Source organism: Poromitra crassiceps (genome assembly GCF_964638095.1).
Source record: "Poromitra crassiceps genome assembly, chromosome: 6".
NCBI classification, from domain to species: domain Eukaryota; kingdom Metazoa; phylum Chordata; class Actinopteri; order Beryciformes; family Melamphaidae; genus Poromitra; species Poromitra crassiceps.
Window position 1 is genome coordinate 48,300,669 of NC_139627.1, and position 105,000 is coordinate 48,405,668.

At 44.6% G+C, this 105,000-nt stretch overlaps 1 protein-coding gene across 1 annotated transcript; it reads right to left on the minus strand.

Moving 5' to 3' along the window:
- Window positions 1-14,177: 14,177 nt before the first annotated feature.
- LOC310777952 (ubiquitin-conjugating enzyme E2 Z-like) lies at window positions 14,178-76,376 on the minus strand (the record flags this gene model as incomplete). The annotated part of the gene is made up of 4 exons (XM_083638286.1): window positions 14,178-14,402; window positions 16,488-16,557; window positions 27,021-27,297; window positions 75,572-76,376. The coding sequence occupies 4 exons, from the start codon at window positions 76,374-76,376 to the stop codon at window positions 14,178-14,180; spliced, it is 1,377 nt and encodes a 458-aa protein (XP_083494412.1).
- Window positions 76,377-105,000: the final 28,624 nt, after the last annotated feature.

Genomic DNA, 105,000 nt, shown 5'->3' on the forward strand with positions numbered 1-105,000 from the left:
ATTCATTTTCTCCATAGACATTAAAAAAAAAACTTCTATAACGAGTTTTATAATGAAAGTTCATCCTTTAACCACATTCAAATCCCACCTCAAAACCCCCTTGTTCAAACTGGTCTCCTCACTTTATCCCCATCAGTTTTGGGGGTAACTCATTACAAAAGTTACATGTAATATATTACTTTTAGCAGTAACTCAGTAATATAACTTATTACTTATAGGATTTCAGTAATATTATACCAGTTACTTTGTCAAGTAACTCAAGTTACAAATTGAGTTAAAATATTTTTTAATCAAAGCACATATTTAAAAAAGATACAATCATTTCCTAATAAACTGTCTGTTTTTATGCAAATAACCACTATAGATGACAATAACAAAGGAAAATAATAACATATAGAATTTTGGATTGTTTACACTGACTTCAAGGGGGTTGAAATTATTTTTCGGGATGGTTCCGGGGCAGCGATGTCATTCTGCTGCTGCTTTTGTTTTGGTAAAAGTAATGCAAAAGTAGTGTAATAAGTAACGAGTTACTCTACACAGACAGTAATATTGTAAAGTAACTTATTGCTTTCAAATGAAAGTAACTAGTAATATGTAGTCTATTACATTTTGAAAGTAACTTGCCCAACACTGATCCCCATACAGCACTGCGTGTTCTGAGCCCATCCCCTATGTGTCTGCCCGTCTAGTATCTCCTGTCTTCTTTTGATCGATGCTTGTCTTGTTTTATCTGCTGTTTGCCTGCTTCTTGTTTTTATTCGACTACCATCTTTTAGTATTTTATGTTCTTTTATGCACTGTACGGGGACCTTAGGTATTCTGAAAGGCGCATCCAAATAATATTTATTATCATTATTATTATTATTATTATTATGCTTGATGTGAACACACCCGAACATCTATGAGACAGGTAGCAAGGGACTATCAAATCATGAAGTTCTCAGGAATACTATAGTATTCAAGATTGCACAGCCATCTTGGCTAACAGGGCCCAAAAAAGGAAATAAATGAATTAATGCACGCTGACTTGAAGCTGACCCCACTACAAGCTAACACAGCCAAGAAACATGCTGTATGCGTGACGGGGCTGCAGCTCGGCCGACAGGCGGACATCAGCGAGACATGTCCAGCTCTCCGTTCTGCGTTGTCATTGGCTGGGAGCGTCTCACACGTCCCACTCACGCTCTGATCCACTGAGTGGTCTCCTGAATGCCCCCCCCCCCCCCCCCCCCCCATGCAAATGTACGCTGGCCCTTCCTCCTCTTCCTCTCCCTCCCCCTGGCCCTTCCTCCTCTTCCTCTCCCTCCCCCTCTTTTCTTCCCTCAAATGAGGCGCACTTCTCTCGCACACGCTCAGACGCACTCTGTCTCTCGGTCTCGCTGTTCACGCTGACGCGAGGTCAGTTGACCCCCTGCCACCAGCTCCCACCCGTGATAATGAGCCCTTTCTTATTGTCCGTGAGTCATGCACAGACTGCAGGTCCAGAATGGCAATAATCCACTCTCATAAAAATAATAAATATTATTTCAATAATAAAACTCATAAATGTCTTTTCTATGCCCTTCACAGAGCACAAGTACAGCGAGTGAACTACTCGGTGTGTGTGATGTATTTCGAAAAGTTTTTTTTTTAATAGACCTGAGATTCAGCTAGCATCGACAAAAATGGTGAGTAGCCTACATTTTCAAAGGAGACCCAACTGCATGCATTGGCACCTTTCATGCATCTGATATTTCATATTTCTCTGCTATGTATGCTTCCACAACCATATTGCAAAAGGGATCTCCTCCTTGCTAAAGACCTGTTGTATTTTGAACACCCCAAGTTGTGCTTTTGATACGCGTCTTCCTACTTGTGCCACTGTCACTCCCGTTGGAGTGATTGTATAATTCTGTCGGCGCCTGATACCATACACCCCCCCCCCCCCCCCCCCCCCATCACTTACCCAGAAGCCTTGAGGGCTTTTGCGAAGGATACCTTTAACTTTATCAGCGCAGCGGTTCGGTGTCAGAATGTGTCTGCTTCCTCGAGCTCTATCTGTGAGATTCAGACAAGTCTGAAGAAGCTGTCTCGGGACACACGCAGCCCTTTCGCGCTGCGGTTGAAATGAGGTTTCTGAAGCGCACTTCTGTGACACTCTTTGACAGACCATGATAAATATAAACACCAACTTTCCCTGTGTAATCTCTCTCTCTCTCTCTCTCTCTCTCTCTCTCTCTCTTTCTCTCTCTCTCTCTCGATGCCTCTGGCGTGCCTGAGTTCTAGTTTTGTGCGGAATGAAGGAGGGGGAGGGAGCATGACAGAAATACAGTCAAAGCAGATGGCTTTATGTCTCAATCCTTTATATCCTTCCAATATTGTGTCCCAGCAGTGGTTTTCTAAGGCGCTGAGAAGGCTGAGAAGATAGAAATGTCATTTATTCCCAACTGCTTCTGCGTTCCATCAATGCTACCTGCATCACCTCGCTAGACAGACAGCGCCAAATACATATTTATAACCCAGCAAATCACGCAATAATTTATACTACTACTACTACTACTACTATAGGGTTGTGCAATAAAATCGATACGGCAATATATCGCAATACTTTTTTCCGCAATACTGTATCGATATTTCAGAAAATTATCGTGATATATCGCCATATCGATTTTTTTGCACATCCGTGTGTTCAGTGACACAATAAGAATACTTTTTTATTTCAGTGCGTTCAGTAACACACTCAACACTCAGTAGTTTTGACTACATTTGTCATCAATATAAAGTGATGTACACATTATTACACTACCTGGGTGGTGCACAGAATGTTGTATTTTAGCTCTATTTTACAATTTTCAGTAAATGATGTACAGTATTGCAATATATCGCAATATGTATTGTATCGCAATGTATCGAGATACAATCGTATCGTGACCCATGTATCGTGATACGTATGGTATCGTGAGGTCCTTGCCAATACTATACTACTACTACTCGGGTTAATGCAATTAAGCAACGCTACAGTAAATCTGTCACCATTCTCAATATTAACACAATTTACCGCATAATCCACACATTATTATTTTGCCATTTGAATCAGGTCAAATGAGATTTGTGGCTGCTGGAGATATTTCATCATCTGGTGCAGGGATATAAATACCCAGGCTATAAATACCCAGGATATAAATACCCAGGCTAGAGCTGTGGCCAATCGATCGGCAAAAAACATGGGTGAATTTTGAAGCCAATAAGGAAGTGGCAGCAGGTGGCAGTTAATACGTTATAGGAGCCGCTATAGAGGCCGCCTCCAAAAAGACCCCAAACCTGGTCCGACTCCATGCAAGTCACTCAAAATAGAAAGTAAAAAAAAAAAAAAAGACAAGACAAGAGGTTTAGGTCTCAGTAGCTAATTTCACTGTGTGTCCTTATAGCAAGTTTAAAAAATAATTGTGTCATTAATGAGATAGAACAGATATCAAATGGGATTGTTTTGCTGGTGATTGGCAGGTCGCCTGTCCAATGATTGACAGGTCTCCGATTATACGGGCCAATAGCAAGCGCTGCTGTGGTGCTGCCTGTGTGTCGACTCTCAGCTTCGCTTTGGCTTCTCCGGCTCCAAAAACAACTGAACATGGCAGCTATCATAAACCTTCAGGCTTCAAATAGACCCTTCAGAAACCTAGGGGTGACATCACACACTACAGCCCCCCCCCCCCCCCCCCCCCCCCCCCACACACACACCAAATGCCAATGCTGATCAGGAGCTCCGTGACAGAAGGCCCGTGCTATGAAAGCACCGCGGTCATAAATATAAATGAGCACATTAATAAATGATGACCTCTCATTCAAATCCCTCATTATGCATGCAAATAGGTTTAAAGGCGGAACATGGGCAAAGTGCGGTCTAATGTGCAAAGTGTAATTGTTACAAGGGTGCTGACCTGCGCTCATTAATATGAATTCACTACATTGTTTCAGTCCGCTCCCCGTGCGGACGATGACCTCAGATATGAACCGGCTTGATTTGGCTTTTTCATTCATGTGCAAAGTCTATAGAGCAGATGATTGTGTGCTGGTGAAAGGACATTGGCTATTATAGGCCGCTATTCAATGAATTAGATTATAGCTCCTTTATTCCCATTATGTAAAACCATATTTATTGTTTTTTTTATTCATTAGTATTCATTATTATTATTAGTAGTAGTAGTAGTAATATTAATGGATGTTGGATTCAAAATGGCATAATTGCGTCATGCTCCTATTGACATTTAAAAATAAACAGCACGCGCACTGTTTAGTTGTGTTTCTTACTCTTCTAGCGGTAATTGTCACCGGCAATATGGAAAAGTAATATTAGAGCAATAATGATCATGAGGAAAGAAAGCACATAAATTAGTTGCAGTTGGTATTCCACTTGAATTTATTATAATAATAGAACAATAATAATAATAACAATAATGAAAAAGGTGTCCTTGACTGTAATTATGGGTTGGATGGTATGCAACTAGGCATTCATGTTAGCAGAATAATTAAAGCATTTCCATTTATATTGAAGGCATTTAGTGGCTGCTGTGCTGTTTTCCAGAGTGACCAACCAATGTCTGTAATCGTAGCATAAGCCACAGTTTCTACAGGAAGTGCCGGTAATAGGACAGAAGTCAAGGGTCAGAGCCTGTTATATGACCCAAGAATAATCATGTAAAAGAGATGTCCTGGGGGAGGCAGAAAAGGGATATGTAAAGAAAGAGTTCGTTATTTTTGAACTTTTCTCCTCTTTACTTTTGACAGAGAACAAGTACAGTGTGGAGACATGGCAGGCCAGACACGAGCCAGTGGGGAGAGGGTAAAAACTGCACAAAGTTACCCCGAGGAAGCTGATACGAAGCCTGAGCTACTATAAATAAGGTAGCCTGCAGTCAAATCTGCAGCTCTGATGGTGAAAGTATCATTGGAGGCGACGGGTTCGATGTGATAATTCTGACAGTTAACACGTTTTAAATATAACACCAATTACATTCCATCAACGCCGGTGCGAGCGATTGCAACACAGCGTCTTCTCCGCCGCAGATTGACTCAACTTTCACTTTTTTTCATTAGTACTGCATGCTGGGAAGTGATAATGAGCAAATGCTGTAATGCCACCAATTAACTGAGAGCCACACCTCCCCCCCACTTTTCCCACCAATTAACTGACAGCCACCCCCCCCCCCCACACACACACACACACACTTTTCCTGGGCTTCTGTGAGAGTTTGATAATTGGGAGTCTGATGGCCTCCAACACCCCATTTGCAGACTGCTTGAAATAAAATGTCAGATATTTCACTGAGCCGTTCTCACACAGCATCTGGATCATTCACCGTGACGTGAGAGACAAAAAGGTGGCTGACACTGTCGACTCCTCTCTCTCTCTCTCTCTCTCTCTCTCTCTCTCTCTCTCTCTCTCTCTCTCTCTCTCTCTGCTGTCACTGTTTTACATAGGAGTGGATGTTAGACATGCTGTCTGTGCTCTGTGGCTTCTTAGACCATCACAGTCTTTTTTGCTACCTTTCTTTGTAACGTTGCCAATTTTCGGAATAGAGCCTTTGCAGTTGGGTCACAAATGGTCTGGCACCATGCTGGAGGTCCAGTGGAGAATTGGCTGTGCAGAAATCATGTCTAAATTCTGTCTCTTTCTGACTCCCTGAAAAAGAGAGATGCCTGAAATAAATTGCTATGGCAGTCTGTGGTTCTCAAACTTGTTCTGTCATGGCTCGCGTTGGAGGTTGGAAAATGCAACCCGTTCTCACTCTGAGCGCGTCGCATATTGACGCTTTGTCCTGTCCCTTGTGCGTCGCTTGTTACTAACATGGTACCCTTGAGCGACACATGAAACGACTTGGGCTTTCCGACTAAAGTCAATGCAAACCCATGGAAGTCATCTTTGACGCTTATGGCAACTGCTCCCCTATTAGCCTAACTGCTCCACCATTAGTCAACTGCTCGCCCATTAGGGTCTGGAGGAGCTAACCTCTCCCAGACCCTAACCCTAAACCTAACCTCTCCCACCCCATGCCTAAACCTAACCTCTCCCAGACCCTAACCCTAACCCTAACCTCTCCCACCCCATGCCTAAACCTAACCTCCCCCAGACCCTAAACCTAACCTCTCCCACCTCCCACGCCTAAACCTAACCTCCCCCCAGACGCTAATGGGGAGCAGTTGACTAATGGGCGAGCAGTTAGGCTGATGGGGGAGCAGTTGCCATAAGCGTCAAAGTTGACTTCTATGGGTTTGCATTGAGTTTAGTCGGAAAGCCCAAGTCGTTTCATGGGTCGCTCAAGGGTACCATGTTAGTAACAAGTGGCGCATAAGGGAGGGACAAAGCGTCAATATGCTACGTGGTCGGAGTGAGAACGTGTTGGAAAATGTCACCGGGTGATAAAATGGGCCAAGTTTAACATGAGTGAAATAACATCAGGACCATGAAACAACTTCCACTTCTTCAACTTTATCAAACTTTTCGTTAAAGCAGCTACGAGCAACTTTTTCGATTGTTATTAAACAGTATAATTACAATATTGATGCATCACATCTTACCTATAATAGTAGCTGAGACCAAAGCCGTGTGAATCGGAGATTGCTCCCTTAGATGATTATTAAGTCTGTGTCTGTCTAAACTCACGTCAACAGGGGGCTCTCTCTCTCTCTCTCCTTACTGCCGGACCGGCTAAACCCGGAAGTGAAACGCGGAAGTGAAACCCGAAAGTGAAACGCAGCTGCCTGCCTACCCCGTACGCGCTGCCTAGCAACATAGCATAAACAATGTGAACGCCACGCATACTCTCGCGAACATCTCTCGTTATATTCTAACAGGTTTTTTGGAAGTTATTTTGTGGTTATGGCCGAAGTGGCTGCTGCAAACCGTTTCATTTCACTTCCTGATCTTCCCTGGCCACAGACAGACTACACTGGCCGATTCACTCGGGGTTCAAGCGAGACTACTCTGCGTTGGTCTCGTCTACTATTAGAGGTAAGATGTGATGCATTGATATTAAATTTATACTGTTTAATAACAATCGAAAAAGTTGCTCGTAGCTGCTTTAATGTAAAAGGCAAATAATCTTGGCACTTGACATTTCTCACTCGATTAGTTAACCTGAACAAACAGCTGTTTTTGTAGCATGGTCTGCTAGCTAACTAGCCAGCAATACTCTCTGCCCTTCCGATCAAATAAAACTGCCTTTCTTTCCTAGAACACTAACGTGATTTAAAGTCACACCATCACTAAAGTCGGGTGTATTTCACCCGATGCAATATACCCCATAAAACATATTTCTCATCAAAATATCTTAAAGTACAACAATACATGGCAAATTGAGGTACTCTTCTTTTGTTTTTAAATGTGAAATATCACAAAAAACACAAAAAAGTTTATTATGGGGGACACTATAAAAAATATGTCAAATTCGGGAGAAATGAGGTAATCGTTATAAAAAAATCCCCCCCCCCCCCCCCCCAAAAAAAAAAGGAGCTCCCAACTTCTCCTTCGGTCCACCCATTCATGGGACTTGTGTGGTGAAAATCACCACACAAGTCACCACAATACCATTAACCCTAACCCGAAGATATTTTACCCTCTATCACTAACGTCGGGTGAAAATCACCCGAACACGTAGCCGGTAGAAAAAACCATGAATGGGAGCAGGGAAACAAACATTCAATGACGTCAGTGAGCATCCTGAAGGTACCTAAGGACCCGTCCACCTCAGACAGCAGCAAGACAATGAAAATCACGTGAATTCAATTGTCCGGGTGAAAATCACCCGACGTTAGTGTTCTAGGGTTAACTGATATAGGTACCATTGGTTTACATTGGCATGCTTCCTCTCCATGTTATGCCCCGCCCCCATATCCCGTTTCAACAGAACACATCAGGGAAGCAAGAGGTTCTACATTTTAAAATGTGCTTTGATCTGGACTTTAGCATGCTTAGCCACTATTATAGCCTCTATTAGATATATGTTAGCTAGTGTGAAAACCACGGGCTACTGACTGCCTTTCCGAAGCCCTGCCACTCCGAACGTTAACTTCCATTATTCGGACTGGCAGTCGTTCACCTTAGAAGCCGCAATGCCGACCTTAGGTTTAGGCGTGGGGGTGGGAGAGGTTAGGTTTTGGGTTAGGGTCTGGGGGAGGTTAGGTTTAGGCATGGGGGGAGGTTAGGTTTGGCGTGAAAAACGGGGAATATAGAACCCGGGGAACATAGACATGATCCCTTTCTGAGTGCCGATATTTCGGAGTGGCAGAACGTCGGAGTGGCAGCACGTCGGAGTGGCAGCATGTAACCAAAACCACGTGTTTACAACAGTGATAACCAGATAGCCTTCTCCTGTGTGTGGTTAGCTAACAAGCTGGCATCAAAAACACAACATCGATCTGATGTATGAGTGGGGAAAGTATCAATTCTCAGTCAAACAACCCGAAACCATAACGCTTAGTTCACACAGAGAACCTACGCCTTGCCTTGCCTCAACCCATGCCTACGCCTGCAGACCTTGAGCTGGGCGTGAACCTACTACACGCTTTTGCGATCACACCGCACGCCTATTCCACGCTGAACCTCAGCCGAGTCACAAGCGCCTCTCCTCTCTCCCGACTGTATTTGTTCATGTGTGGTCCCGAATTATCATAGGTAAAATAAATCTGATATATTTAATGTTCTATTGATGCTGGATATGTATAACCAGGTCTGACTATAGTCGGACATTTTAGAGAGGTGATCTTGCAAGAATATGTGCTGGCACAACAACATTGTCCATCTTGCTTCTTCGGTCGCTATTCTCTCTCATGAAGATTTGTTTGCAGACAGGGAGAAAGCCCCACGTGATAGCCACCCGTCAATCTCTCTCTCTCTCTCTCTCTCTGCTCAACACTGTTGTAGTAACTCCATTTTATTTTGAAATTCAGTTGACTTTCCCATTTCCCACGGATATTGTCGCGTTTTTCTTTCATGGCTTGACAGAAGAAGCCTGCCTGCACGCGCCTTGTCGGCTTGAAAATAGAACTCACGCCTAAACGATAAAATCGGCAAGGCACAGGCAAGGCGTGGGTACACGCAGGGTTCACGCTCAGGCGGCCGGTGTACACAGCCTCGTTGACTAAAACGGACGCCTATTTAAAAGCGTGGGTAAAGGCAAGGCATAGGCAAGGCTTGGGTCGCCGGTGTGAACCCAGCCTAATGCCTCCGGCCTGGCTATCGCCGGCGGAGGCATAAAAAAGGCACTGAAATGAAGCGTGTCTAATCAATTCAGTCAGGACCACTTTAGTGGAAAATACAGGACCACTTTAGTGAAAAATACAGGACCACTTTAGTGAAAAATACAGGACCACTAATAGGGAAAATTCAAGCTTTTATTTGGCGGTATTGTATAGAGCAGCAGCAGCAGATTGTGTGAACTCCTTGCCCCTCCATGAGCACCATGGAATAGCCTTAAGGCAAGGAGAGCAACAAAAGACCCCCAGGTCCAGAACAGAGCAAGCTACGTTATGGGTGTAACAGTTGAGAGGCTACAGAGTGACTTACGACTGTAACAGTTGCGAGGCTTGAGACTTACACTTGTATAAGTCACTCTGTAGCCTCTCAACTGTTACACTCGTAAGTCACTCTGTAGCCTCTCAACTATTACACTCGTAAGTCACTCTGTAGCCTCTCAACTGTTACACTCGTAAGTCACTCTGTAGCCTCTCAACTGTTACACCCGTGAGTCACTCTGTAGCCTCTCAACTGTTACACTTGTAAGTCACTCTGTAGCCTCTCAACTGTTACACTCGTAAGTCACTCTGTAGCCTCTCAACTGTTACACGCGTAAGTCACTCTGTAGCCTCTCAACTGTTACACTCGTAAGTCACTCTGTAGCCTCTCAACTGTTACACCCGTAAGTCACTCTGTAGCCTCTCAACTGTTACACCCGTAAGTCACTCTGTAGCCTCTCAACTGTTACACCCGTAAGTCACTCTGTAGCCTCTCAACTGTTACACTCGTAAGTCACTCTGTAGCCTCTCAACTGTTACACCCGTAAGTCACTCTGTAGCCTCTCAACTGTTACACTCGTAAGTCACTCTGTAGCCTCTCAACTGTTACACTCGTAAGTCACTCTGTAGCCTCTCAACTGTTACACCCGTAAGTCACTCTGTAGCCTCTCAACTGTTACACCCGTAAGTCACTCTGTAGCCTCTCAACTGTTACACCCGTAAGTCACTCTGTAGCCTCTCAACTGTTACACTCGTAAGTCACTCTGTAGCCTCTCAACTGTTACACCCGTAAGTCACTCTGTAGCCTCTCAACTGTTACACCCGTAAGTCACTCTGTAGCCTCTCAACTGTTACACTCGTAAGTCACTCTGTAGCCTCTCAACTGTTACACTCGTAAGTCACTCTGTAGCCTCTCAACTGTTACACCTGTAAGTCACTCTGTAGCCTCTCAACTGTTACACCCGTAAGTCACTCTGTAGCCTCTCAACTGTTACACTCGTAAGGAACTCTGTAGCCTTACATTTAATGAAGTGATCCTGGCATTCTCTATGAAGCTAATGAATCATGTTCCACACTGATCTCCATCACTGGGTTTTCTAGCAGCTTTCTGGAATTAAACCTGCTTGTGGCCATGCCTGAAACACCATCAAAGCCCACTGTCGGGTGAAAACCTTGTAGGCTAATTCAAATAGTTTTTTTTTTAGTTGGATTGAAGAATGATGTCCCTCCACAGGCTGAGGGACATTTATGATCCTTGGGCTTATAGAACCCTTTCAACATCCAGTGTATAATTTACAAGGATTGGTTGTCATCCATCTAAAAACAAGAGCGTTTTTCCTTCCTGTCACCTTTCTTTTTGGAATATTGCAGGGTTTTCCCTCAACAGCAGCGATAGCTTATCCTGTCCGCTCATTATTGATTTGGTCTCTTATTTCATTTGTCCTCTCCTAAGCCATTATTACTTTTACGGCCGTCTTTACGAGCCTCCAGCGGCTGCCCACCAATTATGCTTTGTAGCCCATTAAAAGTTCTCCCAGGCTGACATAAGTGCTGTGCTGCACACCATTCTGCACTGTAGCGTCCATTGTGTCCATGCGCTGCCTGCCTATAACGCCCCCAAACCCCCCCCCCCCCCCCCCCCCCCCCCCCCCACCATAAAATATTAACACCTGCTATCGCTCCTGCGGCACTCGAAATCCTGTGAGGTCCACTTAAAAATCCTCCTTGTAGCTTCCCGTCCACAAACAGACCCAACCAGAACGTTCTGACCCGGCGACCTGAGGCTCCCTGGTCTCTGTCTCTGTCGCCGGCATCCAGCTGCTTGCATCTCTTAACCCTATAGGCTGAATTATGCACGGCCTGAAGGAGCGGCTGTTTTCTGTGCCACGCCTATGTTGGGTGAGGGCCAGAGACGAGGTGAGGGGCTTGCTCTTTATTCTTCTGACCACAGCCAGCCACCGTACTCTGCCCCATGAAGTATTTATAAAGGCATGCTTTGGCCTTTGGCGTAATGGAGGTGTGGCACTTGGAAGCGTTACTTTTTCAACAATACGGGAAATGGAGCGACTAAAGTGTGGGACAGTTGCTATCTACTCTGCTGTGTTAATAGCAACACAGACAAGATCCAGTGCATGCAAAAAAAAAGGGGTGCGGGGGCAGGCCCGTAGCCAGGCTTTTGGAGATACCGAGGTCATTTTAGCGCGGCGTGGGTGGCCCAGGGGGGGCTGTGCCCCCCCGGATAAAAAAATGTGTCCATTTTAAAGTAAAATGCTTCAATCTGGTGCACTTGGAGAGCAAAATGAAGAGGCTAGATCTATAAAAAACTACAGACATCATGTTAGATTAATATCCTCTTTACTGTGCTGTTGCTTTAAAATGATACAAAAAATAAATGTCTCCCCATATAATATAATTTATATTCTGCATACAGGTCACATGGCAGAATACTGCTCAATTAAATACAATGGCCCATCTACACAAACATCACTTACAGGGGATATCAATACAAAAGGAGTCTCTTGCGCGTCAGCCCCTCCACAAAAGGAGGTCGTGCTCTCAGGACAGGACAGTATCACGACAAAAGTTCAATGGACAAACTAAAGAGCATCCTGGAGCACACGATTCACTGGAAAATTGCTTTATTCAAGGTGCAGTGACTAACTTCACTAACTATCACTTACAGGGGAGTTACTTACCCATTCACTTCAATAGAACTGTCCCCAAAGTCTAGCCCCAATCTAGCCTCAAAATCTGAATGTTGTGAGTTATCTCTCTTCCTTCTATAGCACACAGAGAGGAAGCAAATTGTTGCATTTCCGATCAGCCGCATTAAAACATCAATGACAGATGAATAGATCTGGGGACAAGGGCTATTAAAAAAAAAAAAAAAAAGAATTTAGTGTGGAAAATACCGAGGTCATGACCTCGGTGTCCTCAATGGTAGCTATGGGCCTGGGCGGGGGCTGTGTAGAAACACATATGCCATAGAGTGTATAAATATATGGACGTATAGCGACCGTGACGTCAACCATTGGTTTTTGGACTCCCATTTTGAAGCCTCCAGGTTGGCATTTTCACCGTCGCAGTCTTGGTTACTTGGAGCCATGAAGTTGGCGTGAATTTGGACGAGAAGAGCCGCAGCACGGTCTGCTATTGGTCCGTGATCGGCGAGCTGCGCGATCACTGGACAGGCGACCTGTCAATCACGCCCCAAAACATAGTCTTTTTTTCCCCACGATTGAGGCCATAAACTCATTAGGAAAGTGTTTACTGAGGCCATAAATCAAGTGAGAAGTACGGTCATTTTCCCACTCACTTCCATGTCATCTGACTTCTTCTTGCAGCCAGTGGACTCGCCCAGTGCAGTTTAATTTACTTCCGCATCACAAACGGAGCTACGAGCTAACGGAGCTACGAGCTAGCCCCTTGTCCATAACATGTTATGACCCACAGAGCTACGAGCTCGCCCCTTGCACATAACATGGTATGACCCACAGAGCTACGAGCTAGTCCCTTGCCCATAACATGTTATGACCCACAGAGCTACGAGCTAGCCCCTTGCACATAACATGGTATGTCCCAAATTACTTTTCATCTCAATATGCTGGGTCGTTTTCAGCATGTGAATTTACAGAAAAACAACGAAGAAAAAAACATTAAATGATGCCGAAAACCTCTAGGGTCAATTCTTTATTTGACTGAAATATGCATGTCATGTTTTTGAGGACTCAATTCTGTCTAATTTGCCTCTAAAATGTCATTTCAGAGATGAAAGGAAAGGATTTCCACACAAACGTGTTAATAGATATGTGATAGAATAGATGTGGTGGATAAATGAACCCTGTTGTTTCTATATGAGCACAGAGAATTCAATCAACTATGAAGCTTGTATTTCTTTTATTTCCCACCTCTCTCTGTTTATTTCCCCTCCCTTGTCATAATCAGTATGATGCCCAGTGTGCATTGTGATTGTTCATTAAATGCGCCCCTCATGGCTGGTGTGGGGTGTAACTACACTGGTTCAATGTCTCTTAGAAATGATGGCCACGCGGCGCCTTCCTACTGATGTCTTTTGAAGGTTTTATTTCTCTCTCTCTCTCTTTGTCAGCAGACACCGTGAAAACGTGTGCGCCTTTTCAACCACGTGCAGAATGCTTTAGATTGGGCCTGTACGTCTTTCCTCTGCAACAGCCATATTCGTTCGGACCCAAAACGCCACGGTCACGCCCTTAACTAAACTCTGGTCATGTGACTCATTACACTCATTACACATTCAACCTTAAATGAAGTGCACTTAGTTTTTACCCAACATTAGGCTATTTTAAAGTGGTATATTTTTTAGACAACTTTGCTCAACTTTTTAATACACTTTTTAATGTTATTTATAACATCGACGTATTTATTGCGTTTTTAATCATTTTAATGACCATATGAACTCAAATCACTATGATTATTTTGACAGAAGAATGAAATAAGGAAATATGAATCATGCATCAACGTCTCAATGAAACATGTCTCTGGGACAGTTACACGGGGCGCTGACTGCATCTTAATTGATTGTGGGAATAGTCGTTTGGCACAATAACGAGAGTGGACACTTTGAGGCAGATGAACCTCCGACTCTGTAGCATACCTTATGGGGGCGTCTGTTGCGTCGCGTCTCCCGTTGAGTAAGAACGCGTGTTTCAAGTGATGATAACAAACGCCGTCTCCCGGGACCATCGATCAAGGCCCGGGGAGGACAGGCTCACAAATGTCTTCACAGCATGCGATCTGGACGAAAAAGGAAACACTCCGTGAGTGATCGCATCCCCCGCTTTCAGAGCTGGCGCGTCTCTCACGTGATGGACGTAAATAAAGGGAGATATGTAGATGATCTGGACCACCGACGTGTTGCTTGTCGTTTTGATCTACAATCAAACGCAACAAGCGCAGAAAGACGCGGTGAGGAGGACTGTTGTTGTTGTTGTTAGTGTCATCTTCCTCCCCGACTGACAACATGTCTGTGCTTAACTTACTTCATCAAAACATTCTCAGAAGAAGACGGATCAGCGTTGCATCTGTGGGGCTGGTGAATGCATAATTCGGCCAATTGCTGATGAAGAGAATTATCGCACAATTGAGTTGACTTCCGTTCCTGACACCTTTGTTTCCGAGACAATGCACGTCTAATATTCCCCAAATATTGCTCCCTGCCAAATCATTTGGAGACACAAGTATAATCCTCCTCATACCTCTGCAACGGGACAAAAGGAAAAAGAAAGAAATGGTATCCATTATATGTCTATGGGAGGCAGCATTGGCTGTGCAAATCCCTTCTGTTGTCTGCTCTGTGTACATCACAGCTCAATGGTCTCACTCTGGACCGGAGCCCAGGAAGTCAGTGGCTCGTCTCCATCCTCCTCGCAGACTCTCCCTCTCTCTCTCTCTCTCTCTCTCTCCCTCTGTCTCTCTCTCTCTGTCTCTCTCTCTCTCTGTCTCTGTCTCTGTCTCTCTCTCCCTCTCTCTCTGTCTCTCTCTCTGTCTCTCTCTCTGTCTCTGTCTCTCTCTCCCTCTCTCTCTGTCTCTCTCTCTCTGTCTCTCTCTCTCTCTCTGTCTCTCTCTCTGTCTCTCTCTCTCTGTCTCTGTCTCTCTCTCTCTCTCTCCCTCTCTGTCTCTGTCTCTCTCTCTCTCTCCCTCTCTCTCTCCCTCTCTCTCTCTCTCTGTCTCTGTCTCTCTCTCTCTCCCTCTCTCTCTATCTGTCTCTCTCTCCCTCCCTCTCTCTCTCTCTCTCTCTGTCTCTCTCTCTCTGTCTCTGTCTCTGTCTCTCTCTCACCCTCTCTCTCTCTCTCTCTCTCTCTCTCTCTCTCTCCATCTCTCTCTGTCTCTCAATTCAATTCAATTCAATTGGCTTTATTGGCATAACAACATTGTACATATTGCCAAAGCAAGCGTTTAGACATGAAGAGCTAAACATTAATTTGTAAACTTACTATATCAAACATACTACAAGACAAATGAATGATCTGTTGTCAGACATAGCAACAACAAATAACAAACTTTGAATAGCAAAGAAACTACAAGACAAAATGATCTGTTGTCATATAGGCTATAGCAGCAATACAAGAGAAAGGATTGCAAGAAACAAACTACAAGACAAACAAATGATCTGTTGTCGGCAATCAAAAGAACAAAGAACATTAAAGATGGTCTGTTGTCAGATATGACACGTGTGTCAGGTGACTGTCACTCACTGTCCCTCAGTCTATGGCAGGCAGCAGCATATACTGCTGCTAACGCACAGCTCTTTGAGTCCTCCCCTAGTAGGACTGGTAGTTTTTCTGTGTCTAATAGGTTAAGGAAACCTTTTGTTATTAATTCAAATCTTTTAAAATGTGCTTCTCTAACGTCTCTCTCTCTCTGTCTCTCTCTCTCTCTCTCTCTCTCTCTGTGTGTGTGTGTCTCTCTCTCTCTCTCTGTCTCTCTCTCTGTGTCTCTCTCTCTCTCTCTGTCTCTCTCTCTCCCTCCCTCTCTCTCCCCTCCTCATGCACTCGAGCACTCTCTAAACTCATGCTCTCTGTGCCCCCTCTCTCCATCTCTTCTTCTGTATGATGCACACATGCACTCAGTCACTCATTCGTTCAAACACACACACACACACACACACACACACACATGCGCGCGCACACACGCACACGCGCACGCACACACCTCAGCACCCACCCACCCCCCTCCCCTCCCTGGTGCACCTCCTACAGGGCCCTTGTGAGTGAGACCCGGGTGTATTGTCAGTCACTATACTGCTGGCACAGCCTGGCACCTCTTCTGTCCCTGCTGTCACTGAGGCTGATGTCTTGGGCCGGTGCCACCCTAAACCAGCCCGTCCCTCAGCAACCACCCCACCACCCCAGTCAGAGAAAGTAGGGGGGGAGGGGGCAAACAGAGAGAGAGAGGGGGGGGGTCAGAGAGTAGATATCTCCTCGGGAGGGGGGGGGGGGGGGGGGGCAAACAGGTACACTGTACACTGCACAGCACAGCAGGCCCATGGCACACTCCACTGCACACTGCTGCTCAGTGCTCAGGACACTACACAGGGCATTCAAAACACAACACACAGCCCAGAGCAGAGCCTGGATATAGTGCATCTAAAGGAAGAATTCACAACTTTTTCAAATAAACAAAAATCAGTTTTGCTATGTTACTCAGACTGAAAACAATTAGTGATTAATCATGTATCCTATATCTAAACACCGGGTGTCTGGTATCTAGCGCTTTCCTGCAAACATCCTCTGCCACACACAAAGTGATGCGTTTTATGTTTCCGGCAGCAGCAATATACTGGTTTGTTTATTATAAATAAAATAAATGGCTAGTTAGCATGAGCAGCGGTAGCCACCATGGCTGAACAACAAAGAAAACTACAGAAACTCAAACTGCACCTAAGCTCCGCCCACACTGTTTGATTGACAGGTGAGCTCTGGGAAGTATAGTGGGGAAACACCACAGGAATGAGCACTGAGCACAACAAATGTCAACACAGTCAAAGAAGAAAATAAAAGGTCTCACTGATCACCACTTTAAAATAAAAGGTGTCACTGATCACCACTTTAAAATAAAAGGTGTCACTGATCACCACTTTAAAATAAAAGGTGTCATTGATCACCACTTTAAAATAAAAGGTCTCACTGATCACCACTTTAAAATAAAAGGTCTCACTGATCACCACTTTAAAATAAAAGCTCTCACTGATCACCACTTTAAAATAAAATGTCTCGCTGATCACCACTTTAAAATAAAAGGTGTCACTGATCAGCACTTTAAAATAAAAGCTCTCACTGATCACCACTTTAAAATAAAAGGTCTCACTGATCACTACTTTAAAATAAAAGGTCTCACTGATCACCACTTTAAAATAAAAGCTCTCACTGATCACCACTTTAAAATAAAAGGTCTCACTGATCACTACTTTAAAATAAAAGGTCTCACTGATCACTACTTTAAAATAAAAGGTCTCACTGATCACCACTTTAAAATAAAAGGTCTCACTGATCACCACTTTAAAATAAAAGGTCTCACTGATCACCACTTTAAAATAAAATGTCTCACTGATCACCACTTTAAAATAAAAGGTGTCACTGATCAGCACTTTAAAATAAAAGCTCTCACTGATCACCACTTTAAAATAAAAGGTCTCACTGATCACTACTTTAAAATAAAAGGTCTCACTGATCACCACTTTAAAATAAAAGCTCTCACTGATCACCACTTTAAAATAAAAGGTCTCACTGATCACTACTTTAAAATAAAAGGTCTCACTGATCACTACTTTAAAATAAAAGGTGTCACTGATCACCACTTTAAAATAAAATGTCTCACTGATCACCACTTTAAAATAAAAGGTCTCACTGATCACCACTTTAAAATACAAGCTCTCACTGATCACCACTTTAAAATAAAAGGTCTCACTGATCACCACTTTAAAATACAAGGTGTCACTGATCACCACTTCAAAATAAAAGGTGTCACTGATCACCACTTTAAAATAAAAGGTGTCACTGATCACCACTTTAAAATAAAAGGTGTCACTGATCACCACTTTAAAATAAAAGGTCTCACTGATCACCACTTTAAAATAAAAGGTCTCACTGATCACCACTTTAAAATAAAAGGTCTCACTGATCACCACTTTAAAATAAAAGGTGTCACTGATCAGCACTTTAAAATAAAAGGTGTCACTGAATGCAGACCCAAGCTGAGTCGCCTGCCTCGACCCAAAGCAAGCAGCAAAAGCTTTCTTTTCACCAGGTAACATCAAAATCAGAGATGGACAGGCTTGTTGCCTCCTTGTACATGGTAGAGGAAATGTTGCCAGTTTCAACAGTAGAATGAAATCGCCATTTTTCAGAAACATATTGAGCAAAATACAGATGGCAGGAAACGTACAGCCACCATCAGACAGGAAAAGTTTTGCAACCTACCTTATTACGATAGAGATTTGTGCTAATATATGGGCATATATGTAAGGATTAATGTTGTATTGTTAACTGGCAAATTACGTGACAATGCATCTCAGGCGATGTTACGGAGTAACGCAAAAGTAATGTAACGAGTAGTGTAACAAATTACTTTCTCCAGGGAGTAATCAAGTAAAGTAAGGCATTACTTTTTTTGAAAGTAATGTGTAATGTGTAATATATTACTTTTTTGAGTAACGGACCCCAACTCTGCTGATCACCACTTTAAAATAAAAGGTCTCACTGATCACCACTTTAAAATAAAAGGTCTCACTGATCACCACTTTAAAATAAAAGGTCTCACTGATCACCACTTTAAAATAAAAGGTCTCACTGATCACCACTTTAAAATAAAAGCTCTCACTGATCACCACTTTAAAATAAAAGGTCTCACTGATCACCACTTTAAAATAAAAGCTCTCACTGATCACCACCTTAAAATAAAAGCTCTCACTGATCACCACCTTAAAATAAAAGCTCTCACTGATCACCACTTTAAAATAAAAGGTGTCACTGATCACCACCTTAAAATAAAAGCTCTCACTGATCACCACCTTAAAATAAAAGCTCTCACTGATCACCACTTTAAAATAAAAGGTCTCACTGATCACCACTTTAAAATAAAAGGTCTCACTGATCACCACTTTAAAATAAAAGCTCTCACTGATCACCACCTTAAAATAAAAGGTCTCACTGATCACCACTTTAAAATAAAAGGTCTCACTGATCACCACTTTAAAATAAAAGCTCTCACTGAACACCACTTTAAAATAAAAGGTGTCACTGATCACCACTTTAAAATAAAAGCTCTCACTGATCACCACCTTAAAATAAAAGCTCTCACTGATCACCACTTTAAAATAAAAGGTCTCACTGATCACCACTTTAAAATAAAAGCTCTCACTGATCACCACCTTAAAATAAAAGCTCTCACTGATCACCACTTTAAAATAAAAGGTCTCACTGATCACCACTTTAAAATAAAAGCTCTCACTGATCACCACCTTAAAATAAAAGCTCTCACTGATCACCACTTTAAAATAAAAGGTCTCACTGATCACCACTTTAAAATAAAAGGTCTCACTGATCACCACCTTAAAATAAAAGCTCTCACTGATCACCACTTTAAAATAAAAGGTGTCACTGATCACCACCTTAAAATAAAAGCTCTCACTCATCACCACTTTAAAATAAAAGGTGTCACTGATCACCACTTTAAAATAAAAGGTCTCACTGATCACCACTTTAAAATAAAATGTCTCGCTGATCACCACTTTAAAATAAAAGCTCTCACTGATCACCACTTTAAAATACAAGCTCTCACTGATCACCACTTTAAAATAAAAGGTCTCACTGATCACCACTTTAAAATAAAAGCTCTCACTGATCACCACCTTAAAATAAAAGCTCTCACTGATCACCACTTTAAAATAAAAGGTGTCACTGATCACCACTTTAAAATAAAAGCTCTCACTGATCACCACTTTCAAATAAAAGCTCTCACTGAACACCACTTTAAAATAAAAGGTGTCACTGATCACCACTTTAAAATAAAAGCTCTCACTGATCACCACCTTAAAATAAAAGCTCTCACTGATCACCACTTTAAAATAAAAGGTCTCACTGATCACCACTTTAAAATAAAAGCTCTCACTGATCACCACCTTAAAATAAAAGCTCTCACTGATCACCACTTTAAAATAAAAGGTCTCACTGATCACCACTTTAAAATAAAAGCTCTCACTGATCACCACCTTAAAATAAAAGCTCTCACTGATCACCACTTTAAAATAAAAGGTCTCACTGATCACCACTTTAAAATAAAAGGTCTCACTGATCACCACCTTAAAATAAAAGCTCTCACTGATCACCACTTTAAAATAAAAGGTGTCACTGATCACCACCTTAAAATAAAAGCTCTCACTCATCACCACTTTAAAATAAAAGGTGTCACTGATCACCACTTTAAAATAAAAGGTCTCACTGATCACCACTTTAAAATAAAATGTCTCGCTGATCACCACTTTAAAATAAAAGCTCTCACTGATCACCACTTTAAAATACAAGCTCTCACTGATCACCACTTTAAAATAAAAGGTCTCACTGATCACCACTTTAAAATAAAAGCTCTCACTGATCACCACCTTAAAATAAAAGCTCTCACTGATCAACACTTTAAAATAAAAGGTGTCACTGATCACCACTTTAAAATGAAAAGGTCTCACTGATCACCACTTTAAAATCATGTATCCAGAACAGTCATACAAAACAAAGCAGAGCTTGACTTTTTCCCCCTGCACTTTACATGTCCTGCAGAATAAAGATATGTTATGTGAAATACATGCCTACTTTATATGCAGGCACACGTATAAGGCAGTGTTGTAATCTTGTATAAGTGTTTTGGTGTAAGCACAGTCCAGGGAAGCCATTGGATAATCCTGCTAAGTTATGTGTTTCAGATCTCTTTTTCAGGGCCAGCCAGTTATCCAGCCGTTTGGCCAGCAGCCAGCCAGCCAGCCAACCAGTCACCCAGCAGCTAGCCTCTCCCCAGACTTGAATATTATGTTGAATCGCTGCGCTCCGCATATACAGTATGCTGCATAGTGAGTCTGTGCCACTTCACAGCCACTGCTGAGGTTTCAGGGCGTGTCTAGGGGGGGGGGGGGATTGAATGAGTGAGGAGGTTCGAAAAATGGGCTGCGCCTCCCATGCCCTCACTGATTGTGAAGTCGTTACTGATTGGTGAAGACTGAATCCACCACTGGCCAATTACTGGCCAAGTGAACGGTTCACTTCCGACCCCAGCTGGCTGAGGGGAAGGCTTAGCGTCCCAGACCCAGAGAGAGAGATTTGCAGCATGCAGTAACGTAGCGTATCAGTGTAAGAACTCATGGGTCTGGTGTTGAGACTAGCCAGCCAGCCAGCCAGCCAGTCACCCAGCAGCCATCCAGCCAGTCACCCAGCAGCCAGCCAGCCACCCAGCCAGCCAGCACAGAGTGCCCCTGGTGCCACTTAAGAATCATGGGAAAAGAATGTTCTCAGCTCTTTTCTCTCCTGATCATATCAGATGTGGAGGAAATGGAGGGACCCTGGGTGGATGCCAGCCCCGCCGAGCCCTGGGGAGAGGGGACATGGAGGGTGAGGGCGAGCAGAGCAAGGGGAAAGGTGGGGGTAGGTGAGAGGGAGAGGGGGGGGGAGGGGACAGTGTGTGTGTGTGTGTGTGTGTGTGTGTGGGGGGGGGGGGGTGAGCATGGGAATGAGGCGACAGGGGTGTTGAGGACCTCCAGGGACGAGAAGGTTGGAAGGGGGAGCGATGTGATTCATCATGCCCAGTCAGAGGCCTGATCCCTGGGAGAAGATGGGTGCGCAGGAGGGGGCGAGGTGATGGTGGCCCAGAGAGGGACAGATGGTAAATGACGTGACAGGACTTTTTTTGGTGGGGGTGCTTGGGGACACATTGCCCTTATCAGGTCAGCCTTGCCCATAACATCCTGCCTGGAGAGAGAGAGAGAGAGAGAGGGAGAGAGAGAGAGGGAGAGAGAGAGAGAGAGAGAGAGAGAGAGAGAGAGAGAGGAGAGAGAGAGAGAGGCTGTGCAGAAAGCTAATGGCCGACATGACTAATCATAAGATCTATGATAAGAATAGTCAGCAGTAACCATGCCAACAACCTTGGGTCTGTTTTTTATAATGATACTGTCTCTGCAGCACAAAGGCTCCGGGCCAAAACCGCTTGAAAGCACACAGCCGCACAACTTTGATATCGTACAACATTTTGGTACAGGGGTAATTACATCAGATATGGTGTATTGGTAAAGATTAGCAATATCATTATGGAAAACATTGCAATGATTCATATCTACTGTCTTCATACTTTCAGATATGCAATGTACTGTACACATATTGATTGGACGATAACGTATCGTGCTTATATCCTGTCTTACAGTAGCCTATATATCGTATACAATAAAGATTTAAAAGCTTGTTCAACAGGCCCTTTTCATGGGGGCCATTTTGTGTGGAAAAAAGGCAATGGAAACACAGGTGCAAACAAAACACTAATGAGGGTTTCCAACTTCTATATGATTGGAAGTTGGAAACCCTCATTACTCTTTTGCTCGCACGTGTGTTTACCCTGCAATCGCTGTGTGACTCTCTGGGTCTCTCCATCCTCCTGCAGGGCATGGGCGTAACGTTCAGACGCGCTGCCTGAGACTGAGACGGGGACATTCTTGACAAAACACGAATTAGGGTTTCCAACTTCCAGTCCATTCAGGTGTTCCAGTGCTGGGGCCCTAATTAGTGAGTTGGTTGCACCTGTGTTTACCCTGCCTTTTAGACACAAAATGGCGGCTGTGAAAAAGGCCCATTGTTCCAACTCCCCTTTCCCTATGATTTCAGCATTGTAAATGTATGACTGATGTTGCTCAAAGGGTGCTCTGGTAAACGGTTAGTTTAGAGTTGTAAATTAGTTTTGGGGTATAGGGGTCAGATATGGGGTGACTCTCTTGTGTGTTGATTGCTATTTTGTAAACTGTTTACCGTTTAGTGAATTGACATGTATTGCTGTCTGTGCTTTGTGAATTAATGTTTTATTATGTTTGTATTTGGTAATTTAATAAAAAAAAACAGAAAAAAAACATTGTACATTTTATAGAAAATAAAGTATATATTGATAATTGCAAGAACCAGGTCCGAGTCCTATATTCACACCACACCTGTATACATTCCTGCAAATTGCATGTTGGGTGGCAGTAGCTTAAAGGTTAGAGAAAGGGACCTGTGCCTAGAAGGTTGCTGGTTTGAGTCCCCAGACCAGAGCTGGTAAAATCTCGACAGGTAAAGTGAAGGAGAAACCCTCTCCCATCCGTCACTATAGAGTATAGCAGTCTGACTGAACTCTGTCTGTCTCCTGAACTATGTGATTTGTTAGACAGCCAGACAGCACATTTTGAATTGCTGGGGTAAAAAATAAATCATATTTCTGAATGGTATTTCTTGTTTATGAATGCATTCCACTCCGTCCCATTAGAAAATAAGTTGTTTGACTTTTCAATTTGCAATTCAAGCTATTGCTCAAACACAAGATTGCCAGTGAGGTCAACTATTACTGAGAAGGTAACCTGGCTGCCTTAAAATACGACTTCAACTAGGAACAACTTATGACAAGATAGACAACAACGAAAGACAATTCAAGGTTTGTTGGTTTGACTCGTAATGTCAGCTCAATAGGCATTCAGCATTTTCCTTGTGTGTGGTAGTAAAATCTGTCCTGGATTGGATCAGCTTCAGAATATGAATTTATGGAAGCGTAAAAAAAAACATACATCCTTACAAAATCCAAACAAAAAGTGTAGGTAGTAGAATCAGATCTGAAACTATGAACTTTTTACTAGTATCATGAAAAAGCTCTCAGTTTATTACTTTTTTTATTCTCATCTTTTATTTGTCTTTTCATTCACATCCTTTTGCAGGCTCGATACAAACGTCCACTCTTCTGCTGCACTGACCCCATTTCCTCTCATAGATCAATAAAGTTCATTTGACATTTATTCTAATCCATTTCCTGGGCAAAAAGAGTCATTGGGTTAGGTAAGCAAAGAAGGCTATGAAAACTCAAGCCCACGCAAAACCCATCAGGATATATCTGTCAAGTTGCCACCATGAGTATGAGCCACAAAAAGACCAATCAGTGGTCTTTTTGTCATCTTTTCTACCTCAATTAATCATTGTTTCTACCTCAATGAGTTTGTTCTGTGTGGTTTCTCTCGTTCTCCTCTGAACTAAAGCTGTACTTGTGGTCTCTGGCTGTTAGAAATGGCACTGTATAGGACAAATAGAGCCGACTTTATGACGGACTACAAGCCCGATGGTGGTTTTGGGGATACCTACCACTTTGGAACTCACTAACATGAAAACAGAAAGAGCATGCTGATGATGATGATGATGATGATGATGAGAAAAAACTGCATTCAATGAAGAGTGTCATCAGTCAGTCAGACAGCACATTAGTCTGACTGGCTTGAAGCAGCTTTGGTGGATATAATAATCTATAAATTTGGCAATGTGGTGTTGTGCTCGTTATTTGGATTAAATTAAGCTGGGAAAAATAAAATTATAATCAGAAAATTATTAATATTTTATAAGATTATTAATTATCAAATATTTAATTCTTAAAAAGGATTAACCTAGGGGCACCACCTGTTCATTTACAGGCCAACTTAATCAATTGCAGGTACCGGTAGTCTCTTTCTGAAGTAGTGCAGTCTTTTAAATCCTTAAACAGTGATTTACCACAAGTATACCAAAATCACACTGAAACAGTTGAATTCAATTAAAAGTTGAGACTATTTATTAGTAAAATAAAAGATATTGACATTACAATCAACAAGTTTCTTCTATAACTAAGTTACATTCTGTAACTCCCTCCTCTCATCTCTCTCTCCTCCCTCCTCACTAACTCCCTCCTCTCATCTCTAACACCTCCCTCTCCACTAACTCCCTCCTCTCATTTCTCTCTCCTCCATCTTCACTAACTCCCTCCTCTCATCTCTCTCTCTTCCCTCTCCACTAACTCCCTCCTCTCATCTCTCTCTCCTCCCTCTTCACTAACTCCTCCTCCTCCTCTCATCTCTCACCTCCTCCCTCTTCACTAAGTCCCTCCTCTCATCTCTCCCTCCCTGCTTTTACAGCCTTGCTTTCTGCATCTGTTATCCTTATGAGAATCTGCTTAAATCTTCTTCTTCTCCCTCTCTTTTATTCCCTCTATCAGCAAAATCTTGCCTTCTCTTTACATCTAATGTCACCGGGGGGGGGAGATAAGAGAGAAGTTGAGATGATTTATGTCTGTTACAGCCTCTCCACTGAGCCCCATTGATTTTGGGCTCAGTGAAATGTCATAGATGTGTGATAGTAATCAAATCATACATCACAGGGAGGCGAAATGTCGCTTTGGGGAAGATGAGCCATCTATTCAGCGCCACACCGCCATCTTTCTTTTTTTCTTTCTTGCCCAGATTTGGACGGGAGATGTAAGACATTTGCAGCGTAACCTTTCCTCTCGTAACTCTCCTCAGACGGGAGAGTTTGTTGGTCAGGTACACTCCGATGTTTGACTATAAACTCCGCGTGTGATGAGGGAAGAGCACACACCACAAGAGGGAAGAGCTGAGTTTTCTTTTTGCAAGGGTGACTATGACCTGTGAGAAATAAAACGTCTTGTGTGAGTAGTTGGGTTTTCATCCAAAGGCATCGCAAATTTTTGCCGAATTTTCAGAAAGTCAATACAAAACAAATGCTGTTTTTGGAAATTGTTATTATAATAACTAGAAAACAACATGGAAGATAATGCTTCTCTTGCAATAGAATGTGTCACACTGTCACAAACTAAATTTTTGTTGCATGGTGAAAGAAAAATAAAGTATACAATCTATTTCTTAAATAAGTCATGCTCAATGGTCCCTAAACTTATGTAATCTTATGTACCCCTTGAGCTGTTTTGCCATGCCAGTAGTAGTCTACCCCCTCACTCATGCGTGTTGATTCTGCTAAATTTGTTATTATTCGGGAGCATTTTTTTTTTTTTTACGATATCATTTTTTTCTGACGATACGCATATCGTGGCATTTCGATATCGCGATATATCGTGCAACAAAATATTGTGACACCCTAGTTGCTATTATGCGAATTATAGAGGTCTGCCTCTGCTGCTAGACCCGATACATGCGCAGGCAGGCAGCGACCAAGCTCTATTAAACACATATACGTTCTTCATTTAAAGTTTCTTGATGATCTACAAAGGTACATAGACCATAAGGAGGAGCTGGAGGGGTGGGGTCAGCTGCGATGCGGCGCGATGAATGTCTGGTGTGTGCATAGATCGTTCATTACTGTCTAGATGATTCACCTCAGGCTCGGCCAATTCTAACAAATGGTAGCAGCAACGCTCCCAAATGGTCACGTGGTCACCTGACCTCTCCCCTGAAGTGTTGTGAGAGGACTGTGCCTGGTGACGCGGGGTTAATGCTGACCTAGCAAGCTAACTTGAAATAGAGATTGTGAGTTCCTAAACTCCACACAAACCACACATAATAAACATAAAGCTGCCCAATGTTAGCTCAATATAGTTGAAACTAAGATATTCCATGAAAAAAAAAATTCTCTAGCCACAGATTTAGCTACTACATCAACGAAAGTCAGCTTTAGCTTTAGCTAATCGCTCCCTGCTAACATGAGTTCCTGTTGCCAAATCTCGTGAGAGTGTTGCTGAGACAGAGACAGGTCTTGAACAAGTTTATTTTTCTCCTGATCTGTCTGTCTGCAAAATGCCATTTTAGTGTCAGAATATTCTGAAGATATGTGGTTTCGGAGAATGGCCCGAATATTTACTTTAACGAATATGGGGAGCAAAAGAATCTGTCATAATCTGAGATCACGTTGACTTTTCCCATTGCCCAAAGTGGGCGTGTCTGTGGAAAACCATGGGCAAATCGCGCGTGCCAAAATGACAGGAAGTGAATTGAAGTTGAACCGTCTTGCTTGAAAGCCCATCGTCTTTGGTGTGAGTGAGTGATCGGAGCTGGAGGGGTGGGGTCAGGAGCTGGAGGGGTGGGGTCAGGAGCTGGAGGGGTGGGGTCAGGAGCTGGAGGGGTGGGGTCAGGAGCTGGAGGGGTGGGGTCAGGAGCTGGAGGGGTGGGGTCAGGAGCTGGAGGGGTGGGGTCAGGAGCTGGAGGGGTGGGGTCAGGAGCTGGAGGGGTGGGGTCAGGAGCTGGAGGGGTGGGGTCAGCTGCGGTGTGGCAGGTGGGGGCTGCCCTCCCTGCAATCAGCTGAGACAAAGACTATATGCTGTCACGCACAAGAAGAAATGGCAGAAGAATGGAGACTATGCGAATGTTGAAATGATTTAATGAGGTTTTTTCCCTCTGTCTCTTCCTATCTCTCTCTCTCTCACACACACACACACACGCACGCACACACACACATTCAAACGCACGCATAGAGATGCACACGCGCGCACGCACACACACACACACACACACACACACACACACACACACACACACACACACCACACATGCACACCACAGTCCTTGTGGAGATGAGCTAAGCCTTGCACCCTCATTTAGAGGCAGAGACAAGGTGATAATTAAAGTCACAGCCTTGGCTCTGCTTGCATCTGTGGTGTGTGTGTGTGTGTGTGTGTGTGTGTGTGTGTGTGTGTGTGTGTGTGCAGTCGTGTGTGTGCAGTTGTGTGTGTGTGTGTGTGTGTGTGTGTGTGTGTGTGTGTGTGCAGTCGTGTGTGTGTGTGTGTGTGTGTGTGTGTGTGCGTGTGTGTGTGTGTGTGTGTGTGTGTGTGCATGCGTGCAGTCGTGTGTGTGCGTGTGTGTGCATGTGTGCAGTCGTGTGTGTGTGTGTGTGTGTGTGTGTGTGTGTGTGCAGTTGTGTGTGTGTATGTGTGTGTGTGTGTGTGTGTGTGTGTGTGTGTGTGTGTGTGGGGTGGTGGTTTGACCGTGACTGTGAGACGATATGTGATACATCTGTTCTGTGTGGATTGCAGGCAGCGTCAAGGCACACAAAATGGCATCTTATCAAGTTATTTGATCTTGAATTGTCAACTAAAAAAGTCCAGTCTTTTAAAGGCCTACTTTACCGCTGTGAATATGATGATGTATTCAAACTCACCTACTCTATGTAGTAGAAATGTGCTTTTTAGAGCCCTATGACCAGGGCAAACTGAGAAAATGGCTACAACAATCAGAATTGCATTGCGTGCGTCACTGCCTCGACTGATACGTTCAGGGCCCAAAGGCAAAATTAGCAAAGTCAAAGCATCATTACAGTATATCTCTTTCTTTACTGACGCTTATTTTAATTTACAGAACATTTTCCTCGTCAAGTCTGGATAAATCGCACCCGTTTTCAAATGATCATAAAATAAACTAGTGGAGCCAGTTACGTTATCCAGACCCAAATGACACAGGTGGAATTCCAAGGGTGGAAGGGTGGAACCTTTTTTCCAGTATTTTATTTTTCAATTTTTCAGAGCATAGGAACAATAACTGAGAGCATGTCCATCAGCCAGAGCTGAAAGGAAGGTGGAGAGGGGAATATGTATCTCATTTTAAATGACTAGCTCACTCACTAGCATTGCAGGCACATGCAAATAGCACAAACAACACAACAGCAAGAGCATGATTACAGCATTGCAAAAGGCACACACCACGCGCATAAATCAACACTGATCAACAGCATTGCTGCGTAAAAGCCACAGCTGCAGACCTGCGCAAATATGCCCAAATCGACAACACACATGCAGCATGATCAACAGTATTGCGTAAAAGCGCACAGCGCAGCCACACACGTGCGCAAATATGCCCAAATCAACAACACACCGCATGATCAACAGGATTACATAAAAGGCACACACAGTGACAGCGCACAAACAATCAACAGCACTGCATTTTGCGCAAGGCCTATAAACAAGAGAACAACAGCTGCTTTATAGGCCTGATGCTTGTCCAACAACACTGACTGAATGGCACAACGAAATCAATACAGTAACATGAAAATAGTGTACTCACCCAGACACCGCCGCTCCTCTAAAAAAGTTGGAGACGCCGTTTTTCTGTGTGGAATCTCCTCAGTAAACGGTCATTCCACTCCAAAATCATCCGGGACTAATGGTCTCGGGCGGGCTACTGGCCCAAGGCTGATTAGCAGCAGCAGTACCGCGGGTTGCCGCGGCTGATGTGCTCGGCTGTGACGGAGAGGGGAGGAGGGCTCGGAGAAGGGTCGTGGACTTGGTGGCTCATTGATCAGGCTGCCCTATGATCAAGGACCTCACGCCTCCGCAACTGACAGGAAGTCACGTGACCTCCGCAGCGGAAGTTCTTCTTATTCGTGTTGATAGCATTAATGTCTCTTTTTTTTTTACCTCCAATGCTCCACTGCCAACCGCCGAAACTCCAGTAGGTGGCGGTAATGCACATACATATGTTTGCCAACCGCCATAAAACTCAAAAAAGAAGAAGAAGAAGCCAACCACCGTAAAACAGAAGAAGAAGAAGATTTTGATGGTCACTGACTGTCGGAAGAAGAGGACTTTGGTTTAGTTTGTTGGCTGCCTGAATAAATAAGTCAAGTTTTATTGATTTGTGTGTGGTGGTGGTGGTGTTTCTTTTAACCCCCCCCCCATTGACCAACCAAATATCTGGGCCACTTCATCACTGACCATATGGGTGATGATGATATGTATAGACAGCGACATGTGTTATACATTCAGGCTAACATGTTGGTTAGGAAATTCCACTCCTGTTCTGATGATTTTAAGATCACACTCTTTAGGGCTTACTGTACCCCTATCTATACTGCCCCCTTGTGGGTAAAGTTTGAGAAGGCGAGCGTCCATAAACTTCAGGTTGCCTATAATGACTGCATGCGCATCTTGCTGAAAAAGCCCAGGTGGAGCAGTGCTAGTGACCTGTTCTGTAAAGCGGGGGTGGCCACTTTCCAGGCGCTGCTGAGAACTCTGAGGTACAGGTTCATCTGTAGATTGAACGTGTCTCAGAATGCCATTATTAAGTTGCTCACTGACCCTGGGCTAAGCACTGTGAGGTACCAGTCACATATGTGGAAATTCTGGTATGATTCTCTTTTATAATGTTTTTTTGTTCTTTTATTGTGCTCTTATGTGCTTTTTGTCCTTTGTAATTGTGTATGTGACATCTATGTACCAAGTGTCTGTCAATAAAGGTTTGATTGATTGATTGATTGATTGATTGATTGATTGATTGACTAACTGCCATGTATTCTTTATTGATGTTCTGAAAATAATATAGACTGTAGGCTACAGTATAGATGGTGCCACAGTAGGCTATATAAATATAGACTATGCTACAGTAGATCAATATAGACTGTAGGCTACAGTATATAAATATAGACTGCAGGCTACAGTATAGACCAGGGGTGGGCAATTCTTTTTCATGGGGGGCACATGAGAAACCCAGATTGTTGCCGAGGGCCGAACAAATATTGTCATGACGTAACCCAGGGATGGGCAACTTTGATGATAGAGAGGGCCACAAAAAAAAATCCTCGCTCCCAGAGGGCCAGATTTTGCTGAGGGCCGAACGGCGCCAGCGCAAAAAATTTGGGCCATTTGAAGGCAGGTATAGAGGAATAACTAATTTTAAATTAACAGTTGTGATGTCATTATTCAGTCTTAACCACCAATATATGATCCTTTTCTCACTCACTCCTATGTCACCTGCTCTCCCTGCAGGGCTTGAATTTAACTTTTTCGACCACCTGCCAATATGGCTGCTAGATTTGAAAATGACCAGCCAATTAAAATTTCCACTAGCCAAAATGTTTTTCTTGAAATAAACCAGAATGGTTGTGAGTGGTTATGAGTGGGTTAATTTAAGCATACAGTAAGTATCAGTACTGTAAGTGGCCCGGGATTCTCAAAGCCTGTGTTGAGGGTCACACAAACAAAAGTGCACTCTTGAACCTAAATAAATCCAAAACCAATGAGTTAGCCTAATTATTTTAGTTTTTACTTAAATGTGGAACAGTCATTTCTTACACATGAGATTACTTTTAGCCTTGTTGGCTAGCTGCTACAGCATCGTCTGTAGGTTGACGACAAGGCGGCGGCTGGCCTGGCCCTTGCTGGTGTAACCCAGCTCAGGAAATGGGTTAATAATTAGAAATAGGTTAATAATTAGAAATGATAAATAAATAACTGAACTACTAACTTAATCTTTGGGTTAGCGCTTTAATTCTGTTATTATTAGAATTTATTTTCTATCTTTTGTTCCCCCTTTTTCCCTTTATTGAATTCCAACCGGAAGTTTTGCAGTGTAGTTCCAACCCGGAGGTTTTTGCAGTGCACAATCCGGCAAACCCATGCGTGTTGACTTCATTGCAAAGAGAGAGAAGACAGCCGAAAATAAAAGTGAATTGCTCCGTGAAACAGTCTTGCGTTTATCAAGCAGTCAGAACCGTGTGGAAATCCCAAGCCAGACGGGTTTTCATTTATTTGAGACAAACAAGTTATGACAGACTTCTCATCAGAGACATGACAGACTTCTCATCAGAGACTTCACCTGCGACAGGACCTCTTGGCGCAGGTTAGCTGTGCAATTAGCAGCACTACACTGCCATGGTAAGCTACCACAAGCTAACGTGAGCATTCGCTCCTCAGTCAAATCCTGCTTGGGTTGTTGAGGTTTACTTTCTGTTACAGCCAGAGTTGAGTTGACGTTGAACATATCAGACGGTTTCCCAGCCGAAACTACGGGACCGCACGGGGTGCGGGTTATCGGTATGTTAGCAGCACTCCAATGACTTGGTAAGCAACACAGGCTATCAATAAGCAACGCAGGCTATAATCAGCATTAGCTCCTCGATTAGAATTTGGTCTTTTGTTGAGGTTTTATTTTGTACAAACGTAGCTATTCTCATGCATCCAACATTTCAACATCTTTCCATGGTTTGTGAATTTATAAGTTTAAAGGGAAAAGTGATAAAAGAAATGTTATTATTTTATTAGACTGAATTATTGTTTTCCAATTGGTGAAAGTGTTTTTCTGCACAGGGAAAATATATTTTTGTTTCATTAAAAGGGGAATAATCTTTGTATTGTATCAATGTTAAATGTATTGTATGTTTATTGATTAATCACATATGGCTAAACTGAAACAGTTTATTGCAATTTTAATTTGATATTTGTATTATCATATGATATTTGATTAGAATAACTCTATTCAATTGAGAAATTGGAATCTGAACCACTAGAGAATACATTTCAATATGTAAAGTTTTTATTTTGCATTCAGTTATGATTTGGTGGTATGTTGTACAACAGTAGAGATAAATGAGATAAGAGAACTGAAGCATGAGCCTGTTTCAATGCAGGTCAGGTCTTTTTGTGACAGACGAGAAGCAGCGCAGAAGACTCCTGTGATCCTGGCCTTCTACCAGGAGAGGAGGTCCAGTAGGGAGAGATCCAGTGATTCCATCAGTGATCCAGTAGATGGCGGGCCACCCAACGATACCAGGATTCTGGATCTACCGTAAGAGTTTGAGTTTGAGTTTGAGTTTAATCATTCTGACTTGCAATACATGATTGAATTATGCAGAATGTACACTCGAAAAAACAACAAAAAAATACACATACATTATGCATTATTAAAACAGACCCCAACATCAAAAATACAATCAACGCTACAGCCCATTAAAAAGCCTGACGCCACAGGAGATGGTGGAGTTTCTCAGTCTATTTGTTGTGGTTTTTGGCAAAGACAACTGATTGCCTCTGCGCAGAACACGGCCAGTCGTTTCTTTCTTACTAGGAGGGAGGATGTGGTGGAGTGGGTGGTTAGGCTGGTGCATGTCCTGAATCAGCTTCACAGTGGCCTGTTCTCTTCCTGTCTGCAGATCAGGTAGATGCAAAGAGATGTCCTTGAACCTCATCATTATTTTGACAGCCCTTTTCTGAACCCTGTCCATGGTGGCTCGTTGTTTAGCCGTACAGCCCACAAGCAGTACACTCCCATATTCTAGACATGGTCTGATCAGTGTGTTATAGATATCAACCAGGTCTTCTACAGGGAGCCCATTTCTTGACATCACAGTGAGAAAATGCAGACGCTTGGAGGCTTTTTTCACAGCCTCCTCAACGTGAACATCTCCACTGAGCTGATTGTCCAGATGGAAACCCAGGTATTTTGTGCTTGTGACAACAGGGACAACCTGGCCGTTGAGGATTAGAGGGGCTGGCTGGGGAGGGTCCTTGGCGAAGCATACTCTCAGTATGCTTCAAGTTCCACAGAACGGAGCTATTTGTGGTAGGTAGTGCCGGTCGCCCGGACTGGTAGTGTTGCTCGAACTAGGAACTCGAACGCGATCGAACTCTGACAGATAAATGTTTATTATTGTTCATATTCAATGCAACTAAAGATTGCAGTTAATTGATTACACTTGTGTGGTTATTGCACTAAGAATATCCTAGCTCTTCAGAACCTAGAGCGACGTGTATATCCAGGAGTGGGTTACACTGGCTGATTTTTGTGATAGGTATAAATGTATGTCAATCATAAAATAGCCTATATGACATGTATTTGATTCAGTTTCAGTATATTTATTTTTTGGTTTTGACGTTGCATGCAATCTCTCTAAAGATTTCTGCGCAAGAGCCTTTTTTTCTTTTTTTACACACACTATATCTGGCCGGGCAAAAACGGGAAATGGGCCGGGCCTGTACGTTATGTGGATCAAATTACTGAACGGTGTTGCTCGATAGCCATAACTTACAGGTAAAGTTAACACAGTCTCTGTTCGCTGTTGTTCTGTATTCAGAGTTGGCAAAGTCCGATATAATGTTCTGTCCTAAAACAGTCAGGTTCACCACAGCACCGTGACGTTTGTTTTCTGTCTGTCCCCCTGATGATCACTGGACATCGTTGTGGTCATGCTTCAACAGCTGGCTAGCTGAAGACGCGTCTCTCTCATCTTACACTGCAGCTCCCGAGCGGCCGTGCGCACGCCGAAATTTGTAACTACGCGGACGCGGACGGGCGGACAAAGTGGAGTTTTCAAGACTCGCGCTCAATTCCGCCTGCAGAAACCCACACAGAGTATACAAGCTCCACACGTTTCCTCGTCGGATTCCGTGTCTCTCATTTCCGTGCGGCCGGCCAAAGCGTCAAGCATAATCCAGGCTTTACACCGTGCACAGACCGGACGCGGTATGCGCCCGCATGCGCAGCGGAGCGCACTTCCACCACGCTTGGCTGTCCACACAAGGAGCGCATTTCTCCGCGCGGCTCAAAGCGACTCTGCTCGTCATTAAACGGTGGAAATTTGTGATGACTGATGATTATTTAACTGAATCTATACTTGTATATAGTCCATTGATCAGGAGACCTATGTACACAGTGGTTACACATGGCATACTTTACCTGTTGTGCTTCTACTGCCCTGGCAACATCCTCCCAAATTTGAGAAGTTCTCTTGTTGTCTTTGTAGAATTAAATCCGGGCGTCCTACAACTCCTTGTGCTTCTCCACTTCATAGACCAATTTTTCATCGTCCATCTCAATTTCACCACTGGTTTTCTGATTTTAAATTGACTGGTTTGTCTCTGTCTCTATCTCTCCTCTCTCTCTGTGTGTGGCCCTCGATGTGATGTGCCCGATGACCAGCTGATCACAACGTCACTCCCACCACTCCCTCTTCCCCCTCCTTCTCTCTCTTAATACAGAACAAACAACGTAAATAATCATGTCTTACTACTTATTACTTTGAAATGTGTTTTATTTGACAAATGGCCGGAGACTTCCTTCCTGTCTGGTATGATCTGGTCTGTTCAGCTTGACAGAGTCGCTCACTGCGCGCAGAAAAAATAGAGCAATCGCCGAACCTCCGCGCAACAGAGCGAAAGCGCACAGCGCCACGGAGCGGGCGGTGTGTGCAATGTCAGACCAGTTAAAATGGGCGCCGAATGAAAACTGGCTGCGCTCAACGGTGCTGCGTGAACGCTCCGCGAACGCGTCCAGTCTGTTTTGGCCGTTAGTTTAGTTTAGCTTAGCTGCGTGTGAAACGTCGCTCCGGTCAGGTGGTCACTTCCTCTTCCAGACTCTGTTGTGACTCATTCAACAGCGCGATATTCGGCCTCGTATCGTGAAACTTTTTCTTCAAATATGCTGATAATTTAAAGTATAGATATTTTACTGTCTGCTTTTCTATTGCTAACATAGCATAGGAGTGTTTTGTTTTTCTATTGCTAACATAGCATAGGAGTGTTTTGTTTTTTGACCCAGATTTTACTGTCCTGGAAGGCACCACTATAGAAAATGTAGAAACAGTTTGTAGTCTCATGCCCAATATTTAGCAGCAGGGGGCCACCACTGCTAAATGTATATAGAGGATAGTAACTTTACTTACTTAGCATCCCGGGTTTCTACTATGTCACCTGACCATGTTAACCTTCTTAAAGGTGCAAGGCTTGATAGAGCTATTCAAGTCATTTGGTGAAGACTCTTTTGTTTTTTGCACTTTTCTATTGTTTGCGTTTTGTATTGTTTGTCGATGCAATTTTGGAACTGGCTTTCTACTCTTGACCGTTTTATTTTGTTTTAAGTGCCCTGAACTGATGTGCCTACATTACTTTTGTAGCAGTAAGATTAATTCTAGGGTGAGTTTCCCCCTATATTCTCATGCTAAAATTGACTGTAAATCCCCCCGGACATCCCTAAAGGCTGGGTTCACACCGGCGACCCAAGCCTGGCCTTTACCCACGCTTTTAAATAGGCGTCCGTTTTAGTCAACGAGGCTGTGTACACAGGGCGCCTCAGCGTGAACCCTGCGTGTACCCACGCCTTGCCTGTGCCTTGCCGATTTTATCGTTTAGGCGTGAGTTCTATTTTCACGCGTGCAGGCAGGCTTCTTCTGTCAAGCCATGAAAGAAAAACACGACAATATCCGTGGGAAATGGCAAAGTCAACTGAATTTCAAAATAAAATAGATTTACTACAACCGTGTTGAGCAGAGAGAGAGAGAGAGAGAGAGATTGACGGGTGGCTATCACGTGGGGCTTTCTCACTGTCTGCAAACAAATCTTCATGAGAGAGAATAGCGACCGAAGAAGCAAGATGGACAATGTTGTTGTGCCAGCACATATTCTTGCAAGATCACCTCTCTAAAATGTCCGACTATAGTCAGACCTGGTTATACATATCCAGCATCAATAGAACATTAAATATATCAGATTTATTTTACCTAGGCTACCCATGACAATTCTGGACCACACGTGAAAAAATACAGTCGGGAGAGAGGAGAGGCGCTTGTGACTCGGCTCCAGGTTCGGCGTGCAAAAGGCGTGCGGTGTGATCGCAAAAGCGTGTAACAGGTTCACGCCCAGCTCGGCGTAGGTGTGGGTTGAGGCAAGGCAAGGTGTAGGTTGTCTGTGTGAACTAAGCGTAAGGGGTCTGAGGTCCCTCTCACCTGGGCCCCACCCACATTTTTGATCACCAGCCGCCACTGAATTATGGTCTCAGTCCGCCACTGGCTGCATTTATACCTGTATCATTTTGTCAAATCTGGACCCTGAATATTCAAAGCAGTTTCCCATTTGCTGTTTCAATGTGATTTTCAACTCAGAATTGTGTACTTGTTTAGGTTGCCGTTGAACCTCCTTCTTAATGGTGTCTGTCAGATGCTTGCTGGGAATTCTTGAAGCAATTTGATTTGCATTGAAAACAAGTGATCCTACCCCACTAGTGTGAGTTTTTCACTTTCTTAAGAAAAACAGGATTTTAGGACTCCGTAAAAAATGTAATCCCTTTGTTAAGATTGTATATATATATTAGGGCTGCACAAGTAATCGTATTTTCATTGTCATTGCAATATGAACATGCACAATAAACACATCGCAAAGACTGCCTGAAACGCAATGAATAACAAAAGTGGTTTTATTTACATGCATCATGCATTCCCACTCAGCATCTGATCATTTTGTCTTGTGTTGTAAATCCAGCGTACACCTTTCCCTTGCAACAGTGCGCTCTGCCCCTCTGCCAAAGCCCAAACACGCTGTGTGTAGTTTCAGCTAGAGTCAGTGTGTATTTCCTTTCTTTATTCAGTGGGCATAGGCTATGTTTTGGGGTCTATGTTAGCATTATTAAAGCAGAAAAACATAGGAACTGTATAGCCAATATGCACACTTTCATATTTGTTTATTTATCGCAAGTCGTATCGTCATCGTTATATTGAACAATGTTCAAGTTCAAGTTCAAGTTCAAGTAGTTTATTAATGTCCCAAAGGGCAAATTGGATTACAGCAAGGCGTAGAGGCTTGAAACGTAAAAACATAAAGTGCAAACCATACATACGATGTCATAAATAATCGGGATGTAACAACATTTAGACATACGATGAGCCAATATAAAAGAGCATACGTCTGGTGCGGCTGATAAATAAAATAACACAACACTAATAACTTAAGAAGGGGATGAGCCAGCGGCTGATACGGCCGATAAGACAGTATAAAAACAAATTAAAAAACAAGTTAAAAACAAATTAAAAAACAAATTAAAAAACATAAGAAGAGCTAAGAACATAAAAGAGCCGACTGCTGGTATAGCAGATTGATGAAACGTTAATTCCTGAGTCAATGTTATCGCACATCGCAGATTTTCCTCATATCGTGCAGGCCCAATATATATATATATTTTTTTTTTGCAGTGGTTTACTTCGACTTGTAATGCCAATCTGTTTATCGTCTCCTTACAACCAAGAGTGAGCAAAGATGCATGCACGCCATGGGCAAGGTGCGTCTACAGATAGCACACAAACATGTTTGAGACTAAACGTGTTTCTGGACTAAAACATAATCATCCATTATGCTAACATGCACATTACATCTGGAGATGAATAAACATCGACGCCCACACATGAGATGCCGCCGCGTCGGGGACACATATACAACTCCTGAGAGACACGTGAAACACAAACACACACGGGCCAGAGTGGAAATAAAAGCAGGGAGACAGAGACGGGCAGACTCCGCCCCTTTCACCAAAGAAAAATATATGGATCCGACCGCAAGTGTGGGGCCCCTCACTGCACTCTGTATATTATTGCCGTCCATTAAAACAATCATGTCGGCAGAAGAATGCGCCCAGCGATTTAGGGCGATCCACTGGATGGGTAATAATGACCCATATGTCCGACACATGGGACACCACACTAACCGCTTCATGGGCCGAGACAGAACGTACGTGTGTGTGTGTGTGTGTGTGTGTGTGTGTGTGTGTGTGTGTGTGTGTGTGTGTGTGTGTGTGAGACAGAGCGAGTGTCAGCGACTGTGTGTATCCGTTTGTACATCTATCCGTGCATGTGTGTGTGCTCGTGCGCATGCATTAAAATGTCTGCGTAAGCAAAAAAGTAGGAAAGAAGAAAGATAAGCAAGCGAGGCAGATAATTGACCCTAAATACAAGCTTCCAGCTGGGACGGGGGAGGGGGGGGGGGTCACTCACATAGCCTGCTGGGGGGAGGGGGGACTCGCATAGCCTGCTAGCGGTGATTAACGGCTCCAATATCGCCAACGTAGTCTCATGAAAATGTGTAATGAACATGAACTCTGAAACACACGTTTGTTTTGTGGGAAGAAATGAGGTGAAGATTACGCTCCTCCAGCACCATGGATTATGTGACAATCACGCAAATTTAAGTTCAAGTTCAAGTTTATTTGCCATTTGCATTCAAAGTTGGCATTAAAATGCATTGGAATTCTTGTACACAACCCAGCACTCTGAAGCAGCAGCCTCCAGACCTCTGTCTCTCTAGTACATGGGGCCAAGAACTAAAATGTAATTTAATCAATATCAGTGTACATGCACGCTCTATTTTGACAATTTTCAGCACTTTACTTTACCGTCAAACAGCCCTCTCATTCGGCACTATTTCCTCCCAACCGTAGAACTATCGTATTCCTCCGCTAAACGCCAGCACAGAGCACAGAGCCGCGGTTTACAAAACAGGAAGGCTTAGAAGAGAGACAAAACACTGACTTACTTTAGAGACAACAAGTCACCTGGCCTCTCTGGTCTGGGACGTTTTCCCCAATTTATACTGGGAATGGTGAAAAAGGTCTGCACGACACCCCGGCATTTAGGCAGCATATTATGGCAGTTCCTCATATCTCTCTTTCTGCCTGTTAACTCTGCAAAAGTTCCTCTTCTGTATATTACTCTCCAGGGGCGTCATGCAAGCCAACAATCTGAGGGGGCGAACTCTGGCCTTTTCTTTGGCGGCGCACGACCTGCGGCGGCAAACATTTTTTGGGGGGTTGGAAGCCAGATTTAGAGGAATATCTATGAACAGACTGAGCAGGTGTAACCATAAGGCTGTTTTCCAAGCTGCTCAGACTCCTGGAAAGATCCATAATCACCAGACTAAGTACATTGCCACTGCCCAGGCTCAATGGACTTGACAAAAAAGGGAGACCACACGTTTCAAAGTATTGCCTTTTCAGAAGGTAGACATCTTTTCTCTTTTTCTCTTCCATTAGTCTCATCTCTAGTGTCCTCTAGAGCAGGGGTTCCCAACCTTTTTTGTGCCAAGGACCGGTAGATACATGGAAAAAAAAGCCACGGACCGGTTGCCAATTTTAATGGTTTTAGTTGCATATATTTACTCACCAGGTGGCGACAAAGGGTAAATAACAGCCTTTTGTGTTGTACTGTATGTAGCCTATACAGTATTTATGTTTTTTTTTAACTACAAACGTAAATAAACGTCAACTTGAAACTATGTTTCAACTACCATACACAGCCTATAATATTATAGCCTATGTTTATTTTATTTTTAAATCCAAAATCCTCTCAAAAATCTGAATGGGCATGACGCTTCTGTACTCTCTGGTTCATAATTGTATCCTCTTGTCACCAAGGTGAATGGCATATCGTATTTGTTGTCTTCACTAACAAGCCGGGATAAATAACCCAAAAGCTGATCTGCGGAGTAATCCAGCGCCGCGGCTCTGTGCAAGCATTTAGCGGAGGAATACGGTAGTTGTACGGTTGGGAGAAAAAGTAAAAAAGTAGTGCCGAATGCGAGGGCTGTTTGGCGGAAAAGTAAAGCGCTGAAAATTGTCAAAATAGAGCGTGCATGTACACTGATATTGATTTGTTTAGGTGGCCATTGTTTTAGGTGGCTAAATTACATTTTAGTTCTTGGCCCCATGTACTAGAGAGACAGGTCTGGAGGCTGTTGCTTCAGAGTGCTGGGTCTCGATAAACGGTGCGCTCGGCGTCTAGAACACTGTACCTATTTCAGTTAGTGTATGCAACTAGCTGATAGGACCCCACTTCAAACAAACCGAACTATCCCTTTAAGGCAGTATTGTCATTTCATGGAATTTTGGGAGCCCAGCTTGATATCTCCTAGTTGGCATACCAAATTGTGGAAGTATGTCAAAACATGCACCAATGTCAGCAGGTAATACATTTTTTTTTCAATTTTTTTTTATTACTTAAATAAAAGGTAATATACCTCTAAAACACACACACACACACACATATACAAGGCAATATATACAGTATGTGTATGTGTGTATGTATATATATATATATATATATATAAATATATATATATATATATACATATATATAACTTATAGTCACACTAATGCAATCAATACTTTCAGAATAGAAAGCAACATTCATCGCTGTCCAATGAAAACCATTATCTCCAAAATGTCCACTTTTCAGGAACCAAGAAAAACAGCCTTGTTTTGAGCTTGATCTCAATGCATCTTTGACTTTATGCTGTGGATCCGTCCATTCTCTGAGGAACATCTATAGGCCTAATCCTTCAAATAAAGTGAAAACATGAAACTCGCTGTTGTAGAATGGAATAACTAATACCAATAAAATATTTAACCTACTTTAAAATGTGACAGGAAAGTATCTCAGATGCAATTTGTGCATAACAATAAATAAACAAACAATTGACCCGACGATCGCCATCTTTGATGTGGCTGTTGGAATGTGGCCAACACTTGAACACTAACGAGATGCCGTGCCATGCTTCCACATGCTCTGAGGTGTGAACGTAAAGGAGGACTGTCTATGAACTGAGGGGGAGGGGGGGGAGGGAGGGGAGGGGCAGGGAGAAATGAGTAATGTCTCCCATACCGTAAACTCTGCACCATAACTTCCAAGCCACCATTTTACTGCCCCTCATGCTGCCCTATAAGAGCTTGGCACAGTCACACAGTGTTAGCATCTCACACGCCATTTATAACTCCCTGCGCTGTACATATTACCACTGCGCACACACACACACACACACACACACACACACACACACACACACACACACACACACACACACACACACACACACACACACGCACGCGCGCGGCCACATCCCCTGGGGGAAGCAAATACTTTGAGCCGTTTAGGTCATTTTTTGGTTGGGTGGGCACAGTCCAGCTCTGGGTGCAATATTGTGAGGAATGAGTGTGCGTTAGGAAATATGTTCCGCCGGTGGGTGAGGGCGCTTAAATGTTGATCATATCAAAATCAAATCTCGCAGACCTCATTCCAATAAGCCCTGCATGCAGGCCCTAATGGATTAGAGTGATTGGGGGCCCGCCATTAACCGCCGCCCGGGCTTTTCCTTTACGGCCTCCTTAAAACACAGCGCCTCGTTTCCAGAACCAGAACCGCCAAGGTTGTCCACCTTTTAACAATAACAGGGCCAGGAAGGAGCAGTGTTGGACCGTAACAGTAAACCAGACAAAGTAACTGTATTCTGTTTTTTAACATCATATTCTGTAACCACAATCCGCAGAGCTGCAGTATCGATTTTTGACATTTTTGGTTTGTAAAACGGAAGAGAGTAGGCGGGAGAAATGCGTTTTTCTTGCATAATTCTTCCTAAATTGATCATATTTTCTTTTTCTTCCCTCATCCTTGGAATGTGAATGTAGATGTCTCCTGCATGTGAATCTTGGAGACCGGGTCCAAAGGAAGAGTTACTGTTCCCTTGAAAAAACAGTCGGAAAATCCCTTCCTTTCGCCAAAGCAGATATTTAGACATCCAGGGCTTCAGGCAAGGCTAACTCTGCTCCAGAGATAAGCTGCATTTTGCCTGGAGGGCTATCTGAGAGCTCTGGTATTCCCGTCCTGCCTGTCCCTTCCGACAGGTGGTGGGAGAACTGAATGACATGTGCCACTAGTCCCCCTTCTATCTGTGGTCCAGGCTGTCTCACAGCTCATGCAGCTTTTAACAAGACGCTGCCATCATGAGCCGTCACGATGTGATCAGAGGCACTCTGGTCCTGCTTCCTCTCTGCCTGTTTGCACAGTGTCTGTGTTTGTACCATGCTCTCTAAGTCTCTTGTCTGTTCTGTAGTCTTTTTTTGATAAAGCTGCTTCGGACTATTTTGAAAGAATGGTTAATACCTTCTGTCTAAATAATCATTTTGTTACATACAGATGATCCAGTGAAGAGTAGCTTAAACGGGGAGCCAAATCAATCAATCCAAATCAAACCAGTGTGTGGTAGTTTTAATATTTGTCGGTCTTGAAATAACTTCAATGTTGACTCAAAAATGACTTTTACTTCAAGGTCGGCAAACATTTTATACGGCTAGGTAGCTATAACTTTTTATAACCCTGTTAGCGGACAGAATCCTCACACAGTACTGTAAAAAAAAAAAAAAAAAATTGGCTTTGGAATTAAGCTTCTTATTTTTGAATTGATACACAGCCAAGCTTTTTAGTGCGCTTGATTTGATGTGTTTTTGAATGGATTTCTTTGTTCGACTGATCATGAAACTTAACTCAAAACACAGAAGACCATGAAAACGAAAACCAAGAAACTGAACATACAACGTCCAAACTGGATAGTCTAACAACACAATAGCACCGAATCGAACAAAATCCTTCAGGATGTTGATCCAGCGTCACTGACCAAGCATTTTTGACCCCGTCATTCAATAGGATCTAGTAAAAAAAGAAAGAATATAATGTCGATGATCATCCACAGCTTAGGGTAAGAGTTACCACTGGCAGACAAGGCAGTCTCAGCTAGTCCACATGTCAAGTGCATGCACTAACAGACCATTCCAATTCAAACAGCATTGCCATTACGACAAGTACATTTCAAAAACACTCTACGTCCATTTTGGGGGAAGGGAAACATCTTAAGTTGATGTTTTGATCATGTAACTATCTACTGTGTGGTTGAATCCTGTGCGTTCCACAGAGCTTGCTTGTTCTTCTGACCCAAGGAAAGCATGGGTCCAGCTAATGGAATAATGGGTGTTTTTGGCATGCACTGAAACCACTAATGTGTTCCTATGCGTATTTCCTCCCCAGAAATGTGCTCTCTTATACTTATTACAAAAATATAAAATTGATGTGGTGCTGTGCTTTCCAGGACTGGAGCACCCTGTACCCCTGTACCTGAAGTGGTGCTTTGCTTCTGATCCCTCTAGTGCTGTAATCCGCTTTAGCAAACATCTATCTGTTCCCTTTCCGTAACAAACAACATCTCACTGTTCCCTTTCTGTAACAAACAACATCTCTCTTTTCCCTTTTCGTAAGCTGTTTTCCTCTGATGGGTTGATAACGGCTGTAAATTGGAAACTAATCCTAAAAGGTTTAAATTTTTCTGCTACATCCTCTTTTTGCGCTCTCCCCCGCCCCCCCCCCCCCTTCTCTATCACTCTCTCCATTTCTCCCCCCCCCCCCCTCTCTCTCTCTCTCTCTATCACTCTCTCCATTTCTCAACTCTTCTCTCCAGGGTAGGGAGGCATCTCAGGTGGCCTTGACTTGACTTTAGATATACAGTATATACATTTATTTTGCCTTATGTGCTGTGGTTTGACCCTTGCAACTTGGTTGCTTGTAATTCTGGTGATATAGGAGTTTAACACTTTCAGTGCCACGGCCCTTGGGCAAAAGGTTGCTTGCTGTGCCACATAGGCCGCAATGCATTTTAAAACAGTCATATAATTTTTTTAATAATTACTATGTAAACACTAAACACGCACAAATAACGATGAGACTCTCTTCTATCACCTGCAAAAAAAAGTTTATTGATCCCATTTTCCGTTCTTTAGTTATGAGCCGGAGAAGATAGCTTGATTGAACGAAAAACATACCTTTTTTTCTACGAGCTGAGATAATGAGCCTTTTGTGAAATTAAACATTTCAAGCACATCTCTGACTCTGAAGCTAATTTTCTGATGTCTGGGTCTGTCTGGGTGAAGTGTATGCTGCTCTGCTGCTCTCCGTGCTCCCCCCCCCCCCCCTCAACTGCACACGCCTCCTGGGTGTGTCTTATGTGTCTGGTGGCTCTCAGTCTCTGCTGAGTTTGCTGCGCACACACAGTGAATGGTGCGCGACATTCAGCTTTTTGGTTCCGCGTGTGTTTGTCACGGGCTGGCATGCTTCCAGTTCGGAATAATAATGCTGATTATGTGAATGTGCTGTTGCAGCGTACATGGAAGTGCTCAGTTGTGACAGCGGATGCTGCTGCTGGGGGCACAGCTGGCGTTGTGCTCGTTTATGGAGGCACGTCGATGCATACGGACGGATGCAATGCGATTTCCTCATTTTCACCAGTGACTATTTCTGTGTGTTTGGCTCCTTTTTCTCTGATCAGGAGAGTGCTGTCGCCACCTAATGGGTTTGTAAAATAGGTTATCGACCTCCAATAGCTACAATATTGTTAGAGGCGACGTAAGAAGCTTAGATCGACACCCCCCCGTCAAAAAAACAATTTGGAGTTATGACGCCATTTGGCGTCGCTGGCACTGTACGGTAAATTTCTAATGACGCCATATGGCGTCGCTGGCACTGAACGTGTTAACGTCAATCTTTTTTGCGTGTTTTGTTCATCATTTATTTTGTCTGCTTAATTGGCGCCATTAAGTGCTTATCGCCGTGCCCCGCCCCCCAACCCCCCCGCCCCCCATCCAAGACCAAGAAATGTAAACGCTTTCATACTGTTGGTAGTATTCCCATGATATCACATGCCCACCAACATACACAGCTCTTTGCCTGTGGCTGTCATTTGATTATATTGCCTTGGAATTGGTGACAATCACCTGTTATTATATTACTAAAATGGCCCTGTGTGGAACAATACTATCAATAGGTTGAATCACTATTGTATTATATCAGTCAACATAAGACACAGAGAGAGTAGCACTACAGCTTCAGATGCAGATTTCTATATGAAAATGTCACCGATTATTACTTTTTTCTCCTGCTACATACAGTGTGATTCACTCTGCACAAGCATATCGGCTTTTTAGTCCTATTTTTTTTTTTTAAATAAGAACTTCACTCTCTGCTTTTAATAACATCTCTTTCATAGATGATCTTCCGATGACGGCTCGCAGCCCCGGAGGCTGACTTCCTCCTTTGTATCGATGTGGATTGGAGAGTCAGTGCTATAGTCGTAAAAAGGCTTGGCGTGCGCCACCAGATACTTCAATTACAAGAGAGATTCATGACAGCCCTGGAGAAATAGACAGGGAGGGTGCATTATATTCCTCTCTGCTTGTCATGGAATGGAGTTGTGAGATTGTCTCGCGTGTGTGTGACAAATCGTGCGTGTGCGCCGATGTCGTGTGTAGGCGTGTACGTGACTAGCCGGCAAACACGTTGAACAGACATCGAATAGATAATCGAGATGCTGATACATGCATAGGAAAACCAGCATAAATATAGGCCCACAATGAAAGTTGGTAGCCGGCCTTAGTTGTTATCTGCGTCATCTTGTGAAATTGCCACCTGTAAATCTTTCTGATATCAGTTGAAAACAGTTTCTGCCACTGTATAATGTGATCATTTGACCATTCACATCTGCAGCTCTGTCAATCAGCTCACAAAAGTCATTTAGATATTGAGTATCTGTTCCCGGGGGCCCATAGCAGCAACCTATCAAGATTGGCTTTAGGTGAGGTAGGTGAACTCTAACCCAGAATGATTCCAAGTTACTTAACATGAACTCCTCACACAGTGTTACTGGAAAATTATTTTTGATAAATATTGCTGCACCACCCCCATGTATACAGTATTTCTGTCTTTCCTAAAAATGGCATAGGCCTCAATGGAAACCTCTACATCCTGGATAGTAGCATCCAAGTGTCTCTCTGATATGGCCAAGATATGGATGGTGTTATGTTGAGTAAAACAGTTCAGTTCATGTACTTTGTTTCTAATACTACAAATGTTCAGATGAGCCATCACTAGTCCCTTAGTTGTAGAGGATAACATGTTGTATTATAAAGTTTTTAGGAAGGATGGTGCTATTCAGCAGCTCATAGTTATCCTGTACGTTGGCATGCAACGTACATACACTCGCACATACACGAATACATACACATACACACATACACATACACGCATACACAACACTACAAAAAATAAATAATCCATGTTTATCCAAAAAGAATGTGGAAAAAATCACTATCATCAGACTCCAAACAGAATAGTCCATGCAAATAAGGGGGTAAAAATCATCATAGTAGAGAGAAGCGTTTCTGATGAAGGTTGTTGAACCGAAACGTTATCAATAAAACTCCTCTAAGTCTTAAGTATGCTCCAGAGTGCAGACTTTTTTCCTTTTCAAGGTAAAAATCATCATGCCATAGATTACCACGCCGAGAACAGACTGCATTGAGCAAGGCAGTCGGCTAGCTGGTGAGACACGGTGGGAATGGTGGACTCAAATGGAGCTGCTGTTCGCTGAGGGCAGCTGGGATTGTGTGTGTGGACATTGACGACGACACAACCTGTAAAGGAGTGGACGCTAACATTATTTGGAGCTACTGGTATGGCTACTGTAACACTAGCTGGGCGCGATGCTAGCTAATGGGACACCAACCCACACGTGACTCTACTGATGTTTGACGGATATTCTCATAGACACTGACGACTCTGGATTTCCATAACAAGATGGCGGATCTACACGCAACACAACGCCACGTTGGCGGAATGGGATTCTCAAACACCTTCTGAACGATAAGGCCAACACATCGAAGTCGGGACTGCATGGCCAAGCCTGGAGACGAACGCAGAGGGTTACGTCCCCACGTCCTGTGCCAGAGCTTGGGTTCCTCCAGGGCAGACAGCGAGAAGTCCTTGAAGAACTGTGAGTTACATTTTTACCCCTAATGTGTGTGTATATTAGGGCTGTCAATCTCCCTCTATAATCAAATTCGAATTTCAGTGCTTTATACATTTTAATATTCGAATTATATTCGAATATTTTAATTAATTTTTAATTGAATTTAAAAAAAAAAAAAAAAAATTTTTTTTTTTTGGTCTGAGTGAATTGTTGTCTTCTCTTATGTTATGTTCTGATTCTAAATATAGCTGAATCTTTGGGTTTGACCAAGTAAAACTTTTTCTAAGCATTTTACCAAATGTAGATGGAAAAGTGAATGGTGGATGAATATTCAAAATAATATTAGGCTTATCACAAATAGTCCAGCAATGATGTTTATTTAAGAAAACATGTTCATTGTACAATGTACATACATTCATTGCATTAGAAAATAGGTCAGATAACCAGAGCTTAGTTAATATTCATCAGTGATGTATTGGTGCTGTCTGAAATGCTAAAATAAAATAATTGATAATAAAAAAAGACACAGCCTTTGTTTGAGCTCCTTATCAATAAACAAATAAGTAAACTTTGCCAAAACAACAATGAGCCATGAACAAAACAAAATCAGTCACGTATTGCACTTAAGAGCTACAGGTTTACATTCAGTATAGCAGCTTCAACAGTCAACTTCAGTTAACAATGAATGAACATACATTTTAAGAGCTACAGGTAGGTTTACATCAGTATAGCAGCTTCAACAGTCAACTTCAGTTAACACTCTTTTCTTCAAGTATGTTGTCAGAACTTGTCACTGTTCTAGTGTTCTAAAAAAAAAAAAAATAAAATAAAAAAAAAAAAATATTTGTTTAAAAAAAATAATAATAATCGAATCTCGTTCATAATTATTAAATTCGAATAATATTCGAATATCAAAATTCGTTTCAACAGCCCTAGTGTATATATATATACAGTATATATATGTGTATGTGTAAGGGATAATGTATATTGAGGCGGTGATTACGGGGGAAATAATGACCGACAGGTGAATGATTGAGCCCGACGCGCAGCGGAGGGCTCAATCATTCACCTGAAGGTCATTATTTCTATTATTATGTTTAAGCTATATTATTATTATATTATTATATTATTATTAAGCGGGATATTATGTTATCCCGCTTAGAACACGGCCTACAACTAAATCATTCAATAATCTGACAAAAATAATTATTCAAATAGATTTTCTAATAGCGTTTTCAACGACAAAGCGGTTTAATTCCTAATTGGCACACAAGACACCACAGCTGCAACTGGTTGGCCTAATTAGTAGTGTCTGCTGACAAAAAGCTCTTATCAACTGATTAATCCAGGTGTGGCAGAGCAGCGGTCGGTTGTCGAGAAATAATGACCGGTGAATCTTGTTGATTGACCAATCAGAATCGAGTATTCAAGAGAGCCGTGTTCTAAATATATATATATACACGACACGTTAAATTAATCACTTGAGGGACAGATTGTAATGTGACATAGGGTGCTGACGGTGGAAGCTGACTGATTAGGTCTAGGAATTAGGTGTAACTTAATAAATAATTATTATAATAATGAACGGTTCTCTCCTTTTTGTAACGGTATGGCTGTGTGTGTGTGTGTGTGTGTGTGTGTGTGTGCGTGTGCGTGCATGAGCTAGTGAGACGGCATGGTGGGCGGGAAAAGGCCAGGTAAATTTGCCCTGTCTGGGTGTGTGTTTGCGGTGTGTGAGGGGACCGGCGTGCGGGCCGGTGTCAGCTCAGTGTCAGCTGCCTGTGGGAGGCTGAGGAAAGGTTAGACGTGCCGGGAGCCCCACTGCTTCTGGCTGGCTGACCTATACACCCGACCTGGCTACTATCCTTATGAGTAATCAGTGTATCTGTTTATAGTTGTACCTGCTGTTTGTTTTCTAAGTGTATTATCATTTATTTATTTATTTACTTACTTTTTATTTCTTTATTTATTCATTTATTCATTCATTTATTTTTTTGTCAAATCAATCTGTCAAAATGTTCCCACTCACCCTCTCTGCAGCTGACTAATCATTTAAACAGATGTGCATGCAATCGATACAAAACCATAACTATCCTCACAGAGAGGATGGAAACAGAGGATGCGGCCACAATGTAACCATCATGTAGCAGTCTCAGCTGACTTTCAGCCATAAGCAGCAGCTTACTATACAGTAAGTCACTCTGTTCGGTCGAGAAAAAACCCCAACAACAGACGAGACAAAAAACAGTGCTGACAGAGCCATGATTAGTAATGGATCTAATCAAATCCTATGAGATGTCAGAAATCACGCTGAAATGATAAGTGCCACTGTAGCCGATGTGTGTTTAGCAGAGGATAAGGGCTAATGTACACCGCCTCCGGAACAGATGTGGTACGGCTCCGGTGCGGCTGCGAACAGACCCACACTCATGTAATCCGTCAGACAGGTGCGGGATCCGACAAAAATAGAACGGGTGCGTAATTTTTCCGTACCGCATCTATCGCCCATCAATTAACATGGGCGAGAGTTGATCCGCAACGCAGCCGTAACGCATCTGGTGTACATTGCCTGCAAGAGCTTCAGATCTCAAAAGCACCATTATGCAAAAATAGTGAACACAGAGGTTAAAATGCTGTCACTCGTATAGTCGCTCAGTGGTAGGTCCATCAAAAGTTCTTTGCCTAAAAGTCAGTGCTGGAGTCCTTTAAGCCTTAAAGGAACACGTCAACATTTTGGGGCACTTGCCTCATTGCCATATTCCCGATAGATGAGAAGATAGATGCTCTTCTCTTTCCTGTGCGTGCATTAGAAAGTAATGCCCCTCCTGCTAGTTAGCTTAGCACAAATGACTGGTTCTCTGCGGAACGAGCTAGCCTATATCCCCATTAAAGCCCCCCCCCCCTTCCCCCCCAACTAGGGTTGTTAAAAGTATCAATAGCATCGATAAAAGTTAATACTAAACATTTGAAATTAATCCAATACTCATTTGCAACAGGTATCGATAAGTATCAATACTAAGAATTTGAAACGGATACAATACTCATTTGCAACTGTATCAAACATACCACTGACTTCTCCCTCCCTGTCATTGGTGGGTATCTTTTGCTTCAACAAGTTCAAAGTATTCTGATAGGCTGATGACTAGAGCAGGTGTAATCTGCTGTGTTATGATAGGCTGATGACTAGAACAGGTGTAATCTGCTGTGTTATGATAGGCTGATGACTAGAGCAGGTGTAATCTGCTGTGTTGTGATAGGCTGATGACTAGAGCAGGGGTAATCTGCTCTGTTATGATAGGCTGATGACTAGAGCAGGGGTAATCTGCTCTGTTATGATAGGCTGATGACTAGAGCAGGTGTAATCTGCTGTGTTATGATAGGCTGATGACTAGAACAGGTGTAATCTGCTGTGTTATGATAGGCTGATGACTAGAGCAGGTGTAATCTGCTGTGTTGTGATAGGCTGATGACTAGAGCAGGGGTAATCTGCTCTGTTATGATAGGCTGATGACTAGAGCAGGGGTAATCTGCTCTGTTATGATAGGCTGATGACTAGAGCAGGTGTAATCTGCTGTGTAAAGTCAACGTTTTTATCGGGTCTAGATTATGGAGAAGCGTGCATCTGTCCGTCCATCTGTCTTTGTTGATTTCTTATGCCTCTTGATGTGTTGTTGTCATCCCGCCACGTGGTATCGAAAATGGTATCGAGTAACGCTATTTTCCTGGGTAGCGCTATCAAAAAGTAGAAATTCTAGTATCGTGACATCCCGACTCCCAACTATGGCAAATGGGGCGAATATCCCGAAATGTCGGCGTGTTCCTTTAAACAGACCCTTTGTCCTCTGCAATGTGGAATAATTGGCTAACTGCGAGCACATAGCAGCATCTCCCCTGTACCCCCCTAATGCAACATATAGTCATTCCCCACTTCTCTTTCTAACTTTCCCCAATGCAATTACAGAGCAACACCAGATCAATCCAGCTGGAGAATGGAGTTTATGTTTCTTCCAGTGTTGCAGGCCCTTCAGTATCTGAGGAGACATGTTCCAATATGCTCCTTTCTGCCTGGAGATAATTCAATCATGCTCACTCCCAGTCACTCTCGGGGGCAAAGGAGCGGATGCCGCCAGGTCCCCTCTGACTCCAGTAACTCAATAGAATTGTGATTGTGTTTTGCCGTGGTACAGGAACCACGAGAACACACACACACACACAAACACGGGCCCGCACCGCACACAAAGAGATGATCAAAGTTGGATGTTTTTTCTGTGTGTGTGTGTGTGTGTATGTGTGTGTGTCCTTTGTCCCCTGGGGTGGGTTGGCCGGTCGTATCTGAATCGCCACGGTCCTGCGCCCATTGTTGCAGCGTTGGCCGCCGGCGTTCTCTGAGGAATAGCGGATGAGTTATGACCCCGTCCGCCCACTGTCCGCTTCGCGTCTCCCAGAATCCTTCACTTCATTGTGCTTCTTTCTTTGTTCATCCCAGCCCACCATGGCCCTGTACTGTAGGTGCGAGTCGACTCTCATCTCTCCGACGACGACCCCAAACACACAAGCGCAAAAGCCAGCGACTGCTCTAACATGGCTGCCACTGAATGGGGAGGGCGGACGCAAGCTGGAAGAAGAAAGGCTACGGAAATTATATACATTTATAGACAGAAGTCTGGCGTACGCTTTCAGCAGCTGGTGTGTGTGTGTGTGTCTGTGTGTGTGTGTGTGTGTGTGTGTGTGCGTGTGAGAGAGACAGGCTGTGTTTTGGGCCTCAATGTCTCGCCAGACAACTGGAAAAAAAAGATGTCCTCACGTTCCCTGTGAAGCAGGATCGGTGGTCAGGCAGGCGGAGGGAGAGCGCCGCACCGCAGAAGCCGATGTGGTGGATTCCTTTCCTCTCTGCGAGGAAACCGGGGGCCCATTGTCCAACTCTGAGATGTGCTTTGACAGCTTTTGGTCTTGGAAACCAACCAAAGGTCTCCCTCGTCAAGCCCGTGTGTGTGTGTGTGTGTGTGTGTGTGTGTGTGTGTGTGTGTGTGTGTGTGTGTGTGTGTGTGTGTGTGTGTGTGTGTGTGTTTGCTAAGGGGTCAATTTCAGAGCTGCAGACTTGCAGTGTCAAAAGGGAAAGCTAAACGGGGGCGTTTTTCAGCAAAACGTGTTTTTCCAGCGAGCCCTCCAGGCCATTGTTCAAACTGTCAAAAAGTTGACGCTCTGATCCACATTTATCCTCCTACTCGTCCCTGCCTTCCCTCTCCCTCGGCCCAGCCATCTTTCCCTACACTTGTTTGTGAGCAGGCCATGCAGGCGTAGTTGTTTATCAGACAGTGACAGAGGGTAGGTGGTAGGATGTGTTTGTTAGCAGGCCATGCAGACGTAGTTGTTTATCAGACAGTGTTTTGACAGAGGGTAGGTGGTAGGATGTGTTTGTGAGCAGGCCATGCAGGCGTAGTTGTTTATCAGACAGTGTTTTGACAGAGGGTAGGTGGTAGGATGTGTTTGTTAGCAGGCCATGCAGACGTAGTTGTTTATCAGACAGTGTTTTGACAGAGGGTAGGTGGTAGGATGTGTTTGTGAGCAGGCCATGCAGGCGTAGTTGTTTATCAGACAGTGTTTTGACAGAGGGTAGGTGGTAGGATGTGTTTGTGAGCAGGCCATGCAGGCGTAGTTGTTTATCAGACAGTGTTTTGACAGAGGGTAGGTGGTAGGATGTGTTTGTGAGCGGGCCATGCAGGCGTAGTTGTTTATCAGACAGTGTTTTGACAGAGGGTAGGTGGTAGGATGTGTTTGTGAGCAGGCCATGCAGGCGTAGTTGTTTATCAGACAGTGTTTTGACAGAGGGTAGGTGGTAGGATGTGTTTGTTAGCAGGCCATGCAGGCGTAGTTGTTTATCAGACAGTGTTTTGACAGAGGGTAGGTGGTAGGATGTGTTTGTGAGCGGGCCATGCAGACGTAGTAGTTTATCACACAGTGTTTTGACAGAGGGTAGGTGGTAGGATGTGTTTGTGAGCAGGCCATGCAGACGTAGTTGTTTATCAGACAGTGTTTTGACAGAGGGTAGGTGGTAGGATGTGTTTGTTAGCAGGCCATGCAGGCGTAGTTGTTTATCAGACAGTGTTTTGACAGAGGGTAGGTGGTAGGATGTGTTTGTTAGCGGGCCATGCAGACGTAGTTGTTTATCAGACAGTGTTTTGACAGAGGGTAGGTGGTAGGATGTGTTTGTGAGCGGGCCATGCAGACGTAGTAGTTTATCACACAGTGTTTTGACAGAGGGTAGGTGGTAGGATGTGTTTGTGAGCGGGCCATGCAGACGTAGTAGTTTATCACACAGTGTTTTGACAGAGGGTAGGTGGTAGGATGTGTTTGTGAGCGGGCCATGCAGACGTAGTAGTTTATCACACAGTGTTTTGACAGAGGGTAGGTGGTAGGTTGTGTTTGTGAGCAGGCCATGCAGGCGTAGTTGTTTATCAGATAGTGTTTTGACAGAGGGTAGGTGGTAGGATGTGTTTGTGAGCGGGCCATGCAGACGTAGTTGTTTATCAGACAGTGTTTTGACAGAGGGTAGGTGGTAGGATGTGTTTGTGAGCGGGCCATGCAGGCGTAGTTGTTTATCAGACAGTGTTTTGACAGAGGGTAGGTGGTAGGATGTGTTTGTGAGCAGGCCATGCAGACGTAGTTGTTTATCAGACAGTGTTTTGACAGAGGGTAGGTGGTAGGATGTGTTTGTGAGCGGGCCATGCAGACGTAGTTGTTTATCAGACAGTGTTTTGACAGAGGGTAGGTGGTAGGATGTGTTTGTGAGCAGGCCATGCAGACGTAGTTGTTTATCAGACAGTGTTTTGACAGAGGGTAGGTGGTAGGATGTGTTTGTGAGCGGGCCATGCAGGCGTAGTTGTTTATCAGACAGTGTTTTGACAGAGGGTAGGTGGTAGGATGTGTTTGTGAGCAGGCCATGCAGACGTAGTTGTTTATCAGACAGTGTTTTGACAGAGGGTAGGTGGTAGGATGTGTTTGTGAGCGGGCCATGCAGGCGTAGTTGTTTATCAGACAGTGTTTTGACAGAGGGTAGGTGGTAGGATGTGTTTGTTAGCAGGCCATGCAGACGTAGTTGTTTATCAGACAGTGTTTTGACAGAGGGTAGGTGGTAGGATGTGTTTGTGAGCGGGCCATGCAGACGTAGTTGTTTATCAGACAGTGTTTTGACAGAGGGTAGGTGGTAGGATGTGTTTGTGAGCAGGCCATGCAGACGTAGTTGTTTATCAGACAGTGTTTTGACAGAGGGTAGGTGGTAGGATGTGTTTGTGAGCAGGCCATGCAGGCGTAGTTGTTTATCAGACAGTGTTTTGACAGAGGGTAGGTGGTAGGATGTGTTTGTGAGCGGGCCATGCAGGCGTAGTTGTTTATCAGACAGTGTTTTGACAGAGGGTAGGTGGTAGGATGTGTTTGTGAGCGGGCCATGCAGACGTAGTTGTTTATCAGACAGTGTTTTGACAGAGGGTAGGTGGTAGGATGTGTTTGTGAGCAGGCCATGCAGACGTAGTTGTTTATCAGACAGTGTTTTGACAGAGGGTAGGTGGTAGGATGTGTTTGTGAGCAGGCCATGCAGACGTAGTTGTTTATCAGACAGTGTTTTGACAGAGGGTAGGTGGTAGGTTGTGTTTGTGAGCGGGCCATGCAGGCGTAGTTGTTTATCAGACAGTGTTTTGACAGAGGGTAGGTGGTAGGATGTGTTTGTGAGCGGGCCATGCAGACGTAGTTGTTTATCAGACAGTGTTTTGACAGAGGGTAGGTGGTAGGATGTGTTTGTGAGCAGGCCATGCAGACGTAGTTGTTTATCAGACAGTGTTTTGACAGAGGGTAGGTGGTAGGTTGTGTTTGTGAGCAGGCCATGCAGGCGTAGTTGTTTATCAGACAGTGTTTTGACAGAGGGTAGGTGGTAGGATGTGTTTGTGAGCAGGCCATGCAGGCGTAGTTGTTTATCAGACAGTGTTTTGACAGAGGGTAGGTGGTAGGATGTGTTTGTGAGCAGGCCATGCAGACGTAGTTGTTTATCAGACAGTGTTTTGACAGAGGGTAGGTGGTAGGATGTGTTTGTGAGCGGGCCATGCAGACGTAGTTGTTTATCAGACAGTGTTTTGACAGAGGGTAGGTGGTAGGATGTGTTTGTGAGCAGGCCATGCAGGCGTAGTTGTTTATCAGACAGTGTTTTGACAGAGGGTAGGTGGTAGGATGTGTTTGTGAGCAGGCCATGCAGGCGTAGTTGTTTATCAGACAGTGTTTTGACAGAGGGTAGGTGGTAGGATGTGTTTGTGAGCGGGCCATGCAGGCGTAGTTGTTTATCAGACAGTGTTTTGACAGAGGGTAGGTGGTAGGATGTGTTTGTGAGCAGGCCATGCAGGCGTAGTTGTTTATCAGACAGTGTTTTGACAGAGGGTAGGTGGTAGGATGTGTTTGTGAGCAGGCCATGCAGGCGTAGTTGTTTATCAGACAGTGTTTTGACAGAGGGTAGGTGGTAGGATGTGTTTGTGAGCGGGCCATGCAGGCGTAGTTGTTTATCAGACAGTGTTTTGACAGAGGGTAGGTGGTAGGATGTGTTTGTTAGCAGGCCATGCAGGCGTAGTTGTTTATCAGACAGTGTTTTGACAGAGGGTAGGTGGTAGGATGTGTTTGTGAGCAGGCCATGCAGACGTAGTTGTTTATCAGACAGTGTTTTGACAGAGGGTAGGTGGTAGGATGTGTTTATTAGCGGGCCATGCAGGCGTAGTTGTTTATCAGACAGTGTTTTGACAGAGGGTAGGTGGTAGGATGTGTTTGTTAGCAGGCCATGCAGACGTAGTTGTTTATCAGACAGTGTTTTGACAGAGGGTAGGTGGTAGGATGTGTTTGTGAGCAGGCCATGCAGACGTAGTTGTTTATCAGACAGTGTTTTGACAGAGGGTAGGTGGTAGGATGTGTTTATTAGCGGGCCATGCAGGCGTAGTTGTTTATCAGACAGTGTTTTGACAGAGGGTAGGTGGTAGGATGTGTTTGTGAGCAGGCCATGCAGACGTAGTTGTTTATCAGACAGTGTTTTGACAGAGGGTAGGTGGTAGGATGTGTTTGTGAGCAGGCCATGCAGACGTAGTTGTTTATCAGACAGTGTTTTGACAGAGGGTAGGTGGTAGGATGTGTTTGTGAGCGGGCCATGCAGGCGTAGTTGTTTATCAGACAGTGTTTTGACAGAGGGTAGGTGGTAGGATGTGTTTGTTAGCAGGCCATGCAGACGTAGTTGTTTATCAGACAGTGTTTTGACAGAGGGTAGGTGGTAGGATGTGTTTATTAGCGGGCCATGCAGACGTAGTTGTTTATCAGACAGTGTTTTGACAGAGGGTAGGTGGTAGGATGTGTTTGTTAGCAGGCCATGCAGGCGTAGTTGTTTATCAGACAGTGTTTTGACAGAGGGTAGGTGGTAGGATGTGTTTATTAGCGGGCCATGCAGACGTAGTTGTTTATCAGACAGTGTTTTGACAGAGGGTAGGTGGTAGGATGTGTTTGTTAGCAGGCCATGCAGACGTAGTTGTTTATCAGACAGTGTTTTGACAGAGGGTAGGTGGTAGGATGTGTTTGTTAGCAGGCCATGCAGGCGTAGTTGTTTATCAGACAGTGTTTTGACAGAGGGTAGGTGGTAGGATGTGTTTATTAGCGGGCCATGCAGACGTAGTTGTTTATCAGACAGTGTTTTGACAGAGGGTAGGTGGTAGGATGTGTTTATTAGCGGGCCATGCAGACGTAGTTGTTTATCAGACAGTGTTTTGACAGAGGGTAGGTGGTAGGATGTGTTTGTTAGCAGGCCATGCAGACGTAGTTGTTTATCAGACAGTGTTTTGACAGAGGGTAGGTGGTAGGATGTGTTTGTTAGCAGGCCATGCAGGCGTAGTTGTTTATCAGACAGTGTTTTGACAGAGGGTAGGTGGTAGGATGTGTTTGTGAGCAGGCCATGCAGACGTAGTTGTTTATCAGACAGTGTTTTGACAGAGGGTAGGTGGTAGGATGTGTTTGTTAGCAGGCCATGCAGGCGTAGTTGTTTATCAGACAGTGTTTTGACAGAGGGTAGGTGGTAGGATGTGTTTGTGAGCAGGCCATGCAGACGTAGTTGTTTATCAGACAGTGTTTTGACAGAGGGTAGGTGGTAGGATGTGTTTGTTAGCAGGCCATGCAGGCGTAGTTGTTTATCAGACAGTGGTTTGACAGAGGGTAGGTGGTAGGATGTGTTTGTTAGCAGGCCATGCAGGCGTAGTTGTTTATCAGACAGTGTTTTGACAGAGGGTAGGTGGTAGGATGTGTTTGTTAGCGGGCCATGCAGGCGTAGTTGTTTATCAGACAGTGTTTTGACAGAGGGTAGGTGGTAGGATGTGTTTGTGAGCAGGCCATGCAGACGTAGTTGTTTATCAGACAGTGTTTTGACAGAGGGTAGGTGGTAGGATGTGTTTGTTAGCAGGCCATGCAGGCGTAGTTGTTTATCAGACAGTGTTTTGACAGAGGGTAGGTGGTAGGATGTGTTTGTGAGCGGGCCATGCAGGCGTAGTTGTTTATCAGACAGTGTTTTGACAGAGGGTAGGTGGTAGGATGTGTTTGTTAGCAGGCCATGCAGACGTAGTTGTTTATCAGACAGTGTTTTGACAGAGGGTAGGTGGTAGGATGTGTTTGTGAGCGGGCCATGCAGGCGTAGTTGTTTATCAGACAGTGGTTTGACAGAGGGTAGGTGGTAGGATGTGTTTGTTAGCAGGCCATGCAGACGTAGTTGTTTATCAGACAGTGTTTTGACAGAGGGTAGATGGTAGGATGTGTTTGTTAGCGGGCCATGCAGGCGTAGTTGTTTATCAGACAGTGTTTTGACAGAGGGTAGGTGGTAGGATGTGTTTGTGAGCAGGCCATGCAGACGTAGTTGTTTATCAGACAGTGTTTTGACAGAGGGTAGGTGGTAGGATGTGTTTGTTAGCGGGCCATGCAGGTGTAGTTGTTTATCAGACAGTGTTTTGACAGAGGGTAGGTGGTAGGATGTGTTTGTGAGCGGGCCATGCAGGCGTAGTTGTTTATCAGACAGTGTTTTGACAGAGGGTAGGTGGTAGGATGTGTTTGTTAGCAGGCCATGCAGGCGTAGTTGTTTATCAGACAGTGTTTTGACAGAGGGTAGGTGGTAGGATGTGTTTGTGAGCAGGCCATGCAGGCGTAGTTGTTTATCAGACAGTGTTTTGACAGAGGGTAGGTGGTAGGATGTGTTTGTGAGCAGGCCATGCAGGCGTAGTTGTTTATCAGACAGTGTTTTGACAGAGGGTAGGTGGTAGGATGTGTTTGTGAGCAGGCCATGCAGGCGTAGTTGTTTATCAGACAGTGTTTTGACAGAGGGTAGGTGGTAGGATGTGTTTGTTAGCAGGCCATGCAGGCGTAGTTGTTTATCAGACAGTGTTTTGACAGAGGGTAGGTGGTAGGATGTGTTTGTGAGCAGGCCATGCAGGCGTAGTTGTTTATCAGACAGTGTTTTGACAGAGGGTAGGTGGTAGGATGTGTTTGTTAGCAGGCCATGCAGACGTAGTTGTTTATCAGACAGTGTTTTGACAGAGGGTAGGTGGTAGGATGTGTTTGTGAGCAGGCCATGCAGGCGTAGTTGTTTATCAGACAGTGTTTTGACAGAGGGTAGGTGGTAGGATGTGTTTGTGAGCAGGCCATGCAGACGTAGTTGTTTATCAGACAGTGTTTTGACAGAGGGTAGGTGGTAGGATGTGTTTGTGAGCAGGCCATGCAGGCGTAGTTGTTTATCAGACAGTGTTTTGACAGAGGGTAGGTGGTAGGATGTGTTTGTGAGCAGGCCATGCAGACGTAGTTGTTTATCAGACAGTGTTTTGACAGAGGGTAGGTGGTAGGATGTGTTTGTTAGCAGGCCATGCAGACGTAGTTGTTTATCAGACAGTGTTTTGACAGAGGGTAGGTGGTAGGATGTGTTTGTGAGCGGGCCATGCAGGCGTAGTTGTTTATCAGACAGTGTTTTGACAGAGGGTAGGTGGTAGGATGTGTTTGTGAGCGGGCCATGCAGACGTAGTTGTTTATCAGACAGTGTTTTGACAGAGGGTAGGTGGTAGGATGTGTTTGTTAGCAGGCCATGCAGGCGTAGTTGTTTATCAGACAGTGTTTTGACAGAGGGTAGATGGTAGGATGTGTTTGTTAGCAGGCCATGCAGACGTAGTTGTTTATCAGACAGTGTTTTGACAGAGGGTAGATGGTAGGATGTGTTTGTTAGCAGGCCATGCAGGCGTAGTTGTTTATCAGACAGTGTTTTGACAGAGGGTAGGTGGTAGGATGTGTTTGTGAGCGGGCCATGCAGGCGTAGTTGTTTATCAGACAGTGTTTTGACAGAGGGTAGGTGGTAGGATGTGTTTGTGAGCAGGCCATGCAGGCGTAGTTGTTTATCAGACAGTGGTTTGACAGAGGGTAGGTGGTAGGATGTGTTTGTGAGCAGGCCATGCAGACGTAGTTGTTTATCAGACAGTGTTTTGACAGAGGGTAGGTGGTAGGATGTGTTTGTGAGCAGGCCATGCAGACGTAGTTGTTTATCAGACAGTGTTTTGACAGAGGGTAGGTGGTAGGATGTGTTTGTGAGCAGGCCATGCAGGCGTAGTTGTTTATCAGACAGTGTTTTGACAGAGGGTAGGTGGTAGGATGTGTTTGTGAGCAGGCCATGCAGGCGTAGTTGTTTATCAGACAGTGGTTTGACAGAGGGTAGGTGGTAGGATGTGTTTGTGAGCAGGCCATGCAGACGTAGTTGTTTATCAGACAGTGTTTTGACAGAGGGTAGGTGGTAGGATGTGTTTGTGAGCAGGCCATGCAGGCGTAGTTGTTTATCAGACAGTGTTTTGACAGAGGGTAGGTGGTAGGATGTGTTTGTGAGCAGGCCATGCAGGCGTAGTTGTTTATCAGACAGTGGTTTGACAGAGGGTAGGTGGTAGGATGTGTTTGTGAGCGGGCCATGCAGGCGTAGTTGTTTATCAGACAGTGGTTTGACAGAGGGTAGGTGGTAGGATGTGTTTGTTAGCGGGCCATGCAGGCGTAGTTGTTTATCAGACAGTGTTTTGACAGAGGGTAGGTGGTAGGATGTGTTTATTAGCAGGCCATGCAGACGTAGTTGTTTATCAGACAGTGTTTTGACAGAGGGTAGGTGGTAGGATGTGTTTGTTAGCAGGCCATGCAGGCGTAGTTGTTTATCACACAGTGTTTTGACAGAGGGTAGGTGGTAGGATGTGTTTGTGAGCGGGCCATCCAGGCGTAGTTGTTTATCAGACAGTGTTTTGACAGAGGGTAGGTGGTAGGATGTGTTTGTGAGCGGGCCATCCAGGCGTAGTTGTTTATCAGACAGTGTTTTGACAGAGGGTAGGTGGTAGGATGTGTTTGTGAGCGGGCCATGCAGACGTAGTTGTTTATCAGACAGTGTTTTGACAGAGGGTAGGTGGTAGGATGTGTTTGTGAGCAGGCCATGCAGGCGTAGTTGTTTATCAGACAGTGTTTTGACAGAGGGTAGGATGTGTTTGTGAGCAGGCCATGCAGACGTAGTTGTTTATCAGACAGTGTTTTGACAGAGGGTAGGTGGTAGGATGTGTTTGTTAGCAGGCCATGCAGACGTAGTTGTTTATCAGACAGTGTTTTGACAGAGGGTAGGTGGTAGGATGTGTTTGTGAGCGGGCCATGCAGACGTAGTTGTTTATCAGACAGTGTTTTGACAGAGGGTAGGTGGTAGGATGTGTTTGTGAGCAGGCCATGCAGGCGTAGTTGTTTATCACACAGTGTTTTGACAGAGGGTAGGTGGTAGGATGTGTTTGTGAGCAGGCCATGCAGGTGTAGTTGTTTATCAGACAGTGTTTTGACAGAGGGTAGGTGGTAGGATGTGTTTGTGAGCGGGCCATGCAGGCGTAGTTGTTTATCAGACAGTGTTTTGACAGAGGGTAGGTGGTAGGATGTGTTTGTGAGCAGGCCATGCAGGCGTAGTTGTTTATCAGACAGTGTTTTGACAGAGGGTAGGTGGTAGGATGTGTTTGTGAGCAGGCCATGCAGGCGTAGTTGTTTATCAGACAGTGGTTTGACAGAGGGTAGGTGGTAGGATGTGTTTGTGAGCGGGCCATGCAGGCGTAGTTGTTTATCAGACAGTGGTTTGACAGAGGGTAGGTGGTAGGATGTGTTTGTGAGCAGGCCATGCAGACGTAGTTGTTTATCAGACAGTGTTTTGACAGAGGGTAGGTGGTAGGATGTGTTTGTGAGCAGGCCATGCAGGCGTAGTTGTTTATCAGACAGTGTTTTGACAGATCGTAGGTGGTAGGATGTGTTTGTGAGCGGGCCATGCAGGCGTAGTTGTTTATCAGACAGTGTTTTGACAGAAAGTAGGTGGTAGGATATGTTTGTGAGCAGGCCATGCAGACGTAGTTGTTTATCAGACAGTGTTTTGACAGAAAGTAGGTGGTAGGATATGTTTGTGAGCAGGCCATGCAGACGTAGTTGTTTATCAGACAGTGTTTTGACAGAGGGTAGGTGGTAGGATGTGTTTGTTAGCAGGCCATGCAGGCGTAGTTGTTTATCAGACAGTGGTTTGACAGAGGGTAGGTGGTAGGATGTGTTTGTGAGCGGGCCATGCAGGCGTAGTTGTTTATCAGACAGTGTTTTGACAGAGGGTAGGTGGTAGGATGTGTTTGTGAGCAGGCCATGCAGACGTAGTTGTTTATCAGACAGTGGTTTGACAGAGGGTAGGTGGTAGGATGTGTTTGTGAGCGGGCCATGCAGGCGTAGTTGTTTATCAGACAGTGTTTTGACAGAGGGTAGGTGGTAGGATGTGTTTGTGAGCAGGCCATGCAGACGTAGTTGTTTATCAGACAGTGTTTTGACAGAGGGTAGGTGGTAGGATGTGTTTGTGAGCAGGCCATGCAGGCGTAGTTGTTTATCAGACAGTGTTTTGACAGAGGGTAGGTGGTAGGATGTGTTTATTAGCAGGCCATGCAGGCGTAGTTGTTTATCAGACAGTGTTTTGACAGAGGGTAGGTGGTAGGATGTGTTTATTAGCAGGCCATGCAGACGTAGTTGTTTATCAGACAGTGTTTTGACAGAGGGTAGGTGGTAGGATGTGTTTGTGAGCAGGCCATGCAGACGTAGTTGTTTATCAGACAGTGTTTTGACAGAGGGTAGGTGGTAGGATGTGTTTGTGAGCAGGCCATGCAGACGTAGTTGTTTATCAGACAGTGTTTTGACAGAGGGTAGGTGGTAGGATGTGTTTGTGAGCGGGCCATGCAGACGTAGTTGTTTATCACACAGTGTTTTGACAGAGGGTAGGTGGTAGGATGTGTTTGTGAGCAGACCATGCAGACGTAGTTGTTTATCAGACAGTGTTTTGACAGAGGGTAGGTGGTAGGATGTGTTTGTGAGCAGGCCATGCAGGCGTAGTTGTTTATCAGACAGTGTTTTGACAGAGGGTAGGTGGTAGGATGTGTTTGTGAACAGGCCATGCAGACGTAGTTGTTTATCAGACAGTGTTTTGACAGAGGGTAGGTGGTAGGATGTGTTTGTGAGCAGGCCATGCAGGCGTAGTTGTTTATCAGACAGTGTTTTGACAGAGGGTAGGTGGTAGGATGTGTTTGTTAGCGGGCCATGCAGGCGTAGTTGTTTATCAGACAGTGTTTTGACAGAGGGTAGGTGGTAGGATGTGTTTGTGAGCAGGCCATGCAGGCGTAGTCGTTTATTTGACAGTGTTTTGACAGAGGGTAGGTGGTAGGATGTGTTTGTGAGCAGGCCATGCAGACGTAGTTGTTTATCAGACAGTGTTTTGACAGAGGGTAGGTGGTAGGATGTGTTTGTGAGCGGGCCATGCAGGCGTAGTTGTTTATCAGACAGTGTTTTGACAGAGGGTAGGTGGTAGGATGTGTTTGTGAGCAGGCCATGCAGGCGTAGTTGTTTATCAGACAGTGTTTTGACAGAGGGTAGGTGGTAGGATGTGTTTGTGAGCAGGCCATGCAGGCGTAGTTGTTTATCAGACAGTGTTTTGACAGAGGGTAGGTGGTAGGATGTGTTTGTTAGCAGGCCATGCAGGCGTAGTTGTTTATCAGACAGTGTTTTGACAGAGGGTAGGTGGTAGGATGTGTTTGTGAGCAGGCCATGCAGGCGTAGTTGTTTATCAGACAGTGTTTTGACAGAGGGTAGGTGGTAGGATGTGTTTGTGAGCAGGCCATGCAGGCGTAGTTGTTTATCAGACAGTGTTTTGACAGAGGGTAGGTGGTAGGATGTGTTTGTGAGCAGGCCATGCAGACGTAGTTGTTTATCAGACAGTGTTTTGACAGAGGGTAGGTGGTAGGATGTGTTTGTGAGCAGGCCATGCAGGCGTAGTTGTTTATCAGACAGTGTTTTGACAGAGGGTAGGTGGTAGGATGTGTTTGTGAACAGGCCATGCAGACGTAGTTGTTTATCAGACAGTGTTTTGACAGAGGGTAGGTGGTAGGATGTGTTTGTGAGCAGGCCATGCAGGCGTAGTTGTTTATCAGACAGTGTTTTGACAGAGGGTAGGTGGTAGGATGTGTTTGTTAGCGGGCCATGCAGGCGTAGTTGTTTATCAGACAGTGTTTTGACAGAGGGTAGGTGGTAGGATGTGTTTGTGAGCAGGCCATGCAGGCGTAGTCGTTTATTTGACAGTGTTTTGACAGAGGGTAGGTGGTAGGATGTGTTTGTGAGCAGGCCATGCAGACGTAGTTGTTTATCAGACAGTGTTTTGACAGAGGGTAGGTGGTAGGATGTGTTTGTGAGCAGGCCATGCAGGCGTAGTTGTTTATCAGACAGTGTTTTGACAGAGGGTAGGTGGTAGGATGTGTTTGTGAGCAGGCCATGCAGGCGTAGTTGTTTATCAGACAGTGTTTTGACAGAGGGTAGGTGGTAGGATGTGTTTGTGAGCAGGCCATGCAGGCGTAGTTGTTTATCAGACAGTGTTTTGACAGAGGGTAGGTGGTAGGATGTGTTTGTGAGCAGGCCATGCAGGCGTAGTTGTTTATCAGACAGTGTTTTGACAGAGGGTAGGTGGTAGGATGTGTTTGTGAGCAGGCCATGCAGACGTAGTTGTTTATCAGACAGTGTTTTGACAGAGGGTAGGTGGTAGGATGTGTTTGTGAGCAGGCCATGCAGGCGTAGTTGTTTATCAGACAGTGTTTTGACAGAGGGTAGGTGGTAGGATGTGTTTGTGAGCAGGCCATGCAGGCGTAGTTGTTTATCAGACAGTGTTTTGACAGAGGGTAGGTGGTAGGATGTGTTTGTGAGCAGGCCATGCAGACGTAGTTGTTTATCAGACAGTGTTTTGACAGAGGGTAGGTGGTAGGATGTGTTTGTGAGCAGGCCATGCAGGCGTAGTTGTTTATCAGACAGTGTTTTGACAGAGGGTAGGTGGTAGGATGTGTTTGTGAGCGGGCCATGCAGGCGTAGTTGTTTATCAGACAGTGTTTTGACAGAGGGTAGGTGGTAGGATGTGTTTGTGAGCAGGCCATGCAGGCGTAGTTGTTTATCAGACAGTGTTTTGACAGAGGGTAGGTGGTAGGATGTGTTTGTGAGCAGGCCATGCAGGCGTAGTTGTTTATCAGACAGTGTTTTGACAGAGGGTAGGTGGTAGGATGTGTTTGTGAGCAGGCCATGCAGGCGTAGTTGTTTATCAGACAGTGTTTTGACAGAGGGTAGGTGGTAGGATGTGTTTGTGAGCAGGCCATGCAGGCGTAGTTGTTTATCAGACAGTGTTTTGACAGAGGGTAGGTGGTAGGATGTGTTTGTGAGCAGGCCATGCAGACGTAGTTGTTTATCAGACAGTGTTTTGACAGAGGGTAGGTGGTAGGATGTGTTTGTGAGCAGGCCATGCAGGCGTAGTTGTTTATCAGACAGTGTTTTGACAGAGGGTAGGTGGTAGGATGTGTTTGTGAGCGGGCCATGCAGGCGTAGTTGTTTATCAGACAGTGTTTTGACAGAGGGTAGGTGGTAGGATGTGTTTGTGAGCAGGCCATGCAGGCGTAGTTGTTTATCAGACAGTGTTTTGACAGAGGGTAGGTGGTAGGATGTGTTTGTGAGCAGGCCATGCAGGCGTAGTTGTTTATCAGACAGTGTTTTGACAGAGGGTAGGTGGTAGGATGTGTTTGTGAGCAGGCCATGCAGGCGTAGTTGTTTATCAGACAGTGTTTTGACAGAGGGTAGGTGGTAGGATGTGTTTGTGAGCAGGCCATGCAGGCGTAGTTGTTTATCAGACAGTGTTTTGACAGAGGGTAGGTGGTAGGATGTGTTTGTGAGCAGGCCATGCAGGCGTAGTTGTTTATCAGACAGTGTTTTGACAGAGGGTAGGTGGTAGGATGTGTTTGTGAGCAGGCCATGCAGGCGTAGTTGTTTATCAGACAGTGTTTTGACAGAGGGTAGGTGGTAGGATGTGTTTGTGAGCAGGCCATGCAGGCGTAGTTGTTTATCAGACAGTGTTTTGACAGAGGGTAGGTGGTAGGATGTGTTTGTGAGCAGGCCATGCAGGCGTAGTTGTTTATCAGACAGTGTTTTGACAGAGGGTAGGTGGTAGGATGTGTTTGTGAGCAGGCCATGCAGGCGTAGTTGTTTATCAGACAGTGTTTTGACAGAGGGTAGGTGGTAGGATGTGTTTGTGAGCGGGCCATGCAGGCGTAGTTGTTTATCAGACAGTGTTTTGACAGAGGGTAGGTGGTAGGATGTGTTTGTTAGCAGGCCATGCAGACGTAGTTGTTTATCAGACAGTGTTTTGACAGAGGGTAGGTGGTAGGATGTGTTTGTGAGCAGGCCATGCAGGCGTAGTTGTTTATCAGACAGTGTTTTGACAGAGGGTAGGTGGTAGGATGTGTTTGTGAGCAGGCCATGCAGACGTAGTTGTTTATCAGACAGTGTTTTGACAGAGGGTAGGTGGTAGGATGTGTTTGTGAGCAGGCCATGCAGACGTAGTTGTTTATCAGACAGTGTTTTGACAGAGGGTAGGTGGTAGGATGTGTTTGTTAGCGGGCCATGCAGGCGTAGTTGTTTATCAGACAGTGTTTTGACAGAGGGTAGGTGGTAGGATGTGTTTGTGAGCAGGCCATGCAGGCGTAGTTGTTTATCAGACAGTGTTTTGACAGAGGGTAGGTGGTAGGATGTGTTTGTGAGCAGGCCATGCAGGCGTAGTTGTTTATCAGACAGTGGTTTGACAGAGGGTAGGTGGTAGGATGTGTTTGTGAGCAGGCCATGCAGGCGTAGTTGTTTATCAGACAGTGTTTTGACAGAGGGTAGGTGGTAGGATGTGTTTGTGAGCAGGCCATGCAGACGTAGTTGTTTATCAGACAGTGTTTTGACAGAGGGTAGGTGGTAGGATGTGTTTGTGAGCAGGCCATGCAGACGTAGTTGTTTATCAGACAGTGTTTTGACAGAGGGTAGGTGGTAGGATGTGTTTGTGAGCAGGCCATGCAGGCGTAGTTGTTTATCAGACAGTGTTTTGACAGAGGGTAGGTGGTAGGATGTGTTTGTGAGCGGGCCATGCAGACGTAGTTGTTTATCAGACAGTGTTTTGACAGAGGGTAGGTGGTAGGATGTGTTTGTGAGCAGGCCATGCAGGCGTAGTTGTTTATCAGACAGTGTTTTGACAGAGGGTAGGTGGTAGGTTGTGTTTGTTAGCGGGCCATGCAGGCGTAGTTGTTTATCAGACAGTGTTTTGACAGAGGGTAGGTGGTAGGATGTGTTTGTTAGCGGGCCATGCAGGCGTAGTTGTTTATCAGACAGTGTTTTGACAGAGGGTAGGTGGTAGGATGTGTTTGTGAGCAGGCCATGCAGGCGTAGTTGTTTATCAGACAGTGTTTTGACAGAGGGTAGGTGGTAGGATGTGTTTGTGAGCAGGCCATGCAGGCGTAGTTGTTTATCAGACAGTGTTTTGACAGAGGGTAGGTGGTAGGATGTGTTTGTGAGCAGGCCATGCAGGCGTAGTTGTTTATCAGACAGTGTTTTGACAGAGGGTAGGTGGTAGGATGTGTTTGTGAGCAGGCCATGCAGGCGTAGTTGTTTATCAGACAGTGTTTTGACAGAGGGTAGGTGGTAGGATGTGTTTGTGAGCAGGCCATGCAGACGTAGTTGTTTATCAGACAGTGTTTTGACAGAGGGTAGGTGGTAGGATGTGTTTGTTAGCAGGCCATGCAGGCGTAGTTGTTTATCAGACAGTGTTTTGACAGAGGGTAGGTGGTAGGATGTGTTTGTGAGCAGGCCATGCAGGCGTAGTTGTTTATCACACAGTGTTTTGACAGAGGGTAGGTGGTAGGATGTGTTTGTGAGCGGGCCATGCAGGCGTAGTTGTTTATCAGACAGTGTTTTGACAGAGGGTAGGTGGTAGGATGTGTTTGTGAGCGGGCCATGCAGACGTAGTTGTTTATCAGACAGTGTTTTGACAGAGGGTAGGTGGTAGGATGTGTTTGTGAGCGGGCCATGCAGACGTAGTTGTTTATCAGACAGTGTTTTGACAGAGGGTAGGTGGTAGGATGTGTTTGTGAGCGGGCCATGCAGGCGTAGTTGTTTATCAGACAGTGTTTTGACAGAGGGTAGGTGGTAGGATGTGTTTGTTAGCAGGCCATGCAGACGTAGTTGTTTATCACACAGTGTTTTGACAGAGGGTAGGTGGTAGGATGTGTTTGTGAGCGGGCCATGCAGGCGTAGTTGTTTATCAGACAGTGTTTTGACAGAGGGTAGGTGGTAGGATGTGTTTGTGAGCAGGCCATGCAGGCGTAGTTGTTTATCAGACAGTGTTTTGACAGAGGGTAGGTGGTAGGATGTGTTTGTGAGCAGGCCATGCAGACGTAGTTGTTTATCAGACAGTGTTTTGACAGAGGGTAGGTGGTAGGATGTGTTTGTTAGCAGGCCATGCAGGCGTAGTTGTTTATCAGACAGTGTTTTGACAGAGGGTAGGTGGTAGGATGTGTTTGTGAGCAGGCCATGCAGACGTAGTTGTTTATCACACAGTGTTTTGACAGAGGGTAGGTGGTAGGATGTGTTTGTTAGCAGGCCATGCAGACGTAGTTGTTTATCACACAGTGTTTTGACAGAGGGTAGGTGGTAGGATGTGTTTGTGAGCGGGCCATGCAGGCGTAGTTGTTTATCAGACAGTGTTTTGACAGAGGGTAGGTGGTAGGATGTGTTTGTGAGCAGGCCATGCAGGCGTAGTTGTTTATCAGACAGTGTTTTGACAGAGGGTAGGTGGTAGGATGTGTTTGTGAGCAGGCCATGCAGGCGTAGTTGTTTATCAGACAGTGTTTTGACAGAGGGTAGGTGGTAGGATGTGTTTGTGAGCAGGCCATGCAGGCGTAGTCGTTTATTTGACAGTGTTTTGACAGATCGTAGGTGGTAGGATGTGGGATCTGTCAACCACAGTGGTGATAGAGTAAGACCCAGGGCTCCAAGGAGGCAACACTGGAAGACTTAAACTGGATAAAATGGCACCATTAATTAGGGATGTTCATTTTGAAAAATTTCCATAATCGAAAATCGGGAAAATTAACGATCAATTATCGATTTTCGATCATATTAATAATAATATTTGTTTAATATATAAATATATATTTTTTTTTACAAAATGAATGCCTATCGCAGAAAATACGAAAGACAACGTGTTCTCCTCAATGAACTCTTTATTTCAATGTGTCTCCTCTCCAACACTCTGCTGTCCCCGGCGCATGCCGGTGTGAATTCCCCATGTTTAAAACAGTTTTGTTAGCACAAAGGCCCGTGCCCAGCCAGAAAACTAGAGACTATATGAAGCTCCACCTCACGTTAGTCGGCTGTGCAATGGAGTGGGGCGAGGAGGAACGAATTCCACCCAAACCTAGTCCGCAAAAAAAAAAAAAAAAAAGTATAACAATAATCGATAAAAATTCCACATGATTGATTCAATTCCTTAACGATCAATAATCGATTTTCGATAATTGATGAACATCCCTACTATTAATAATCATTAATTAACCATTAATCCCCCCCGAATTGAAGCATTAGTTTGCTTTACTGTAAATGCAATATACATGATGTAAATTTTCATTTGGGATGCACAGTCATGACTTACAAATAGAATACAAATATATATCTAAACTAAGACTAAAGCCTTAAAGAATTAATCACAATAACACTTGTTCAGAGTTGTTTATACACACATCTACATATTTGTGGCTTATTTACACATATACTCTACAATATACATTATTTCATATATTTTAAAATTGACACACTTATTGTATATACCGTAGTAGTTAATGCCAAATGTTGTAAATGTTTGACTGTACCCGCCTCTTGTTTGTTTTGACTTAAGCTACTTTGAGAGCAACGCAAAGCGGACTCACATTCATTGTATGTGTACATACCTGGCCAATTACCCCAAGAACAGGCCTGATGGTGGGCCATTATGGAGCATTTTCTACACCGTTTAAGATTGGATTAGAAATTAAAAGTCGTGTCTTCTCATCTGCAACACCATCCAACACAGCGAATAACACAATCTAACTTCAATCTCATTTCCCTTTTCTTTTCTTTTTTATCACACTTGATGTAAAGATGCATTGAATATTCCCTTTGCATCACGTTGATTGGATTCCGCTCCGCTTGCCGAATTCCCTCGGAAGCCGGAAATAGGAAAATGGGAAAAGCCGACCTGTTTGCAGTCATCTCTCGAAAGCCTGTTTACTCCATGCTTCCTTTTCCTGTTCAAGCCTGTCCCTCCTGTTTAAGTAGTGCAGAGTCTGGGGGAATAGCGAGGCCTCCGTGCAGCAGCCTGTCACATTTTAATGAGACTCATCTTATATTTCCCTCTGTTTCAATTCGACACCGGGCGGACTCGCACGCATCCGTCATATCGTCCGAGTCTGCCGCTATTTCATTTTGCTTGGAGGACTATGGGTCACCAGCGCGCACACACACGCGCGCACACACACACACACACGCTCCACACTTCCACTCTCCCATCTCTCCTCCATCTCCTTCCTTCCAAGTCGAAAAAATAATAATTCTGCTCCACGGTGATGGACCGCAATCTGTTGAGCTGAATAGAATAAACCAGTCAATAGCATCTGTATCATCCCTCTAATGCCTTATTTTCATCTTGGCATGGCTGCCCAAGTTTTTTTTCTTTTCTGTTTTGGAAGGCAGGAGGGTTTTGTGAGTGGCGGCTCTGAGAGAGCTGGCAGTAATCAAAGTCCCGAAGGGTGGCGGCCTGTCTGGGTCCTAGATCCTCTGGGGTGGATGGAGTGTGTGTGTGTGTGTGTGTGTGTGTAGGGGGGGGGGTCTGCTGGAGCTTCTCTGAGAAGGACGTCTGGAAGAAGGACGTCTGGGCCTAGATCCTCTGGGGTGGATGGAGTGTGTGTGTGTGTGTGTGTGTGTGGGGGGGGGATGGGGGGGTCTGCTGGAGCTTCTCTGAGGCCATGTCCACACGGAGACGAGTTTAGGTGTATCCGCTAAAGTTTTTTCTCGTATGGACGTTTCGTCCAGACGGAACCAGCGTTCTGGGAGTATACGTTCTGGGAGTATACGCTAATTTTTTAAACCAGGTACCAGAGTGAATAAATCTGAAGACGCCACCCTTGCATTTCCGTGTTTACAACCCATACGCATCTTTCCTGAACCGATGACGCCATAGCCCCACCTCTCTCCGCCAGCAACAATAACAATCATGGCACTAGCGTTCGTGCTACAGCAGCTACTGAGCCTGTTAGGGATCTTGCAGCAAAATATAATGCTCCTCTCTTACCACCGTCAGCAACAAGTGGACACGGAGAACAGCGTGTACAACATCCTCAGGGCTCCACACAGCTGACTCTTCCCATCCACCCCTCCTCTCCCTTCATCGGATATTTCCCAGAAGGCTTAGCGGCGGCTAAGTTTTTACAATAACACAAACAAAATCAGGCTTAACGTGTTAGATAGAAATAATATTTATTTTTAATACAACATGCAATTCTGGAATATTTTAATATTGGACAAAATGAAATGAAATGTAAACCCTGAGTGTAACGGACATACTCGGGTTGCCTTATATATAGCCCTCGTAAATACAACGTGAATAGGGAAGTGAGAGGTTTGACGAAAACACGGGTGCACTGTGATGTCCACTCGTGTCCACTCCAACAAGACTTTAGCTTACTTGACGCCACTTTTTCAATAAAAACACATTTATTTCATGAGTTTATATAATGTATATTTATGTTGCATCATTTAGCCTGTGCTGTGATGTGCAGGAGCGGCCAATACGCTGGGATGTGTTTGCAACATATGTCTAAAGATCATGGAAGTGGATGATATCAGGAACGTCACCGATAGTTAACGTTCTATATTGTATGCTACAGGGAGACCATCAGCCCTGCTGAACAGCTCTGCATTTGCCTGTATAGGTTTAATCATTTTATTCATCAACATGGCAAACCTCCCCGCAAAGCCAAGGGTTTGAGCTGCTCACTACACATTATAGACTGTGCGCCCTTAGTGGTTGAATGCCATTATTGACGAGATGGTCTTATTCTCTGTTTTTGGTGTACTTTGTGGCAGCGTTACAGCGCCACTTACTGGCCTGGCATATATTCTACAGCGGTTTCAGTGGTTTCATGTGGATACACACATTTCTTGAAACGATTCCGTGTTTATGGAAAACTTTTCTTAAACGAAAAAAAAAAAGATTGCTTCCGTCTACGTGTGGACATGGCCTGAGAAGGACGTCTGGGCCTAGATCCTCTGGGGTGGATGGAGTGTGTGTGTAGGGAGACTGGAATCGGACGGTCTGCTGGAGCTTCTCTGAGGACGTCTGGAAGAAGGATGTCTGGCCATCAAAGGACACAAAAGTGCCCCCAAAGGACACGGCAAGGGCAGACGGGGAGAGAGAGGAAAAGGAGGAGAGGATATAGAGGAGAAGGTTGAAAGGGCGTGGGGTTTAGAGGGGTGGAGAACAAGTCATAAAAAACTAAGTGGGGTAGCAGGGTTCTCCAAGGAGACTGGGAGACATTGACTGTGAAAGAGAGAGAGGGGGGGAGCAGTGGGTTCGAGGGAGAAGGCCCACGAGAGACTATCATAAAGCCTAAGTGGGTCTGCTAAAGGAAAAGAGCGAGAGACATGGAGGGAGAGAGAGAAAGTCTGCAACAATGACACTAAAGAGAATAGGGACTTCCCCACCGGAGAGTCTTGTAACTTCATGACAGCCTCCATCCACCGGGCGGAGCGGCCGTGTTTCTCCCAGGCGCCTCTCCGCCGGCTGCACAGGGACCTCCAAAACAATCAGTACCGTGGCTATTTACAGTTTGTTTCTCTTTGCCAACCCAAAAGTGCACCTTTAATGTCATATATATCAGGAGTGTCCGGTCTAACGTGAGCTTTGCGGTTAATTACGAAGTCGCGCGGTAAAAAAAGAACGATTGTGAAAGTTGTTGTTGCTGTATCAGCTTTTTTTTTTTACCTTTATTTATACAGGGGGAGTCTCGTTGAGAGCAATGCTCTCTTTTTCAGGAGTGCTCTGTTCACATTCACACCTGGAAGCTGACCAGTACAACCACAGTCTGATCTGCTGGCCACTGATCAGCTCCACTGGAGCGGTTGGGGTTAATGGCCTTGCTCAAGGGCACCTCAGTGGTGGTAATGAGGGAGGGGCAAGGGTTGCTTTTCCACTTTCCCCACCCAGATTTATCTTGCCGGTCCCGGGGATTGAACCGATGACCTTCCGGTCACAATCTCGCTTCTCTAACCTTTAGGCCATCACTGCCCCCAATTTCTTGTGAGTATTGCTAGTGTTAGCCTACATTCACACAGGACGCCAAATGTAAGCAGAACTGAAGCTTGAAGCAGGCACAAGCAGGCCTTCTCTTTTCCTCTCAGCTCCTCTCATCGCCTACTCTCGCACCTTGAACCCGCCCACAACAACTTCCATTGACTTCATGCTTCACGGCTTCAGCGTCAAGCTTGGAAATTCGGCGTCAATCCTGAGTGATCGCTTCGGCGTGGCGTGAGCGAAGCTTTCGGCACGGCGTCAGCGTGGCACGCGCGCGGGTGGTGTGAACGGCTTCGCCTGCCGAAATGAAACGTGTGGCTACAGCGTAGGTAGCCTACAGCTTCGGTTGAGCGTTGCTTCGGCGTCCTGTGTGAACGAGGGCTTAGTCTCCTTGGTAATGCTTCAGCCCAGGTTGAGCTTTGTATAGCCAGGCTCGCTATCTGAAGCTCCAAATTGAGTCTGTAGCCTAGTACTGCATGCCCTTTATCTCTGGATACACACTGATCAAGGATGAGTTTTTCGGTGTAAAATCAATCGCAACAACTGACCTCGCTCGGCTTGCTTCATAGCCGCACAAGACACAAGCAGAGGAGTTAACGCTTCCACTTGCTGTCTAGTCGCTTAAACCGGAGCCTCAAAACTCCTCACAAGGCATCAAAACCTGCCTTCTGGTTTCATACCTGAAAGGACAACTGACACAGTGTGGGCTATATAGTCTGGAGTCATGCAGGTGGGGTCATGCCATGTTATTCCAACAGGTTCTCATTCCCAGGGCCTCAATTTGTCCCACGTCAATTTGTCACGCCCGATCGGCGTCATTATTGTCGATGTGTCATATTTGGACCTTTACGTTCCTCCAGCACAGACACTCGATCAGAGCAATGGTGTGCCTTGCAACTCCGGACACAGAGAGATATGCAGACACACAGCCAATTATAGCAGTAGGATGCCACATTTTCAAGTAACATCATCGGTGACATCATCAATAACATCATCAGTGATGTCAGATGATACGATGAGGGTGACATCATCAATCATCATGCCATCATCATGTTGTGTTTTTTCGTTCTTGTGTGAAGCCTTAAGGCTGTGGCTACATTGCATGTACAAGTAACCTACTTGTACAGCAGGTGGCGGTAAGCACCTTGAAGGTGTCAGTGATGCGCCTATAAACCGAGAGAAGAAAGCTGGCGTTAGCTAGCTCTGTGTGCTACGCTACTAATGTGGCGATAAAACGTCACTCGTCTGATGTAACAGTCGGCCAGTTCGAGTCATGCTCCTTCCATAAAGGGAACGAGCTTTGATATCTGTTGGCTAGTTGTTGATATTTATAACCGCATTGTGGCTCAAAAATAGCATTTTCATCGATGCGGACAACTGTCATGGCGCGACTTCCGCTCAGCCATTTCCACTCTGAGAAGGCCTCCTCGATTCTGATTGGCTAAGCGGACAGTAACTATCCGTCCAACCGATACGTCCATCCAGAGAAAGCTCAGCCCTCTTGAACTTTTCTGTCCATCAAAACATATGCAAATTTGCTGGATACGTAGGCTTCATCAGTGCTCCACAGACAGACGGACAGCTGTGTTGAAAATGAATGGAAGTGAGCAGAGAAATGAACGCAGACACCACGGATCAAACAACAAAACAAACAATTACAACAACAAGCAAACAAACAAAAGACAAAAAGACAACAACTTGCACTCATTATATTGGAAAATATTTCATGTTCTTTTTTTACACTATAGAAAACAGTGGCTAAATGTGTATGATGAAATTGCCCTGAGGGTTAAAGGAACAGCTCACCTTAAAATCCAAAATACATATATTCCCTCTCACCTGTAGTGCTATTTATCCATCTATATCATTTTGTGTTAGTTGTCTGAGTTTTTTCTCTCCAATACAATGGAACTGGATGGCACTCGGCTTGTGGTGCTCAAAGTGCCAAAGAAATGCATTTGAAAAACTCAACAGCAATGTATCTTTCCAGAAATCATGACCCCGTTACCCTAGAATTATCTACCCTAGATTATCTAGGGCCTAGATAATCTAGGGCCTAGATAATCCACAGACATTGTTATGAGCAGTTTCACGGAGGAACTATTTTCTTTTGACCCAACTACACCCGCTAGCTGCTAGCTAGTTCCTACTTGAGACTGCAAAAGAAAATATTTCCTACATGAAACTGCCCACAACAAAGTGTGCATTATCTTGAGTAACCGGGTGATGATTTCTGGAGAGACATTGCTGTTGAGTTTTTCAAATGTATATTTGTGGTGCTTCGAGCACTATAAGCCGAGTGCCATCCAGTTACATTGTATTCAAGAGAAGGCAGACATCTCTGCAGCGGATATCTCCAAAACTCAGGCAACTATCCCATAACGATATAGATGGATAAATAGCACTACAGGTGAGAGGAAAAATATGTATTTTGGATTTTAGGGTGAGCTGTCCCTTTAACAGAAAGAGCATAAATGTATTACAAGAAAAATATCAGCATAAGACCACCCCAGGGCGGCCCTATTTTTTCTTCTTACTTTTTTAAGGGCCCCCCTGATCCGGGGACCGGGACAACTGTACGGGTTGTCCCCCCGTCGACGGCCCTGACTATGCCCATAACAAATCATAATCACCACCATCAATCATCATCATAATCACCGTCATCATCATCATCAGATTCTGAAGAATCTTCGCTCGAACAAAGCTGTTCATGTAAGAAGCTGGTGTCCGAGTTGTCGTCGTTGTGGTCGTCCTCCGCCGGGCCTTTCTCCTGTATTTGCCTGTGGATGTCCCCGAGGCGAGCCAGAAGGCCCTGGTAGTCAAAACAGCCGTGATTCTCCTCAAACGGGTCCTGCATGTTCTGTCCCTGTAGATGCAGTCTCTCCTTGCAAACTCTCTCGTAGAAATCATAATACTCGAGGAAGGACTTCTCCATCTTACTCGAGAGAGCTTTGGGACAGCGAACTTTGCCCTCCAGCATGTCGCAGACGGCGACCCTCATGGTCTCGTGGAGGATGCACTTGTTGTAGTTCTTGCTATCCCCCGGCTGGCACTCCTGTTCAAAGCCAGGTTCATTGTGATAGGGGTTCTCCGTCATCAGAGACTGGATGGAGATCAGGACAGTTGAGATGCTCTGGACTGGACTCCACGATGGGCCATCCCACGTCCCCAGGATGCTGAGGCAGACCTTGCCGTTGCGGTAGAAGTTGGGGTTGAAGCGGACGGTCTTGTGTCCGGTGGTTGTGAGCCTGACCCGTGGCGGCTGGTGGGGGTACTCAGGAGGGCAGTAAAGCAGGAAGAGGAAGAAGCCACCTTGGTACGGCGTGTCGGATGGCCCAGTGATCAGGGCATGGATCTTGGCCATATCTTGAGGATCAGGAACGGCAAATATTCCTGGAGGAGGGTCCTTATAGATGGATGTGATGTCTTTCTTTATCCTCAGTATGCAAGTGTCGCTTGCCATCTTTGACCTCTGAGAAATGAAGTCGTACTCTAATCCTGCCGTCTACTGGTCCTATTTATACCATCAGCAGGGTAGGATTTATGACATCACCGATGATGTCACTATGCATTTCATGATATCACTGATGATCTCATTATGCGACAGGGATTTATGAGGGTGATGACATCATCAGTGGCCATTTCATGGGCCCTATCTTCGCAAATGCGCTAATTAGAGCTTACATAGTGTTTAGCGCTGGTGCTGGCGCAAGTTGGAGACGTGGCCAAACCCTCTGCTATTCTCCGTGCCCCGCAAAATGCCACTTGTGCCGGGATTTGGGCGGTCTTAACCACCTGCACAGGCAAAAATGATGCAGGCTGATTGGTTTGATTGATGTAAAGCCTAGCCCTAGACCCTGGGCGTTACATCAATCAAACCCATCAGATTCCCGTCTCTCACTCCCTTTATACCGTTCGCGGGTGTGGAGAACCCGACACATTTTTGTATTATCGATCATAATCAAAACATTTTCACCTCATAATTTTCACATAAATCACCCAAATAATGTTATTTTTTAATGTGCACTCCAGGAAGTATCAAACAGGTGTTGTCTTTTCATTTTAAGAAGGCATTTAGGCATTTAGCTGTTTCTGCAAATGAATTCTTCATTAAATATATTTATTTATTCATTCATTCATTTCTGATGTAGGCTGACTAACAGCAGCGCATCATTGCCGAGAGAGAAAGAGAGAGAGACAGACAGAGATAGGGAGAGAGAGAAAGGGCAGCAGGTGGCAAGTGATTTCTCAGGTAATACAATAGGGCTTATTGTATTGTATTGTAGCCTATATTCGTATCATTTCTTCACTCAGTTTAGGCTAAAGCAAATATTCTCATGTTGTCAAGTAATAGATGTCCTCATTCTGAACGCACGCTTACTGTAACTGTAGACGTTTTGTTCATCACATAGGCTATAACATACACATCATAAAAATATTTGATTCTTTAATACAGATGGGGATGTGTGACAATTTAATTCTGGGCCATATTTCAATACAGTATACCAAAATTGTGATGACTCTCAGATGTAAGTGTCAGTTCATCTTTATATCGCATGTGCAATTGGCAGGTTGGAAAGGGGTTACTGTATCACTGGCCGACACAACTTCCTCAAAGTAATCTACTGTTAATACAATCACAAACCTGGAAATAAATGGTTGGGAAATATGGTATAAAATTAGGACAGACAAATTCTCATTTTTAAATCAAGGTGTGTGTTTTTTCTGCAATGTCAGTCTACATTTGAAAATCATTGCAGCATTCTGAAAGAGAGAGAGGAGACAGCCCCCGTTCCCTTTGATTGACATGTGATGCATGCAGCTGACAGCTGAATATGCTACTCGTGTGTGTGTTGTTGTTGTTATTATTATTATTATTATTATTATTTTGATCGCTAGATTTGAAACTCTAATCTCTCATTATCATGGCATAATAATTTCATTTTCATTTTCCTAATAGTTTCCTATGTATAACATATTTATATATTATATTTAATATAATGTATTTTTGCCAACTGAAATCCTCTGCTTCAATAGTTTTTTGTTGGTGTTTAGGATGTCTGGATTGATTTTCAAAGTTTTCAATGCGGTCATAACTCCCACGGCCGCTCTCTCTCTCTCTCTCTCTCACACACACACACACACACACACACACACACACACACACACACACACACACACCACCCCAGTTGGTCAAATGATGTCTCTTGAACAAAGTTAAAACAAAGTTTATTGAGCGTGCAAAATAAACTAGAAATATAATGGAGAGGAAAGTAGCAGGATCTATTTCTCTGGTTCCATATACAGTAAGTGGTGCAAAAGTAGAAGACAATGGTAGACCGTGTGCAGAAAATCACTGTGAAGTGGATGAGTAGGCCTATATGGTTGCTCCTCAAATAGTTACAATAAACAGCGGATATATCAGCTGTATTGACTTAATAATATTTAGATATATTGCCATATATAAACAGGGGATATATCAGTATTGACTTAATATTTAGATATATTGCCATATATAAACAGGGGATATATCAGTATTGACTTAATAATATTTAGATATATTGCCATATATAAACAACTTTTTGTTGCATAAAGGTCTTCGTATAGCTACTTCATTCATAACTTCAGCGGCCTAAATAGCTCCAATAGGGTGGATGCTAAAGTGTTGCGTGTGTGTGTCTGTGTGTGTGTCTGTGTGTGTGTGTGTGTGTGTGTCTGTGTGTGTCTGTGTGTGTGTCTGTGTGTGTGTGTGCAGACCTAGCATACTGTGCTCCAGTTAAGCCTCTCACCATGTTTTAATGAGACTGGATGGGAAGTCCTGGGAGAAGCGGAGGCAGTGAGAGATTAGGACACACACACACACACGCACACAATGTTTGGACAATGTTCTTTGCTTATTCCTTACTCACTGAGAGCTACTCATTGGCCACTGTTTTTCTGTTACACCTTTAAACAGACAGCTTCTCAGTTACAGAGGAAAATAAATATTTCTGGATATGTGTAAAACTCATCCAATTTAGGTCCTTGAATTCTAGGTCTTAACCCATTGATACCTGATGCAGCATTTGTGTGTGTATCCCTTTAAGACCGCGGTTCACAGTCTTAAAGGGATACACACACAAATGAGGGATATACACGCAAATGCTGTATCAGGTATCAGGGTTAAATTGAATTTGTTTGGTAAGTCCCATCCACATTTTTTGAAGACAAAAAAGGATGTACTCATAATTGTTTTATTCCAATTGTGTCCTTCCAAGGGATTTGCAGTGAATGGTGAGGCTGCACAGCCATTGCACAACATTACAAATTTGGCCATAAATCATCCCTAATTACCTCATTAAAAACTACGGCTCTCTTGGGTCACCCACAGGGGAGCTCTTTACACTTCCTGAAAGATTCAGCGCGATCTCACGTAAAATGGCAGAGCTGTGGCCGAACACAATTCTGCTCACTCTTTGCTTTCTTATTATAGGATTGATGGATTCAATGTCACTTGCAGTGGAAGGATGTTCAACTTCCCACACACAATATACAACTGACAGTATACTGTTCTTGTCATAAAGGCACAGTTGTGGGAATATTTCTACCCCAAGATAGCTAAATGATATTTCTTCATGTTAGCTCTGTGTATTAACTGAGATGATGACAAATGTCCATAAAAGCTTTTAAATAATTGAGGTGATTTGTTTAATCGAGAACTTGATGCTCTGCAGCAAAAGAACGGGCTCCTCGTGTGATGGCTGTCTGTGGGGTGCCATGGCACTAGTCCGATACCTCACGAGTCCGAAAAAAGAGGCATTGGACAGGGGATCATGTCTATGTTCCCCGGCTTCTATGTTCCCCGGGTTCTATATTCCCCGTTTTTCACTAACCCTAAACCTAACCTCCCCCAGACCCTAACCCAAAACCTAACCTCTCCCACCCCCACGCCTAAACCTAACCTCCCCCAGACCCTAACCCAAAACCATGAGGTGTCGTCGGACTCGTGAGGTATCGGACTAGGGAGCAGTCCCCGTCTGTGGAGAAGAATAAGGAGAAAAGGATATAGCCTATATATCACAGCCCAAAGCAGAAAATCATTTAATTGAATTGAATGTTTCAATTGATTGTGGTTTGAAGGCAGATGTAACACACAAAGTGGGAAACTGGAGGGTAAATGTGAGACCACATCGGGTTCATAACAGTGTACCTCAGTCGTGACTTGTGCTCAGAAATGTATTGAAAAAGCCTCATGATCAGCCAGAGGTGATACAGAGGGCTTGTTTTGGGATTTGCAGGAGAGATTTATTGAATTCACTCAAGGTATTGTGTGCGTGTGTGTGTGTGTGTGTGTGTGTGTGTGTGTGTGCGCGTGTTGTGAGTGTGTGCTGTGTGTGTTATTTATTTGTTGTGGCCTGAGGAGAGAAGCTATTCCTCAGTGTGTTTGTGCGTGTTTTGGGAGACCTGCTCCCTGACGGTAACAGGGTGAACAGGCTTGTTGTGCGGGTGGGTCTGATCCTTGATGATCTTCATGGACCTCCTGAGGCACCTCTGAGTGTACAGAATCCTGCAGTTTCGGCAGTTCACATCCTGTCGTACCTGCTGGGCCACGCGCCTCACCCTCCACAGCGCCTTGTGGTCCATGATGGCACAGTTTCCTCATACTAATCTGCATTCCAGTGCTGTGGGATGATATGTCACAATTACGAGTTCAGCTACATGTTTGTCTTTGGTACCTGAGTTGCTGAGAAGCAACATGTAGACTACACTACCGACTGGGCTGGCCATACAAGCCGGGCTGTCTATAGATGTCATCGCCCCAAGCTGTAGCAGGTAGGCTGCTCCCATCGTTTTTGAGACTTCTGGCTTGATATTTCTGTGCAAAGACGTTCTGTGTTATTGTGACAAGGTTTGGATTGTACTAGACACAAGCTTGATCCTATTTTGAGAGCCAGACTCTGTCACACTAGCCTACATTACTGGTGCCAATTGATTTTGCTTGGCAAAAAAAAAGCGGAGGTAACGGCTATCCATTTGGGAGGGGGATAGCCTCCGAAAGAAAGAGAGAGCGAGAGGGGTGTGTGTGTGTGTGTGTGTGTGTGTGTGTGACTATGTGTGTGTGTGTGACTGTGTGAGAAGTGATGTCTGAATTCAGTTTCTCCATTACAATCACTCTTTTTCTCTCACTTTGTCACTCTGTCTCTCTCTCGCGCGCACCTGCCCACCCACCCAGACAAACGCATGGTCACACCCCAGTGTTCTCTTCTCTGGGTGGGGGTCCACACATAATGATGCCTTGCGGCTTTAGCCTCCGCTGAAAATAGCCAGCATATTCTCATCAGTGAGCTATTTATTTTTAGCATTAGCAGGTTGCATGTCACCAGATGAATGAAATGACTGATCCAAACCAAAGGCTCTTCCTGTTCTTCAGAAAGGCATGTTTCCTCGTTCTTTCTTCTTTCTTGCAAGCCGCTTGGAAAGCGGCTGCAGCGGTCAGTCTGAGCGCTGACATGACATTGTTATATGGTGACAGCTCAACAAAGCAACGGGAAAGTCTTAATTATTTCAACAAAATGCAGCATATTAACAATTTGTTCCCATGGAGTTCTGTATCACTTTGTATCACAATGGAGTTCTGTATCACTTTGTATCACCATGGAGTTCTGTATCACTTTGTATCACTTTGTATCACCATGGAGTTCTGTATCACTTTGTATCACTTTGTATCACCATGGAGTTCTGTATCACTTTGTATCACTTTGTATCACCATGGAGTTCTGTATCACTTTGTATCACTTTGTATCACCATGGAGTTCTGTATCACTTTGTATCACTTTGTATCACCATGGAGTTCTGTATCACTTTGTATCACTTTGTATCACCATGGAGTTCCGTATCACTTTGTATCACCATGGAGTTCTGTATCACTTTGTATCACTTTGTATCACCATGGAGTTCTGTATCACTTTGTATCACCATGGAGTTCTGTATCACTTTGTATCACTTTGTATCACCATGGAGTTCTGTATCACTTTGTATCACTTTGTATCACCATGGAGTTCTGTATCACTTTGTATCACTTTGTATCACCATGGAGTTCTGTATCACTTTGTATCACTTTGTATCACTTTGTATCACCATGGAGTTCTGTATCACTTTGTATCACTTTGTATCACCATGGAGTTCCGTATCACTTTGTATCACCATGGAGTTCTGTATCACTTTGTATCACTTTGTATCACCATGGAGTTCTGTATCACTTTGTATCACCATGGAGTTCTGTATCACTTTGTATCACTTTGTATCACCATGGAGTTCTGTATCACTTTGTATCACCATGGAGTTCTGTATCACTTTGTATCACTTTGTATCACCATGGAGTTCTGTATCACTTTGGCTTTCAAAGTTCTTACATTGTTTGGCTATTGTAAATGCCATGGGTGCAGATACACATTTTGCAATGCGTTTGTTTTATCCAGAATAGCTTGAGGCATTTCTTTTCAAACAAGGCTAGTTAGTAGTATTATAATATACAGTAGTTGACCCGCAGTGTTGCCAACTCTTTTCCCAGGAAAGTAGCTATTAGCTGCTCAAAGTCACTAGAAGTCCCCAGATGGCGTCACATGCTAACATGCATCAATACAGCTGCAGCCCACCTGGAGCCGAGTGCACCGGCTGGGCGTAAAAAAGTAGGTCTTAACTGCTAGCCGGTCTTAGCTACGCCCGACGACGTGATTTGAATTTACACCGAGTGCACCAAGCCTGACTTAAAGGTCCCAATTCGTGCAGCTGTAACCTCTTAAAAACGTGTGTCTCTGGTCCATAAAACATGATTCTGGATTAATCTGTCGAAAATATAGCAAACCCGTTTGTTGTGACGGAGTTCTCACTTCCTCATCTGGTCGCTTCCCAAGAACGGCCTGTTTCTATAATATATTCAGAACTAACAGTTCCCATTGGCCGCTGAGGGAGAGCCCGCCCCAGGCTCCCAGCGGCCAATCAGATTAGCGTCTGTGGAATAGCACGCTAGGTTGCGAGTTATCGTTAACTTAACGGTAATACGCTAAAGAGGACATCTCAAAATGCCTAGACTTACCGAATGCACCTCTGCAGTTGCTGGATCACGTACAGTTGGCGTCGCTCCAGCTAGAAGTGTTAATTTTGTGGCTATAGACTAAATGGTGCAGGTAGCTTGTGTGAGAGAGACCCGCGCAGTATGCAGGAGGAAGCTAGTGACGTCGTAATTCTCTCCAGATTCCTCTCTGGGCAAACGACGCGTTTGGGGGTGTGGCTTGGAGGAGACTGCAGGGGGACGCTGGATAGGGACAAATCCAACTGGCAGTTCTGAGCGTGTGACCACTCATTACAGGGAGGGCTGACAGCAGTATATATGCATTTACAAGTAAAAACAGCTTTTGCACGGAATGGGACCTTTAACATGGTCGTAGCTGCGCCCGGTCTTTAGGCTGCGGACGTGCGTGTCCACATGAATACGTGCTTGTTGCCAAGCAACACACTTCTCTCAGACGAGCTCGAGACAGCTGACAGACAGCTCCAACTCTGCTCAAACTTATACAGTAGAGTTGTATTCAAAGCATAGAAACGTTCTCACAGCTAAATTTAACAGCGCCAACACAAACAAACAGAAACAAGATGCATGGAATTTGATCACAAGTGCAATCAGTACTGAATGCGATGGCAGACTGCGCACTGTGGGCAGTTGACGAAGTCAGGAAGAAATGGAAAGATCTTCCGACGCTTTTAAATAACCGCCGACAAGCGGAGGTCCTGCACCCAAAATGTCCATTTACAGCACAAATCGAACATTATTTTTGGAGAAGATTCCCCCGCATCACAGGACTGAATGGCACTGACAGCACAGAGCTGTCAGTCCCGACAGCGCAGATCAAGATGAGACAGCTGCCAGTCAGTATGGGTACGCCTTGGGTGTAACTTTTACGCCTGCTCCATACCAGATGTAAAAGTTACACCCAGGCGCAACGCATACAGGGCTTAAGACTACATGGTGCACTAGTCATAAAATTAAGTTAGTCGTAACTTTGCGTTCTACGTCGGACGTAGCGTTACACCTAGGCGTACGCCCAGCTGGTGCACTTGGCTCCAGGGGAGGTGGTTTCCAGGACTTTCCAGGACGTTCCAGGACTTTACAACCTAGCTTCCCATACCCATCCCCCGGATCATAACCGCCATGCAAATCTTCAGTGTGTCCCCATCCCCATGTCCTCAGTGCCTATACTGCCCAGGTGGACTCGTCAAAACGGCCTGTCGGAGTTGATATTTGCACGTAGAGCTGCCTCCGCTAGTCGCAGGTCAGCTAAAAAACGAAGTCAGATTCAACGGATATCACTTGCAGACTGATGTGAGAGATGCTGCTTTGAGAGCTGGGACGTCCCAAGACATCCTTGGCACTCGATCCTCCAGAGGAACAGCGGGGGTGGCCTAAAATGTAGTTCCTTAGAAACATGTCGAGTCATCGATCAAATTAATAGTATTTTCATTTGTTTTTACATGTTTTCCTTTGGCCAGAACACGCTTTAGTGAAATTGACTGGACTTTATTTGCCATTTGAGAAGAGGGAGTAATATATATATTTTACACTGGACTTGCAGAGCTTTTAAGCAATTCCCCCCCAAACGTTTTACAGTGTCTGACTTTGCAGCCATGTCTAATGGAGTTGGCACACAGAAGGTCCGCCTGCGATCTTTTTACACACGCTAGTCAAAGTGCTCTCAGCAAAATGAGCTTACATGACGCATATTTTATTTGGATGCAAAAAGAAAACATGCTGACAATCGTGTCAACTGCCAAAACGAAAATAAGAGCGAGGGAAGAAAGAAGAGGGGAAAATCAGTACAACCGTGGTAGCTGTGACTGACAATCAATTTGGAGGAGGCGGAGAGAGTTTCCAACTTCTTCCAAATGCAATTCTTTTTGCCCGTTTTTTCACTCTCCTCCTATTTGGTATCTGCTTTCATCCGTGGTTCCTTCAGATCCAAGCAGAAGGGTGGTGGGGATTGATCGATGATTGGAGCGTGGAGGCTAAGTTGTGTGGGATGCTACTGTGGGGTGGTGGGGATTGATAGATGATTGGAGCGTGGAGGCTAAGTTGTGTGGGATGCTACTGTGGGGTGGTGGGGATTGATAGATGATTGGAGCGTGGAGGCTAAGTTGTGTGGGATGCTACTGTGGGGTGGTGGGGATTGATAGATGATTGGAGCTTGGAGGCTAAGTTGTGTGGGATGCTACTGTGGGGTGGTGGGGATTGATAGATGATTGGAGCATGGAGGCTAAGTTGTGTGGGATGCTACTGTGGGGTGGTGGGGATTGATAGATGATTGGAGCGTGGAGGCTAAGTTGTGTGGGATGCTACTGTGGGGTGGTGGGGATTGATCGATGATTGGAGCGTGGAGGCTAAGTTGTGTGGGATGCTACTGTGGGGTGGTGGGGATTGATAGATGATTGGAGCTTGGAGGCTAAGTTGTGTGGGATGCTACTGTGGGGTGGTGGGGATTGATAGATGATTGGAGCTTGGAGGCTAAGTTGTGTGGGATGCTACTGTGGGGTGGTGTGGATTGATAGATGATTGGAGCGTGGAGGCTAAGTTGTGTGGGATGCTACTGTGGGGTGGTGGGGATTGATAGATGATTGGAGCGTGGAGGCTAAGTTGTGTGGGATGCTACTGTGGGGTGGTGGGGATTGATAGATGATTGGAGTGTGGAGGCTAAGTTGTGTGGGATGCCAGGCTGAGATCACATGGGAAATGGATTGTGCAGGGAGGAGCTCTTCCTGTGTTCGACTCTCAGCTTCTATTAAATTCAAGCTCAGGTCAACCCAGATATACAGTACTGTAGCACTCAACACATATATACTGTAGCACTTAACACAGATATACTGTAGCACTCAACACATATATACTGTAGCACTTAACACAGATATACTGTAGCACTCAACACAGATATACTGTAGCACTCAACACAGATATACTGTAGCACTCAACACAGATATACTGTAGCACTCAACACAGATATACTGTAGCACTCAACACATATATACTGTAGCACTCAACACAGATATACTGTAGCACTTAACACAGATATACTGTAGCACTCAACACAGATATACTGTAGCACTCAACACAGATATACTGTAGCACTCAACACAGATATACTGTAGCACTTAACACAGATATACTGTAGCACTCAACACAGATATACTGTAGCACTCAACACAGATATACTGTAGCACTCAACACAGATATACTGTAGCACTCAACACAGATATACTGTAGCACTCAACACAGATATACTGTAGCACTCAACACAGATATACTGTAGCACTTAACACAGATATACTGTAGCACTCAACACAGATATACTGTAGCACTCAACACAGATATACTGTAGCACTCAACACAGATATACTGTAGCACTCAACACAGATATACTGTAGCACTCAACACATATACTGTAGCACTCAACACATATACTGTAGCACTCAACACAGATATACTGTAGCACTCAACACAGATATACTGTAGCACTCAACACATATACTGTAGCACTCAACACAGATATACTGTAGCACTCAACACAGATATACTGTAGCACTCAACACAGATATACTGTAGCACTCAACACAGATATACTGTAGCACTCAACACAGATATACTGTAGCACTCAACACAGATATACTGTAGCACTCAACACAGATATACTGTAGCACTCAACACAGATATACTGTAGCACTCAACACAGATATACTGTAGCACTTAACACAGATATACTGTAGCACTCAACACAGATATACTGTAGCACTCAACACAGATATACTGTAGCACTCAACACATATATACTGTAGCACTCAACACAGATATACTGTAGCACTCAACACAGATATACTGTAGCACTCAACACATATATACTGTAGCACTCAACACAGATATACTGTAGCACTCAACACAGATATACTGTAGCACTCAACACATATATACTGTAGCACTCAACACAGATATACTGTAGCACTCAACACAGATATACTGTAGCACTCAACACAGATATACTGTAGCACTCAACACAGATATACTGTAGCACTTAACACAGATATACTGTAGCACTTAACACAGATATACTGTAGCACTCAACACAGATATACTGTAGCACTTAACACAGATATACTGTAGCACTCAACACAGATATACTGTAGCACTTAACACATATATACTGTAGCACTTAACACAGATATACTGTAGCACTTAACACATATATACTGTAGCACTTAACACAGATATACTGTAGCACTCAACACAGATATACTGTAGCACTTAACACAGATATACTGTAGCACTTAACACAGATATACTGTAGCACTTAACACAGATATACTGTAGCACTTAACACAGATATACTGTAGCACTTAACACAGATATACTGTAGCACTTAACACAGATATACTGTAGCACTTAACACAGATATACTGTAGCACTCAACACAGATATACTGTAGCACTCAACACAGATATACTGTAGCACTCAACACAGATATACTGTAGCACTCAACACAGATATACTGTAGCACTCAACACAGATATACTGTAGCACTTAACACAGATATACTGTAGCACTCAACACAGATATACTGTAGCACTCAACACAGATATACTGTAGCACTCAACACAGATATACTGTAGCACTCAACACAGATATACTGTAGCACTTAACACAGATATACTGTAGCACTTAACACAGATATACTGTAGCACTCAACACAGATATACTGTAGCACTCAACACAGATATACTGTAGCACTCAACACAGATATACTGTAGCACTCAACACAGATATACTGTAGCACTCAACACATATATACTGTAGCACTCAACACAGATATACTGTAGCACTCAACACAGATATACTGTAGCACTCAACACAGATATACTGTAGCACTCAACACAGATATACTGTAGCACTTAACACAGATATACTGTAGCACTCAACACAGATATACTGTAGTCCCCCTCGGCGCTGATTGGCTAAGCGTTTTTTCAAACGAGGAAATCTTGCATGTCATGATGCCGGACTAGAAGCAGCCAAAACTCCACTCGGTGGAGTGGGCAGTTTCCAAGGCAACTTACTTTGTGGATCTGGCCCATCTCATATACTTTTTAGACTGCATTTCCCAAAATAATACTGGAATAATAGTGGTAATTAGTGGAGAGAATTTGCCAAACACCCACAATGTCATATTAACTCATTCGCCACCATAGTGGAAAATAATAAGTAGCCAGCCACTGCCAGGGTTTGTGAGCATTTTCAGTGATTTTCCACAACCCACAGAATATTTTCTTCTGTGACCATTTAAACACAGAATATCCCAAAAGACAGAACAAAGCCTCTACTCTCATGGGTGAAAACATTGTTTGTTTCTCCGTTCTTCCGTTCTTTAGTTATCGACACATGAATGTGGGTTGTTTTCACTGACACCGTGCGTCTCTCACCAGAAAGCTGAGAAAACTGCCTTTTTGTGCAGCAAAGGGGGCGGGGCGTTCACACCCGCACGGAGAAAACACCAGGGCGGGTCACATGCTCATCTTCTCCGTGAGAAACTGGTGCTTCCTGGTACTCCCATGTGTGGAGGTCTGGTGCTTCCTGGTACTCCCATGTGTGGAGGTCTGGTGCTTCCTGGTACTCCCATGTGTGGAGGTCTGGTGCTTCCTGGTACTCCCATGTGTGGACGTCTGGTGCTTCCTGGTACTCCCATGTGTGGAGGTCTGGTGCTTCCTGGTACTCCCATGTGTGGAGGTCTGGTGCTTCCTGGTACTCCATGTGTGGAGGTCTGGTGCTTCCTGGTACTCCCATGTGTGGAGGTCTGGTGCTTCCTGGTACTCCATGTGTGGAGGTCTGGTGCTTCCTGGTACTCCATGTGTGGAGGTCTGGTGCTTCCTGGTACTCCCATGTGTGGAGGTCTGGTGCTTCCTGGTACTCCCATGTGTGGAGGTCTGGTGCTTCCTGGTACTCCATGTGTGGAGGTCTGGTGCTTCCTGGTACTCCATGTGTGGAGGTCTGGTGCTTCCTGGTACTCCCATGTGTGGAGGTCTGGTGCTTCCTGGTACTCCATGTGTGGAGGTCTGGTGCTTCCTGGTACTCCATGTGTGGAGGTCTGGTGCTTCCTGGTACTCCCATGTGTGGAGGTCTGGTGCTTCCTGGTACTCCATGTGTGGAGGTCTGGTGCTTCCTGGTACTCTATGTGTGGAGGTCTGGTGCTTCCTGGTACTCTATGTGTGGAGGTCTGGTGCTTCCTGGTACTCCATGTGTGGAGGTCTGGTGCTTCCTGGTACTCCATGTGTGGAGGTCTGGTGCTTCCTGGTACTCTATGTGTGGAGGTCTGGTGCTTCCTGGTACTCCATGTGTGGAGGTCTGGTGCTTCCTGGTACTCCATGTGTGGAGGTCTGGTGCTTCCTGGTACTCCATGTGTGGAGGTCTGGTGCTTCCTGGTACTCTGGAACTACTTCTGGAGGTACTTCCTGGAGGTCTGTGGGAGCATATTTGACGGCTGAAATGTACACTCTGTGAGGGTTTACAAAGCGGATGACTGATCTAACTGACACGAGCTGCGATTGGTGTGCGTTTACCAGTTTATTGTGAAAGAAATCCTTCCGTGTTGAGTGACTGTCAAGAGCCCGTGTGACAACGCTTCCAGCCCGGGAAAAAACAACTCCTTGTAGTACCACGCTTTGAGGCACCGCGCTGGATGTGTTTTGAGCTTCCTCCATGAAGGGAGATCGATGCTGAGAACGCTGACTGGTTTGTGGGGGGGAGATTCTGGCTTGCAGAGAACTAGACGAGTATGGTAATCACTTCAAAAAGTGGTAATCACTTCAAAGGTGGCCAAGAGCGCTATCTATCGTATGGTAGTAAAAAAAGACCCATTGACGCAGATTTGCGTCAATGGCGGGGAAGCGTTGATTCTGAAATAACGCGATGTTGCGTCGATGGCAGGGAATGAGTTAAAAACATACCAGTGCATATAATTTGACATGTTTTCTGTTTCCCTGTGTCTCATAACTGAAACACAATCTCCCTCTGTGTGCATTAACAGCAGCCTCATCACAACCATTGTTATTTGAACCTTGGGGAAATTCAATTCTACTTTCAAGGGTAAAATTGATGGCCACGCTATCGTCCCCAATTAAATGAATACAAGCCCACTGCACGCAATTACAGCCCTGCTGCTATTTTGTTTCGGTGCGGTTTTTCCAAACCATCTTGTGCGCTCGCTGTCAGACAGAGGAGGAGAGACTGCTGCTGTCAGACAGAGGAGAGGCTGCTGCTGTCAGACAGAGGAGGAGAGGCTGCTGCTGTCAGACAGAGGAGAGGCTGCTGCTGTCAGACAGAGGAGAGGCTGCTGCTGTCAGACAGAGGAGAGGCTGCTGCTGTCAGACAGAGGAGAGGCTGCTGCTGTCAGACAGAGGAGAGGCTGCTGCTGTCAGACAGAGGAGAGGCTGCTGCTGTCAGACAGAGGAGGAGAGGCTGCTGCTGTCAGACAGAGGAGGAGAGGCTGCTGCTGTCAGACAGAGGAGAGGCTGCTGCTGTCAGACAGAGGAGAGGCTGCTGCTGTCAGACAGAGGAGGAGAGGCTGCTGCTGTCAGACAGAGGAGAGGCTGCTGCTGTCAGACAGAGGAGAGGCTGCTGCTGTCAGACAGAGGAGAGGCTGCTGCTGTCAGACAGAGGAGAGGCTGCTGCTGTCAGACAGAGGAGGAGAGGCTGCTGCTGTCAGACAGAGGCCTGCAAGGACACAAGGCCGTCTCCTAAAACACACAGCGTCCTCGCTCCCTCGCTGCACGCCATCACACACACGTTGTTCTCTGTGGGAAGAGCCAACATCACCCCTATGTCCTTCTGTCCCCCAGAGCTGCAGCATCTGCCAAAAGTTTTATTTTTTATTTTTTTATTTTGGAGAGAGGAACGGAGGGAGAGAGCCGAAAAACCCACCAGTCTCCTATATAATAGGGCTGTCACTTTTTCCCAAAATAAAGTTCGAACGAACTTTAATTGCCCGAAATTCGTTCGAATATATTCGAAGTTTTTTGGTCCTATGTGACATTAATTATTACTATACGTGAATGTCAATAGATCATTTTTGGTCACTCAATATGTTAACGTAGGATGTGTGCATTGTTTTAGTTTTTTTTTTTTTTTTTTGTGTTTGCCAAACCTTATACCCTCAGATGACATCATACATACCCAAATGTTTATACATTTTCAGAATTTTAACCCTTTATAAGCCACTTTGTTTTGAAAATGCTTTCTGTTTGTTTCAGCTTTCCACAATTTCCCACAAAATACAATTCCCACCCAAAGTTTTTGGGTGGGATTAACACTCAAGGGGTATATGTAAAATTTGTCACCAACATTGTGTTTGTTCCTCTTTTATTTTTGACGCAGTGTCAATTAAAAAAAAAAAAAAACGTGAGTTGCATTAGACCATTTTTGGTCACTTAGGAGAGTCCTTTCTGGGCACTCACTGCAGTATGGCCGCCCCTGGAGCTCCAGAGAGGATTTTTTTTTTTTTTTTTTTTTTTTTTTTTATCCAGAGCTGGGGCTCCATTGAAGAAGCTGGAGCTCCTGGAGCTCCGTGAGCTCCAGAGGGGGGGTGCGCGATGCACTGCTGCTTGCCCCACACCCTGCACCCGACCTCGGGATGCAGCAGAGTGTAGCCCCGGGGGCAGCCTGGAGCTCCGGCCCAGCTGCAATCGGCTGCAATGAGGAAACTCACTCCCGGGAGAATGTCTCATCTTCTCGGTGAACGAACGATGAGGCATCGTCACCCCCCACCTGCCCCAAAGCCCCCCGCTGGATTATAGGACGGGTCCTCTCCCTCTCCCTCTCTCTATGCTTCCCGCATTGGCGAGGACCGCGTGTCCGTGTGTGTGCGTGCTCCCAGCTCGGCCCCGCGCCCTCCCTTTCTCTCACGGCTTAAATTTCACTCTTCAGCCTGCCGACGACCGGCAAGCCCGGCGGTGTCCACCCGCTGTGCCGACTGCCCACAGCCCGCAATGCCAACGGCGTGGGGGCTGGAAGAGGTCCAGCCGAGCGGCTCTCAAAGTTGTGTGTGTGTGTGTGTGTGTGTGTGTGTGTGTGTGTGTGTGAGAGAGAGCGTTCAGTGGCAGGATGGGCAGAGCAGGGCTGCTTCCCACATCTCTGGCAGGTGGATTTTGCATCAGTGCAAATGTTGCAAGCTGCTGAAAAATACTAAAAACTAAAATGTTGAAGCCTTAAGTCCAAAAAGTCTGGAGGAAGGCGTTAAAAAAATAATTTTTGTAAAAAGTGTCTCGGGGCCCAAAAATAGCACTTTTTTGCAGTTTATAATGGTTCTTAATGGGAAAATGACTTAACCATTTTTGGACACTGATGATACTCACGTGATTTTAATTTTCATTTGTATTTTCCCGGGGCCAGGAATGCCTGTAGGTATTCAACTTTTCAGATCCTTGATATAAGCACCAACTCCCCCCCCCAGCCAAGGTTCATCGGATTTAGAGCAATTTAAAGCACATTTCTAACAATGCGAAAAAACCTACCTAGCCAAAAAAGGCCAAAAAAAGCCTAATGTCACATAGGGGTTAAAAAAAAAAAAAAAAAAAATCAGGCCAGGCCACCGGGCATCAGCCCGACGTGTTAGCTTGGACGCTCACAGTCACAACACTGCCTCACAAACTTGGCTGCATCCAACTCGACAACTTTTCAGACCCTGGAGACAATCTTTCTCAGAAGAGACTAACGCGACAAATCTGGAGACTTTTTCTGACATGGGATTAACATTACCAGCAAGCAGCAGTTGGTTAATTTTGGTTCATAAAAAAAAAAAAAAAAAAAGGTCAATTATACATTCGAACATGCCCTCCTCCCCCACATTCGAAGTTGAATTCGAATTTCGAATGAAAAGTGACAGCCCTAGTCTCCTATGTCACTCTGCCCTCGCCGATGGACAGAGAGAGACAGAGGGAGAGCCAGACAGACAGACAGACAGGCAGACAGGCAGGCAGACAGACAGACAGGCAGGCAGGCAGACAGACAGACAGACAGACAGACAGACAGACAGACAGACAGACAGACAGACAGACAGACAGACAGACAGACAGACAGAGAGAGAGAGACAGACAGAGAGACCAGGGTCAAGTGTGTTTTCATGATCAAGAGTGGCATTTTCAATTTGGGGGAGGAAGTTTGTTGATTTGGCGTGTGTGTGTGTGTGTGTGTGTGTGTGTGACATTGAATCAAGGCCTATAAGATAACCTTAATCCACAAACAATCACAGCACACACACACACACACACACACACACACACCCAGGCACACACACACACACCCCCCAACTCTGTGTGATGGAAGGGAGGTTTGTCGTACGGTGATGCACGTGTTGTTTTTCACTTTTCTCATCTTTCTTTGTTCTTTCTATTTGGAGGATTGGCAAAGGAGCTAAATGCAATTTGTCTAAGCAGAGCGCTGATAAGCCAGAGAGAGAGACAATCGATGTGTGTCTGTCGATGTAATACCAAAGAGCCACACCCCCAGAGACAGAGGGAGGTTATAGCACTTTAACGAGTTAAGGGGGAAAAAAACGACTTATACACCAGACGTTTGGATTTTTTTTTTTTTTTTTTTTTTTTTTTTTTTTTTACTTTTGGAAACATTTGGAAATCTTTACCTTTTGAAATGAATTTATGCTTGAAAAGGTCTCAACCAAAAATGGTCATTTTGGCATTATATAAAACAGCGTATTCTGATAAATCAAACAATATATTCTGTTTGCATGCGCCTGTGTGTGTGTGTGTGTGTGTGTGTGTATGTATGTGTGTGTTTTGTGCTACTGTAATAATGGGCGTGTACGTGTGTTTGCCTGTGCATTTTGTAAGTGAATGCATGTGTGTTTGTGCTCCTCTGCATTATCTGTGCAGCGTGTGTGCGTGCGTGTGTGTGTGTGTGTGTGTGTGTGCGCATGCAGTGGAGAAGGGCCTATCCTGGCCAAGAAAAGGATTTAGAAAACCCGACAATTGCAGGCTTAGAGAAGCTGCGCTCGCTTATTGATTTTCATTATCCGGTTGCATCGCTGTCGCATGAAATCAACACTAATGGCATCAGGCTCATCAGCATTGAGCTGGGAGGCTTAAAGAGCAAGCAACAAGAAACAGACCTCAGTCACTCACTGTGTATTCGGGCTGGAGCCCAATCACAATATGGGATTCGGAAAAGCACAAATAGTGTGTTTCCTTACGAATAAAAATACAAATATAATTTTTTTAAGTTTTGGTTTTTAGGAAGAAGAAGAAAAAAAACATGTCAAATAACATTGGCGCTGTGTAATTGAATCCTTTTAACACATATTTTAGACAAATGGCTCTTCATGATGTCAATTAGAGCAATGGGCTTTGTGCCCTGGTATGTGGCCTTGTGCCCTAAACAAATGCAACCCCAAAGGTCACATGGCCTTATTGCCCCTAAAATGACAAAATTCCCACCCTGAACAGCGCGCAGGTGCAGACTCGTACAGCAGCGTAGAAAGGTTACATCCCTGCACATCGCTAGTGTGTGTGTGTGTGTGTGTGTGTGAGAGAGAGAGAGAGAGAGAGTGACACACAACCCAGTGTTTGTCTGATAAAGTCCAGTTAAGAGAGAACAGTAAATTGAAAGTAAACTGGCGTGGGAATGTTTCAAACTCGATTTCTTTCTGACACTGCTGCAACATCACCATCGCTATAGCAACCGTTTAGGGCGCCAACAAAGGAAGAGGAGAATCACAGCAAGTGTGTTTTTTTCCCTGTGGCAGGCTGTCACACACACTGCACACACACTGTCACACACACTGCACACACACTGCACACACACAGTGCACACACAGTGCACACACACTGACATCAAGCTCAATTCTGAACTGCTGCTGATAGGATCTCTTGACTTATTATTTATGTTTTTTGGATGACTGTTCATATCTTGTCTAGGATGAAACCAAAATCTGCATAGCAACAATATAGATTGTCAGTGATGAAAATGAACACTAACGAAATATATCTCATCTGTTTTATGGTCCTCGCTCCTCCCACTCTGCTAGTTAACATGGAAGGGAATACAATATCTTTTCATTTCATTTCACTAAGAATGTATTTATTTTTAAACCCATGTCGGTTACAGTACCAACTAAGTGAGCTATCAGCTTGGGCCGGGGGGGGGGGGGGGGGCTTTTGGCTCTTAGATCACAGTGATCAGAAAACAGCAGATGTGTTTCGAGGAAGAAGAAGAAGGAAACTCCTGCAGGGATCTGTGGAGGTCAGGGTTACCCTGGTCACCCTGGGCCACTTGGCCTGAGCCTGGGGCTGCTGCTGGACCTGCCCTTGGCCTGTTCTCTGCTTGGAGTTGAGAAGAAGCCTCAGATTCAGTGTCAGGGAACTTCAACTGCTCGCTGGCTTCACACTCATGGATTGAATCAATACTAGAGCTAAATACATTTGGCATCCCGTCTTGTCCATACATGCGTCCAACATACAGAAGACCCAACGTCAGTGAACATATCAAGCAAGCTTTTTAGGAGTCACTTCTGTGGCTTCGTTACTGTGGCTTCGTTACATCTCTAAGGCTACGTTCACACAGCCATCCTTAGTGCTTGAATCTAATCTTTTCCCCCCTAAGTGACTCAGATCAGTCTTTTTCATGACTGTGTGAACAGTACAAGTCACATTGAAAGTGACTTTTTTAAAGACGACCTGGGCTACTTTCAAATGTGGTAAAACATCAGATTCGAATCTGATGTTTTTGAAAGTGACTCCGGTGTGAACAGACATCTGGCCCATATCTGACTTAAAGGATGGGTTTTCCGTGGGGAATATGAATATATATTAAATCTCACGCCCCTAAGGTTTTCGAATCCGTTGAAATTTTTGAAATTGGAGGTTTACTCACAGAGATATCAACCGAAATCCACTCTGTGTGTGGGGGGGGGGTGGTGGGGGGGAGGTGCGGGTGCGGGGACTCGAAATACTACATTTCCCACAATGCACTGGGCTCGCGTGGCCTTCGTTTTTATGCCCACCCCTCAGGCATTTGGCTGATATCAAACTCCAGTAGGTGGCGGTAATGCACATATATGTTTGCCAACCGCCATAAAACTCAAAGAAGAAGAAGAAGAAGGCTTCGACAATGAAATATACAAAGAACAAGAAATAAATCGAAAATAAAATTGCCTCCAAATTGCACCAAATGTAAACGGTAGTATATATGTCGGGAGATGTCTTCATAAAAAAAATTTCATGCATTTTAAGGCATTTTCGTAGGAGTTACGCGCATCTGATGTTGTAACTATTTTCAGTAAAAATGTGTAAAAACGGGTACATTGCTCAGCGTTGATTTCGTTACTTCAACCCACCTACTACTAGATGTAAAATTTGACGAGCTTTCCAATGCCGCCAGTCCCGTGTCGATTAGTGCTTCCGTTCCCGAGATAATGGTCTCTTTGCAAGGAACTATGGGAAGCTAATATTAGCTACAGCAGGCTAGGCGGTTGGAAAGATGGCTGCGTTTTTGTTTTGGTCAAGGCCTCTGAAGGGGCGTGGAGGACCTCTAGAGGCGGGACCATGGCCAACAACAGTTGTAGTTCATAGGTGCACGAGTTCCGCAAGGCGGACTTAGGCCAGATGACGCGAAACGCGTCGGCTGGCCCAAAAAATATGTGAGAGATGCTTGATATCTCTGGCAGTGAATATCCAATTTCAAAAATTTCAACGGATTCGAAAACCTTAGGGGCGTGAGATTTAATATATATTCATATTCCCCACGGAAAACCCATCCTTTAATGCTTCAATGTGACTTCTTCTTCTTCTTCTGTTGAGTTGTATGGCAGTTGGCATCCTTAAATGGTGCATTACCACCACCTACTGTATTGCTAAAAGTATAGTGCAAATACAATATCAATAAAAAGTGTCCACCCAAAATGCGCCCATTCACCCCAATACACTGGTCTGTGGTGTGGCCCAGACCAGTCGTCTAGACCGAAGCGAACGCTTCATTCAGCGTTTTCACAAGTCATCTCCCGAAATATCTTCAATATCCCAAAAGTTCCTGGCAGCGTCCACCACTTCAATGTGAATTTTACGTCATTCCAGAGCGACATTCGTCACTATTCTGCGCTGGCGGGAGGAGGGAGGGGGAGGACCAACACGCGGGCATTGAAATTAAACCGTGAACAACAGATGAAACAACATCGTCAGCTACCTCCATGTTTACTGCTGTCTTCTTCTGGGTTTACGTAGAACAGCAGTGCGCTCCGTGTGACGTTATTGTTGTTCTTCTGCGCATGCGGGTCACTTCATGTCCGTGATCTGTTCACACTGGAGTCGGATGTGGGCCACTTTTAAAAAGTCTGTGTGAACAGCCACACAAAAAAATCAGATGTGAGCATCAAGTCAGATTCAAGCACTAAGGATGGCTGTGTGAACGTAGCCTAAGTACCTTAAGGGCAGAGAAATTAGGCGATCATTTGGAATTCCCAAATCCTAAAGGCAATGTTGATTTAATTTGATTTGATTTAATTTGCCAGTAATAAATGGTCAAATAGCATATTAAGCTATTCAACCTTCTCACTCTGACCAATTAAAGAGGGAGAGAGAGGGAGACGGAGATAGATAGATCTATCTGAGCTTATGACCCGAAGGTCGTCAGTTCAGCATAATTCTGGGTGGCGAAAGTGAAAAAAAGCAGGGCTTGCGCCTCCCTCATTACGACCAGGGAGGTGCCCTTGAGCAAGGCCCTTAACCCCAACCGCTCCAGTGGAGCTGCTCAGTGGTCAGCAGATCAGACTGTGGTTGTGACTGTGAACAGGACGCTCCTGAAAAAGAGAGCATTGCTCTCAGTGAGACTCCCCCTGTATAAATAAATAAGTAAAAAAAATAAAATTAAAAGACAGACTGACTGACTGACAGACCCAACAGTGCAGGTGAATGCCATATCATCATATCAGGTTAACGTGTTTGAGCCGGTGACAATAACTAAGACATCTAGGTCTCTCTCTCTGTCTCTCTCTCTCTCTCTCTCTCTCTGTCTCTCTCTCTCCCTCCCCCCCAGGCCCACCTGTGTGTGAGGCTTGTTAAAACGTTATGAAGGTATGAAAGGGCTGGCCTGTGTTTCATGTGGCACTGATAGCTCAGTGGAGGTGTGATGGGGTGAAGTGAATGGGCAGTGTTAAATAGGACGGGGTCAGCGCATATAAAAGCACTCACTGTTTGCCAGCGTCCTGCAGACACCTTGTATGTCCAGTTGGCACAGTAAAAACATCATAGCCCTATTAAAACTGCAAACTGATTTGAAATGATAGAAAGAGCACCAAACCGTGCAGATAGCTGCTATGGATATACAGTACGTCTCAAGGAGAGAGAGAGAGATTTTCAATTAAACAAGTCTTTGATTGTAAAATATCATTTTTTTTATTTCTTTCAAGATCTGTATAGTACTTGTTTTTTCATGTGCTTATGTGCATGTGTCTGATTTGTCCTGATTTCCTGGTAATAATCACTGTGTGTGTGTGTGTGTGTGCGTGTGTGTGCCTGCGCGCGTGCGTGTGTGTGTGCGTTTGTGTGTGCGTTTGTGTGTGTAGGCGTGTGTGTGTGCACGCATGCGTTTGTGTGTGTGCATGCGTGCGTGTTTGTGTGTGTGTGTGTGTCTGTGTATATAGGTGTGTGCGTGTGTGTGCGTGCGTGTGTGTATCAGTGAGATAACCCAACAGGGACCTGATGGTGTAATTCGTCTTTTAATTCATCAATTTCCCCAGTTGGAACACTCAGGGAGCTCTACCTCTACTGCATATTAAACACACACACACACGCGCACACACACGCACGCACACACACACGCACGCACGAGCACACACACACACACACACACACACACACGCATCCTCAGAGATGATAGCTCCATTTCATAATTACATTTAGTGCTGCCTTAATCTGCAACCATAACTACCTGCTCCCAGGCCTCTATTCATATCTATTCATATCAATCCAGGCTACAAAGTAAGTCACATGTTGCACTTTAATCAATATTAGTGATTAGATATTATAACCATCATACACATCCCTTTCATCTAAAGGACACGGCACAAAGGGGAGATATACTGTAACTCAACTGTAACTTGAGTGTGAAAAGTCACAACATCTCAGAGTTCTAAGTCATGTAAACAGGAAGCACATTAGACTACAGACCAGCTGTAAACAGGAAGCACATTAGACTACAGACCAGCTGTAAACAGGAAGCACATTAGACTACAGACCAGCTGTAAACAGGAAGCACATTAGACTACAGACCAGCTGTAAACAGGAAGCACATTAGACCAGCTGTAAACAGGAAGCACATTAGACTACAGACCAGCTGTAAACAGGAAGCACATTAGACTACAGACCAGCTGTAAACAGGAAGCACATTAGACTACAGACCAGCTGTAAACAGGAAGCACATTAGACTACAGACCAGCTGTAAACAGGAAGCACATCAGACTACAGACCAGCTGTAAACAGGAAGCACATTAGACTACAGACCAGCTGTAAACAGGAAGCACATCAGACTACAGACCAGCTGTAAACAGGAAGCACATCAGACTACAGACCAGCTGTAAACAGGAAGCACATCAGACTACAGACCAGCTGTAAACAGGAAGCACATTAGACTACAGACCAGCTGTAAACAGGAAGCACATCAGACTACAGACCAGCTGTAAACAGGAAGCACATCAGACTACAGACCAGCTGTAAACAGGAAGCACATTAGACTACAGACCAGCTGTAAACAGGAAGCACATTAGACTACAGACCAGCTGTAAACAGGAAGCACATTAGACTACAGACCAGCTGTAAACAGGAAGCACATCAGACTACAGACCAGCTGTAAACAGGAAGCACATCAGACTACAGACCAGCTGTAAACAGGAAGCACATTAGACCAGCTGTAAACAGGAAGCACATCAGACTACAGACCAGCTGTAAACAGGAAGCACATTAGACCAGCTGTAAACAGGAAGCACATCAGACTACAGACCAGCTGTAAACAGGAAGCACATTAGACCAGCTGTAAACAGGAAGCACATCAGACTACAGACCAGCTGTAAACAGGAAGCACATTAGACTACAGACCAGCTGTAAACAGGAAGCACATTAGACCAGCTGTAAACAGGAAGCACAGACCAGCTTGCGATGGGATCACAGCGCGACCCTCGCGACTTAAAACAAATGTGGGCCAGGGGCGTAAAGTGGGAGGGGCCAATGTGGGGGGCACCCCCCATTCCCCCCCACCCTTGCTGGATCACACCCATTTTCAAACTCGACCTTCAGTTTTATGTCAACTACACACCTGCAAAATTTCATGACTGCATCTTGCATGGTTTTGACACTGTCCATGCACAGACAGACAGACAGACAGACAGTCGGACGAATGCACAGACAGACAGACAGTCGGACGGACGAATGCACAGACAGACAGACAGAAAGACAGTCAGACAGTCGGACGAATGCACAGACAGACAGACAGACAGACAGTCAGTCAGACAGACAGACAGTCGGACGAATGCACAGACAGTCGGACGAATGCACAGACAGACAGACAGGCAGACAGACAGACAGACAGACAGACAGACAGACAGAAAGACAGTCAGACAGACAGACATCGCCTATAATCACCTGGCAAAGTACTTCTGTGGTAGTTCTCGCTAATAGGTGGCTGCAGGACCACATTTTGCCATGACACACACAGACAGACACACACACACACACACACACACACACACTCACACAAGGTGAAAAAAACAATACCAACTCTGCTGTGGTTAACAAAAATAAAATAAAAAGTAGGCTAAATGAAAGAAATCCATTGAAACTGTGACTAACTTTGCCTTTTTTTTTTACGTTAGTCATTATTTCTGAATTAACTTATGTTCTATATGGAATAAAAGGGAAAAATAAAGTTGATTTCCCAGAGCCAGAAACCACAGAACAATGGTCTCATCTGTCATGAATCAAGGAGCATTTGGAGTTGCACAATTGTAAGAAAAAAGTAATTTCCGTCTATTCACTATAGAAACCCATCAGGGCTTTTTGTGTTTGGAACGGCTGATGGTTGGGCGGAGTTGCTCCACATCTTCCTTTGGAACCGAAACCTATCTCTTCAAGAAATACTTGACCTTCATCTTCCAATGTGATCGCTTCTATTTCACGGCCATGATGTCAAACAATCCTTCTGATGCTGTGAATAGGACGATTTATTAAAACTATAGGTCACGTAGCCTAGTAGAAAGAGAGAAAACTGAGAAAACAGCTGTAGTCTTTCCCATATCGCTCTATGGGGGACTCCTACAAAAACCACAATGCATTGCACCGAGACTGGCGGTGTGTTCACGGCAGTGGCGGCTGCTGACTCAAAACATTGGGGAGGACAGGAGCACAACCAACTCACAACCCAAGACTGGACTGGACTGTGTGTGTGATGTGTTTATCCCACTGATTGTCACACAATGTGTGAAATTTGTTCTCCGCATTTGACCCATCCCCTGGGGGAGCGGTGAGCGGCAGCGTGCGCCGCGCTCGGGAATCACATGGTGATTTAACCCCCCAATTCCAACCCTTTGATGCTGAGTGCCAAGCAGGGAGGCAAATGGGTCCCATTTTTATAGTCTTATGACTCGGCCGGGGATCGAACTCACGACCTCCCAGTCTCAGGGCGGACACTCAGACCACAAGGCCACTGAGCTAGTGGTGTGTATGTCTTTCCCTCTCAGACGATCTCTACAATACAATACAACGCGATACAGTTGTAACAATCTGATACAGAATGATATAGCCTATAATTCAATACGACTTGATTACTAATTTTAATTCAATTCAATGTATTATGATGTAATGCATTTCCTACTAGAATGGCTCAATGCAGCTCATTTGCTATTGTTGTAATTTGATTATAACCTTTTATTTTACCGAACAAATGATGTCCATAATGCTGATGTGGTGAAATACTGTGACTTAGACATACCCACAGTGTGAATTCAATAAGGCAGATCACCTCCTCCTTGGACAGGCAGTATTCTGAATCTGCGTGGCAGAAAATAAGCTATTTGGACACGTAAAGGCACGGATAACCAACACGTTCTCACTCCGAGCACGTAGCATTTTGACGCTTTGTCCCGTCCCTTATGCGCCACTTGTTACTAACATGGTACCCTTGAGCGACCCATGAAACGACTTGGGCTTTCCGACTAAACTCAATGCAAACCCATAGAAGTCATCTTGATGCTTATGGCAACTGCTCCCCCATTAGCCTAACTGCTCCCCCATTAGTCAACTGCTCCCCAATTAGCGTCTGGGGGGAGGTTAGGTTTAGGCGTGGGGGGTGGGAGAGGTTAGGTTTAGGGTCTGGGGGAGGTTAGGTTTTTTTTTTTTTTTTTTTACCTTTATTTATACAGGGGGAGTCTCACTGAGAGCAATGCTCTCTTTTTCAGGAGTGCCCTGTTCACATTCACACACACACATTCATACCTGGAAGCTGACCAGTACAACCACAGTCTGATCTGCTGGCCACTGATCAGCTCCACTGGAGCAGATGGGGTTAAGGGCCTTGCTCAAGGGCACCTCAGTGGTGGTAATGAGGGAGGGGCAAGCGCTGCCTTTTCACTTTCCCCACCCAGATTTATCCTGCCGGTCCCGGGGATTGAACCGACGACCTTCCGGTCACAAGCTCGCTTCTCTAACCATTGGGCCACCACTGCCCCTTTTTAGGTTTAGGCATGGGGGTGGGAGAGGTTAGGGTTAGGGTCTGGGGGAGGTTAGGTTTAGGCATGGGGGGTGGGAGAGGTTAGGTTTAGGGTTAGGGTCTGGGAGAGGTTAGCTCCTCCAGACCCTAATGGGGGAGCAGTTGACTAATGGGGGAGCAGTTAGGCTAATGGGGGAGCAGTTAGGCTGATGGGGGAGCAGTTGCCATAAGCGTCAAAGATTACTTCCATGGGTTTGCATTGAGTTTAGTCGGAAAGCCCAAGTCGTTTCATGTGTCGCTCAAGGGTACCATGTTAGTAACAAGCGACGCACAAGGGACGGGACAAAGCGTCAATATGCTACGCGCTCGGAGTGAGAACGGGTTGGGATAACACGCGCTCTATCGGCCTCTGTTGCAAGCTGTCGAGTTCTAGCTCTATACTAAATCATTTCCAGAAAGTTCTGTTCTGGGTGACCATCATAACATAAACCAAGCTGAAAATAAGGTCCAGGTTGTAAAAAAAAAAAAACGGAATTCTCCTTTAAAGGGAGAAAACAAGAAAAATATTTTGGGGAATAAATTGTCAAATATGTGGATGATCAAATTTGCTAAAAACAATGTTAACGTGACGTTAAGCAAATGCTGCACTCACTGTGAGATCTGTGAAATGGCTCAAATGTAAATTTATATGAATATCTGGTTGTAGTTGTTTCCGTCAGTGGTGTTGAGTCTGTGAATGCGTGCTTGAATGTGTGGGTGTTACAGTAAGATGTCTGCACTAGTGCTGGTTACAGTAACGTGTGCACTGTGCTGGTTACAGTAACATGTGTGCACTAGTGCTGGTTACAGTAACATGTCTGCACTGTGCTGGTTACAGTAACATGTGTGCACTAGTGCTGGTTACAGTAACATGTGCACTGTGCTGGTTACAGTAACATGTGTGCACTGTGCTGGTTAGAGTAACATGTGTGCACTGTGCTGGTTACAGTAACATGTCTACACTGTGCTGGTTACAGTAACATGTGTACACTGTGCTGGTTACAGTAACATGTCTGCACTGTGCTGGTTACAGTAACATGTATGCACTTTGCTGGTTACAGTAACATGTCTGCACTGTGCTGGTTACAGTAACATGTGTGCACTGTGCTGGTTACAGTAACATGTGTTCACTGTGCTGGTTACAGTAACATGTCTGCACTGTGCTGGTTACAGTAACATGTGTGCACTGTGCTGGTTACAGTAACATGTGTGCACTGTGCTGGTTACAGTAACATGTGTACACTGTGCTGGTTACAGTAACATGTGTACACTGTGCTGGTTACAGTAACATGTCTGCACTGTGCTGGTTACAGTAACATGTGTGCACTTTGCTGGTTACAGTAACATGTCTGCACTGTGCTGGTTACAGTAACATGTGTACACTGTGCTGGTTACAGTAACATGTCTACACTGTGCTGGTTACAGTAACATGTGTGCACTGTGCTGGTTACAGTAACATGTCTACACTGTGCTGGTTACAGTAACATGTCTACACTGTGCTGGTTACAGTAACATGTGTACACTGTGCTGGTTACAGTAACATGTCTACACTGTGCTGGTTACAGTAACATGTGTGCACTGTGCTGGTTACAGTAACATGTGTGCACTTTGCTGGTTACAGTAACATGTCTGCACTGTGCTGGTTACAGTAACATGTGTACACTGTGCTGGTTACAGTAACATGTGTACACTGTGCTGGTTACAGTAACATGTCTGCACTGTGCTGGTTACAGTAACATGTGTGCACTTTGCTGGTTACAGTAACATGTCTGCACTGTGCTGGTTACAGTAACGTGTGCACTGTGCTGGTTACAGTAACATGTGTGTACTTTGCTGGTTACAGTAACATGTCTACACTGTGCTGGTTACAGTAACATGTCTGCACTGTGCTGGTTACAGTAACATGTGTGCACTGTGCTGGTTACAGTAACATGTGTTCACTGTGCTGGTTACAGTAACATGTGTTCACTGTGCTGGTTACAGTAACATGTGTTCACTGTGCTGGTTACAGTAACATGTGTGCACTGTGCTGGTTACAGTAACATGTGTTCACTGTGCTGGTTACAGTAACATGTGTTCACTGTGCTGGTTACAGTAACATGTGTTCACTGTGCTGGTTACAGTAACATGTGTTCACTGTGCTGGTTACAGTAACATGTGTGCACTGTGCTGGTTACAGTAACATGTGTTCACTGTGCTGGTTACAGTAACATGTGTTCACTGTGCTGGTTACAGTAACATGTGTGCACTAGTGCTGTGTGTATGATAGGTGTATGTACAG